This window comes from Sarcophilus harrisii, chromosome 2 (assembly GCF_902635505.1).
Source record: "Sarcophilus harrisii chromosome 2, mSarHar1.11, whole genome shotgun sequence".
NCBI lineage: Eukaryota > Metazoa > Chordata > Mammalia > Dasyuromorphia > Dasyuridae > Sarcophilus > Sarcophilus harrisii.
Genome location: NC_045427.1, coordinates 17061189 through 17189143, shown reverse-complemented (window position 1 = coordinate 17189143; position 127955 = coordinate 17061189). Strand labels below are relative to the sequence as shown.

Genomic DNA, 127955 nt, shown 5'->3' with positions numbered 1-127955 from the left:
TGGATAGAGCACCAGCCCTGAAGTCAGGAGGACCTGTGTTCAAATCTGGTCTCAGACACTTAACATTTCCTAGCTGTGTGACCCTGGGCAAATCACTTAATCCCAATTGCTTCAGCTAAAAAAAAGTAATGACAAAAACTAAATCTAGGATCATGAATTCAAAGTTGAAATAAATTCATCTATCACTAAATCAATAAGCATTTATTAAGTACTTAATGTGAGCCAGGGTTTATGCTAAGAACCGAGAAGGATAGAAAGAGAAAGGAAAAACAGTGTCCAAGTTTAAGGAGATCATACTTTTGGTGGAAGATAATATCTAGAAGATAAAACAGAGTGAAGCATGGTAAACTTAAGGGAAAGAGATGCACTGGAAAAGATCTTGCCAACTCCATTGCTAAGGTGATGAAAGAGAAACTGAGGGCAAGAAAAAGGAAGCAAGAGATGTCCAAAGTCACACTTGGGAAATGACAGCAATATCAGAATTTGAACCCAAGTCTTTTGGCTGGAAAATTAGTGCTTTTCACCATGGGAACAATTGACACACAGACTCATTATCTCATTCAGTCATTATGGATGGGGGAGAGAAGGGAAGGGCCTGCATAGCTTCAGAAATGAACCTTAGCTCTGAAGTCAGGGACCTTTTGTTCCAATGATGGAACAAATGGTAGAGCCTCTTTGTACTCTACTCATCCCTACCATATTTCATGTTCTGATTGCCATCGGTGTGGGTGGTCTCATCACTCACAAAAATTTCATCTCACATGATCCATAAAGAAATGTGTACTTAAAAAGTTAATATACATTTAAAACTAGAAAAAATAAAACAATTTTAAAAATCCATCCTTTTATAGACAAACTGATAATAAATAAATTAATTTGTGAAAGCAAGACTAGAATGAGTAGATGAATGAAAAAACCATTTACTAGTACTTATTGCCATTAAACCATGCAGGAACATGCATTCACTAAGCTTGTGATATTTACTTTACTCCCAAGCTCTAAGAATGTGTGCATGTGTATATATACACACACACATACATAGACATATATGATTATATATGTATATATACATATACATATGGTCATGTGCATATAACATGCATGCATATATATGCATGTATATATGCATATATACACATATACATACATCTATGGTTATATGTATATAACCATAAATACACATTATATATATGTGCATATGTGTGTATATGCACATATATACATACATATCAAACACATATATAAATAATACCATGACTGTGTCTGCTACCAAGAAACATTTCTTCTAATGGGGGGAAGTCAACATATAAAGGTAAGTGACAGCCAGGGAGGAGTGATTTGGACAGGGAAGGTGGAGGGGTTGGTGATTGGAGCCACAGAGCAATTGATTATTGTATTCTTTCTAAGAATGGTCCCATTTGTAATGGGCTGAAGCTTGAGTTGATGCACTGAGGTCCCAAGCACGTAGGCTAAATAGTAATTGGACTATACTCTATTAATATACATGCTTGGATAAAGAATGGCCCCCGCCCACTCTCTGTGCAAGTCCTGATGTGTTGTATAGGAAATGACGATTTTGGTGGGTGGAGGCAGAGAGACAGGAAGAGAGGCTGGGAGAGATTGGGCCTAGGTTCTATGCTTGTAGCTGCTGGTCGTGTGGCTGCTGGTCTAGCTAGCTTCTTGACTCAGCTGCACATATTGCTATCGCCGATTCCCTTCCACCTCCGATCTTTCTTCACTGAGAATAAAGACTGATGATTTTCCCCTAACCTGAATTCCTGACTCCGGCTGATTTTAAAATACGCAGTCTTCACACCCATTGATTCAATGGTTGTTCTCAGAGCCAGGGGTAGAAGTTGGGAAGGCGGTGCACATATGGTGGCAAGCACATGAACACGGCTGGAGAACAGCATCTCAGGATTCATGTTAGACTAAATGTAGAGAACTTCCATCGGTTACAGCGAAGGTGCCTACCTGCAATGGTCAAGGGCTTTTCCACATCTGGTAGTTCCCTATATTATATCGATAAAATTACAGGCCCATTTCTTATCTAAGATAAGTACAGAAATAAAGTTGCTAAAAAGCAATTTTACAAAGTCAATAAAAGATCTAGAGTAAGTAATAAAAGGCATTTGAGCAGAATATTTCATACTATGGAGAGTAACTTTGTTGACATTAGAGTAAGGGAATATATAGTATTGTGGAAAGAATACAGAATCCCCATACCTGTCTGAGGCTAAAGTTGGAGTCCACTTACTGTCTACAAAATATTGAGAGAATCATCTTTAACCCTCTATTACTTCTATATAATGAGGATAGGGGTAACATCTAATGGTTAGACCAGAGGTCCTCAAATTACAGCCCATGGGCCAGATGCGGCAACTGAGAACGTTTATCCCCCTCACCCAGGACTATGAAATTTCTTTATTTAAAGGCCCACAAAACAAAGTTTTTGTTTTTACTATAGTCTGGCCCTCCAACAGTCTGAGGGACAGTGAACTGGCCCCCCATTTCAAAAGTTTGAGGATCCCTGGGTTAGAGGGTCAGTCTTGGCTTCCTGAAGACCCGTGTTCAAGTAGATACATATAAACAATGTTTCCCCTAGTAAGGCAATTAATTAACCTCTTGATAGCTACATTTTCTGAGTTAGTTAATAACTGTATCAATGAATGGAATCAGAACACTGGAACTTCCCCACATTGATGAAATCACAAATCTGAGCAATAGCCAGATCTTAATATCTGTCTTTTCTACTTTACTGGACTATTGCTTAGATTTGGAAAGTGGTCTGGAGTCTGAACTGTGGGGATATCCAAGTTGGCAGCAAAAAGAGGAAAGGAGATCCCTGCCAGACACCCCTTTCACCAGCCACTGCCCCTGACAGGGTGCCAACAAGAACACAGTGCTTGTGATCTGCAAGCACTTGGACTTCTACCTCTGTGAGCCCTCAGGAATGTACAAGGATGTGAGGATCTCAGCTATTGTCAATGAACAAGATAAAAAAATGGCAGCAAGAGTGTCTTCTCCACCTATTTGTGGACTGTGGGGACCATCATTGTGTCTTGGACCACATGGGATGGGTTTCAGCCCATTTTTTGAATCTCCAGTCCTTTGAGGTGAAGTTCACTGGGGATGTGGGGGATCAGCTTTGTGGGATCTGATATCGGCAACTTCTATACCTCCCCCATAATGACCTGGAAGTCTTTAGCCCTAGACCCCATTGAGAGAAAAATGGGTCATCCATAGCAATGTCAGCCCAGATGATAATGGAGGTTGGCCAAGGAAGGGATGAGAAATATCCCAGCCTGGCTCATCACCACCAATTATGGACTTAAGTGCATGACCTTTGGCAGGGTCTTTCCCAGCCTGGAAGCCCTCTGGTAGCATCTCTGCCCCACAGTCCAGGAAGACTTCAGTTGCCACTCTACCTCTACTACATACACAATGTAGCATGTAAGCAGAAAGATGCCAGATGAAGGTTTGTTCCCACACAGGGGAAAGTGTCAGGTCAAGGTAGAGGATCGTCTGCCAGGATCTCTCAACCTTGCTCTTGTCTCACCTTCTTCTGGTGGAGAAGGATCTGAAAGCAAACATTTTCTCAACAATAGCCCCACGGACATATTAAATTTCTTTCACTTTTACAAATGAGGGAAGTGAGGCTCACGGGAGATCTATCTCACAGGCAGCCAAAGAGCCTTTTGCCAGTGTGTTCACATCCAGCTCTCTGCTGTCTGCAGGTCAGGACCACTGGACACACCACCTGGCTCCCCACAGCACAGAATGAAAGAATCCATCATGTAAGAGCTTCAGGTGTTTAGGGGACCATGGAGACCAACCTTGGCCAACACTAGAGAAAGGAAGAAGCCTGATGTCCGTGAGCAAAAATGACAGGGTTGGGTTTGCTGCCTCAGAAATCCCTCCTGGCCCCGAGTCCCTCCTCCTCAGACCCTCTGCTAGGATTTTGGAGACTTACACTCTTGCATCTCTTGTCCTTCTATACCTACAAACATGGCAGCAATATCTTTGTCTTAGGCAATTGTACCCCCTGCTGTCGGAAGGCTGGCAACGCATCTCACCCAATTCTACTTTGGCTGCGTTTATCCTCCTTGGATGGTGAAGGCTCGTGGGGGCAATCCATACTTTAGGAGAGATTTCCTACAGAGAGACATATCACCCTTTTAGAGGCAACTCTGGGGAGGGGCAGGAGAGTAAGCCCCAGACAAAAGACAGAACTGTCCCGGGTGCCAGCTGTCTGCCAAGCATCCTGATGCTCTTGTCCATTGGTCACTAGGTGGCTAAAATTTTAGCCAGGTGCCATAACTATAGGCAATGACCATCCAAGGGAACACAAGTTAGAGCTCTAGATCCGGAAGGAATCTACTTTAGAGGCCATCGAGTCCAACCCACTCATTTAACACATGAGGAAACTGACACTGAATAACTTCCCTAATGTCTTACAAGTAATAACAAAGAAGAGATTTGAACCCAATTCCTCTGACCCCAGAGCCCATGCCCTTCCCATTCTCTACCACTCCAGTGCCAGTGACAGCTCTTGTCCAGTCATCAAAACAGGCAATGCACCTGGTCAGCATTTCTAGAGGGATTCACCTCTCTGTGCATCCATCTTCTCATAAAAGCCATTATTTCAAATCGTGTCCGAGAGTCAGCTTAATCCAGTGGAAAGGGAAGGGGTTTGAGATTCAGAGAAGTGGGACCAAGTTCAGTCTCTTATTTGTTGACTAGAAGTATGAGCAAGTTTACTTCCCTGGCCATCATTTTCTTCATCTGTAAAATGGGGAGCTTGACAACACAGCCCCTGAAATAGCTTGTAACCTAGTATCTTGGGACTTTATTGATTTTATTGGCAGCTCAATGATGAAGTCCAGGCCTAAAGGAAAACTGAGTTCAAATTCAAGCTCTGAACTCAGTGTGATACCAGGCAAGTCACTTAACCTCTATCTTCCTCAATTTCCTAAATTGTAAATTACCTTCCAGGGATGGGTAAGGAATAAATGTGATAATAATTGCAAAGTGCTTAACAGAGTACCTCTCACATAGTAAGAGCTTTGTAAAGCTAAGGAATTATTTATTATTATTATTTATTAGGAAGTACATTGATCTTGAAAGGCAGTGAGATGTAAGGAAATATGCTGCCTCTGGCATTAGTTTGACTCATAGCCCTCTTAATCTCTATTTTATCATTTACAAAATAAACATCCCAACAGCTTTACTAATTAGCTTCCAGGACTATCATGAGATTCCCAAGTCAAAGTACTTGGAACCAAATTTCACAAACAATCCCCTCCCTAGGCTTCAGTTTCCTTATCTATAAGACAAGAGAACTGGAATAAATGGTCCCTGAAGTCTTTAGATCAAAGATCCTGTGGAAATAATGTATGGTCCAATTTTAAAGCCTTCTAAAAACATCAGCTATTATGATTTATTATAATTTCTAACATTTGTGCCCTGGTGGATCCAGGTAAGAATGGGTCCAGTTTAGGGAGGTTCCAAATCTCCATATAGTAGGTCACTCTAAAGTTTAATAATCCCATAGACTTGAAGTTGGAAATATTCTTTTTAAGCACACATTTGATCTGGTCGGCCCTCTACCACACATAGTTCTTTCTCAGTCACTATGTGAGGACTGTATTAGTATCATATCCATTTTGTAGATGAAGAAACTGAGTCTCAGAGAAGGAAAGTTAGTTCGGCATAGTAACGAGACCATCATGGCCATCTTATACTCAATTCAATTCAGTTTGTCAATATCCATCAAAAATGTCATACATAGTATTGCCAACAATTCAGGCAAAAAACTATGAGACCATTTTTGACTGCAATGAGTTTATTAACATAAGCTAAAAACCTTGCCTTAGGGCATTTGACTTAAAGTTATCTCATCTTTATTTTATTTGTAAAAAGGGATTAGTGTTATCAATAACTCTTACCTCAGTATTATTTTTGACAATAATAATTATTATTATTATCTTTTCCTACTTACCTGTCATGTTCTTTGCTGGATCTTCTTCCAAATCACTGTGGTTGCTCTCTAAGGCTCTTTCCCAGATCCCTTTCTCTTTCTGCACTGTTTCCTTTTGGTGATCTTATCAGTTCCCTTAGATTGTTATCTTCTCCAGGAGGAAAATTCCCAGATCTGTCTATTAAGTTCTAATTTTCTCCCAAGCTTTTATATTGTTATTCATTTGTTATTCATTGTATGACTCGTTACTCTGGAGTTTTTTTGGCAAAGATATTGAAGTGGTTTTCTGTTTCCTTCTCCACCTCATTTGACATCTAAGGGAACTGAGGCAAATAGGGTTAAGTGACTTGCCAAGCTCATACAGTCAGGAAATATTTAGGGACAGGTTTGAACTCAGGATAATGAATCTTCCTGGTCCCAGGCCTATGCTCTATCCACTGCACCATCTTTGTTGCCCTTTTATATCACTAACTGCTTATTGGACATTTCAAACTGGATGTCCCATAGAGCTCTCAAACTTAACATGGCCAAAAAGAAACAGATTATCTTCCTTCCAAACCCTCTCTTCTCCCTAACTTATCTATGGCTTTCTAGGTCACCATCATCTTTGTGATCACCCATGTTGGAACTCTTGGTGCCATCAACTCCACATTCTGAATTACAATTTCCTCCCTGATGCAACCTGATACCAATTCTTATCGATTCGTTATCTCCATTCATACATCTGGCACCATAAACTTATGCCTGGTGTTTCTGACAGAAATCTCTCCCAATTTTTTATCCTCCAAAGTGATTTTCCTTAAATGCTTAGTTAACCATTTTATCTCCTATTTAATAAATTTCATTGGTTCTCTTTTGCTTCTGAGATCCAATAAACAAATAGATAAAAACTTCTGTTCGACTTTAAACCCCCTTCTTACCTAGTCCTTTGCTACATGAACATTCTGCTTCTACTTTCCTCCCTTCCACACACTTAAGACTCCAGTTATACAGCTTGGCTCTCCATTTTTCTTATGTGATTCTCCATCTCCCATTCCCATGATGGTTCTCCTTCAAGCGTGGAACTATCTCCCCTCCTCGACTCTTCCTTCTGCTTTCCTGGCTTACTTCAAGGCCCAGTTGAGTCCCGTCTTCTTCATGTTTTTTTTCTTGTTCCACATCCCGGGATCTCTAATTGTATCTTGTCTTGAAGATTACCTTCCATTGTTCTTTATATTTTCTAGTAGGTAATTATTTATATATTGTCTCTGTCACTAGAATGTAAGCTTCTTATCAGCAGGGATCCCATTTTTCTTTTCTTTATATCTTCAGTCCTTAGTCTAGTGCTAGGCATATAGCAGATGATTAATAAATGCTTGTTGACCAACTTAAAACACAGTGAAATAGAAGTGAATGGGTAGTTAATGTAAAATTATTGTAGAATCTTCATAGCTAGAAAGATCTGAGTTCAAGTCCTGAGTTTGATACATATTATGTGACCCTAGACAAGCCATTTAACCTTTCAATACTTTAGGCCTAGAAGGGAATGCCTTGTGTTAGTAGGGGGAGTTTATGACATCAGTGAAATCACTATTCCATCCCTCTCCCCCATTTAAATGAATCTTGTTCTCATTTTTCCCCAATAATGTCAGATCAAACTCATTCATTAATCTTTTGAGTGTTAATGCTTAACCCAGTTAGTTGTTTGATTGTTTTTCAATCATGTTTGACTCTCCGTGATCCCAACTGGGATTTTTTTGGCAATGATCTGAGAGTGGTTTATCATTTCCTTTTCCTTTTCCAGCTCATTTTACAGATAAGAAAGCTGAGGCAAAAAGGATTAAGTGACTTTTGCAGGATCACTCAGGTAGTAAGTGTCTGAGACCCGATTCGAATTTAGGAAGAGAAGTCTTTTTGACTCTGTGTTCAGCACTCTGGCATTGAGTTATCTAGTTGCCCATTACACAGCTAGATCACAAAGAATTGCTTTTTGAATTGAATATCTCTTTTATTATTACTTCTAGTATCACCATCTGCATCACCATTACCATCAGTTATGTGCTGTGTCAGGAAGCTCGGTAGAGTAGATAAGGATGTTGGTCACTTCACTGCCAAAAAACCCTGGATTTAAACTCCATCTCTATATACTGTGGCTGTGTGTCAATGGGCAAATCAATTAATCTCTCTGGGCCTCGGACGGCCATCTAGGTTACAAACAGTTACCTATCTGGAAGGAGGTGAAGAGAATTTCCACACTGGAAGTTCATTGATGGAATAATAGGTCTAAAAATCCCCCAAAATACAAAACCAAAAAAAAAAAAAAAAAAAAAAAACTCCACAACAATTTACTACCATACCATAATAACAGTGAAAATAGAAAACAACAATTATAAAATGAAATTGAATACCATGTAATTGTAATTCGTAAACAACTCTAAAAAAGAGCTATGAAAAATTGGCTTTCGATTTTTGCAGATGGTAGGGTAGAGTATGGAACACTCATTATAATGTCAATCATTCTCAATATGTTGTTTACTTTTGCCAAATTGTTTTTTCCCTTTTTTTTTTTAAGTTTATTTACTGGGGCAGCTAGGTGGCTCAGTGGATAGAATACCAGCCCTAGAGTCGGGAGCACCTGAGTTCAAATCTGGCCTCAGACCCTCAACATTTCCCAGCTGTGTGACCCTGGACAACTCATTTAATCCCAAATGCCTCAGCAAAAAACAACAACAACAACAACAACAACAACAAACAACAACAACACACTTTATTTATTTGTGGGGCAATTGGAGTTAAGAGTCTTGTCCAAGGTCACATAGCTAAGAAAGGAGACTGAGGCTTCATTTGAATCTGTGCTCTATCCATTGTGCCAAATAACTGTCCTTTTTTATTCTTCATTATAAATAATGCCTCTAGTTATCTGGGAAGAGGAGGAGAAATGGGGAAGAATACAATAAAAAATGTGTTATTCTTAAGTCATTTTTCAGTTGTGTCCAATATCTGTGACCCCATTTGGTATTTTCTTGGCAAACATACTGGCGTGTTTTGCCTTTTCATTTTCCAGCTCATTTTGTAGATGAGGAAACTGAGGCGGAGTTAAGTGATTTGTCCAGGGTCACACAGCGAGGAACTATCTTAGGTCAGATTTGAACTCAGAAAAATGAATCTTCCTCGTTCCAATTCAGTGCTTTATCTGCTGCAACATCTTGCCATACACAGTGGAAATGTAAATAATTAAAAAAAAATAAAGATCAATAAAAATTTACCTAAATACAAATATTTCCTTAGATTGAATTACAAAGTTTGCCCTGTAAATTATTTTCCCCCCTCACATGAATAAGTCTAGAAATGTTACCCTGACCCAATGTTTACACAGTCATTTTGATTTTTTGTCCAAGTTGAACTAAATATTTATCTCTATTTATTTTGTATCATTAGATTTGGTCAGCTGTTACAGCCCTTTGAGATTCCAGCCTAATGAGTGGGTGGGGGTATAATTTAGGACAGCGCTTTTTGTTGGCCATTTTTATTTCTAGAGTGAAATTACCCACCAATCTCCCCATTTTTCACTAGGAATTGGAGCTTGAAGAAATTGCTGCAAGATGCTAAATATTAATTAGCCACGAGGTGGCGCTCGAAGCTGGAGCAATGGTCCCTTCAAACTAAGGATGAAATCTACATTGTTCATGATGATCTGGCCAAGGGCATCTCCATCATGTTTTTTTGGGGGGATAGATCTCACATTTGAATTTAGGATTTTCTTAGTTTATAATTATCTCCCTTTGGAAGCTGTGTCATTGTTCAGCCATATCTGACTCGGTCATATGAAACATTTCAGGTTTTCTTGACAAAGATGCAAGAGTCGTTCGCCATTTCCTTTTCCAGCTCTTTTTACAGATGACACAACTGAGACAAACAGGATGAGGTGACTTGCTGAGAATCACACAGCTAGGAAGTATTTGGGATCAGGTCTTCCTGACTTTAGGCCCAACACTTTTGTCTACAATGCCATTTTATGGTCTCTTTTTACTAGTGAGGAAACTGAAGCAGAGATTGATGAAGAAATTTGTACATAAAAAGTCCCACAGTTGGAAAGCTTCTGAGACTGGATTTGTTTTCAGAGTTTCTTGACTCCAGGTCCAGGACTCTCTATACACAGAGCAGGTTAACACTATAATGGCTTTTAGGGAGCTACTTATTAGTCAAACTTGCTCTCTCTCCAGAAAAGGAAAATGACTTTTTAAAGGTCACATGACTTTTAGAGCCCATTATAACCTATGTAACCACAAGCCTTTAAATCTTTTAAAAAATAAGATTTTATTATTAAAAATAAATGTAAGTTATTATTTTAAAAAACCTTATTATTATTATTTTAAAAACCTTTATAATAACATATGTCTTTCTTCTAAAAAATGCAGGACATTGGTCTCTCCCAATGAGGAGAGAGACTCATACTAATGGGCTTTGAGTTAGGCTTTCCATGTTGCTTGAAAGTTACATGCTCAACTTCTTTCTACAATGACGTGTGTGGCTTTGAAGCTTTAACCAATCTTGAATGCTGCCCATCTGGCTTCTTAATTAAACCTAGATTCTAGGACTCTTCATTGTGTGATTAAGAAAGTTCTATCCATTTTACTTGGAAATGGGCTTGTGTTTTGATTTCCTTTTCTATCACTTAATCTGTGTGATCATGCATTTTCAATAACCCCAACCTCCTCATCTTCAAAATGGGGGTAATCCCAGCTACCTTCCCCCTTCTCCCTACCTTTTACCTTTTAAGTATTGTAAGCTGTACAAGTTGCAAACTGTCTTGGAATATAGCATCATGAGCTATTATTTTCAGATCAGAAATTCTGAAATGAACAACAGACAAGTTTGAAAGGAAGATAACCCCAAGAAATAATAAGAATCAGACAATTGATTATATTACGTGTATATGTGTGAGTGAGTGTATGAAATATTCTGCTGTCTTGGTCGTTCTGTGCCCCTTTTTATTTATTCTATTTATATTCAGTTTTTCATTTAGGTGATTCTGAAGGGAGCAATTTGAAGAGTAAGAAGCAAGAATAAATATCCTTGAGGTATCACACGCACAATTACAACAACAATAGCAACCGATTGTCTGAGAGATGATTTAGTCTGTTTTCCCAAGTGTTTCCCATGGAATGGGAGATTGAATTGTACTCATAAGTAGATAATTAGCTTGTTCTATTGCAAATGGATTTCTTGTTCAAGGATAAGTTTCCATAACGGTGAAACTGATGGAGATAAACAAGTCCCTTTTCTCGTTGGGTTGAATCTAATTTAACTTCTTTTTTATTCTGCAGGCAACACACCCCACCTTTTTTCCCCCAAAAGAAGAAATCCAAGATGGAGGACTGAAAATAAGATTAAACTTTTCAAATGCCACAAGCTGGTGAGTCCCTTACCTCACCTGTACCAAGCATCCAGTGTGCAAAGGACTCTGCTATTACCTGGCAAAACTACAGACTTGAAATTGCTTTAAAGTAAATAGATTGGGACAGCTAGTTGGTGTAGTGGATAGAGAACCAGTCCTGAAGTCAGGAGGACCTGAGTTCAAATTTGATCTCAGACACTTAACACTTCCTAGTTGTGTGACCCTGGGCAAGTCACTTAACCCCAATTACCTTAGAAAACAAAAAGTAAATAGATTATATTGTATGTGTTGAAATTAAAAGGACATTTTAAACATCTTTAAGAATTAGGAGGGATCTTTTAAGACAAAGGATGTCAGAGATTGAAGAGTCTTTAAAATCTAAAGTGGTAGAGATAGGTGAAGCATTTGGAAATAGAATCTCAGAGATGGGAAAGCCTTTAGAGGAGAAAATGCTAGACTAGAGAAAAACCTTAGAGCATAGAATGTCAGCGCTGGAAAAGGCCTCAACATAGAGTCATATGTGGAAAAGGCCACAGAACAAACAATATCAAAACAATGGATTGAAAATCCTAGATGTCAGTCCTGTGAAAGGCCTTAGAACAAGGATTGAAAGGAACATTAGAATAGACAAAATAAAAACTGAGAGTCCTTAAAGCAGAGAATATTAGAACAGTGAACTTTATATTGGAGATGGGGGAGGGGGACTGAATAGCTTAGAAATATCATGAGAAAGATTTTGCCATCTCCAAGGCAAGATTGGGAGTTTTTCCAGGAAATCAGAGGGACAGATTTTCATCTTGGCGGGGAGGGCAAGGCTGCCTAAAAATGTTCCTACTGGACAATCCCTGGTCAGAAATGCAGAGGGGAGGGGATTCTTTCTCAAGAGTTGCAGGGGGTTCTTGTTGCAGACTCTGGGGTCCCTTTCAACTTTGAGAAGGAATTGAATTTGTAAAGAGAGAAAGTGACAGCTGAAAGGACTTAACCATATTAAGGCCTTAAAAAGCCAAAGAACTAGAGAACATTATGAAATGCAAAATGGACAACTTTGATTACATTAAATTAAAAAAGGTTTTGCATAAACAAAACTACTAGAAACAAGATTAAAAGGGAAGTACAAAGCTGGGAATTTTTTTTTACAGTGTTTCTGATAAAGATCTCATTTCTAAAATATATAAAGAACTGTGCCAAATTAATAAGACTACAAGTCATTATTCAATTGATAAATGGTCAAAGGATATGAGCAATTTTCAGATTATAAAATTAAAGGCATGTATAATTAGGTGAAAAAATGTTCTTAATCACTATTGGTTAAAGAAATGCAAATTAAAACTCTGAGGTACCAACTCATACCTCTCAGGTTGGCTAAGATGACAGGAAAAGATAATGATGAATGTTGGAGGGTATGTGGGAAAACTGGGACACTAATGCATTGTTGGTGGAGTTGTCCAACTATTCTGAGAGCAATTTGGAACTATACCTAAAGGGTAATAAAACTTTGCACATCCTTTGACCGAGCAGTGCCACTCCTGGATCTGTATCTCAAGGAAATCATAAAGGAGAGAAAATGACCCACATGCGTTTGTAGCTACTCTTTTTGTGGTGGCAAAGAATTGGAAAACGAGCAGATGCCCATCAATAGGAGAATGTCCGAGTAAGTTGTTGTACATGAAGGTAATGGAATATTATTGTCCTATAAAAATGATGAAGAAGCTGATTTTAGAAAGGCCTGGAAAGATTTACATAAACTGATACTGAGTGAAACAAGCAGAACCAGGAATACATTGTACACAATAACAGCAAGACTGCAAAATGATCAACTATGAAAGACTTGGTTCTTCTTAGTGGTTCAATGATCCAAATCAATCCCAATAGACTTTGGACAGAAAATGCTATCTGCATCCAGGAAAAAACAAACAAACAAACAAACAAAAAACTATGGCTATTGACTGTAAATCAACACATGCTATGTTCACTTCTCTTTTCTATTGTTTTTTTCTTTTCTGTGGTTTTTCCCTTTTGTTCTGATTTTTCTCTCCCAACATGATTCATAAAGAAATGTGCATTAAAAATAAAATAAAAAAAAGATTTTTTTTTAATCTAAAAGGCCAAGTTCAAAGTCACCTGTTCCATTTTCGTGGCTTCTCCATCTCTCCACCATCTGTTTTCAAACATGAGGAAGCATAGAATTTGGTTATCACCTAATTTTGTGGGAATCTAGGTTCTAAAAAATCTCTCCAATCTGTCTGAAATCATTGTGTCAACCATTTCACTGGAGAGGAGAGTTAAGTTCATTGGATTGGACTGTTCCTTTTTAAAAAATGAGCAATGTTCTTACATTAGTCAGAGGACCAGTCTCCTAATGGGGCTCTAAGGAGGATCCTGGGTGCTTTCCCACATCTTCCCCTTTTACCAATGTCATAGTCGAACCTGTTCCCACATGGAAATTCATGAGGACATGCCCTTCAGCATGTGATCCCCTTCATGTTAGGAGAGATGTCAGAAAATGAGTATTTTAACAACAAATATATGAAACAAAAGCTCCAAGTGGCTAATAATTACAGAAATGCAAATTAAAGCCACTCTGTGGCTTCCTCTCTCTCTTCCTCCTTTTCTCCTTCCTTACCTCTCTCCCCACCCCCCCACCCTCCATCCCTTTCCTTTCTTTCCTGATTGACAAAGTTTACTAGTATAGAAAATGACAAATGATGGAATGGCTGTGAAAAAAAAGTACATTGATATAGTTTTGGTGGAATTGTGAAATGATTCAACCACTCCTAAAAGCAATTTGAATCTCTCTCTTTCAAAACCTAGTGATATCATTTAAAGATATCTCTACTCCCATTACTTTGGGGGGAGGGGAAGTAAAAGGAAAAGAATATGCACATACATACACACACACATATACACACAAAACAAAAAACACCAATATTTTTCTTTTTAAAAGAAAAGAATAGCAAAATGAGTTGTCAAACTAAAAGTTTGAGTTTCAAGGCTTACCATAGAGAATGATGGATAAAGGTAGAATTTCAATTTCAATTACATAAAGAACTCTAAGATGAAAAAAATTTCCAATTTCTTCAGAAAATGAAAACCAGCATTTATTTAGTTAAGATCAGCACTTTTAGCTTAAGTGATTTGCCCAGGGTCCCATCACTGAATGTCAGAGGCAAAACTTGAACCCATATCTTTCTGACTCTAATGCTGGCTCTCTATTGATTATTTCACATTGTTTCTCTTTCCTAAAGGACAAGAGTAATTTCTACTCATCTTGAAATATCAGAAGTGGTCACCAGGTAGATAATGATGCTAAGACTTATAATAAGGTGGTAAATCAATCAGCATTTATTAAACACTTTTTTGCGTTTGAGGTTTTGCTGAGCACTGGAGTGGGATTCAAGGAAAGGCAACAATACTGTCTCTGCCCTCAAAGAACTCCCATTTTAATTAGTTGAATTCATTTTTGTTTTAATTTTTGTTTCACTAATTAATTTGATTATTCTAATCAATCCATTTCCCAAGTATATAAATAAAGAGCCAATCTTTGTTTAGACACTTACTTCTATGATTGCTGTAAAGTATACCTCCCTAATCATGTCAAAACAAATTGTAAAAAATGTTTCTTAAATAAATATTATGTTCCAAGAACTGTGTTAACTGGTAGGGATTCAGAAAGAATGTAATTTTGTTATTTCAAGGGTCACAGCTCTCCAAAAGACCCCTCCTACAAACAATAAACATTTTGTAAACTGTGAGATGATTTCAGCTGGTTGTGTTTGGAGTTAATTCTGGCTCTTGAGCACAAGAGGGCCCATCTGGAGTGCTCCCTTACTTAATTTGCAGCACTTATGAGTGATTATTCCATTACCATTTAAATTAAGGGCTTTTGATTTTATCGAAAAAGGAATGATCACAGTTGCTAGGTGTCCATGCTTACCTAGTTGTGGAAAGGTATGCAAGTCCAGGATGGTTTATTAGTCAAGAACAATTTGAGAATTGGTCTTGTTTAACTTTTTGTGTTTCTAAATGGAGTTTTGCTTTACTTTTTCCCCAGAGATTGTTTTATTTCTGTGTGCAGCACAAAACAATGGAGTACAGAAAGTGGAAAAACAAAGTTCCTGGACCAAACCAAACCAAATAAACAAACAAGCAAACAAACAAACAAACAAACAAACAAAAAACCCTGAGTTGCTTCAGTCCAGGAATGAGGAAACAACCTTAGATGAAGAACAAGAAGCAGCAAACCAAACCCACCTTTCCGAAGCACTGTGTTTAACAAATGCTGATTGGTTTACCACCTTATTATAAGTCTTAGCATCATTATCTACCTGGTGGCCACTTCTGATATTTCAAGATGAGTAGAAATTACTCTTGTCTTTTAGGAAAGAGAAACAGTATGAGATAATGAATAGAGAGCTGGCACTAGAGTCAGAAAGATATGGGTTCAAATCTTGCCTCTGACATTCAGTAGCTGGGTGACCTTGGGCAAATTACTTCACCTAAAAGTGCTTGACGTAATTCAGGGCTGCTAAAGAGCCACTGGGCAGGATTCAGGGAAGAGACTCTAGCAGCTCTGAATTCTTTTTCTGCTGGATTAGGGAAATTTAATCTCAAGGTGAAACTAGCAGGCCTGCCATGTTTGTAAGACTAATATTTCACTTAGCCTTGAAGGTTTATTTATACATATTTAGAGGAGACAAGAAGCATATCCCAGGAAAGGAGTGTTCCACCCTTTATTTTTGTGAAGCTAAGATATGTATGTAAACTGTAGCTATTTATTTAGAAAAACTACAGCTTTCTTGATTACTAAAATAAGTGAGTTTTATTATTTTTCCATACCTATACAAACCCAGAGATTTTGAGAGAAGCTTCGCCTTGGTCTTAAATGGTCTTCCCCAAGGATACTTCTTTAAATTATTAGGAGACTTTATTCTGGCCAGCTATTCAAAAGATACTGGTCTATTCTTGTTTGGGTCTATTGTTATGTGGGGTGTGATAAAAAGATTAAGACCACTGAGATTGAAGAAAGTCTCCTGTCATTTACTCCCTTCCTAAAGGAATATTGTGAGAGAGAATTTTACCTCTATAAAGTCTTTAAAAAAACAAGCGATAATCAAAGACTGAGACCTTGAAGTAACTCAAAGAACAGCTAACACATTATACAGCTGAATAAACTGAGGCCCTATGTTCCTGTTCTCTCCTTCTCCCCTCTGCTTTTCCAAAGTTAAGCATTAAAGAATTGGGTCAAAAGTTGAGATCTGAGGGAATCTGGGGAAAACCTCAGAGTCCTTTTAGCCTATTTCTGCTCTTTACAGAGGAGGAAACTGAGGAATGCAAAATTTAAGTCTTTCCAAAATTAACATGTCAAAGGTCAAATTTAAACTCAAATCTCCTAACTCCATCATTGATGTTCTTTCCACTGTACCACATGACCCATGAGATCTTGTGCAAGTCATTTAAAACTTATAGGCTTCAATTTCTGAATATGAGGTCTTTGGACCAGATAAACATTAAGAGTGTTTTCATACTTGTCATTCTTTGTTCCATTATATGGTACTTGGCATTCTGAGGCTTCTTAAAGCTCTAATGCTTGGCCTTTATAAATCCTATGATAAGAGATAAAAAGAGGAAATTATGAGATCATATTGACCTTTCTTCCTCCTCTTCAATGATTGAAATTTATTATAATATATTTTAAATTAAATTTGTTCACATATGCTATGACTTACATTCTGTCACTTCCATTGCCTCCACTTTCATGAATTATAACACCAAAAAAAGATAAACAGAAATCTCAGCATAAACGTATAGAATTGAGCAAAACAAATGGTTTTCTCTAGTTTATTGTTATCATTACATAAATTATCCTTCTAGTTCTGTTTACCTCACGTTGCAATCCTTTTGAATAGCCTTCCCTTTTTTCTCCTGAAATTGCCCATTTTGTCATTCCTTTTGCCATAATTTGGAATAATAATAACATTACATTCACATAATATCGTTTGTTTAGCCATTGCCCAATAGGAGGACACCTTTTAATTTCTCATTGTTGCCCACTATGAAAGAAACTTCTATACATATTAAATATAAATATAAATATATATATATATATATATATATTAGTTATTTTTTTCTCTTTCTTTGATCTCTTTAATGTATAGTCCTGGGAGGAGGTGTCCCAGGTCTAACACTGTGTACAATTAGTAACTTTGTAGAAATAGCTCCAAATTGCATTCTGGCTTGGCTGACCCAATTCACAGCTTTTCCAACCATGCACAAGGATACCTGCTTCCTACAGCCCCTCCAACATTTATCCTTGTCAGTCTGAGGGGTGGGAGATGGAACACCAGAGTTCCTTTACTTTGCAATTTTCTATTTATTAGTGATTTAGATTTTTATTTAAAGACATGATTGCTGATAGCTTGGATTTCTCCTTTGAAAACTATCTGTTCATTTTTTTTGACTACTTATTTATTGGAAAATGATCCCCACATTTTGTAGGAACTAAGGAAGGGCTTTTGACACATGGACATATTGGTCTTTTGAATCCCTTACCAGGAATTAAGGCCTAATGTGTATGTCTATTTTATAATTGATGAAATAGTATTGGATCAATCCACCATGGCAAAAGATGAAGGTGACGACAGACTTACCATCATCCCTGAGGATTTAGTAGGTCTGTGAGAAAGTGTTTCAAAGGACTCTTTGAGTTTGGGAAGACAAAATTAAGGCCAAGGGATTCTTTGTACAAACACAGCTTAAATTTCCACGTGTTCTACCTTTCTTTGTCTTTGCATACTTTGCAACTTGCAGGGGACTTGACTATAGAGGCCTGTGCATAAATATTTATTAATGGAGTTAGATGGTACAATGGATAGCATTGGACTGGAAGTCAAGAAGACCTGAGTTTGAATCCTACCTAAGACACTTAGTACATGGGTCAGTCTTGGACAAAGCCCTTGACCCCTCAGCCTTGGTTTCCTCATCTGTAAAACAAGGACAATAAGGCCTATCTCATAATATTTGATGGAGGCTCAGATGAGACATGCAAAAGGTTATTGGTTGTAGTGGCAGTAATCATTTCATGATCAGAATTTTAACTGTTTAGGAAAGTCTGTTTACTTGGGGACTGAGAGTCACCCTGCACAGCTGCATGAGATCATCATCAGGGAGCCTGCAGAATTAATTTTACATTCGAGGAAGGCAGAGACTGTCTGGTGGTGACAAAATTTGAGGGCCAGGGAGATCTTAGTCTTTCCTTTGTTTTTCTCCAATAAAAGAAAGGGATATTTCAGCTGGACCTCATAGGTTTGGTCAGGAGGAGTTGGATATATGGAGGAGGGAGGGGGAAGTTTTTTTTTAAAGTAGGGAGAGCAATTTAGTTTAGGGTGGGTGGTGAAGGGTTTTGGAAGCAACAAACTGGTTTCAGAACAAAGGACTGGAAGATGACCTCCAAGTACTGCTCATTCAACCCTGATGAAAAGGTGAAGACTGCAGCGTGGGAAGATTAAAGAAAAGAAGGCTGGGAGGGTTCTCTTACACAGGTGTGCCCAATGAAAGCATCAAGAGGCATTGGGGCGCTCCAAGTCCAGCCCCTATGGTTCAGTTGGCACAAAAGGATTCTGGCAGGATCATGTTACTGCTGATGTTTTTTTTTTTTAATTTTTCTTTTTAAAAATAATATGTTGAGACTATGCAAAACGGATAAGACTTTAGCTTGCTGGCTGGGGTAAATGCCATTCCTTGGCTATTAGCTTTGGCTACTGCTTGAAATCTCAGCTGTGATGTAGAAGGCCACTTAAAATGGGAAGAACACAGACAGAGGAGTCAGAAAACCTAGACTCAACCCACATTTGAGTTACATGTGTCCAGAGTCACACTCTGGACAAGTCACTTCATCTGAGGCACCATTCCAGTCTCTTCCTCTGAAAATGAAAGAGTGGGACTATATGGTCTTTGAGATAGTTTCCACCTGTATTATTTTGATCCTATAATATAATAATTATAATATTATAATATAATAGGATCCTATAGCCCCAATAAGACCATAGTGCTTACTATATGCCAGGTATTATGCTAAGTACTTTACAATTATTATCTTATTTGATGCTGCCAATGACCCTAAGAGGTCATTGGGATTATTATCTGCATTTTACAGATGAGGAAACTGAGGCAAACAGAAATTAAGTGACTTGCCTAGGGTCACATACAACTGGAAAGTATCTGAGTTCATGACTTCAGGCCTAGCACTCTAAGTCACTGAACCTCCCTTCATTTCAGTTTCCTCCTGAGCATAGTACATGGAACACAACAGGTGTTTGATAAATTCTCTTGGCAGAGCCAAGCTAGTGGAATAGAAAGTATTTCCCTCTAAACAACTTCAAAACTACTTCAAATTAAATTCTGTAGTGACGGAGACAACAAAAGATCAAAGTGGAACATTAATCCGGCCTAAGACAACATTGGAGGTTGGAAAGAGAGATCTGTAACATGGGGAAAGAGGCTACCTGTGTGGATGAAACACCAGTGGTGGGACTAGATGGAGGAAACAGAAGCAGCAACAGGGATCATGAGGAGCAGTATCTATTGTCATCCCAAGTAATCAAGCACGAGGAGATCAGTGACACTTCTCCTTAGATCCCACCTCCTTGGAAGCACCAAAAAGTTTCAAAAATCTCAGAATGAACTGCAAAAACCAATGTGAAAAAACCTGATGTTTAAAGCAGTACCTCCTTGATCATACTTATCAACCCCCCCCCCCCCCCCAACCAGGAATAGAACCCAACATTAACATAAAGTTCTAAATCAAAAAATAAGGTGGAAAATGAACAAAAAACAACAAAAAAAAGAAGCTGACTATTAAAAAAAAACTATTGTGGTGACAAGGAAGATCAGGACCCAAAGTTAGAAGAAAACAATAAAGTCGAAGTAAGGAAATTGTACTCAAGTCCAGTAAAATTTCCTGGAAGAAGTAAAAATGATTTTCAAACTCAAATAACAGTGGCCAAGGGAAAATTAGGAAAAAGTGAAAGTAAAGAGAGAAAATGATAAAAAGAAAATAAATAGCTTAGTAAAAGAGAAACAAAAAGTATTAAAGAAAATAACATCTTAAAAATCAGATTTGGATAAATAAGGAGGAAAGTACAAAAATTCACTGCTGAAAATAACTCTTTAAAAAGAATAATTGCCTTTTAAAAATAGATACATAAGCTTGCTGAAGAAAATAATTCCTTGGCTGAATAAGCTGTGATATATGAAAATAATGGAATATTATTGTTTTCTAAAAAAAAATATGAACAAGATTATTTTAGAAAGATCTAGTCAGATTTACATGAACTGATGCAAAGTGAAACAAACACAACCAGAAATACATTTTATACAGTATCAGCAAGATTGTAAGATGATCAACTATGAAAGGCTTGGTTCTTCTCAGTGATTGAAGGTAATCCCAATAAACTTTGGATTAAAAATGCCATTTGAATCTAGAAAAGGAATTATGGAGATTGAATGCAAATCAATACATGCTATGTTCACTTCTTTTTGTTTGTTTGCTTTTTTTCCTATGGTTTTATCTCTTTTGCTTTGATTTTTGTCTTTTAACATGATTCATAAAGTAATATGTTATTTAAAAAGTTAATATACATGTACAACCAGAAAAAAATTTAAATGTTAAAAAATTTTAAAAAGAAAATAATTTCTTAAAAATTAGAATCAGGCAAGTGGAAGCTAATGGCTCCATGAGACATCAAAAAAGTTAAAAGAATAAAAAAAACAGAAAAAATATGATATATTCCATAAGTAAAACAACTGCCTGGAAAAAATAGATTGTAAAAAGATAATTTAAAATTATTGCATTACCTGAAAGCCAAGATCAAAGAAATAGCCTCGACATCATATTTTGAAAAAATAGTCAAAGAATATTTCCCAAATAACCTCAAAGCAGAGGATAAAATAGAAATGGAAAGAATTCACTGATTGGCATCTCAGAGAGATCCCCAAAAACTTCAAGAAATATCACAGCCAAATTTCAAAGCTCTCAAGTCAAAGAGAAAATACTTTAAGCAGTTAAAGAGAAATCTATCCAACACCATGAAGCCACAGTTATGATCACACCAGATTTAGCAGCGACATTAAAGGAGCAGAGGGTTTGAAATATTTTATTCTGGGAGTCAAAAGAGCTGAGATTACTAAAAAAATAACTTACCAAGCAAAATGGAATATAGTCCTTCAAGGGAAAAATAAATATTTAATGAAATAGAGGACTTTTAAGCATTCCTGATAAAAAGACTCGAGTTGAATAGAAAATTTACCTTTCATATATAAGATTTAAGAGAAGCATAAAAAGCTGAGTATGAAAGAATAAACTGTTTACTTCTCTATGTGGGAAGATGATCCATGTATTTTCTAAGAATTTTATCATTATTTGGGACTGACAGAGAAGGAATGAGTGGATTAGATTCTAGTAATTTGGGGTAAAAAAGGAGAAAAAAGAAAAAAAATCCCTAGAAGGGGGAAGGGAGAGGAAGAATGGGAAACATATTTCATTAAAAAGGCACATAATGAAGCACTCTTATAGTGGAATGGAAAGTTTGTGGTTCAGTGTATGTGCTTGATGTAATGCTTGAACCTTATTTTCATCAAATTTGATTCAAAGATATACATACATATATAATACATATATATATATATATGTATGTATTTCACACATGTAAATGTGTACATGCATATACTTATCAAACATGTGTTATATGTTGTATGTTATAGAAATGCACATGAATACATGTGTGTGTCAAAAATAGATACTCAATTGAAAATATAGATTTATCTTACCCAACAGAGAAGTGGAAAGGGAAGAGGATGAGAGAAAAATAAAAGGGATGGCAGATAAAATAATGCAATATTCAGAAGCAAAACAGATTTTAGAAGAGGTAAAGGACATATGAAGACAAAGAAGAATAAAGAGAAGAAAAAAAGATGAAGGAAAATGTACAGTTAGTAATCAAAGCTATGGATGTGAATGGGAAGAACTCACCCATAAAATGAAAACAGATATCAGAATGGATTAGAAACCAATATCCAATAATATGTAGTTAACAAGAGCTATAAAACTGTACATAGTCTTTGAACCAGCAATATTACTAGTAGGTCTTTACCTAAAAGAGATAAAAGAAAAAGAGAAATATATATATACCAATTTCTGAAAAATATTTAATGCACCTCTTTTTTGGGGTGGCAAAGAATTGGAAATTGGGGAGATACCTATTAATTGGGGGATGTTGAACTAGTGGTATATGATTGTAATGGAATACTATTGTGCTATTAAAAAAAAGGACCAACAGGATAGTTTCAGAGAAACCTGGGAAGACTTATATGTACTCATGCAAAGTGAAGTGGGCACACATAGGAGAGCACTGGACACAGTAACAACAGCATAGTAATGATGATCAACAGTGAAAGGCTTAGCTATTCTGAGCAATAAAATGATCCAAGACAAACCTAAAGGACCCACAATGAAAATACTATCTAACTTCAGAGAGAGAACTGATGAATTCTGAAGCAAAATATCGCACACATTTTTTTTCCCCACTTTGTTTTTCTTGCTTTGTTTTGTTTCTTTGTTTCCACAACATAGCTGATAAGGAAATAATGTTTTGCATGAATGCATACATACACATATCAAAAAATATCAAATTGTTTGCATTCTCAAAAAGGGTAGAAGAGCAAGATACAGAAAGACTATTTAGAACTCAAAATTTTTTTAAAAAATGAGTGTTAAACATTTTTACATGTAATTGGGAAGTATTTAATAAAATAAAAATAATTTTTAAAAGTGTAGAAATAAATTAAAAACATACTATTTTATACCTAGGTATTTATAATTCCTGGAACCAATCTTGCTATATATACCATGTATACCTTTGTTAATATATAGCAAAAAGATATACATCTTGATAGTAATTAATGTTTAAAAGGTCATGTGATAATATGATATGATTTAATAGATTTTCCTTTATCATATAGGAAAACAGTTGACTGAGAAATAGAAATTATCCTGTTATTTCTGTAAAATAAATAAAGAGTATTGCACAGTGGATAGAGCTTTGACCATGAAGTCAGGAGTACTTGAATTCAAATGCAATTAAACATTGTGTGGCCTTAGGCGAGATACTTGACTTAATTTCCCTCCCCCCTCAAAAAAATGAATAAAAGAAAGGGAAAAAATAGGCAATGGAAATAAACAAATAAATGCTATTTAAAGGATTGATGAGGGGGTTTGGACTCGAATATGACTGGTACTTGTTCTTTTTCAGCTCTAGGTTATGAACTTTTAAAAATGTTGCACATCCTTAGAAATTTAAAGAAAAAAATAAATACAAATGTGCTCCTAGGAGAAAAATGGAAGTTAAATAAATATACAATATGTATAGTTAAAATTAGCATTTATACAAACTTGGTTGTGGGGAGACAGGACAGTATTTCCAGTCAAACAATAATTATTTATTAAGCACTTAATTTATATCAGGCATTACAGTAATTTCCCCAGGGAGGGATAGGCTGAAAGAATATATAAAAAAGCTTCTATTAAGTACATACTATGTACCAAGGAATGTTTTAAGCACTGGAGATACCAATAAAAAGATCTCTATTTTCAAAAAGCTCTTAGTCTAATCAAGGTCAACAACAACATATGCGAAAGGGTTCTGGTTCAGGGCAGAAGGAAGGTCTCCATGATGCAACTTCAAAAAGGAAAATAACAAGTATTTTTTAAGGCACCTACTGTTCCAGGTCCTATGCTAAGGGCTTTATAAATATTTCATTTAATCCTTATTTCAACTCTGGGAAATAAATGTTACTTTTATCCCTATTTCACAGATGAGGAAACTGAGGCAGATGAAGTTTGGATGACTTCCTGATAAAAAAGTTGGAGATTATATCTGAACTCAATATTTTCTGACTTCAGACCTAGAGTTTTATCCATTGCTCCACCAGTCAACTACTTTTAGCTCAAGACAGATGGCAAAACCCTAGGGACCCCTGGATGTTGTGGCAAGTCAGATGGTGATGTGAAGTCAACTGGGGAGAAATAGTTACTGGGTGGATCAGAGGGAGTAATGAAACAGCAGGGATTAAATCAGGACTGAGCAGGATACAAGGATAATGTGCTCAGCATATAATACATCCGGTAGCCAGGACCTACACTGATATAGCTCTTTCTAGTTTCAGAACATGTTACCTGCTATCACCTGATGCAGTGGCAGTGCCCCATAGTGCATGGAATTTAGACTGGAAGGCCAAAAGAACTGGATTCAAATTCTGTCTCTGATATTGTTTCCCCTCTTGTGAAATGAGGACTTTAAAGCTTATAATCAAGAGTTTCAGTTGGAAGATTGAAACTCAAATAAGGTAATACCTGTAAGAGACACTGCCAATTTCTAAAACCCTATAGAAATGCCAATTTTTAAGAGAGCACAACCTTACAGTTCTGCCAGGTATTCCTTGATGCTGCTGCACTGGCCTCCTGAGGCTGAGGTCCTCAGGGAAGTGCAGCTCAGTTCTGGAAGCAAGCCTACTGTGGAAGGAGCTGCCATCTGTCCACTGCAGAGGAAGGAACAGAGAACAAAAGGACCGTACATCTTCTTCTCTGGCTAATCTGTCTCGGAAATCAGCCTTTGGTCTGATGGTCCCTCTCTGCCCGGCCCCTTTGATATTGAAATCAGAGTCCCAGTTCAACTTTTTCTAAAAGCACATCTTATTCCCGAGAATGAGTCAGGTCATGCATTTTAGCAAAGTGATCACCTTCCACTAAGAACTGGTCAAGCAGATGGAAATTCACCTGGGAAGGAATTGGATTCCCAACCTGGCTGAAGCTAGTTTTTAGATATAAGAAAACTTGGCTCTTAAAAACGACAAAACTTAGGTGGATTATTATTATTATTTTAAAGATCAAACTAGCCACTCAAAATCTCAATGCTCTTTTCTTCTTCTAAAATGAATACTTTCCTAAATTAGATCACCTCATTTGTCCATCCTGGGTGGGAGGAAGCAACATATTTTAATTATGATTTTAAAATAAATGAATTTTCATATTCCTGTAAAAGTGGTTCATTAGTATGGTTTTCTTTTCTACTAGGCAAGTCATGGCCACTCCGTAATTTATTCATTGCAACAAATGATATTTATAAAGCACTTCAAACTTTGTGAGACTGTATGCATACATTATCTCATCTGATCCTGAAATAACCCATATGTCAGTCACCAAGCATTTGTTAATCACTTGTATGATTAACCACATAACTTGTATGACCCACTTGTATGGGTCAGACACTTTGCTAATTGCAGGAGTTCCAAATATATCCAGATACAAAGGCAATGACTGCCCTTAAAGAGATTATACTCTAATTTAAGGAGACAATACATTAAAGAAGAATCAGGTGGAAAGGAGAGTGAGACCATGGAGTGTGAAGAATGATCTGGTCTAGGTTCTTCCTCAAGAATGAGGTTCCAGCCATATTCAAAGGGATATAAAACCATGCTTACTCTGTGACGTAGCAATACCATTATTAGGTTCTTATCAAAATGAAATAAAAAAGAAAAAGGGCCCATACATACAAAAATATCTGTAGCAGATTTTTTTTTCTGATGTCAAAGAATTGGCAATTGAGGGGATGCCCATCAACTGGAGAGTAGTTGAACAAAACGTAGTATGTAATTATTATAGAATACCATTGTGCTATAAGAAATGATGAGCATAATAGTCTCAGAAAACCCTGCAAAAACTTACGTAAGCTGATTCAAAGTGAAATGGGCTGTGTACAATGTAATAATGAAATAGGAATATTATAAGATGTTCAGCTGTGAATGACTTAGCTATTCCAAGACAATTCAGAGGATTTATGATAAAAATGTTATCTATCTCCACAGAAAGTACTGATGGTGTCAGAATACAGATTGAAGCATACTTTTTTCTACTCTCTCATTTTTTCTTGAAGGTTTTTTATGGTCTATATTTTCTTTCACAATGTGACTGATATGAAATTATATTTTGCATGATTCCACATGGATAACCTTTATTGAATTTCTTGCCTTCTCGGTGAAAGGGGTTGGGAGGGAGAGAAGGAGAAAACTTAGAACTTGAAGTTTTAAAAACAAATAAAAATTGATTTTATATTTAATTAGGGATAGAGTACTAAGGAAAAAAAATAATGAGACTTTAGAAAGAACTCACCTCATCGATGGAAGAAAGAAAGCATAGATTCCAGTTATTATTGTCACTTCCAGTGTACAGAAAAAGAAACTGAAGCCTGGAGAGATGAAGGTCACCGCCAATATGAGTCTTGAATTCAGGCTTCTTCATCTCCAAGACTGGCTCTCTTGCCACAAAATCATATTGCATAGGATCTTGGATTATATGTCCGGTTGTTGGTTTGTCCGTCTGTCTCACATTCATGGGTTATCTACCCATGATTGGTTGACTGGTTGCTGGCTTTAATTCTCAAAGAGGACCAAGATAACATCTCCATGTGAGAGGCAAGTTACAGTGTGTTTAGCTATGATTGATGAGATCAACAGTAGCTCAGAATGCTCTACCACAGATCAGGCACAAGTTGTCCATGTCATGTCCTTGCCCATTGTGGGTGGATTCTGTAAATTTGCATATGTCATTTTTCTTTTGAGCTGCTTCAACTGTTGGATTATATATAGAGCACTGCCCATACTCTGATGATGCACACCATCCTTTTTTCCACGTTGCCCATGTTATGCGGTCAATTCCAAAGTTCTTAAGAGAGATCTTGAGAGTCAGAAGACTTATGAAGCCACAGACTTCAATTTATACAGTCAGTCCTTGATTGCCCTTGAGGATTCCATTCTATTATGTGTAGATGATATATAAAATGATATAGAAAAATGAGTGTGAATGAGGGGGTAGATATCCTTTAGGTATATGGAGGAGAAAAAAGTCCAAAGAGTAAAGAGAGAATTGAAGTGAACCATCGCCATCTCTTTATTGTGACTTTTTTTCTCCTTCACTTAGAATATGCCCAATCTTTATGACCAAGTCTCCTTAGTAACAATTTAGAAGTTCTTCCTTATATTTCAATCCTTCTTCTGCACATTCAGCTAAGATAATAGCAATGTACACAAAGAAGAGGGGAAGAGAAGCCATTAAGTAGTTAGTGCAGTGGATAGAGCACCAGCCCTGAAGTCAATCTGAGTTCAAATCTGGTCTTAGACATGTAACATTGATGGGAAGTCACTTAACCCTAATTGCCCCCCCCCAAAAAAAAAGAAGAGGGGGAGAGATTTGGTGTGGCCATAACTAATAGAATTTGGCAGCTAAACCAAGGTGAGCAATGAGGGAAATCAAATGAACAGACCTGGACGTCTAGTGGTCTCTTCAGCCAAAATTCTGTAAGTGGAATGAAGAATAGTGAAAGGGAGAGGTACCTTCTGACATCCTCAATTACTTCATCCTTAAAGCATCGAGGTGCGATATATTTTTATCATGTTTAACATATATTGAATTATTTGCTATCTAGGGGATGGGGTGGGAAGAAAGGAAGAAATTGGAATACAAGATTTTACAAGGATTAATGTTGAAAAATTATTCGTGATTATCTCTTGAAAATTAAAAAGCTTTAATAAAAAAATAAAGTATCAGGATTTGGAGCAAACTAGAGACTTAAAGGTCTCTCTGACTCTAAAGCTTTCAACCTAGCTAGATAGAATTGAATCACTGTAAGAAGAGGGGTAGTCTTATTCATTCTTAAATCTTCAAGAATGACTTCAATTTAACAAAACCAAAAGGAACCGCTAAGCATGGATTATGGACAAATCACTATGTTTAGTCTTGGAGATACAGTCAGCAATGAAAAAGCCTTTGTTACCAAAGAGTTTGTGTTTTGTTAGAGAAAACAGCATGAACACAAATCTATGTTTAAGGAAATTATATATAAATTATATATGAACACACACACACATACACACACACACACACACACACACACACACACATATATATATATATATATACAGACACATGTGTGTGATATATAACTTGTATGTGCCCACATGTATATCTGTATAAAAATGCATATAGATATACATACACATGGCAATTTTTAATGTGTACAGAGGAACCTAGTGTTCTGTGAGAAATGGTCCTAGAGCTGAGCTTTAAATGAAGTTAGGGATTCTAAAAAGAAAGGTCAAAGGGAAGAGTCTTTCTTCTCTTTCCTCTGATAGCTGCATCCCTCTTTCTTGGCTATCAAGAAATGGAAAGATTTCCTTTCTTTCAGGAGTTGATAATAGGCTGCACTACAGAGAAGACACAAATGGGACATGATCTCATCCCCAGGTCAGGTTTGCCTCTGAATTTGTAATTTGTGTCTTAGGGGGAGAAGCATGAAAAGTAAATATATACCCCAACTTGGACCTCTACATAGTTTAGTCAGTCTTCTACTTTAAAGATAATAGCAAGATGACCCTTGACTTTTTCTTCCTGATGCCAGAGGACATAACTAGGAAGAGTAGGGGAAAGTTAAAGGAGATTTCTATATAAACATATGCAGTATAATATATGCACCTGTACACATATAGCCATCTACATGTTTAATCTATAGATATACACATATCTATATGTACCAGACACAGACACAAACACATATATGTATATGCATTGTCTGCTGTGTATCCATGTCTCAGAGTTGTCCCAAAGTGACCCTTACTCCCTTACTGGAAGATTTCAAATCAAGGAACTATGACAACTTGTTAGGAAAGTTGCACAGGGAATTTTGGTGGAAGTGCAATTTGGAACAGATAGTCTTTGTGGTCCTGAAATTCTGTGATTTTCTGAAGGCTTCTCCTGTACAACTGGATTGTGATATAGAAAAGAGATGCTATTTCTTTGGACAAATTGGGTGATGAGGATTAGGAAGAAGTACCTATAATCTATCAATCAATTGACATTTATTTACTATTTATATTGTGCCAGGCACTGTGCTAGAATCTCAATTAAAAAGAACAAAAAAATCAGTTCCTGTCCTCAAGACACTTAAATTCTATTGCAGAAGATAACATTTATATAGAGAAGAGACAACAGGGGGTATAATACTCATGATGCTTAGTATAGAGTTCCTCCCTGGAATCATTACTAGGCTAAATGGTAGGCTTTCTTTCTAACCCTGGTTGGGCCTGTTCCTTTCCCAGCATGCCCCCATAATTTACCTCCGATCATAGCTGTGATTAGATCCAATCCAGCTAAGCCTATGTGACTATGTCCACAAAGTCAGCTTTATAGTCTTTATATGACTTTATCAGTCAACTAATTAACAAGCCATTATTAAGCACCAAGTCAGTGTTAGACACTGGAAATGTAAAACCAACAGTTTTTGTAATCAAGTTACTTATCACCTATTGGGAAAACAACATGTATATTTATTGGTGTTCAGATAAAATATATAGTCCATATGAGGTGATTTCAGGGGGAAGAGAAGAGAGGAAGGCATCATAAGTTGGATCATGGAGAGCTTCACGGAAGGGTAATTGAACTGAAGCTTAAAGGAAACTTAAAGAAATAAAAAGGTGGACAGAGAATATTCCAAACATCAGACACAGCTCAGACAAATGTGGGGAGATGAGAAATTGAATGCTATGTCTTAGATAAAATGGGAAGGTTAGGTTTTTGGGGGGAGAATGTACACTATTTCAAAGTCCGATTTTTCTTATGCAGCAAAATAACTGTATGGATATGAATACATATATTGTATTTAACTTACACTTTAACATATTTAACATGTATTGGGTAACCTGCCAGCTGGGGAAGGGTATGGAAGGAGGGGGAAAATTGGAACAAAAGGGTTGGCAATTGTCAATGCTGTACAATTAACCTGTGAAGGAAATAAAAAATTCAGGCAGACAAAAATGGAAGGATTGGGAATCCTACATAGTGGTTCACACTCATTTCCCTGAGTTCTTTCTCTGGGCATAGCTGGTTCAATTCATTACTGTTCTATTGGAACTGATTTGTTTCATCTCATTGTTGAAAAGGGCCGCGTCCATCAGAATTGATCATCATACAGTATTGTTGTTGAAGTATATAATGATCTCCTGATCCTGCTCATTTCATTCAACATCAGTTCATGTCAGTCTCTCCAGGCCTTTCTGAAATCCTCCTGTTGGTCGGTCATTTCTTAGAGAACAATAATATTCCATAATATTCATATACCACAATTTATTCAGCCATTTTTCCAATTGATGGGCATCCACTCAGTTTCCAGTTTCTGGCTACTACAAAGAGGGCTGCCACAAACATTCTTGCACATACAGGTCCCTTTCCCTTCTTTAAGATCTCTTTGTGATATAAGCCCAGTAGTAACACTGCTGGATCAAAGGGTATGCACAGTTTGATAACTTTTTGAGCATAGTTCTAAACTACTCTCCAAAATGGCTGGATGTGTTCACAATTCCACCAACAGTGTATCAGTGTCTCAGTTTTGCCACATCCTCTTCCACATTCTGCATTATTTTTCCCTGTCATTCTAGCCAATCTGACAGGTGTGTAGTGGTATCTCAGAGTTGTCTTAATTTGCATTTCTCTGACTCATAATGACTTGGAGCATCTTTTCATATGGCTAGAAATAGTTTAAATTTCTTCATCTGAGAATTGTCTCTTCATATCTTTTGATTTATTAATCAGAGAATGGCTTGATTTCTTATAAATTAGAGTCAGTTCTCTATATATTTTGGAAATGAGGACTTTATTGGAACCTTTGACTGTAAAAATATTTTCCCAGATTATTGCATCCCTTCTAATCTTGTCTGCATTTGTTTTGTTTGTACAAAAACGTTTCAATTTGATATAATCACAATTTTCTAGTTTGTGCTCAATAATAATCTCTAGTTCTTCTTTGGTCATAAATTTGGAAGGTTAGTTTGAATGGAGCACAGAAGGTTGGAGGGAGAGTAATAGACCCTTAGCCTGGAAAGCAAACATACATATGTGTGATATTCCCCTTTTCTATTTAGGGAAAATAAGCTAGTCTATGATGAAAAGAAAGTGCAGAGTAAGACTGTGAAAAGCTTTAAATGACAAATGAAATTGATGTATTATATTGAGTGTAGTACAGGTCTTGATCCTCCTTAAGCTCAGAGAAGAAACATAGACTTGCAATTCAGAAATACCATATGTCCTATTAAGTGAAAAATACATTGGCCTGGGGAGAGCCTTCATTCAATTGGGAGATAATGGCAGTCATCACGGCATAGGTTGATACGTCAAGAGACTCAAATTCTAGTCTGGCTCCTGACTCACTGTAAGCCTTTGGGTTTAATTTAGTCTTGGGATTCAGTTTCCTCCTTTGTAAAATGAAAGTTTTCAACTACAACTGTGTCTAAGGTCTTTTCCACCTCCAATATTCTGTATGTTTCATAAAACTTGACCTACCATCAAGTCACCATATTGTGATCTAACCCAGCAAGAAGTCATCAAATGCTACTTTGTGCAAGACATTATGAGACATTGTAATGTATGAGCTAGCTCTCTGGAGGCCTCAGGATAAGTCAGAGTCAGGATCAGTCAGAGTCCTTGGTCTTTAGGAGGAGAAGTGAAGGAGGCAGGCAAGCTGCCATGAGGCTTGCCAAAGATGAATCCTGGACTCTAGAGTCTGGAACCTGAAGTCTTCCCTGCTGAGCAAGCTACGACAGAGAGACTCCAATCCTCTCCCTCTGCCCTCCAATCCTTCCCTACAATTACCTCAGCACTACACATTCAGCAGGCACCAATCCTGAGGAGAGCCCTCACATCATCATATCATCTAAGGATGTGTTTATAGAACCATTATCTCACATTGAATAGGTAATTAGCCTCAAGTACTCTGCTGTTCTGGATTCAAGTACACCTTTTCAGAGTTCCAGCCCTCTACAAGACATGCAGAGGATAGACATAAAAACCCACCTTCAAATTCCACTTGCCTCAAGGACTTTCTGTTCTACTTGGCATTGGAGCATACAAGCTAGAAACCTATAAGCTTATACATCGTAATGAAAGGGGAGCGAGTGCTAACAATGAGAGGTAGCAAGGAAGGATTCCCAGAAGAGCAGGAGGAATGTGAGCTGAACCTTGAAGAAAGCCAGGGAATCAAAGAGGAAACAAGGGATGGAAGGCATGCATTCTAGGCATGGTATACAGTCTAAACAAAAGCACAGAGGCAGGAGCTCAAGTCCTGAGTTTGGAGAACAGAAAACAAGTCAGTCTGGGGGTCACAAGGTAAAAGAAACATTTTTGGATGATGATAATGATGATGATGATGATGATGATGGTGTCAATAATGACAATAATGATTAGAATGGTGGTAAAGAGAACAAATTATTAAGTGGCAATTGGACCAAAAAGACTCCAAAAAGACTCTCTTACATGGTGAGGACTGAATTGCTGATTCAATTGCTACAGGGTACTGTTGGAAGAGGAAATTTGTTCTATGCATACAAGTTCACAGCTTCTTTGCAATGTACACTTTTTTTAGAGTTTCTTAGAAGAGCAAGAAATTAAGTGATTTGTCCAGGATCACAAAGCTGGTCTGTGTCAGAGGCAGGAATTCAATGCATCTTCTGGAGCCCAGAGCCATTTTTACAGCACACTGATCTCCTTTACAGTGATAAACAGGTATAAAATAGAAAGACAGACACACAGACACACACAGAGGCAGAGACATGTACAGAGAAACACATAGAGACTAAGACGTGCAAAGAGAGACAAAACAGGCAGAAAGAGAGAGACAAAGAAAGACAGAGACATGCAAAGAGAAAGAGACAGATAGACAAAGGCATAGACACACACAGACATACAAAAAGAAAGAGACACACACAGAGACAGAGAAAGAGACAGGGAAATTCAGAGACAGAGACAGAGACATGCAAAGAGAAAGATAGAGACAGACAAAGAGAGATACAGAGAGAGAGAGAGAGAGAGAGAGAGAGAGAGAGTGAGTACAGGCAAGTGAGTCAGAATGCCCAGAGTTGCTGTCAGTAATCCCTTTAGTGGTCCAAGACTGCTTCCAGATTTCACTTAGATAACCCTACATTTTTTTCCTTTCATTTCTTCCCTCCCAGACCTCAGTTTATATACCAGAAAAGAGAAAGAAAATAGAAAAAAACAAAAAACAAAAAACATTGGGAACAAACTTGTGAAAGTAGTTTGCCCAGCTCAGAGTGCTTGCCTTCCATCTTCTGGACCAAATGAAAACTTGGTTTTCTTACTATCTGGAAAATGGCAATTCTACTAGCCAGGAGAGAAATTATAAGGCAAATTCTGTGAAAAGGAAAAATTACTCAACAATTGGGAGTTTGGGGCTTGGGAACACAAAGGCAATGGCTCTGACCAGCCACGTTAGGATAGCTCCTCGAAAGTTGTGTAATGATTTCAGGAACACTTCCGTGTGCCCAGACAAGAACATCCCATATCTTTCTGGTTTTTCTCCCACCAGCCACCCCCACTTTGGCTCACAGTACAAGGTAAGCCAAAGGACAGAGTACACAGAGCCCTTCTTCAGCTTCTCTCGGCCTCTCTCCCTGTGTCAGCGTCTCCAGCATGGTCTTGGGCTTTCTCCTGTGGATATTTCTGCTCATTTCTCAGAATAAAGGTAGGATTTCAGTTCATTATCAGTGGTTTCTGCCTATGTCTTTGCCTTTGATTGGATGTCTCCTATGGAGTCTCAAGACTTTGGGAATGAACTATTCAGGAAATCAAGTAATCAATAAACCAGCAAGTCTATATATATCAAGTGCCAGTTATATGTCAGGCATTATGCCGGGAGAACAAAACCAACAATGGGATGAGTCCTGCTGTCAAAGAACTCATGATCTGGAAAGGAATATAATGTGTCTACATATAAATAGCTACAATATTCATATAAAGTAAACCCAAGGTTGTTTTTGAGGGAGGAGAGCTCTAATCAGCTCCTCACCAGTATATCATGGCTGGCCTGGAAGTAGCAGTTTCAATAACCTTCTCAGCTGCTTCTGTTCATCGGTGATGGCAGAAATCTCCATTTAGCTGAATTGAACAAAACTTCAAGGTTAATGTAGGAATGAAGACAAAGAATAAAAAAAACCCTGAAATCATTCAAATGTTAAACATGACCTTGATTATGATTATGATTATAGAAGTTTAAAAAAAAAGTAAAACAAAATAATATCCTAGCAACAAGATGAAGAATGTGCAGAAGAGCTTTGGTGACCAAATGCTTGTTAATTTATTTTTTTTAACTTTTAAAACATTTTATTTATAACTTTTTTAAATAGTTGTTTCCTGATTTGTTATTGAATCCTTCCCATGAAGCAAAGAAAACCATTTAGGCAAAACCAAATAACAAACTCATGGTATTTGAGTGAATTTAATTTTTTCCATTATCTGAGGTTAAATAGAAAGTCCTTGAGGCAACAATCCAAGCTTCATGGGATTGTGATTCTTTCTAATGAGCTAGCTTACTTAAAACGCAGTCTGGTATAATGGACCAAACATGAGACTTGGGTTAAATGCTGCCTCAGATGCTTACTAGCTGTATTTAAGTCATTAAGCCTCTCCAAGCTTCAGTTTCTTTGTGTGTAAAAAGAGGACCATAATATCCTCCTAAAATGATCAAAGGATCATTGCTGTAATGTCTAGTCCAGCTCTTTGTGACTCCATTTGGGATGTTTTTGGCAAAGACACTGGAGCAGTTTTCCATTTCCTTCTCTAAATCATTTTGGAGATGAGGAAGTGAGGCAAGTAGAATGAAGGGGTTTGCTCCAGGATGCATAGTTAGTGGGTGTCTGAGGCCAGATCAGAACTCAGGTCTCCAGACTACAGCTCTACCCACTGTGCTAACAGCTACTTGATCACAGCACCACGGATCTGGGAGGCATAGGGACCTCAGAGCCCAAGGGAGTTTAAGTGACTTGGCCAAAGTGACACAGGTAATGAACATCTGAGGCAGGATTTGAATTCAGAACTTCTGAATTTGAAGCTACTGATCTTGCTCCTGTGTCATGTTACTTTCTTGGCTACTTCATAGTTGAAAGCGAGGCTGGTGACTTTGCACAGCTTTCCCTCACTTAAATCTAATTTATTTATAATTCATGACATATCTTTCCTGATGTCATGGTCCTCTTCAAGAAGGAAGATCAAGAAACAACCTGTGAGATATACTTACTGAGGACCAAACTGGATAGTTTCAGTTAGGTGATGCAACTGCTTCTTCCCTTCCTCCCTTCCTTCCTCTTTCCCTCCTTCCCTCCCTCTCTCCTTTCCTCCCTTCCTCCATTCCTTTCTTTCTTCCTCCCTCCTTCCCTCTTCCTTCCTTCTCTTCCTCTTTCCTTCCCTTCCTTCCTTCCTTCTTTCCTTCCTTCCTTCCTTCCTTCTTTCCTTCCTTCCTTCCTTTCCCTTCCTCCGTCCTTCCCCTCCTCCCTTCCTCCCTTTCTTTTTCAGTCATTATGAATATTAAAATGCTTATGGATGTGAGATACTATCACTTCCTGCCTTAATCTATATATTACCTCAAACATCATTACTCACAGCATTTTAAATGTTGAATACACTAGAGACTGAGATGACTCGGAGGAGAAAATAAATAAATAAATGAAAGTTGTTGGAGGCTACTTCAGGTAAGAAGGGAGTGTCTAACTTTTTCTTGGATGACTACCATGTTTGAATTAAAGCAATCAGGGAAATGAAATTTAGAGTGTGCTTCTGCCATGCCCATGAGAAGACTCCAACAATTTCTACAGCAGAGATGGTCACCCTGGTTTTGAAAGTAGACCTGGGAGCCATGTCTTCTTGCTATGGAAATGCAGATGTTGTTGGGGTCCAGTGCTTCCAGATGGTCATGGAATCACAGATTTTAAGCTGTAATGCAACTTAGAGGAAAAAAGCCCTAATCCTCCAATTTGACAGGTGAAGCCCATGGAACTTCCGTGATTTGTTCTAAGACATATATTTAATACATGTCAGAATCTGGAACCTCTGATCCCTGATCTCCCATTTCCCTTATTTCTTTCCCACTACTCTTGATGGGTGCACAAATCCAAATGACCTGCTTTGTCTCCCAGGAAACTTAAAAAAAAAGTTTTGTCTTTCACAACCAGGACACTACATAATAAAGGCATGCAGCATTTGTTCTATGGAAGTTCCAAAAATCCAGATTCATGGGTCTTTCTAATCCAAGGGTTACTTTAGATTAAAAAAAAAAACTTAGAAAATCTTTGAAATTTAGAGTTGGAGGACTCATATACACAGAGAGCTGTTTCTCTCACTCTTTTTTTTTTTTAAACTTTTTACTGCTGTTTCAAACTTCTCTTGCCTGGCATTCAAGACCCTAAGTAATACGGGACTGCATTAGATTTCTAGCGTGGTAGAAAGGCTGGATGGTACTTAATCTAACCCATTTGTTTTATAGATAAGGTAATTGTATAGAAGAATAACAAAGAGACTTGTCCAAGACTACCCAGAGCTGAGGACTGATCCCAGCTTCTGACAACAGATGCACTCTTTACTAGGGAACCTCGGCAGCTATTGCCTTCATGTAGTCTACACTCTAGTCAAAATGAACTATTCTCTGTCCTTTGAACCCAAACAGTTCTTCCTTGCCTCCATACATTTGCTTAGACTCTTCCTTTCTCCTCTTTACTAGCTGAAATCACCAGCTTTAAAGCCTGGCTCAACTTGTGCCAACTCCATGAAGCTTTCCAAGCCACTGAATGAGAACTCAAAGCTTCATCTTTGGGCTTCCTATAGCACTTTCCATACCTTTTTCATGATTTATGATTTTTGCATATATATGACAAAATAATCAAGCATTAAGGATTTCTCTTATGCTGTTCTGTGCTTGTACTGAATCCTGGGAATTTAATACAGAAAGGTGCCAGGTCTTATCGGAACTTTTTGTCTCTCTAGCTCTTATCTCTCTAGTTATCCCGCACCACACTTTGCCTGTAACAGGTGCTCAATAAATGTTTTTATGTTGATAACAGTTGCTCAGTAAATGTTTTTGTGTTGAATAGACCCAGTTCAGCCTCCCACACATTGCAGAAGTCCCTACTGGAGGCAGTGAGCTGACATACCACACAGTTCCTGAAGAGTTTGACTCTTCAGGTCAAGAAAAAAGAAAATACACTCCTTTTAATTTGGAAATTATCAAAGATCTGAAAAAGGCTTGCACTCACCCTGCTTGGGTGTGATTTCTAAATAGGATAGAGCTCTGATCACTGAATTTTCCATACTTCCATTGATTGGATCATGGCTAGAAAAACTGGAAACATGGCTAGTTGCTGTTCTTTAACAAACTGATGTCCTGAGCCTGGGACAAATGTAATTCTTGACATGTCAGAGTCTGGGACCCGAGAAATGGAAGTAATCCATGTGGAACATTCAAATTCCTCTTGTGATTTGTACCATGAAGATAATATTTTCAAAGGGCCAAAATGCATTCATAGCATAAGGACACATTCTAGTATAGTCTTGTCCACTGGCTATGTCACTTTCAACAAGTTGCTTTGTCTGTATGGATCCTAATTTTCTCATCTATAATATGAAAGAATTGGGCAAGATCGCTACTAATCTCTGTTGTAGAGCTTTTTGAATTTGTGATAAAAATAATATTGTGATTTAGGTTGACAACCAAATCTTCCCAATAAGCTTCTCTTCTCTTCTTCTACTAAATAATTTAATTTGATAAGTATTTGTGAGGGATACAAAGTTCAAGAGAAAGTGTTTCTGGGTAATTAATCATTTCATTAATGATGGGAGCAATAATCTATAAAATGAATCAGTGACACTCTCAAATGTCAAAGACCCCTCAGGGAACCCACTCCACATTTTATATGCCCTTGGAAGAGTAGGTGTTGTTGAGGATGGAAATCAACCCTGATTGATTAACAATTAGTAAGAAGAATGAATATTATAGTGAGAAACTGACCTATTCTAATGAGGAGCTGAGGGTTATGACTGCTCACTCAATCTTGTACAAAGGGACTTATTTCTAACCCAGTCTATTTCACTTTGAGCAATCTAGGCAGAAAGGGGGTTCGCTTCTGCTCAGACCTTGCTTAATGGAACACTCAAGAATGGAATTCACCTTAGATTAAATTCTTTGAAGGTTTTGTAGTTGAATGGTTCAACAACTGCCACCAAAGATGGATTTGAGCAACCAGGATTCCTTCAGACACTGAACAACATCCAGCACTCTGAAAAACCCTGGTCCTAATTCAAGAATTGGTCATTAATATAAGAGAGAAGTAATAATTTCTCTCACCTATATTAAATATCTGCTCCATGTCATATATTTTACCAATTATATTGGATACCAAGAGAAAACAAAAATAATCCATGTCCTCGAGGTCCTTCCATTCTACTGGTGGAGAAGTATGTATATTATAAGTTTAATATAAGAGTGTTTAAATTTTATAATAATACATATATGATATAAACATAATGATAATATATAATTTATAAATAAATATATTGTATACATTTTTATATATGATAAATATTATAATAAATAATAAATGTAAGATATACATTAACTAAATGCAAAGTAATTTCAAGAGGTATTTAGTACCAACAATTGTATGAGGGTGGGCCAGGAACCAGGAAAGTAAAAATGTCATTATTTGAAACACTGGCTTTGACTTTTCATTTCATGAAAAACAAATTTTCATTCAATTGTTTTCAACAATTTTCAGAAATTGTTATTTCTGTTTATGTTGTTGTAGTCAAAATCAATGTAGTTTTCTTGGCTCTGCTTTGCCTCCATTCATTTTCCATGGTTCACTGAATTCATTGCATTCACAATTTTCTTTTACAGCACAGTAATATTTCATAAGGGCAATAGGTGGCACAATGGACAGAGTTCTGGACTTGGAGTCAAGAAGATATGAGTTCAAATCCAGTCTTATATACTTATCCCCTGTGAATAATTGCAGTTTTGGAGAGCAATATGGAATTATTCAAGCAAATTAATCAATATACCCATACTCAAACTAGAGATTCCACCATTGTGCATATACTCCAAGAAGAAAATTTATAATATGAAGTTTAAAAGGATTTGAGAGACATTATTTCTAGATTATCTATTCATTGTATTAATAAGGCAGGAGAGTATTAATAAAAGGAGTGTCATTTGGACTTCTCTCTTAGAGTCAATCCTGGCAGCTACACATAGTTTATATACCCTTCAAAACGTGCCATTGATATTATTTTGTGCTTGGTGGATTTTTTTTTTTAACTGAGACAATTGGTATCAAGTGACTTACCCAGAGTCACACAGATAGGAAGTGTTAAATGCCTCAGGCCAGATTTGAACTCAGGTCCTCCTGACTTCAGGATTGATGCTGCTTGATGGATTTTAAAAAATGCAATTAATTATGATAATTACTTTTTTTTTTTTTAACATTGTAGCATTTTTGTTCCCCTGATAAAATACAACTTGGTAATAAATAAATGTACTCACAACATGTTAGAAATAAAAAGAGATAATTTATTCTAAACAGCTCAGAATTGATGTGGTAATAGGGGAGAGAAAGTTATGTTATTATATATGAGAACCAATATTCAAATCCAGATCTACTGATTTCAGATTTTACTCAATCTCTATGTTTATATTTGTTGGGGTCAGAGAGGTCAAAAACTTGCGCAGAATCACATAGTATTTCTTTGAGGATATGGTTTAATTCCATTCTTCCTGACTCCCAGACTAGCTCTTATTCCACTAAACATGCTTCCTTTTAGCCAATCTGAGAGCAGAGAGAATCTGTGGGAGCTGATGGGATCACCAAGTGAAATAGTGTAATGGCAAAAGAGAAAGATCTTGGGGAGGGGGTACCTAGGATTGGTGAGCATAATCTGAATAGATATCCAGCAAAGGAGAAAAAGGATAGGTGGGAGGAATATCAGGAGAGAGCAGTGTCATGAAAATCTAGATAGAAAAGTATCAAGAAAGGTGTAATTAATAATAATATCAAAGGAGGAAAATAATTGAGAAAAGGCCTGAATATATTATTTTCAGTTTTTACTATTTTCCTTAAAGTTTCCTGTATTCTCACAAATAAACCCAGGGATACAACAAACCCCTAATTCTATTTATCCTTTTTCTTCTGGGAGGATGGACATAGTGGATATTAAATATTTTCTTTCCTTCTTTTCTCTTCTAGCAACTGAGGACCTCAGGAAAAAGGCCTATGAAATGGTTTATCCTCAAAAGCTCCCAGTGCTTCATAAAAGAGATACTGAGAAAAATCAAAAGCATGGCCCACAGGTATGACTTCTCTTTAGTCAATCATGAACAATTATTGAGTATCTAATGTGTATCATGTGCTAAAGATACAAAAAAATACGACACATTTTATGAACACAATTACAAAACACCATGCACACATATAAAGTCAGGTCTAATAAATTGGAAAACTATCAAGTATTCATGAGTAGATCAATTAATCTACGTATTCAAGGCCATACCAATCAAACTCTCAAGAAATAATTTTAGAGATCTTAAAAAATAATAATGATAAGGTTCATCTGGAAGAATAAAAAGTAAAGAACTTCAAGGGAATTAAAGGAAAAAAAGCAAATGAAGGTAACCTAGCTGTATAATAAAAATATATTATAATACAGCAGTCATAAAAAGCATTTGGTACTGGCTAAGAAATAGAGTAGTGGATCAGTGGAATACATTGGATTAACGGGACAAAATAGTTAATGACTATACTAATCTAGTGTTTGACAAACTCAAACACCCAAGTTTATGAGGTAATAACTGACTAGTTGACAAAAACTGGTGGGAAAGTTGGTAATTAGTATGGCAGAAACTAGGCTGGAGTTTGGGAATTTATCAAATACTAGATTGTTATAGGCTTTGATTATTGTGTCATGTGTATCAAATCTCTTCCCCTGATCCACCACTCTATTTCTTAGCCAGTACTAAATGGTTTTGATGACTTCTGCTTTATAATATAGTTTTAGGTTTGGTACTGTAAGCTACGATCCTTTGCAATTTTTTCATTAGTTCTCCTGATATTCTTGAGCATTTGTTCTTCCAAATGAATTTTGTTATTATTTTTTTTTCTAGTTCTATAAAACAATGTTTTGGCAGTTTGATTGGTAACTGAAGAAGTTTGATTTGGCACTAAACAAATAGAACAATTTAGGCAGAATTGTCATTTTTATTATATTAGCTTGGACCAGTCATGAAAAATTGATATTTTCCAATTGTTTAGATCTGACTTTATTTGTGTGAGAAGTAATTGTGTCCATATAGTTTTTATGTCTGCCTCAGCAAGTAGACCCCCAAATATTTTATTTTGTCTACAGTAATTTTAAATGGTATTTCTCTTTCTATTTCTTGCAAGGCTTTGTCAGTAATATATAGAAATGTTGATAATTTGTGGGGCATTATTTTATGTCCTGCAGCTTTGCTAAAGCTATGAATTGTATTAAGTAGATTTTCCAAATTCTAAAGGATGATTTTCTAGGATTTTTGAAGTATATCATTATATAATCTGCAAAGAATGATAGTTTTATTTCCTCATTGCCTATTCTAATTGCTTTAATTTATTTTTCTTTTCTTATTGCTAAACCCAACATTTCTAGTACAATGTTGAATAATAGTGGTGATAATGGGCATGCTTGTTTCACTCCTGATCTTTTTTGGGAATGAATCCAGCTTCTCTTGATTACACATAATTCTTGCTATAGGTTTTAGATATATACTGCTTATTATTTTAAGGAAAGTTCCCTTTATCTCTATGCTCTCTAGTGTTTTTAGAATGGGTTCTGTATTTTGTCAAGAGCTTTTTCTTCATCTATTGAAATTACCAAAAGATTTCTGTTGGTTTTCTTATTGATATGGTCAATTATGGTAATAGTTTTCCTGATATTGAATCAGTCAATATTTATACCTGGTATAAATAACTTGGTATAAATTATTGGTATAAATAAAGTGGTTGGCATTTATACCAATAATATCAGTGTATTATTCTGTTGATAAATTGCTGTAATTTTTTCTAATATTTTATTTAAAATTCTTTCATCAATATTCATTTGGGAAGATTAGTCCATAATATTCTTTCTCTTTTTTGGCTCTTCCTGATTTAGATATCAGTGCCATATTTGTGACATAGAAGGTATCCTGTCAAATTCCTTCTTTATCTATTTTCCAAATAGTTTACAAAATATTGGATCAGTGGCTTTGGTTTCTTCAAGGATTATATCATCTTGTGACTTTTCATTAAACAAGCTCACTGACTTTCTTTAAGTCTTCAGGTCACTTCAATTTACAAGTTTTAAATCTTCCACCTAAGTCTTATTTGCTTTCATAATAATAATTGTAACACATTTATATCAGGACTGAAATAGGATTTCCCCTTGAAGGTTCCTTTACATTTCCTTGATGCATCAATTACTAAACCAAATTAAGAAATAATTAACTGATATAATTTCTTATCCTCATTTTATTCTTTCATATATGCAATTACACTCATATTGAAGAAGTTCAACACAATTTAGATGATGTAAAATAAGATATCAATAAAATTTATCTTTAAAATATTATTACAGACTTTTTAAAAGACCTTTTCCAAATCTGTTAGTATTCATTTTCTCATTTGGAAAGTATTTGTCTAGACTAGTAGATCATAAGTGTTTCTTTTTTATTTGTTTATTTTTAAGGTTTTTTTTTTCACTGACTATCATCTTGTTTTATCTTTAATTTTTGGAAGTAGCATAGGGATGAATCAATATTCTACTATTCTTTTTCAGTTTTTTAATGTTCTGGAGAAGTTTTGGCAGATAAATATATTTGTTTTCTATAATTCCATAATTTTGTGATTGATTATAATTAACTCATTTTTTCTGACTTTTCAATGGTTAAATGGGAAAATGCTTTAGAATAATTTATCTTTCTTCTTTTATATTTAAAATTCTTCCAATTATTGCACACATGGATAAAGGTATCTGAGTGAGCCCATCTTTCTTAAGCTTAATGGAAGCATCTTGAGGACAATTACACCAGCAGTTAAAATAATAGGGATGATATGTACTCCATCTGGTTCTTTCATGGATTTGAATTTTTTTCTGCTAAGTCTCTATATTTAGAAGCTTTTTTATTCCACAGGCTTTGTAGGGTGTGATCATTTGGTATAGCAACATGAGTTAAAAGCATTATATTAAATTTTAATGTTCAATATTATTCCTGAGTGATTGCAGGCAGCAGCTTTGTCTGTGTCTGGCCTCAGTATAGTTTATATATTGTATTTTCAAGGATATTTTGAAGTGTTTATGTATAAACATGGATTTGTCTTGGGTTCTGAAAGAAAACTTCACTTGACATTTAATTCTGGTCATCAGGTTGTGCCTTGGTAGGTATTTATAATTGGTAGAAGCTAAATTTGTGCCAAGAATTATGGCAGGTTGTTGTCCTTTGTGCTCGAAGAGGATTGAAATAGTATTACTGTGTTGGCCGGGTCAATGTACAGTATGTCTGACTTGGGCTGATCAGACTAATATGAACTTGCAAGGCTTTACCATAGGTCAAGCACAAATAATCAGTATGAACATTTGGGATAGAGACCTCTCTAAATTTACATATCTCCCATTTTTTTTGAGAGACTCTGCTTTGGTCATAGAGCATAGAGACTCCTTTAATACAGATGCAGGCATCTGAGTGGCCCTGTGCCAGTGTCTCCCATGTTTTACAGTGGAAGCAAAAGTTTATCAGAGAGATCTTGAGAATATTTTTGTTTCTCTTCTTCTGACTTGTGTGAATTCTCCCTAAAATAGTCTTTGGAACAATGTTAGCCAATCAGAATTATCCTTTCTACAGTAGAGTTTGAATACTTAGCAGCTCAGCTAAGAGAAAGCCCTCATTGTCTGGTACTTTGTCTTGTTGAGTGATGCTCAGAATCTTCCTAAGACAATACAAATAAATGGCAGTGATCGGTTTCCTAGCACTGCTCAAGTTTCAGAGGCTTACAACAACATAAGCTCTCATTTAGGTAATCAGTCTATTACCTCTTCTTCCCCACACTTTCCTTTATTGAGCTAGCCCTGGCAATGTGTGTATAAATCTCATCATCTATGTCTACATCCTTGGATAGTATTCTGCCAAGGTAAGTAAGCTTATCACCCAGCAATCAAAATGTCCCCATTTGCTATGATTGATGGTTCCACATATGGGATGATGTGGTACTGGCTGGTGGAGAACCTCTGGGTTTCTTGATGTTGATGTCAGAACAAATTCAGCATGAGCAGCAGAGAATTAATTCATACAGTATTGCATCTCAGCCTCAGAGGCATTGAATGCACAACCATCTGAAAACAATAAGTTGTAAACCAATTCTCCTCCTTTTGTCTAGGCTTGCAGTTTTTTTCAAATTAAATAATTTACCCACATTGTAGTAAATGACCTTAATGTTATTTTTTCATCCTCATTGATGGTGTCCAACAACATCACTAAAATATCATGCTAAAAATATAGGAGCAAGTGCACAATCTTGCTCTATTCTATTGGTGACTGGGAATGCATGAGAGCAATCATTCATTATTCAGAACCTAAGCAAGAATGGCATCATGGGCAATCCAGTTTTGCCATGATCTCTCATAAGCCTTCACAACCGACAGCATCAAAGGCCTTGGTCAGATCAGTGAACACTGTGTACAGATCTCTTTTCTGTTCTTGGCATTTCTGCTAGAATTGTTGGGCAACAAACATATATTAACCATCCTTCAGCCCTTCCCGAAACTACATCGGTTCTCATGTAGATGACCATCTTCAAAGTGACAGACCATTCTATTAGGACTTGGGAAAATTTTGCTGTCAATGACTGAAACAAACCACTCTGTGATTGTCACGGGACAATTTATTTCCTTTTCCTTCATATGGATGGACAATAGAAACAGCCTTGAGCTGCTGGAGAAATAATCTCCTCCTGTCATGAACTCACAAGATCTCAGTCAGTTTTTGTATAAGCCTTGTAAATCTCAGCTGAATAGAATCATCACCAGGCGCTTTGCTATATGAAAGGAGCTTAATACATTCAAAACCTTTTCTTCAGTAGGAAGTTCAGCTAGAGAGAAATTAACTTCAATCTGACATATGTAGATGATGACTTCAGAATTGGTTGATGATGATCTGTTAAGGATATTCTGGAAATATTTAGTCCACCTCTCCAGGATGATGTCCTTTTTAATAAATGTGACTCCATCAGCACTGAGTAGCTGAGATGCACCATAGGTCTTTAATCCATAAATAGCCTTTAGGGGATGATGAAAATGCTTTGGATTGCTCTATCAACATAAAACTCACTGAGGCAAGAACCCTGCATTTCTCTAAGCTTTACTTACACTTTACCTTTCATAGAGTTTAGCACTGCTTTCTAAGAGATAGATGACCTGTTCTCCTGGTAAACCGTGGAGTTTTCATTTAATATTTCTGAATTTCCTCATTTTGATCCAACCAATTCTGAAGTTTGTTAGTGTTCTGAATGAGATATAAATAGAAAATAAAGGTAGTCCCTGATTTCAAGAAGCTCCCACTTTAATTGTAAGACAATACATAAAGGAGGGTTCTGCAAGGAAAAAGTCTCAAATCCTAAGGGACTTTTGTAGAAGAGATGATAAGGACATGAAAACCTTGGCAGGTCAGCTGAACCTACTGAGGCTATGGAGGGCAAAGCAGCAAGCTAGATTTTAAGACTATAATCTTATGGAAGCATTCTAGTTGGTCACTCCCAGGTCAGCCAACTCATGTGAGTAAATATGTCCATTCCTCTAGAAAGAGGTCCTAAAGTGGTACAGCTCATCAGCATTGTAAACTGTGGGATTGAATTGTAGTTTCAGAATCATTTCTACTGGAAAAAGCGTTTGGGGGAGGGAATGGTGGTGTTGAATCAAAAGGGAGGAATGATAGAGGAACATTGACATACAAATTGGATGTAAGAGTCACCTGGACCTCCAGTTCTTTATGATGATGTCTGAGTGGCCTGGGAGTGAGGAGAAAGAAAATGCAACAACTTTAAGCTTTGTTTTATTTTCTTGTTTGTTTGTTTGGTTTGGTTTTCTCAATAGTATATTATTTCTCCAAATACTTCTAAAGATAGTTTTCAAAATTCATTTTTATGTTTTATGTTTTTATGTTTTCCAAGTTTCTCTCCCTTCCTCACTTCCCTCCCCTCTCCCCATGATAGCAAGTGATCTGATATAGGTTAAAGAAAACACGTATTATCCTTTTAAGCATATTTCCATATTTATTATGTTGTGAAAAAAATAATACCCAAAATAGGGGTACATGATATGTTAGAGTGCCCTGTTCTTAGCTTATCTTGAGCAAACAGAGCTCAAGGCTGGCAAGACTTTCTGGAACTGATGGTGAGTGAAGTGAGCAGAACCAGGAGAACATTAAACACAGTTTCAGTAAGATTATGGGATGATCAACTAGGAAAGACTTAGCTTTTCCCAGCAATAGCTGGGATCCAAGATAAATCCAATAGACTTATGGTAGAAAATGGTATCTACATCCAGAGAAAGAACTATGGAGTCTTAATGTGGATCTAAACATAGTATTTTCACTTTTTTGGTTGTTTTTTCTTTCTCATGACTCTCTCCCCCCACCTTTTGGGTATTTTTTTTTTGGTAAACCAATGGTTGAAGTGTCCTCATTGGACCAACAAAAGAAAGCAGCACATTGACAATACTTCATAACATTAGTAACTGTGTAGAAACAGTTTTCCCTATGTATGCCCTGGGCACACACATCCTCTGCATGGCTGTGCTTCACTCTTGGCCACATGTACATCAAATGTGCACCCCACTGTGAGCAGGATGGCAAGTTCAGTATAGATCAGCAGCGTGTGGTGCAAGTCTCCAGCTGAAATGGAATCATGGACAGAGTTTGGACAGACAGGCTTCTCCAAATAAGAAATAACAGTTCCCATGTCTTCTTACCTACTCAGACTACAAATGGGATAGTAGACTGAGTTGTGGGTGCCACAGTTTAAGAAAGATACTGACATAGAAGAAAGACTCTCTTGGACATCTAGGTGGCTGGGTGGATAGAACACCAGCCCTAAAATCAGGAGGACCTGGGTTCAAATCTGATCTCAGAAACACTTCCTAGGTTGTGATCCTGGGCAAGTCATTTAACTCCAATTGGCTTAACCAAAGAAAAAAGAAAAAAAAACAAGAAAAAGGAAAAGAAATTCTCTAGATAGATAATCTAGAATGGAGTACCCATCATGGTGAGATGCCTAAATTCCATGATACATCATATTATCTGAAGAAGATAAGTTGTTTTTTTTTCCCCTGGAGAAGATTTTAGGTTGACATGAAAGTTGTTTTGAAGGATATGAAAAAGGATTTCCCTTTCTCTGCTTGATTTCAGGACATAGACCAGAACATTGAGGAGACACTGTGAAGTGGAAGAATTGGTCCTGATGTTGGGGAGGATGACACAATAATTAGAGCTGTTCAAAGATAGAATGTGCTGTCTGGGGATGTGAAGGCTTCTATCTCCATTAATGTCTTTGAGTAGAGACTAGACCAGAGCTTCTTAAACTTTTCCCACTCATGACCCTATTTCACTCGAGAAATTTTTACATAACTCCATCTCCAATCTGAGCAAGGTGCTTCTGGCAGTTTTTATGCATGTGAAGTATAAAAAACATAAGTTTTGTGTTCAGAACTAAGGCTGGAGTGAAGTTGCACAGAATGCAACATGGACGAGTGCTGCCAAAAGCACCTTGGATTCATCACACATTTGATTTAGAATTAATTTTATTCTTGCCAAATTTTTCATGACCCTCAAATTTAATCACACAACCCCATATGAAATCATGACCTAGCAGATATGTAATAGTGGGGATTCCTCTGTGTGTGAGTTTGACTCAGCTGATAAAATCCTTTCCAAATTTCTAATTTTATCATTCTCTAAGAGCACCCAGCCACATCTTCTCTATGTGTGCTAGTTCCTTCATTGATATTCCCTAGACATATCCTTTGCTGTGACTTATATATTTTTATCAGAAAGAGTATCCCAGGTTTATGGTATATTAGGGAAAAGGGGGAATTTGTCTTTTTCTCGCTATGCCATTTTATTAAGCCTCTTAAACAATGCCTATTTTCTAGGAAAATAAATGTATTAAAAGGACTTTATTGATTTTTTCATAAAAACATTCTATCTTCAGACTCTGGGCACTTTTATGGCTGTCCCAAATTCTTCCAGTGATCTCCATCTCGGGACTTGCCTGGCTTGCTTCAGGTTCCAGCTAAAATCCCATCTTCTCCAGGGAAACTTTCCTAATCCACTCAATGCTGGTGCTTTCCCTCTGTTGAGTATTTCCATTTTATCCTATGTGTGGCTTTCTTATACATATTAGATTTTATGTTGTGTGCCCCTCATAAGGATGACTGAGCTCTTTGAAAGCTGTAACTCTTTTGTTTTTCTTTATATCTTTGGAACTTAGCACAATGCCTGTTATACTGCAGAGCATAATAAATGATAACTAATCAAAATTGGACTTAAGAGTGATGAATTAGACAGAATTCAGATGAAGGAATTGAAACTGAGAGAGGTTAAGTGACATGTTGAAGATCACAAAGTCTTTCTGACTCCATGTTACTATAGTTTTATTCACTATGCTCTGAAGCTGCCACAGACTTAGACCTTTTAAAAGTCCTTTGTACCCATTGATCATCTATTATAAATGCAGAAACTGAGGCCCAGATTAATTGATTTGTCCAAGATCACACACCACACAGGTAATAAAGAGCAAAGCCAGGATTTGAAATCTAGAACTTTTAACCCAAATCCCATACTTTCTCCTGTTTCACCAAACTCCCAGTAAAGTCATGTTTGGGCATTATGAATTCTGTGCTTGTGAAAGAAAATGGTTACTGCAGTCTATCTTTTATTTTAACAAGTTGTCTGGGGAAGAGGCAGAGAGGTGAGAGATCGCTCAAGCATTTGTCATGTAAGAGCCTCTGACATATAGATTGTACCTTGAGCTTGGGATAGCTGAGACTACCAACTGTTTCTTTCCTTACCATCAATGTCTCACATATGTTCCTTGGAATCCTCATATGTTCTATAACGTTTTCTTTCTCATTCAGATGAATTATTTTTGTTTTCTTTTTTATTATAGTTAAATTAGAAAACTTCACTGTTTTTTCTCTCTATAATACTTAACTCAATTTATTCATTTCCTAAACCGTGAGTTAGCATTTGGTATCAACCTGTGTTTAGTTGTGGAAGAGAAAGAAAGAAACAGAGAAAATTGAATTAATCTCAATAAACATTGATTAAGTGCTTATTATATGTAAGTTACAATGGTTCACATTGTCCCAATTATCTTGAACTAATTGGAATATATGTTTTTCTTCCAGGAAAAATATGATTCAGAAGTTCTCTATGAGATGATTCTTCATGGTACACAAATGGTACTTCACTTGAAAAAGACCGAGTGAGTTGCAGAGTATTTAAAATTATAAAGAAACTTACATGGAATTATCCAAATTTTGTTTAAACTGTCTCTGGTAAATAAAAAAAAAACCCAAATTTTCCTTTCTATTAAGGAAATTTTCTTTGCGATTGATTCATAGATTTGTAGACTCTCACAGTACCAAGAGACCTTAGAAATTATCTAGGCTGACCAATTTCTGGCCCATCTTATGCTTTTTAATCAGCCCTACTTGAAAATTGAGCAGTTGCAGGGGAGTTGGGTACCCAATAGATCCTATAGCAGCCAATTCTGTTTCTAGAGTACTCTAATTAATAGGAAGATTTTCCTGAAATCAAGTATAAATTCCCATCTTTTTAATTTCCATTTCTCTCCCACAATGCACAATTGCTTTTACTTCTTCCTTCTAAGGCCAATTAGTCAATCAAGGAGTTGTGATCACATTAAAAGATTAATAATTTTAAGATCTCTAACCCTATTATTGATCCAGGGCTGGAAGGGGCCTAAGAGGCCACTGAGTCCCAATGAACCCATGGAAGGTGCAGAGGACTTCAGTCTAGTCAAGGTCACACAGCTAAGCTAGGATTTAAAACTAGAATTCCTTGACTTCAAGTGCAGTACTCTATCACCCATGTCACAAGCTCCTTTAAAGTACCTATTGTGTGGCACTGAAAATACAAAGACAGAAATATTGTTTCTTGCCCTCAAGCAGCTTATATTAATTCAATTGGAAGACATGAGATATATATATATATATATATAATATGTACAAATAAATAGAATTTTTACAATGTCATGGAGAGGGAACACTAGCTTCTAAGTGAATCTGGAAGGATGTCACATAGGAAGAGACTCTAGAAATAAGCTCTGAAGGGATCTAAGGATTCTGAAGGGTTGAGAGAAAGATGTTCCAGCCATTGGGGAAAACCTGTACAAAGATAGAAGGAGGAGAGAATAAATGTCAGAAATTATGAATAGACCAGTTTGACTAAAATCTAAAAGGAATGGCTGGAGTTAACGTGTGATGTGCTTAGGAAGAGACCACTACCAGAATAGGAAGAGTTTGGGATGCCAAAAAAAAAGAAGTTTGGTTTTGATTGTAAAAGCAATAGGGAGCCATTGAAGCTTTTTGACCAGAGAAGTGACATCACTTCAGTGGCTATGTAGAGAATATCTCTGAAAGGGAAGAGGTTATGAGAAGGAGAGAATCAAGTGGCTTACATCACACATTCTAGAAGACACATAGATGAGAATAAGGCAACACCTTACAAAGAAAGTACACGAGATGTGGAGAACAAAGTTCTAGGTCAGGGTCAGAGTTAAAAGAGAAAAGGTGGCTACTCACTGGTAGAGCCTGGAGTATTTTGCAGGGGAGGTATTTGTGTTGGGCTATAAATAACAGGCAGGCATTTAATAGCAAAAGGAGAAGGGAGGATATTGTCAAAAGTAGGATTAAATAGTATCAAAAATAATATCCGAGATCTAGATCTGGATCATTGTATCTAAACTCATCATTTTAAAGGAGAAGAAATTGAGACTCAGGGAGTTAATTTGCAAGTATCAAAGACAGGGTTTGAAACCATTTTCCTGACCCCAAGTCTAAGAATGGAAACATGACAGTGGAATTTATATTTCCATGCCAAAACATAGCCTAGTTTGACTACAGTCTAGGGGAAGAAAGAGAGAGTGAATGTAAAAGTGAGCAGGAGAGCGAGAGTGAGAGATAGATAGATAGACAGAGTCAGAGACAGACAGACAGACAGAGTCAGAGACAGAGCCAGAGAGAAGGAGATAGAAAGAGCAAGAGAGTCAGAGAGAGAGAGTAAGAAAGAGAGAGATAAAGTCAGAAAGAGAAAAAGAGAGAGAGAAATTGGTGAGGGAAGGAAAGAGGGAAGAGAGAGAGAGGAAGGAGAGAAAGAAATGGAGGGAGGGAAAGAGGAAGAGTTGGGGGAGAAAAGAATAGAGTAGCACAAAAAGAAAGTGTGTCCACAAGGTGAACTCATCCTCTTAATAATGCTCTTGACAAATAGTGAACACTTGCATAGGGTCCACTTTTTTTTCAGACACTATGCTAAGTACTTTACAAATATCTTATCTGATCTTCACAACCCTGCAAGGTGTCATTATAGTTCCCATTGTACAGATGAGAAAACTGGTGCTGAGAGGAGGTAAGTGGCTTGGCCAAGGTTACACAGTACTAAGTCTCTGAGTTTGGATGAGCTCATTCCTTGTTACCTTCAGGCTCCCCGGATACTTATAAACTTTCCCTCCATAATCCTGCCCTCCCTCGGATTTCCCCCTCTTGTAACAGACATCAGCATCTCCCCATGCATATATACATCCTCGAAAACGTGTCATTTTTGTCTCTATCTCAGATCCCATTTGCAAGCTCTTACTATGTCCTGTCAGTGTTTCCCCCTCCACATCCCTTTCATTTTCCACCCTCCACTTTCCCATTCCCATGATCACTGATCCAACATGAGCTCTTGAAAGAGAGTCTGTTGATTGAATTACTCCAATTGTCTCCCAATAGCAGCAGGTTTCCTCCCTAATTCTGCTGAAATGGACCGTTCCCCAGATACTTACATCGCCCCTTCACATGTTACATATTGGACCTTTCCATTGGATCATATTCAGAAATTATTATCCCCATTTTAAAGGTTAGTTGAGGTTCCAGGATGATATTATTTACTATAACAACAAATGATCAGCTGCTCAGCCAATCAGTTATATTTTCATTTCTTCAGATGAGTCTTAAAACATTATGTGAGGTTCAGCATCCTCCCTGAGAAGAAAAAGAACTTCACAAAGTAAAGAGAACAGTTGGGGGAACTGTCCCATGAAAGCCTTTCTTATTGGTCTTAAAAGAAAAAGTAACTATTTTTTTATTCCTTTCCAGGGACCTTGTAGCCCCAAACTACAGCGAAACACATTATTCCCAAATTGGGGAGGAGATCACCACAAAACCTCAGCTCAAGGTAGGAGACACATTGTGGGGGCGGTGGGTATTATAATGGACATGATAAATTTGGATTGCATCATTGGATGTCCTTTAAGACATAATATGGGTGAAATTCAACAAAGGTAGACCGAGGCGATTTATTCTAAGCAATATGATAATTTATTAAGGAGGTACAAATCTATTAATAAAGCAGATTGATGACTGCCTCAGTTTTAAGACCAAGAATTGCAGTTGCAACTTCTTTTCATAAATATAGAACAAAAAAAGCAAAATAGGGTAGGTGAGGAAATAATGCAAGTTAGGGTTGATAGCATCATGGGGATGAGGGCATCATATCTGGTTACTTTAAAGGATGGGACTTACATTCACTTGTGGGACCAAGACCACCCATCTCATTCTTACCAGAATGTTTTATGGATTTGGGGAACTCAGTTGTATTCTGAGGTTATTCAAGGATAAAGGTCTCACTGCTGCTGGGAATGAAATAAGGTCACCTTTAATTAGAGAAAAATAAACAAAGATGGCACCAATTCAACTTGCATGCTCTCCAGGATAACATACACATGTCTTGGAATTTTAAGGACATGAAATTACAGGGGATAACGAGTGTCCTTGGAATAGGTGATTTGTAGGTACAGCTAAGATACCAATTCCATCAGAATTACAGTGTTTTATGAGAATATTGACCTTCTGAACTTAGTTCAGAGTTTTTTTTTAATTAAAAATCATCAGAAGAGAGAGTAAACCTTGGAATCTAACTATGAAAGAGGAAGACAGACTTTTTGAACTAATGAGCTTCATCACTGAGAGACAAACAAAAAGAGTTGGGATTTTAGGTAAAGTGAGTGAGATTTCAGAATTGAATCAATTTCAAAAATGGAACCACATGTAAAATACAGAATCAATATTTAGTTTTCTCATGTAAGAAAATTATTCTAATAAATTTTTCATTTTTGCATCAGAAAAGGAGAGACAATAATAACTGCATTGCTTATTTAATTTAATCATCAAAAATTTGTTAATTGCCTAACAGGGGCTACTGTGCTAAAGGCCTGGGATAAAAACAGGATTTTCTATTCTCTTGAGTAACAGATTCTTTGTAATATTCAAAGTTTTGAAAAATATGCATTTATTAATTCTAGAATGTTAGTCTAGCAAATAGTCTTCAACTGGTTCTTCTGTGAAATCATTAGTCCCTGAAGTCAGACTCTTTCCCCAGAAGAAATGCTTTATGTAGAATGTCCCCATCCTATACAACCAAACTCCACTGCTGGTCCTCATCTCTAAAAGAAGGGTTTTGAGTGGATGCTCTGGGGAGACAGCCCTGGCATAGGGAAAAGAACACTCACTGTGGAATCATAGGAGCCAAGTTCAATTCCTCTGCCTCTGATGCTGATTACCTTTGTGACCTTGAGCAAATTTGTTTAATTTTTCTTGTCCTCAATTTCCTTTTCTATACTTTGTTGTCCCTTCTCTAACCTTGAATCTATGGACATACTATTACTTGCATTAAAATCCCACCTCTGACTTTTATTTCCTGTATGATCTTGGCCAGTCATTTAATTTTACTGGAACTCATTTTGCTCATCTGTAAAACAGAGGGATTGGACAAGATGAATTTTAAAAGTCTCTTCCATAAGAAATCTATAATTCTATGAAATTGCCATTCCAAACAGGAAAGTAATTAAGAATCTAAGACACATTTATGTTATGTATAGGAAAACCAGGTATTCATTCCTACTTGTTTATTGAGCACATTTGAGTTGAAATGTGGCCAAGAAAAAACTTCATGTGGTTAGGACTTGAGATGAATCTTGCAAAAACAAAGGATTTAAAATTGTATGAAGAGCCTCAGGCTATGGGCAGAGTATTTAACTTGGTTTGTTTGCTTTTCTGGTTCTCATGTATTCATGGTTTTCCATGATACAGCCAACTGGATTCTGAGAATAAAAAATTTAAAAACAGCATAATTTCTTCCTGTCTTTTTCTGTCCATCCATAAGTCATTCTCCATGTCTGTCTCTCCCTGTTTCCTCTCTTGATTCCCTGATATCAGTCTTCCAGAGTTAGGATGGCTATATATCCTCCTTGAAGTTCTAGGGATAGGGTATCTCTTCTCTAATACTATGGAATCCATCCAGTTGCCATTCCTATGTATTCTTTCTGACTATTAACTTTCTCATTCTACTTAACTATTCAATATCATTTTTTGAGGCAATCAGAGTTAAGTAATTTGCTCAGCTAGTAAGTTTCTGAAGTTGGATTTGAACTCTGGTCCTTCTGATTACCTGATTGGGTTACAACTGAACCACCTAGCCGACCATCAATTAAGTTTTACAAACATATTTACTTCAAACATATAGCAAGCAATAAAATGCAAACATTTTCCCTAAATCACTGGAAGAAAAGTGTGTGTATGTGTGTGTGTGTGTGTGTATGTGTGTGTGTGTGTGTGTGTGTGTATGTGTGTGTGTGTTGGGGAGCTATTCTTCACAATAGCATTAAATGGCTTGACAGATTGAGCTTAGCCTTGCTTACAATTTTGATGTAGCATTGGTTCTGCCAAATTTGAATTCAAATGTGACATTGCTGCTGGATGAGCCTTTAAGCAGATTACAACAAGGATGTTTCCCCAAAATTGACTCTGGTGAAGTGGGGATTCTATAGGACAAATATCTCCTCTTTGAGTTTATGTGGTAAGTTACTGTTGCTGAATAAATCTGCTACAATATAAAAAATATGGAAGTAACAAACATGTTTTATTACCCTATGCAGAGGTTCAGAATTAAAAAAAAATCAACTGAACAAAAACCAGGCTTCTAACAGGTTTTTTTAAATGAACAAAAAACAAAGAGAAAAAAGTGAGTGAGAGAGAGAAAAAGAGAGATTTGAATATAAAAATCTAGCATAGAAATTCATAAATCTCATATATCCCCTAAAAAACCTAGTTAAATAGACTATAAGGAAATTAAGATAAGCTACAGATTAAACTACATTTAAAAGGTTCACTGTGGGCTGACTGAAAGAGAAATGTACAAGTTAAAAAAAATCAAAAGGCTCCAAGTCAGGATAATTCTTTCACCAAAAAAAGTGAGAATAAATCACCTTGGGAAGCTAAATTTCCCTTTGACTTTTTATCTGAAGAATGTCAACAAAAATAACAAAACGACAAACACACAAAGGAAAACTTCCCTTAATATTACCAATCCAGGAATCAGATTTTAGCTCAGTGGAGTTAATATTAACTAGCAACAGGCTTCAGTTAGCCAATATATTTCAGGAACTGAATAAAAGAAAATGAAAAAAAAAGCCCCCTTAAAGAACTGGAGTTCAATGTTGATTGGACTCTATATTCTTCACTTAGAAATCACATAGGTGCCTCACACTGGCTCACTCTCATGATTTCTAAAAGCTCAACAGATCAATAGCCATCTCTAATAACCTAAAATCTGGCAGAACAAACCCAGAGAGTCAGAGAGCAGCCATCCTCACTCCCAGGCCACACATCAGCCTCATATTAGGAAGGCCCAGCCCTCTTCCCTTATTTCATTGACTCTTTTGACTCACCAGAACCAGGTGGTGGAAAAAGTCAAACTGACAGGAATGAGACCTAAGTAGATTGGGGCCATGGAACTCCAGTTCTGGCCCAGAGCCAATCAAAGAGGTTTTGTTTCATTATATAATCAGCAAAATGGAACCAAAGATGGATTGCTTGTGTCTTCATCATTCACTTGGGGATCTCACCAGCTGAACCTCTCTCTATATGTTCTTAAAGATTGGGCTCCTGGCCAGGTCCCATAATTTATACACACAAACACACATACATACATCATTGTAGGTTTATTTACTTAAATCTCTTTGTATATATGAATAAATTGATATGTAGGTAGGCATATGCTTATATGTATATATATATGTACATATGCATATATATGTGTGTATACAAGTACATATGTATGAACATGAAGTTATAGATATTGAAATTGGTAGCTATTTAATTTACATATATGTATAAACACACACATATATACACCTAAATACACACACATATCAGCTAGATGATATATAGATCAGCATAGAACTCTGAATTTGAATCAGGAAAGCCTGAGTATAAATCCTGATTAAGAAATTTATTAGATGTCTGACTCTGGAATATCCACTTACATTTCTCAGATTCAGAGTTTGGTTTTTTTAATCCATGGAAAGAGAACAATAATATTAATCACCTCCTGGGGTAGTTGAGAGGATCAAATGAGGTAAAAAGCAAAGCTACTATATAAAGGATTATTATCATATTTCTCCATATATCTCTCTTTTTCTCTCCCTCCCTTATTTTTCCCCTCATCTCTGCCTCTGTCTCTCTCTTTGTATCTCTCTGTTTATCTGTTTTTCTGTCTGTCTCTCTGTCTCTGTGTATTTCTGTCTTTCTGTGTCTCTCCCTTTTTATCTCTGCCTGTCTTTCCCTTTTTTTCTATCTGTCTATAATTTCCTCTTTCCCCTTTCCCTCCCTCTCTCTCATTTCCTATAGGATCATTGTTATTACCAAGGGCACGTCCTTCATGAAAAGGACTCTGCTGTTAGCCTCAGTATCTGTGATGGTTTAAGGTAAGAACCAGAACTTCAATACTCCAACCACTGACTAAGCTTAACTGACAACAAATGGTGAGTCTTTGTGACTTCTAATGGACCCGAGTGTGTTCAAGATCTAATTAGAATAGGCCAGCTTGAATCGTGGGGGTGGGATAGTTTTGGACTCTTTTGTGATTCATGAGAAATATGGATATTTCAGGGAAAATGAATCAATAAACTGACATGGCATTCCTTGGCAGTACACCAGCACTGGAGAAATGATTCATGGGCCTCCTTTATTCCCCAATCTGTGAAATTTAAAGGTTGATTCTGGAGAGATAATGAGGATGGCCTGGCTTTGTCGAAGTTGGAAAACAAAATTCATGGGGAAAAACTGCAGCAAGAGGCCGTAGATAATCAGAGCTAGAGGGGATATGAATGTTTTATAAGGAAACCTAAATCCAGTAAAGGGGAGTGATTCATTTAAAAAACCATGATGAGAAGAAGATTGGCTTCTGGCTCCCAGTCCAGTGCTCCTTCCAGCATATATATTATTATCACCCCCTTATTAGAAGGCACACTGAATTCCACTATCAAAAGTCTTCTGGAGCCCAAACTCACTTACGAATTTAAGGTCTCATCATATAGTCCTTAGATACCAGTAGGTACTATTGTGATTTTGAGAGGAAAGAAGGAATGGCAAGAAAGGACTGGGATATGATGAAAAGATTCTGCCATCTACTCCCTGTTTGACCTTCAGCAACTTTGAACTTGAGCTTCTTCATTTGTAAAATGACAGAGTCAGATTACATGATCTGCCAGAGAAATTCTTTCTAGTTCTAAATGTCTGCTCCTAAGAGCCACAACAGGAAGTTAGGGCTGGGCATTTAGGATTTCCTTTTCTTCCTGCATCCTGGGTCCAGAGAAAAGACAGAATTAGGAATGGCAGCCAGACTTCTGCCTATGAGCCTTCAGAAAGAGCTTACCCAGCATCTCAGCTTACCTGGGAATTAGGGATTTTTGAGATAAACATATTTCTAGGAAGGGAAGTGAATGGAACAACAGTTCTCAGTCAGGAAGACCTGAATTCAAATCTGGTCTCATATACTTACTAGTCATATGACCCTAGGCAAGTCACTTTGAAAAAAAAAATGAATGTTTCCCATATCTTCCCCATTCTCCAACTGTATAAGGAATAAATAGTTCCTCTCCATGTTATTACGTATCACTGTTTTTGAGTTGAAGCACTTAAAGCTCCAGGAATGGAATATGGTCCTCTCTCCACAATCCCTGGGCAGATAGATGGTCTGCATTTTCATGCTCCACAGGGGATACATCAGGAAGCATGACCAAAGGTATCTCATCGAACCTCTAGAGCACAGTGATCAGGGAGAGCATGCCATCTTCAAATATGAGCACAAAATCCAAGACATAAGCAACGGGAGCTGTGTGGTGTATAACTTTTCCAAGAGAGAGGCCATCACCCAGGGCTCCAGGTCTAGCCTCAGTTTGGAAGTGAGTAAACTTTTAATGTTTTTACTTGTTTGTTTTGTTCATGTATAGCACACACTGTAGTGCCTGGCACATATTAAATACTAAATAACTGCTTATTTTTTTCAACTTTCATGGTGGAAAAAATACTTTGTTTTATAAATTAATCCGGAGAAATAGGGGGGAATAGAAAAGAGGCAGACAAATAGACAGAGACAGAGAGAAGAAGAGAGAGACAGAGATAGAGAAATAGAGACAAAGACACACAGAGAGAAAAACAGAAAGAGACAGAGACAGACAGAGAGGCAGACACAGAGACAGAGACAGAAAGACCAAGATATACACACAAAGAAAAACAAGAGATATAAAGAGAAAAGTGAAACAGGAAAAGAGAAATAAAAAGAGGTGGGGAGAGAGAAGGGAGATGAAAAAAAAGAGACAGATAAGGGATAAAAAGAGAGAGAAGAGAGTGAGAATTAGATAAAGAGAAAAAATGAAAAAGAATACAGATGAGTAAGACCAACAGATGAAAAAGTTAATAGAAAAAGTGGAAAATGGAAAACAAATGAGGAAAGAAAAAAAGAAAGATAGATGAGAGATTAAGAATATGAATAGACCTTTTCCAGATGATGAAATTAAAGCCATAGATAATCATATGAAAAAAATGCTCTAAAGCACTACTGATTAGAGGAATGCAAATTTAAAACAATTCAAGTACCACCTGACATCTCTCTTATTGGCTAAGATGACAGAATAAAGTAATGATAAGTGTTGGAAGGAATGGAGGAAACTGGGGCACTAATGCATCATTGGAGTTGTGAAATTCTGGTGAGCAATTTGAAACTATGCCCAAAAGGCTATCAAACTGGGCACCCTTTAACCCAGTTGTGCCATTACTGGGTCTGTATCCCAGGGTATACAGAGAAAAGTACCCACATGTGCAAAAATATTTATAGTAGCTCTGTGCTAGCAACTAATTAGAAAACGAGTAGATTCCCATCAATTGGGGAATGACTGAATAAGTTGTGGTATATGAAAATAATGGAGTATTATTGTTCTATAAAATGATCAATAACCTGATTTTGGAAAGGCCTGGAAAGATTTGCATGAACTGGCACCAAGTGAAAGAAGCAGAACCATGAATATATTGTACACAGTAATAGCAAGATGTACAATGATCAACTATGAAAGATTTGATTCTTCTCAATGCTTCAGTGATCCAAGGCAGTCCCAATACACTTCGAATAGAAAATGCCATCATACTGACAGGAAATGATAATGATGAATGTTTGACGGGAGGTGGGAAAACTGGGACACCAATGTATTAGCGGTAGAGTTGGAACTGATAAAACCAATCCGGAGAGTAATTTGGAACTATACCCAAAGGGCTAGAAAATATGTGCAAAAATAATTATAGCAGCTCTTTTGATGGTAGCAGAGAATTGGAAAATAAGTAGATGCCCATCAACTGAGGAATGGATAAAGAAATTATGGTATATGAAAATTATGGAATATTATTGATTTATAAGAAATGATCAGCAGATTGATTTCATAGAGGCCTGAAGAGACTTACATGAACTGATGCTAAGTGAAATCAGCAGGACCAAGAGAACATTGTACACAACAGGAAGATTATACGATGATTAGTTCTGATGGAAATGGCTTTTTTTTTTTAACAATGAGGTTATTTAAGCCAATTCCAATAGTCTCGTGAGGAAGAGAGCTATCTGCACTCAGAGAGAGGACTGTGGGAACTGAGAGTGGATCACAACATACTATTTTCATTTTTTGTTGTTGTTTGCTTGCATTTTTTCTTTCTTATTTTTTTCCCTTTTTGATCTGATTTTTCTTGTGTGTGCAGCAAGATAATTATGGAAATATGTGTAGAAGAATTGTACATGTTCAACATATACTGGATTACTTGCCATCTAGGGAAAGGAGTAGGGGAAGGAAGTGAAAATTTGGACACAAAGTTTTGCAGAGATGAATGTTAAAAATTATATATGCATATGTTTTGAAAATAAAAAGCTTTAATAAAAAAAAGAATGATAAGAAAAAAACCAAAAGAACATACCATCTGCATCCAGAAAAAGAACTATGGTGATTGAATGTAAATCACCACATGCTATGTTCATATCTTTTTTTTTCTCCCTTGTAATTTTTCCCTTTTATTCTGAATTTTCTTTCCCAAAATGATTCATAAAGAAATATGCATTTTAAAAAGTTAATGTTATGCATGAACAGAAAAATTAAAACAATTCAACAGTTTAAAAAAGATAGGTGAGAGAGAAAAACATAGAAAAACTTATAGATGAAAAAGGAAGTGAGAGAGAAGAGATCAAAGAAGAGGAGAGAGAGAAAAGAGAAGATATGACAATGAAGGGAAACAGAAGGGAGAGACGCTGAGAGTGTCAGAGAGGCAAAAAAAAGATAGAGAAATGAGTCAGAAAAGTGAGTCATATTTGTATTGTTGATATTACTCTCCATTTCTTCAGCTATGCCCCTTTCTGCTTCCTTTGCTTTATCTGTAAAATATTAATTAACTGATTTTTCCATGTTATGGAATTATTTAGATGAAAAGCATTGACAAAAAGGGACATATTAATGGTTTCCTTTTAATCTGTCATAAAGATGCAGCTGTACCTAAAAGAAAAGAAGTACATTGAACTCTTCATTGTTGCTGATCATGCCTTGGTAAGTTTTCAGAGGAATGGACTATTGGTCATCCAACAGTTCTGTAAATGTACTTGTAGCTCTTGGAGATTGAACAATCTTGGAGTAGGTCCTCTTGGAGTTTTGTTTGAAGAGCTCCAATGTGAAGTCCACCTGGAGAGTCTCTGTGATGGGTGTCTCTGTGATGGGTGTTTATTCTGTGTTTTCAGAGTTCTATAAGACTGTAGGATTAAGATCTGGAAGAATAACAAAAAACATCAACTTACATTTGTGGAGGATTATATATTTTACAAAGTGCTTTTACAATACCAAGAAGGACATTGGTGATCCAATTTCAGTCAGTAATGAGGCCAGAAACTGTTGAAAAGGGCTGAGGAGAATATGAGAGGTAAAAAACTGGAAGCAACAAATGTCAGTAGTTCTCCTCTGCCTCTTCTCCTTGGATTTTGCTATGAAAGGGAGAAGAGACCTATGATATTAACTTGAAAGAAATGGGCAAATTTTCTCCTTACAGGACATGATACATTGTCAGAAGAGTTAATCAGATATTTTTTCCTTTAATAAATAGGGAATGGGGTTTTGGAGTATTTCCAGAAATTATAGTGATATAAATACACGGCACCAAAAATTGTTTTCTTTAAATAGAGGAGTTAGTTTTAAAAAGGATTAAGGCCTCCTGAGAGGACTTGAGGTATAAATTTAGAGAGAAGAGACTGGTGATAGCTTCTGTTGCTAAATTTAGGTCTTTAGTTAATCAGTAGAGATGAAGGAATGGGATAGGAAGGTTGAGGAGAGAAGAAACAAGTACTCTGTGCTATGCACATTATGACTTCCTGAATTTTTAATGCCTTCTTCATCTATTAATTTTTTAAAGTCTAACAATAGATTACTATCACTATTTTACAGATGAGAAAACTGTGTCTTAGAGAGATTAAATGATTTTCCCATGGAGGCTTGGAAGTGTTGGCAGTGGGAATCAAATTAAGTTCTTTCTCATTCCAAGATCCATATTGCTATTCCAGGTTTGCTTCTTTTGAGAACTACCCATGCCTCTGACATTTGTCAATTAGGAAATAGATTTTAATTTATTATTTTTACAGCTACGTGGTGCCATCATGCAAAGCACACTGGATCCAGAGTTGGGAAGACCTGAGTTCAAGTTTGACCTCAAAATACTAGCTGTGTGTCCTTGGGCAAATCATGAACCTCTCAGTCTCAGTTTCCTCTCATGTAAAATAGGGATGATAATGGTGCCTATTCTGGGAGTTACTGTGAAGATCAAATGAGATTATATGCATAAAGAACTTTGCAAATCTTAAAGTACTATATAAATGCTAATTATCATCAATATGATCATTATCATTGATTTGCTTCGATTCCTTCAAAATTTTGGTTTTTAGATATTTATCAGGGAGCTTTATCACATTGATGTTTTTTTAATTTTTTAAACTCCTTTTTTTTTTTTTAAAGAATGTTCTTGATTCATTCTTTTTGTTGTGAAAAATCTTTTATATGCTAAAATAATCCATTCTATAGTTTCCATTTTATTTGATGAATTTTTTAGAATTTTCCAAGTCTCTACAATTGGGATAAATATTTTAGTGTCTTTTGATTTCATATGATGTTTCTATTTAGATCATTCAACGCATTAAGTATCTGTCTATTCATCCATCCATTTATCTATCTATCTATCTAACAGGTTAGATATGATCCCATGACCCTTTGTTTGTAGTAGAGTATATATGTGTATTTATATGCATGTATTACATTTTTTCTACATATTTCATCTTATCTTCTGAAGATCCATAGTAATCTAGGAGTATGATGTGATAACTTATTTCTCATTAATAATCTTGTGATCAAATTAATTAGCTAGATTGCCTCAGTTCAAATTCATTTAATAAAATGGAGAAATTTTCCCCAAATATAGTTATTCTTGTTTGTGTATAACTAGACATTACAATTTATTGGTGCGTGCACATTTATAAATGAACAACAGCATTAAAACCATGAAGACATATGTAGTTATGCATGATATTTTTGCTATAACCAGCATAACCACCAGGGTCCCCTCAAACTTTCCTTATGAAAGTAAAGGACTCCTTTTTATTTTTCTGGAACCGCTTACTTCATTCAATCATTACAAATACTGATTAAAGTCTTTTTGTGTATTTTATGTTCTTCCTAAAAATCAGTCTTCTCTTCAATAATCACAGGAAAGAATCTCCCAGCTTACTTCATGCTCTTTAAAGACTTCTCATACTTCTATCTTTTTAGGATTTCCTCATAAAATAACACTTGACAATTCACAAGTAAGAAATCCATCCATTTTCATTTTTCTTTTCTCTGATCTCTTTAAATGTCATCTTCATGGATAGCAATCAGAGCTTATACCTCTTAGCTTGTCCCTATACTATCTTTCCTCAACATTCCACCTGCCTTCTCTTTGATTTTTAAAGCTATGGTCGTAATAGCTACAGATTCTAGCTAAAGATTTTGAGATACATATTCAAAATAAACCCTTTCTAGATTACCATATTCCTCTCTCATTTCCTTCTCTGTCAAAATGCTGGGCATATGTTTGTATAATGCATGTGGCACTTTATACACATATATACACACATATATGTATATTGTATATGGCACTGATACATGTATAATTATATCCACATGTACACATATGTGTATATACACAAATACACACATATATGTATATATATATACATATATGTGTATATATGTACACATACATACATATATATACACATATAATAGGTCTGATCCCATTTTTTCACTTTGTTACTATCCAACTTTATGGACACTTAAAAGGTCAATAAACATTTAATAAGTGTTTTCTATGAACCAGACATTATATATGGTGGATATGCAAAGGCAAAAGACTATGCTCTTGAGGAACTCCCAACCTGTTCTTTCTCTTGTGATTTATGACATTGTATATAATATCCACAGATCTTTTTAATGCATTACAGGAGTATTTCATTTCTGTAAATGAAATACTCCCTACTTTCAAATACCTTAAATTTTAAGGGGTGGATGTGACATATTCAGAAATAAGTGCATGAGATATTAAATAAACACAAGTGATGGAGGGAGGGGACAGTTAGTTCTCAGTTATCTAATCTGTTTTCTTTAATCATTTTTTTTTGTTTTTATCCATTTTCAGATAGCCTTTCACAATTATTAAAAGACTTAACTTGTAGAATAATACTGACAATGAAAAATCACATTACAGAAATAGCAACAACTATTGTGAAAAATAATGATGATAGAAATGCACCACATCAATATGTATGGGATTCATGGGAGGCCTCATGGAGCAGGGGCATGAGCTGTGCTTGATACTACTTATGATAAGTTGAGAAAATCTCACTGCTGATGGAAGCTTCAGTTTCTTCATCTGTAAAATGGGGTCAGATTAGGTGGCCTCTAACATGTCTTCTAATCAGTCAATAAAAATTTATTGCATATCTACTAGGTATCGGGCACTGTGCTAAAGACTAGGGATACAAATAGAGACAAAAAAGAAAGTTCCTTGACTCAAAGAGCTCACAATTTAATCTTTCAGTTTTTTTCTCTGTGATATATTTTTTTTTTCTTAAAATTACACTGGTATTTTCATTATAATAGGGAAAAAATACTCCTTCAATGAAAGTGGATCTTTGATCAATGGGGAAGGGAACATGGAATACTTCCAGAAATAATTATGATATGAATGCAAAAGTCTTAGAGGGTTTCCTTAAGAATTAAAAGTTTAGCTGGTCATATGACTAATATATATCTGAAACTGGATTTGAACACTTCTTCCTGAACCTCAGGATGACTTTCCTCTGTAACACCACCTCTTGTAATCAGCATAAAGAAGGAATGACAGATCCCTAAAAGCACATTAATAGCAGCAAAAAAGGGGAAGTAGCTGGATGACACAGTGGATATAGCACTGGCCTTAAAGTCAGGAGGACCTGAATTCCAATCCTGCTTTAGATTCTAGTTAACCGTGTGATCTTGGGCCAATTCAGTTAACCTTGATTGGCTCCAAATCAAACAAAAAAATAAGAATAAAAAAGCAAAAAAGGAAAAACAAAAGGAGTTTGGTTTGAAAAATAAATTAGAAGAAAATAAATTAATATACCAAAAGCAAACATTAATAAAGGCAGAATTAGAAATAAATGAAGGAAAAGGAAGGACTTGTAATGTCAGATCTCAAAAAAACTGTTAATTAGGTCACTTAAAAAGTTCTAATTATAGGATCTTGTTTTCTTAGAGGTGGCATAGTGTACAGGGGGACTGGACCTGTAGTCATTAAACCTGAGTTCATTTCCAGCCTTAGATATTTATTAGTTGTGTGATCCTGGGGAACTCACTTAATCTCTACCTGCCTCAGTTTTCTCAATTGCTAAGTAGGGTCAATAATACTATCTACTTCACATAGTTGTTATGAAGATCAAATGGAATAATATTTGGAAAGTATTTAACCAGAGCTTGACAGCTAAAGGGTGCTTAATCAATACTTATTCCATTCCCCTTCAGTTCAGAATTCTTTTCATCCTATCCAGAAACATGCATGTTAGTAGTAGTCTATTCATGTAATAGATGAGGAAAAAGAGACCAGCAGGCTTTAGTAAGTAAGGCAAATCTCTTCAACATGACTTCCTCATCCTTTGGCTTTCTAAGCTCTTTTTCAGTACAAATCCTGTAGTTCTATGGTTCTCAAATCACAGAATGATATTAGCATAAAGGGTACTTGAGACAGTCAGCAGTCTTGACTTCTACTCCATGCTTTGTCATAAATCATACTTTATGATTATAATTTTTTTTTTAATTTAGACTTCTATTTGCTACTCTGAGAAATGAGGGAATGGATTATGTGATTCCCAAAGTCTTTTCTGGACAGCTAGGTGATACAAGAATAAAATGCCCACCTCTTGAACTCAAAGGACCTAAGTTCCAATCTAGCCTCAGATATATACTATGTAATCTTGGGCAATTCACTTCCTCAGTTTCCTCATCTGTAAATGAGGTGGGAAAGGAAGAGACAAACCACTGTAGTATCTTTGCAAAGAAAACTTCAAGTGGGATTGTGGAAAGTCAGACACAATTAAAATAATGCAACAATAAGTTCCTTTATAGCTAAACAGCAAATGTTATTCCTATTTTCAAAAAAAAGAAGAAAACAACGATGGAGCAGCAAAGCTGATTTCGACTTGTAGGAGAATCATAGACTACGTCATTAAAGGGATGATTGCTAAACACTAGAAAAGGACAAAATAATTACAAGAACCAACATGAGTCCATTCCAATCAGATCATGTTACACAACTATTATTTCCTGTTTTTTTTTTTTACAAGATTCTAAATTAGTAAATTAAGAAAATTTAGGGATATAGTTTACCTGGATTTTAGCAATTTTAATAAAGTATCTGATACCTTTTTTTTTTTTTTTGCTGAGGCAATAGGGGTTAAGTGACTTGCCCAGAGTCACACAGCTACGAAGTGTTATGTGTCTGAGACCAGATTTGAACTCAGGTCTCCTAACTTCAGGGCTGGTGCTCTATCCACTGCTCTACCTAGCTGTCCCCTGATACTATTTTCATTGAGAAAATGGGAAGATAGACACTGATAATAAAATTAAATAGATTCAGAATTGGTTGTATGATTATACTCAAACTGATGTTATTAATGGTTCAGTGACAATTTAGCAGTAGGGGTTATCTTCTAGGGATAAGGAAATGGTAGTTTCCCTATATTTTATGTTCATCCAACCTCCTCTGGAGCCTTTGTTCAAATGAGCATGACAGTCAAAAAAGAAGATCATTGCAAAGCTAGAGTGTAAATAGAGGTGAATAACATGATGGCAATGGGTGCTGAATTATTTTAATACATAGAAAGGAGTATGATTAACTTGGAGAACAGATGACTCAGAGAGGATTTCATAGTTATATTCAAGTATTAAAAGACTGTCACTTCAAGGATTTATTAGATTATGTTTTTCTCCAGAAGGCAGAAGAATGGATGGAAGTCACAAAGATGATTTAAGCTTGATGTCATGAAGACCTTTCTAACATTTCTTCTGTTGTTCCCCGTGGGACTTTCTTGGAGCACTTTGTCATTTTCTCTGCCAACTCATTTTATGGATGAGGAAACTGAGGCGAATAGAATTAAGTGACTTTCACAGGATCACATAATTAGTGTTTAAGGTCAGATCTGAACCTAGGAAGAAGAGTTTTCTGACTCTAGGCATTCCATGCCCTACATAGAGTACCATCTAAGTCCCCCAGGGATTTTTAAACTAATGTTTAATAATTTGTAAGGATTATATTATAGAATTTATAAATTATATATTTATATATAATTATAAATATATTATATATATGGTTTATAAATTATAATATATAATTTATAAGGATTTTTATTCAAATAGACATTGTACTATATCATGTTTGAACAACCTATGGCTCTTTCATTTCTTATTCTAAGGCCAGAATTTTTTCAGGAATTGATTAAAAGTCAGTATAAGAGGAGGAAAAACAACTTTTTCTTCCATTATTACTATTGGATTTTTTCTTGGCTATAGGCATGAATGGATTGTTACCCACATCAATGATGGAAACAGCCACATTGATAATATCCCAGAGCCATTAGTATGTTGGGTCATCTTGAAATGTATAAGCTCTTTTCTAGAGCTTTTCTTTTTGTGTCTAACAGAGGCTTCCCAAAATTGTATTTCCAGTACCGAAGACACAATCATCTGCAGAAATGGCTGAGGACCCGGATTTTCGGCATGGTTAATTTCGTCAACATGGTAAGTAAGATACATTTCAGTGTGACTGAAGCTCAAGTACCATGGAGAGGTCCTGGATTTGCTTGAACAACACTAATGTACAAGCACCTGCAAGACAAATTCTACTCATTAATTGTGTTCATTACTTCTTGATCTCATTATAAATAATTATCTCAGGTAACTCCCTAGGACCAGATGGGTTGAAAATGGCCTTAATAGAGCAATATTCTATGCCAGGCGTCCCCAGGTTCCAAAATCAAATTCTTCCTTTATTTCTACACATAAATGAAAGCAGGCTTATTTAGAACAATTTGCCAATAATATCTGTTGGCACAAGTATGATTATCTTAATTTTGCTGTTGTTCAGTAATTTCAGGTCTTTTGTGACCACCTTCGGGGTTTTCTTGGCAGACATTTTGGAGGGGTTTGTCATTTTCTTCTCTAGGTCATTTTACAGATGAGCAAACTGAGGGAAATGGGGTTAAGTGATTTGCTCAAGGTCATACAGTTAGTATCTTAGGTCAGAAATGAACTCAGGTCTTCCTGGATTCTAAGCCTGGCCCTCTATGTACCGTGCTCATCATCTGCATTTTACAGATGAGGAAACTATGCTCAATCATACTAATTATTAATCAAGATGTGTTTATTAAGTAGAAATGATATATTTGACTCACAATAGATCATTAAGCATATATTGAGCACCTACTATGTGCCTGGCATTGTGACAAAAAAATACGGAATGCTTGCCATCATAGGGAACATATAAATATATTATTAGTAAAAGGAGAATAAAGACTGTATTTGTGCTTTTGCTGATTTGGAAGGAACTCTCAGGCAAAAAAAAAAAAAGATCCTTTACCAATACTGTCATCACATTTTCTGCTACAGCCTTAGGGAGCTTCCTGGCTCACTAAGAGGTGCAGGAGTTACTGTCAAGATTTCATGGCAAAATGGTAAGAATGTGTTTCTCACAGGATTCACCCCCAAATCTCCCAGGTTTTCAGATTAGCTCACTATCATGACACCATGCTGTTTCTCACATGTAAATAGATACCAAAGAATGAAGATTTTTTAGAAAGAAAGCATTATGGGAGAAAAGATTTAGAGCAAATGATGGCTGAGAATGTGATCCAGTCTCTTTCTTTTATGATTAGAATTAATAGGGTAGAGATTACATAAAGAATTTGTCCCAGTCAAAAATTAAGTCTTCCTGATTACAAATCCATGTTCATGAAAATGATAAATTATCTTGACTTCCAATACTTTCATTGAATAGTTCTCTACCTTTCTGTGGGGCTGGGAAGCAAATAGGGGGTACTATAGTGCACAAAATGCTAGACTGATAGTCAGGAAGACTCATCTTTCTGAGTTCAAATCTGGCCTCAGACATTTTCTAGTTGTGTGACCCTGAGGAAGTCATTAACCCTGTTTGCTTCAGTTTCTTCTTCCGTAAAATGAGTTGGTGAATGAAATGGCAAACCACTGCAAGATCTTTACCAAGAAAATCCCAAATAGAGTCCAATGGAGGTTTCAGGCCTCAACTACTGCTCTGTCTTTACTGTTTTATCTTCCCATTCTTTATCGTTTAATGAATCAGTCCAAATCTACAGTACTCTCTATTCTTGAATTTCATGCCTTTTGCCCTATTGCCACTCATCTCTTGCCAAAATGAAACCCTAATTTATTCCATCATCTGCCTCCTCCCTTCCTACTCAGGTTCTGCTGAATAGAACTGAAGAAATTTCTCATGGAATTACGCATATTGGGCCCACTACAGCTGCCCTCCTATGGCTTCAGTAAATACTTCTGTGCTGATGATTCATAAATTGATTTTCCCAGCCCTAATATTCCTCCTGTTCTCTAGTCTCATGTCTCCAACTGTTTATTGGATATTTTGAACTGCATGCCCTGTAGGTAGCTGAAACTGAACAAGTACAAGAATAATACACTTCTCTTTTCTGCAAAGCTATCTCTTCTTCCTAACTTCCCTAGTACTACTGGGGGTACCATCTTCTTCCCAATCACAAAGGCTTGCAGCTCTTGGGGTCATACTCAACTCTGCACTCATCTTCACCTCAACTCATCACCATATTCAACCCAAAGTCAAAACCTGGAGATTTTATCTTTACAACATCTCTTAAATATAACTTCTTTTCTTCTGTGACATTATCATCACCCAGGCACAAGTCCTTATAACCTCATGCCCATACTTTTGCAGTGGCCTACTGGTTGGGCTTCCTACCATGAGTCTTTTCTCATTCCAGTATATCCTGCACTCAGCTTTCAAAATGATCTTCCTAAAGCTTTGGTCTGACACTCTTAATCATCTACTCAACAAACTCCAATGCCTCTCTATCTTTTGCTCTGGGTCTCTGTCTCTGTCTCTGTGTCTCTGTCTTTGTATGTCTGTCTCTTTGTGTGTCTGTCTGTGTCTCTGTCTCTGTCTCTCTCTGTCTCTCTCTGTCTCTCTGTCTCTCTCTCTCTCTCCTTACCAAGGGGCAAAGTTTACTGTAATTGTAATCCTATTGCAAGTGGACTCAATTCTAAGAGAATTCAGCAGAAAGACAGAAGCAAGGAGATACATTTATGCAGCTTTCAATCATTGGCATGCTAATTATATGGCTCAGGAGTAGTCTCCAGAATTTGATTATCACTGAAAAGATTTTCACTACTGTCTCAGGAGTTTGGTCTGTGGGCCTATCCTGAAGCCAGAAGCTATCTGACAGTTTCTCTTTCTCTCTCACCCACAAACTATCTCTTCTGCTCCCCTCTCTTTGCCTCTCCTCTTTTCCCTTCTCCTCTCTTCTCCTCTTCTCTCTTTTCCTCTCCTCTCCTTTTCTCTCCTTTCCTCTCTTCTCATAGAAAATTTTCTGTGTAGCATTCAAATATCTTTATAAGCTGTTCAGTCTTCTTAAACCCTACACTGCCTTCTCCCCAGTCAAACACACTCACACTTTCTCTGTTGGCTCTTTCCTACTCCCTAAAAAGATATTCTATTGATTTTGGAGAATTCTTCCTCTTTATTTCTACTAGCTGGCTCACTTCAAGTTCCAGATAAAATACTGCTGCCTATAGGAAGTCTTCCCCAGTCTCCTTTAATCCTAGTACCTTTCCTCTACCAATTATTTCCAATTTACCCAATTATCATAGTTTATTTGTACATATTTCTTTGCATGTTGATTCTTTCATTAAACTACGAACTCCTCTTTTGATATTGTTAATCGTGATCAACTCTTTTTAGCACCATATGGAATATTCTTGGAAAAAAGATAGTGGAGTGTTTATCATTTCCTTCTCAGCTAGTGTTGCAGAGGTAGAAAACAGAGTTAAATGACTTGCTCAGGGTCACTTAACAAATAAATGTCTAAGGGCAAATTTGATTTCAGTAGGATGAGTCTTTTTGACTCCAAGTCAAGCACTCTATGTACTATGACATCGCCTACTTGCCTCTATGAACTCTTCTTGAACAGGGATTATTTTTGCCTATCTTTGTACATCTATAGCACAGCAAACACAAAAACACACTCTCTTTCAATGTGTTTCTTTCTTGCTGTCTCTCTTTATGTATGCACTTATGTATGTATGTATGTATTTGTAGGTTTGTATATATACTTACACATATAGGTGTGCAAATATATATATATATATATATATATATATATATATATATATATATAGAGAGAGAGAGAGAGAGAGAGAGAGAGAGAGAGAGAGAGAGGAAAGAGAAATAATAGACTATCTTTCCAGCTCTTTGAGATGGCACCCTCTACTTGCCTACTATAAATGTTTCCTTAGTACTTAGCACAGTGTCTAAAATCTAAGAAATAGTTAATAAATGCTTTTTCATGTAATATCATACTATGTGCAAGTTACTGTGTTAAGTTCTAGCAATATTCATTTTTATAATGTAGGATACCTAACCCCAAGAAGCTTACATTCTAATGGGAAAAGACCATACATAAAGGTGAATGAAAAGGAAAGAGGGGTCAGCTTTCACAGAAGTATGGCATAGAGATGGCCCAGAAAGAGTTTGCAAGTCCTGAAAAAAGGACTGGAAAATAGTAAAATTGATAATTTGGGTCTGCTTTTCTTCAAAAACCATTTTTTATTCCAACATAATATAATATATTTTAGGTCAAGGAATATTTCATTTTTGTCTTTATGTTCTTAATATATAACATAATGACTGAAGAAAATTAACAAATGTCAAAGGAAGGGAGGAAAGAAAGAAGGAAGGAAGGAAGGAAATAAGGAAGAAGGAAGGAAGGAAGGAAATAAGGAAGGAAGGAAAGAAGGAAGGAAGAAAAGGAGCGAGGGAGGGAGGGAAGAAGGAAGGAAGAAGTTTGACATAAAATTGTTGTTATTGTTGTTTTTCCTTTGGACAGCTTTATAAAACCTTAAATATTCAAGTGATCTTGGTTGGTCTTGAGATGTGGACAAATGGAGATAAAATAGAAGTCAATTCAAATCTGGGCACTACCCTTCTTTACTTTGGTGGCTGGCAGGAAACAACCTTGAAAAAAAGAAAGAATTTTGATCATGCTCAACTACTCAGGTGTGTGATCTTCATCTTCTTCCCTGGCATTGGACAGGACATCTACGGGCTGGGAGTCTTTCCTCTCTGCTCTGCAGACAAATACTTCTGGGAGGAAATCCATTTGGATTTGTGGGGGTGGGGAAAGTGTCATAGATTAGCCCACTACATTGAGTCACAGTGAATTTCCCAATGTTCTTTTTTGTTATTTTTTTATTAAAGTAATTTTTTTCTTCCTAACTCTGATGAATAATAGATAAAATGACACTGACATTGGAATTTATTTTTGTTTGACCAAGTAAAATAAGAAGGAAAAATGCCTCTGAGTTTCCCTTATTTCTCAAGACCTCATCTCTTTATCTATGGCCTGTGCTCATTATATAATCATCAGGGCCCTATGAACAAGCCCTAGTTGGACTTGCCTCTACTTGGATAACACCTGGAAATCAAAAATGACTGAATTTGGGATGGAATCTTAGAGAATATCTAATAAAGACTCGATACAAATGAAGAAATTCATTTTAAGAGAGTTTAAAGGATTTATCCAAGGTCACACAGATAGAAAACATCAAAATGGGGGAACTGAAGCCAGATCTATGGCTTCCAAAATTATTATTGTGACCCCTTTTTAAAAAGAAAGAGGCAGAGGTAAGGAAGAAATATTTTCCAGGCATGAGGCTGTGCAAAGACATAGAGGTGGGAGATGGGATGCTCTTCATTGGAAATGGCAAGTCAGCTAGATGGGGTCCTGATCACCCCAACTTCACAGGATTATTGTGAGGATCAGATCACATAGTAATTTGCCAGACAGCATACCATGAAATATCTATTATTAATATTTTCATACCAACAACAATCCTGGTTCAAGAATTCCTTGTATCATCGTGAAGAATATATTTCTCTCTCTTACTTACAGTGGAAATTGGCTCTCACAGACTGCTCAAGGAACAGCCTATCCCTGGGGGATGTGTGTGCCCTATCATTCTTCCAGTATCGTGAAGGTGGGGACTGTTTAAAATGATCGAGGATGGTTTAAACCAAAGGTTCTGCTTTGTAGAGAGTTACCTCAGGAAGAGACATGGCATATATTTGGTCATTTCTTGGATCTAATGTGCAGAGGCAGATTTGGGATTTAAGTCAGAAAAGGAAGGTGGTATCCATTACAGAATAGAGAGTAGTTTTGATTTCAGAAAAGATCTAGATTTGAATCATGTCTCAGATAATTTTGTTGTTCAGTCATTTTCAGGTATGTCAGATTCTTCATGACCCTATCTGAGATTTTCTTGATAAAGATACCGGAGTGATTTTCCGTTTCCTTCTCCAATTTATTTTACAGATGAGGAAACTGAGTCAAACAGGTTAAGTGACTTGCCCAGGATCACATAGCTAGTAAGTGTCTGAGGATGGATTTGAACTAAGGGAAAGGAGTCCTTCTGACTCCAGGCCTGGTGCTCTGTGCTGTGGAAGCACCTAGCTGCGCCCAGACCCTTATTATTTCTTTAACATTAGGCAAATTGTAGAATGTAGCTGAATTTGAGTTTCTTTTCTCTAAAATGAGGGGCTTAGACTAAATGATTATTAAAAATCCTTCCAATTTTAAATGTTATTATTCAAATATGCTTTTAAAAATAAAATCCTATTAGAATTAACACATAGTACTATAGAACGCCCCTAGGAGATTAGTGAGTTTTCCATTATTAGAAGCTATGGAGTAAAGACAAGAGGATTACTCATCAGATATGTGGTGTATTAAGTAGCCTTTGTGGTTTTTTTTCCTGCTCAAAGTTTGTGAATGCCCTTCAAAATAACCAAGCTCTGGCCTTTTCTTTCTTGGAAAATATAAGATGAAAGTTTCATTGGTTACTTTAGTAAAGGTGGTGAAATAAAAGCAGTTAGAATAAGTTCAAAATTAAAAAAATAATAATAAATGATCCATGAAGGCAAAATATCAAGACTATAAAATGTCACATACCCATAAATGGTAATTATTTATTAATACTTTATATGGGACTTGATCACTGATGCAGCAAAGAGAGAAGGCGTCCTTCTTTCTGATGAGAAAATACAGTGTAAACAACTTCATACATCATGCTCAGACATCCATCCAAACACTTGCCAGAAAGCTGCAGGCATGCAGAATTTCTAAGTTCCTATTTTATTCCTAGGAGATCTTGCTTGCTCTTATTTCTTTCAAGCCAAAGGACCCTTTCTTACTTGAACCTCCTATTTTGGCAAGGACACAGTAGAAAATCTGTACTTCCAAACTTCCCTATGCAGAGAAAATAAAGATGGGAAAAATTGTTTAGATTATTTTTTCTGTAAGCCAGGCCCCAAATTGGCCCATTTTACTATCTTGATTCTCTTGACATTGGCTTTATAAGCGCAGCCATTGCAAAGAGTCCATGGCTTTATTTATTTTTTTCACCATGACATTTCAGTAACAAAATTTTTGCGTCATAAACACAGGACAATATAGTCTGGATTGTTTTCACTATGGTATTTAACATCATCATCTAATGATGTGGGATCTATAAACTAGATTGCAGCATTCCCAAGGCAGTAGAATCAAAGGACCAACTTTCAGGCCATCAGATGTCCTACCTGGGATTCATCCCTATATTAAAACAGATATCACTTGAATTCTATTCTTGGGCATGTCACCTGGCCTGTGTATTATTTAGACAGTTCCCTAAGATTTATCTTACAAGTCATCAATGGGTTGTTTTTTTCTAATGAAGAGAATGCTTCTATCAGGAGATCCCTGACCTTATAATAATAGTATGTCCTTCCCAAGGTTGTTGTGAGGATCAAGTCATATAACTGTAAAGTATCTTAGTACTTTACAATTTACTTTACAGTACCTTCACATAGGAGGTATTATATGTTTTGGTTATTATTATTCTTGAAATTGTAGACATTTCACACATCCACTTGAATCTAGAAAAGAGTCCCCTGAGTTGAAAGTATAAAGAAAGCACTAATACTGGTCACACACTTCTTTTGCACTTTGGTTTGGCAATTGAGGCTTCTATACTCCTTCCTGGATTTTCCAGTCATATTTCCCAACCTTCTCTGCCCCTACTTCCTCCTTTCCAACTCAAAGATAGTTAATCTGCTGCTGGGATAAGATCACGCTTTATCTTTGTAAACACAACAATGCCTTGTACATGATAGGAGCTTAGAATATTCCAAAATCAATTATAAGGATAAAAAGAGAGCAGTGAGCTATTTGATGCAACAGAGTTTTATGAATACAAAAGAATACCATTATACCAAATGGACAAAGTCTAGTATCAGAGAATGTAAGAGCTGGAAAGCCCCCAGAAGATAGAATGTCAGAATTTGGAGGGACCTTAGAATAGAAAGTGTGAGAACTGAGAGATACCTTGGAACATAGCATGGACTTTAGAAGTGATTTTAGATTATAGAACAAAAGAAATCTAAGATATGCTTTAGAAATCTAGTTCAATCCCTCATTTTACAGAGAAGAAAGTTAGATTAAATCATTTCTTGATGTCATGAAGGTAGTTGAATCAATTCACAGACTGTTAGAACTGAAAGGGATTTTAGAACAGATAACACAAAATATGGAGGAATCTTATAATATAGAATGTCAGAGTTGGGAGATATCTTAAAGCAAAAAAAAAAAAAAACAAATTATGAGTAGGAAGGACTTGAGAACAGAGAATGTTGAGTTGTAAATATCCTAGGAAAGAGAATATGAGAACTTAGAACAGAAAATGCCAGAGTGGGGAAGTTTTTAAAGCAAAAAAAAAATTACAAACAGAAGAGACATTAGAATCTGCAATATCAGAGGTGGGAGGAACCTTAGAACAGAGAATATAAAAATTGGAAGGGCTGTAAAAACAAAGAATAGCAGAACATTGAATGTCAAGGACAGAAGTGACTTCAATATATGAAAATTTGCTGAGAGTCTTAAGAATTAGTCAGTCAAATTATCAAAATTATCCTGTTCTCATTTTTAAAAGGAGGTCAGTTGCCCAACGTCACTGGTCAGGAAGTATCATATGCAGCATAGTGTCCCATGCCTCATGCCTTCTACATCAGTTATATTTCTGCTGTACCTCATTGTATGCTAGATGTCACTAATGCATATTTATGGCACCAGGATCACTTACACGACACCAACATGGTGGCTGACAAAATGGCCCACGAGCTGGCTCATAGCCTTGGAATGCAGCATGACACCTATCCTTGTGCCTGCACCTATGGGCGATGTGTGATGGATGGAGGAGGAAGGTGAGACTCTTGCTTTTTTGGGGGGAGAGGAACATACATGACATTTCTCCAAGTAGCTTCAGGTCTCAATTTTGTTTAGTGCCTCTATGTTATTGTCCTGAGGAAGTAAATGTTATTTTTTTTGTATTTCTACACCTTAATTTGTCTTCTACTCATAAACAAATAGCTTGGGATAAGGTCCTACTCAAGAAATATGACAATATGTAATTGAAATTTCCATATAATTACTCATTAGGGTGATCATTCAAAAATTCAGGATCAGTGTCCATAGACACAAGTCCCAATTAGTTTGAACTTGGAGCTGCCCTGGAACAGTCTCCTGTATTCTTAGCCTGATCCCAGTGATCCAAGAGGACCAACTGATTCCTTGTAACTAGTGACCTGTAAACTAATAAGAACATGCAAAAGATCTCCCAATTTCTGGAAGTAGCTTCTTCTTGAACTCAGGGGAGATATTTTAGAATGGATGTTACCTTGAAAAGGATTCCCAGGAACTGCTCTGGAATTTTGGAGGAGACTCCCATAGGTTAATCATGACCAGAACTTCCTTAACAGCCAAAGCCTGGACCCCTTAAGCAAAGGATACTAAGGATTTGGAAAATTGTCATTCTGGCATTGGATTCACATTGGAATTATACATATGAATCTCAGTGCTAATCCACTTAAATTTGTTAAACATCTGAGAAGTTCCCAGTGTATATTTCTTCCCAATGAGGTCACAATAGATGGAAATTTTATGGCTCTGCACCTCAAGAAACTACTTTACTAGATAAACTAACTAATGCTCACAAATCAATGAACTAATCAATCAAAAAGAACCTATTCAGCACCTATGAAATACAAGGCACAGAGCGTAGAAAGATAAAAATGAATTAGTCTCTTCTCTCAAGGTGTTTACATTCTATAAGGAACATAATGTATATGTCAGAATAGTCACCAAATAGACACTGGGTGGTTTGAAGAAGGGAGGATACTATTACCTGGGGGGCAGTTCTTAGGTAGAAGGTAACATTCAAGCTGGGTCTTGAAGAGGATAAGAGACTCTAAAGAGCTGAAGATGAGAAGTCATGGAAGACAACCTCTGAAAAATCATAGAGATGAAAGAAGGAAGGTTGTGTATGATGAGAAGTACGAAGAGCAGATCAATTCAAATAAAGTATGTAGGGAGTAATGTGGAACTGGGCTGGGAAGGTAGGTTAGGTTTTTGAAGGGAAATGATTGTAAATTTGCAATGTGCCAGATGACTATGTGCCAGTTGAACACATGCTAGTCATTAAGCTAATTGCTAGAGAAAGAAAGAAAAACAAGCAAAATTGTTCCTACTGAGAGAGAGATTATATTCTAATGGCAAAGATAGTGCACGAGTACATGAGTGTGTGGTTGGTTATGGTTTGTATTCCATCCCAGAGGTAAAAAGAGAGAAATATGGCAGAATGTTACTGAGAGAAAATTTGTAAGATAAGGATAGGAATTGGGCTCTTGAGAACTCCCAAATAAAGAAACTTCTACATACAGGTCAACTTTGCAGTTGATCATTTTAGAGTTACCCATAGTTCAGAGGGTAAGTGACTTGTTCAGGGTTCACACAGCAAATGTGCATTAGTGGTCAGACTTGACCATAAGTCTTCCTTTCTCTAAAGCTCTATACACTATACCACACTGCCTCTTCCTGGAGTGCAGACATGAAGTGTTTTAGAAACTCAAGAAAAGAAGATTAGTATGGGTGTGAATGATCAGAGTAAGTTTTATAGAAGGGGTGAGACCTATGATCTATCCTGAACAATAGTAATGTTGAGGTATCAGATATGCACCATGGTGTTGCCTCTGAAAAAAATTAGGCTCAAACAGTATGCAACCCAAGTCAAGGTATTTTGATGAGGTTTACACACTCAGTGGGTGAGCCAAGTTTTCCTAAGGAGTCAGTAGCCCAGCAAAGCAAGACAAGGATTTTTTTTTTTAATTAAAGCTTTTTATTTTCAAAACATATTCATGGATAATTTTTAAACATTGGTCCTTGCAAAACCTTGTATTCCAAATTTCCCCCTCCTTTTCCTCTTCTCCTAGATGGCAGGTAATTCAATGCATGTTAAATATGTTAAAATATATGTTAAATCCAATATATGTATATATATTTATACAATCCTCTTGCTGCATGAGAAAAAAATGGATCAAGAAAGGGAAAAAAAACTGAGAAAGAAAACAAAATGCAAGCAAACAACAACAGAGAGAGGGAAAATGCTCTGTTGTGATTCACACTCAGTCCCCACAGTCTTTCTCTGGGTGTAGATGGCTCTCTCCATCACAAGATTATTGGAACTGATCTGAACCATCTCATTGTTGGAAAGAGCCACAAGACAAGGATTTTTAGAGAGGAAATGGTGCTGACTGCATCACAAAATATGTAAAAATTCAGCTTTTAGGAGCAATGTGTTAACATGGGGAGGTCCTAAAGTCTTGGTGGAAATATGCATGTGGTTACCTAGAACTCATATGGAACAACTCACTTAGGGGGTAGTGATGTATAGCAATGGTATTATTACTAGCATAGGTTCACCCAAAGACAACAAACAAGGAGACCTGTATAGGTGCCATGTCAGAGAAATATTTATTGAGGTTTGCAGTCCAATGTCCTGTTCTGCATCCTGTTGATGCTACTTTCTTATTGGCCGATTTCTGTATTATGTTTTGGGGGTAACAGTCGTGTTGTCACCTGATGATGTGGTTACAGAATCTGCCTTCACATTCATTTTTCTAGTAATACCCATGATTATTTCTGCAGGGTTCTAGGTCAAGGGCAGATTTGGGCTGGGGGCAACCATCAGAATCCATCACTAAGAATAGGATCAACAGAGAAGAGGAAGAGATCAGACATTTGAAAATCATTGTCTTAGGTTTGGGGGCCCACATTTTGGGATGAGAAGCTGCAGGCTATTCAGATAATGCTGAGGGACTTCAAAATCCTATGCTATAGGAGAGGAGCAGCTGAAGGAGTGAGACTATTTAACCTAGAAAAAAGAGGGCTGAGGGGCATTAATGGAAATGTGACAGGAACTTGAGTGTAAAATATTTAAAGTGCAACAAGTCTCCATGGAACAAATTGTCTCATTGAATTAGCCAGTCTGAACATGTGTTTGCTTGTAAATACATACAAAAGGTTAAAACAATTAATTGTGTGTGTGTGTGTGTGTGTGTGTGTGTGTGTGTGTGTGTGTGTGTGTGTGTGAGAGAGAGAGAGAGAGAGAGGGAGAGAGAGAGAGAGAGAGAAATTGCTCCTCCTTTTCCCATTACCATATCTTTGACTGACCATGACCCATACCTAGAACACACTCCCTGCTTTGCCTCTGCTTCATGGAAACATGTTCTTTAATATAGAGTTCAGGCACCAATTTCTGGCTAAAGTTTTTCCCAATCCCCGCCTAGATTTAATTATTTTGTATGTATTTTGTTAAGGTATAGATAAATAACTATCTGCATAAATATACATATCATATACATATACATGTACATATTCATTCATAGACACATACATATGCATACACCTGCATACATGCTTATATTACAAACACATACATATGTACAAATATGCATGTGTGAAGATATATGTAAATTTATTCTCGCTGCCTTGCTCAGTAAAATGTGTGCTTCTTGTGAATAGGAATTGCTCTGTTGTTTGTGCTTGTAACCCATTATCTAGCACAGTGCCTATCGTACAGTAAGTGCATAATAAATGCATGTTGATTGAATTATTGATTAATTTCTAATATAGTTTGTAGAAGATCTATTTTTGATTTTAAAAAAAGAAACCTTTTTTTTTTTTTTAGAAGTATCTAAATGCAGTTCCAAATTGGGAACTTGAAGAGTTTGACTAGGAATAACAAAAAGGCTTTTCATATGTATTAGAGATGACTGTGTCCTTCTGGAGCACACCATTAACCCTACCCTTGTACCTTACCGTCTTCAATTACTAATCGTTCTCTTTTTTTGCTTTCTCATCCCCAGCATCCCCTCCCAAGGATTCAGCAAATGCAACCGCAACCAATATCGTCAATATCTCCTGGATTATAAGCCCATGTGCATCCTTAACGTCCCGCTTTCCAAAGACATTATTACATTCCCGAAGTGTGGGAACCAGATATTAGAAGTGGGAGAAGAGTGTGATTGTGGCAGCTTGGAGGTACTTAGAAGGAGTGGGTGTTTATTGGTGATCAGATACGCCAGGAAGGCAGAAATTCATGAATCCTGACAAGTTAGCAAACAAAGGATGGCAATTAAATTTGAATTCAGTCTTAAAATTCACCAGGGCTCATATCAGTCCCTGTGTTATCATCAATGAATCATAACTTATACAAATGGAGCTCGATGGAGACCTGGAGCTTTCTGGTTTCCAGTTTCTAATACCTCCCCATCAGAACCTTAGAGGTTATCCAGTCTAATGTCTGGCCTAACACCAGAACCCCTGCTCCAAATGACAGGCAGACAATACCTGTATATCACACACTGTGCTAATCCCTAAGATTCAACAATATCTGCCTTCAAGGATCTTAACTTTCTAATGGGGGAAGGCTTTTAGAGTGTATTAGAGATGACTATATTATAAAGGGGAACTAATGTGGTCCCTGCTAGAGCCATGAAGGCCAAGTCCATTGAGTCAGAAGCACAGCATAGTGGGCATAAGCCCATACGCCAAATGGAAATCTTGAATGGAACAGCCCAGTGAGAAAAGGGAGCTGATGTGACACAGACACATGCCAAGGTGAGGAGGCAGCTGAGTCATGACAGAGAAATCCCCCAAAGCAGACACACAGCAGGGGAGGGGAATGAAAATGGCAAGTGCTTCTCCCACCTCGGCTTGAAGACTTTCTGTGACAGGGACTTAATTGTTTCCCAAAACAGCAATTTTCATTTATGAACAACTTTAGTAGTTAAAATGTTCCTCGTTTTGTTGAGCTAAAAATCTGCCTCCGTGCTCCTTCTGTAATTACTCTAAATTTACACTTTGAAGTCAAGTAGAATCATTCTACTTTCCATTTCATTTAAATATAGGTCTCCCAAAAGTCAGGGTAGAGCTTAACAAGGCACTAAGATTTTGGGGACACCTTGGATTTAAGGTCAATATCGTGTCTCCTCTGATCCTTCTCTAGGCAACACATTCCCAGTTCCCAGGACCTCACATATCCTTGTTTTGAAGCCTTTCCCCATCTGGCTGTCCTGAGGAGGAAGTATGTATTGACATGACAGGGTGTTGGACCTGGAGTCAAAAAAATCCTTGTATTTGTACTTCCTCAAGCCAACAAGTATCTATAAAGTCACCTATACAATGAAGGATCGGGACTTGATAACTGAAAATTCTAACCCTTGGATTCCATGATCTAAAATTATTCTCTTCATAATTATTATAATGACTTTATAAAGGAAGCCTGTCCCTTTCCTTAACCTTCTCAAAGGGAGCATGCATATGTGAAAAAGAGCCTATAAACTCCTATAGAAAACCCTTCAGGATAAGTTCCCTTGTATAACTGTAGTCACTTTATCTTCCCAAATCTCAGTTTCCTCTCCTGTAAAATGAACAATAGCCCTTAGAGTCTTTTATAGTTATGATTTTATAGAGTAGGGTAGGACAACTGGGACTTTGCCCTATGGATGAAATTTGAGGGTGACCCAATAATATTTTCAGCTTTTTGACAGAAAGTTGAATAGCACCTATGTAATTCATTAATTAAAATACGAAGCTCCAAGATAGCTTGCCATTGCTCCCTATAAGCAAGCTACTTTCTTAGCTTTCTGACAATCATCCTTCCCCATACATAGTGGTCCCACTAGTCATGTTAAAAAGTTCTTCCTGGGGTTAACTTACCCTAAGTACTCTTTGAATTAGGGATCCACTTGCTCACACTAGATCACAGGCAGCTAGGGAGTACCATACTGCATAGAGCTCTGAGTCTGAAGTCAGGGAGATGAGTTTAAATCTAGCCTCAGATACTTAGTAGCCATGGGATTCTGGACAAGTTACTCGACCTTTGTCTGCCTAAGTTTCCTCAGTTATAAAATAAAGAAAATAATAGTATCCAGAGTTGCCAGAAGGATCAAACGATACATGTACAAAATGCTTAGCACAGTTCCTGGCAGGTAGTTGACATGATATAATTGTTCATTCCCTATCCATTTGTGCTTTAAAAGAATTATTTCATAGATGTGTTGAAAATATATTGGAGCGGTAAGAAGTCGTGAGCTGTACCAAACAAGGACCAATTTATGATGTGCCTTCTGTCCTTTTCCTGTTTCTTTCCTCATCAAGGATTGTACCAATGTTTGCTGTGAGGCGAATAAGTGCATCCTGAAGCCGGGAAGTGCCTGTGGAGGGGGAGAATGCTGTGAGGCGTGTAAGGTAGGATGTCCTCTTCCACCTTAACATTGTCTTGTCTTTAGCCAATTTCAGACAGACACAGGAAGTCAAAGAGCATCCCCTTTTCCTGATTGCTTCATTGGATGTGGGATATCAGTAGATATATCCAGGTTTCACAGACAAACAACAATCAGGTCAGCAGTTTAGTCTGAGAAAGGACCTCAGTGTCTTATGTCTTATCCCACCAGGTGATCTTCAAAATCTTAAGACAATTCAAATGGAAGCATTTTGGTTTCCTGGCATGGTGCTGGTAGATTGTGCAAATTTCCTATGAATACAACAATTAGGTCAATGCGACAGCTCTGGTAGTTTGTCTAATATTTGTATTCTCCCATACTTTCCTCTGGAACTTCCCAAACACTGAGCTATTTATGGTAATGCAGATATCAATCTCATGAACAATATGGACATCCCTGGAAAATATACTGCCACAAGAAGTGAAGTTATCTACCTCATTCAAAGCTTCACCATTTATGTAAGTGAGGGACACATATGAATGGTGTGGTGCTGGCTGATGGAGGATCTGTGTTTTCATGGTGTTAATCCTTAGGCCAAAATTAGCACGAGCAGCAGAAAATCGATCTGTGCTTTGTTGCATCTCAGCTTCAGAAACTGCATTGAGTGCACAATCATCTGCAAACAAAAAATCAAGCACCAGCACTCCCTGTACTTTAGTTTTGGTTTCTTATCTTTTCAAATTGAAGAATTTACCATCAGTGCAGTAGCTGACTTTGATCCCATGTTTGTTCTCATCGAAGACATTTGATACCATGCCTGAAAACATAGGAATAAGCACCCAGCCTTATTTCACTCCATTAGTGACTGGGAAAGCTTGTTGTCCATTGTCCAGAGCCCAGACAAGAATGCCAACATGAAATTGACATTCTATACTGATGAACTTCTCTGGGCAACCAAATTTGGACATAATTTCCCATAAGCCCTCACAACTGATAGAATCAAAACTCTTGGTCAGATCTATAAATGTTACGTACAGATCTCTGCTGTGCTCTTGGCATTTCACCTGAAGTTGCCAGGCAGTAAACACCATATCACCTTTCCCTTGGCCCCTTCAGAAGGTAACTGGCTCTAGATAACCTCCTTCCAGGTGTGGGACCAGACTATTAAGGAGAATCTCGCCAACAATGACTTAGAGAGAGAGCCCCCTGTGATGGTCACAGGACAATCTATTTCCTTTACCTTTATAGAGGTGGACCATGAAGGCATCCTTGAACTCCTGGGGTATGACTTGCTCTTGCCACATAATCTGGAAAATTTCAGTCAGCTTTTATATGAGAAATGGACCCCTTGCCCACCTTGTAAATCTCCAATGGAATAGAATCGATACCAGGTGCTTTGCCACAAGAAAGTAGCCTAATAGCCTTCAAAACTTCTTATTTAGTTGGAGTTACAGCAAGGGAGTGATTGATTTTAACCTGAGGTGAATGGTCAATGGCTGACTTCATTGTTATATATCGTGAAAACTGGGCAGAGCCATGCCAGGAAACTGAATTGCTTCCATTTGAATAGTCTTAGGAAGATTCTGAAAATCACATGGCAGGATAAGATATCAGACACTAAAGTTCTTTCTTTTGTTTTTCTCTTTATTTGCTGAGGCAATTGGGGTTAAGTGGCTTGCCCAAGGTCACACAACTAGGCAGTGTGAAGTGTCTTAGACCACATTTGAACTCAGGTCCTTCTCATTTCAGGGCTGGTGCTCTATCCACTGCACCACCTAGCGGCCTCACTAAGGTTCTTTCTTAAACTAAACTGCCCAGTATTCAAACTATATTGCAGTGTACAAAACTCCATTGGCCTGGACACATTATTTGAATGCCAAATATACACTTGCCAAAAAGACTATTTTATGGAGAACAGGGCAGGTGGTCACAAGGTGGTCAGAAAAAGTGGTACAAGGACATTCTCAAGATCTCTCTTAAGGACCTTAGAATTGATTGTATGATATGGGAAACACTGGCACAGGACTGCCCAGCCTAGCGTGCCCTCATCAGATAAGATGCCATGCTCTTTGAAAAGAGTAGAACATTTTTTATTATAATAACTTTTTATTGCCAGAACCCATGCCAGGGTAATTTTTTACAACATTATCCCTTGCACTCACTTCTGTTCCAATTTTTCCCCTCTCTCCCTCCACCCCCTCCCCTACATGGCAAGTAGTCAGTCCTATATATGTCAAATATGTTGCAGTATATCCTAGATACAATATATGTGTGCAGAACCGAACTGTTCTCTTGTTGCTCGGGGAGAGTTGGATTCAGAAAGTAAAAATAACCCAGGAAGAAAAACATAAATGCAAACAGTTTACATTCATTTCCCAGTGTTCTTTCTTTGGGTGTAGCTGCTTCTATCCATCATTGATCAATTGAAACTGAGTTAGGTCTCTTTGTTAAAGAAATCCACTTCCATCAGAATACATCTTCATACAGTATCATTGTTGAAGTATATAATGATCTCCTGGTTCTGCTCATTTCACTCAGCATCAGTCCATGTAAGTCTGTCCAAGCCTCTCTGTATTCATCCTGCTGGTCATTTCTTACAGAACAATAATATTCCATAACATTCATATACCACAAGTTACCCAACAATTCTCCAATTGATGGGCATCCATTCATCTTCCAGTTTCTAGCCACTACAAACAGGGCTGCCACAAACATTTTGGCACATACAGGTCCCTTGCCCTTCTTTAGTATCTCTTTGGGATATAAGCCCAATAGAAACACTGCTGGATCAAAGGGTATGCACAGTTTGATAACTTTTTGAGCATAGTTCCAAATTGCTCTCCAGAATGGCTGGATCCAATCACAACTCCATCAACAATGAGTCAGTGTCCCAGTTTTCCTGCATCCCCTCCAACATTCATCTTATTTTTTCCTGTCATCTTAGCCAATCTGACAGGTGTGTAGTGGTATCTCAGAGTTGTCTTAATTTGCATTTCTCTGATCAATAGTGATTTGAAACACTCTTTCATATGAGTGGTAATAGTTTCTATTCCTTGATCTGAAAATTGTCTGTTCATATCCTTTGACCATTTATCAATTGGAGAATGGCTTGATTTCTTATAAATTAGAGTCAATTCTCTATATGTTTTGGAAATGAGGCCTTTATCAGAACCTTTGACTGTGAAGATGTTTTCCCAATTTGTTGCTTCCCTTCTAATCTTGTTTGCATTAGTTTTGTTTGTACAAAGACTTTTTAATTTGATGTAATCAAAATTTTATATTTTGTGATCAATAATGGTCTCTAGTTCATCTTTGGTCACAAATTTCTTCCTTCTCCACAAGTCTGAGAGATAAACTATCTTATTTTCTCTAATTTATTTATAATCTTGTTCTTTATGCCTAAATCATGGACCCATTTTGATCTTATCTTGGTATACAGTGTTAAGTGTGGATCCATGCCTAATTTCTGCCATACTAATTTCCAGTTATCCCAGCAGTTTTTGTCAAATAATGAATTCTTATCCCAAAAGTTAGGATCTTTGGGTTTGTCAAACACTAGATTGCTGCTATAGTTGACTATCCTGTCTTGTGAACCTAACCTGTTCCACTGATCAACTAATCTATTTCTTAGCCAATACCAAATGGTTTTGGTGACTGCTGCTTTATAATATAGTTTTAGATCAAGTAAGCTAGGCCACCTTCATTTGATTTTTTTTCATTAATTTCCTTGAGATTCTCGATCTTTTATTATTCCATATGAATTTTGTTGTTATTTTTTCTAGATCATTAAAATATTTGAAAAGAGTGGAACTTGAAACAGATTAAAAGAAACATGAGATGTACAAAGTTAGAGAGTCCACTCCAAATGTTCATGGGGAGTATTTGTGTCTGATCTATGTCAGAACATTCTGAGTTTGTATTGATCTGATCAGCCACAGTCAGACACACTCACTTGACTAATATAGTGATGTCATTTTGGTCCTCTTCAAGAATGAAGGTCACCTACAAACTAAAAAAAAAGCTTTTTTGATTTCTTAGATAGATATTAGTTATATTTTCTAACATACTTAGAGTCCTTTCCTCTCCTCTTTCCTCCTTGTTGTCTTTATTCATCTTACTGCCAATCAGAAAGCCAAGTGATAGAAAGAGAGGGGGGAGAGGTAAGGAGGAAGCACTAATAAAATCAACAAATGTATCAAAAGAATAGAATATTAGGATGAATAGTCCAGATTTATATACCACTGAGTATGCAAAGGAACATCTGAGAGTGCAGTGGAGAAAGCCCTGAGCTTAAAAATCTTCCTTTGACATCTAGTAACTCTATTGTAACCCTCTCAGTCTATGAAATGGGGATAATCATTTTACTTACATGAGTACTTATGAGGATCAAAGCAGTTAACAGAACGTAAAGTGTTTTGCAAACTCTTCAAATGCTAACTGTTGTTACTATTGCGAGACTAGTTACTAGTCAAGACTAGATAAGACAGAATAGACTTGCAGGGGTTAACACAGCTAGGAAGTGTCTGAGGCCAGATTTGAATTCACAAAGATGAGTTTTCCTGATTCCCAGCCCATTGCCCACTGCAATATCTAGCTGCTGATTAAATATAAATAGGCAAGTACAAATTACAGGCAGTAGATGGGAGGCTTTCCCTTGAAGGGAAAGACATCAACAACAAAATGGACTGGGGAAGATCTACTGCAATTAATTCCCACTAACTTGTGGTCCTTCAGTAAAGACTGGGTGGTCACTGGTGGCTATTCTAGTAGTATTTCTTTTCCAGGGATAATTTGTAGGAGAGATTTCTCCCAGTTCTGAGGTGTGATTCTCCAAAATGTTCTTAATTTCTATCACATCTACTGAAACAAAACCATCTCATTTCTCCCCATGTACTGTCTTGCCTCACTGAATAAAGGTCATATTTTATGTCTTGATCTCCTTTTCTTTCTGTAGATCAAGAAAGCTGGGATTCTGTGCAGAACAGCCAAAGATGAGTGTGATCTGCCCGAGTTGTGTGATGGCTTCTCCCCTAAGTGTCCTGTGGATCGATTTCGAGTGAATGGATTCCCTTGCCAGAACTCCGAAGGCTATTGTTTCATGGGGAAGTGCCCCACACGAGACAGTCAGTGTTCTGAGATGTTTAAGGATGGTAAGAGGCAACTAAGTATAATGCGTAAAGAAAGGAATCACTCTTATCTGCCTTGGTCCTTCCATGGGCAAGGGAGATCCTGGCTTTGGAGATTCTCATCATTTGTGACCATTCTTATTAACATTATCATGCAAAGAAAGGAGGCAACTGGGATTAGTGGATAGAAGGACAAGGCTGAGAGTACTGAAGTCCTACTTATACTTCTTGGCAACTTTGAGCATGTTCACCATGAGTTTATCCACTGAAGTTTTTCAGTAGAATTCCTTATATGAACAGGGAATGTCAGAAATGAGAGGGAGAGACTTACAAGAGGGAAAGTCAATTCTGTTAGAGAATCTAAATCATAGAATGTCAAGAATGGGAGGGACCTTAGGCCACAGATTGTCTGAGATGATGAGAAAGAACTTTAAACACCGGGTTCTAGCAAGACAGAGCTAAAGAGACTTAGAATACACTTGACCAACTCAGATATATTTTCAGTCCTTCCAACTCATTTTGCAACTCAAGAAACTAAGGACCAGAAATGTGCAAACATTTGTTCCAGATCATCCAGCTGGTAAAGAGCAAATTGGAAAGAGGCAGGGTTTTGAATGGAGGCCTTTTAATTCTAAATCCCAAGTTCTATTCATTTTTTTTCATTATTTTGTTCATTATTTTCATTATTTTGTTCTATAAAGAGAATATCACGTTCATAGATTTTGAGTTAAAAATAACCTTAGAAGTCTCTATTTAAATTTTGTCATTTTATATATGATATAACTGAGGCCCAAATCAGGGAAATAACTTGCTTAAGTTCACATAGCAAGGGGAGGATTAAGAGATAGCCAGTGTTTGAGTCCTTGCTCTACTTACACATCCTTAGTAATGTCTTGCCCAGAAGTAATAAGTATATTTACTCTATTTAGTAATTATCATTTTGTCCATTCAGCCAGTTTCTATTTCCATTTCATACAAACCACTTCAACACTTGTAGATTGATGGTGGCCAACTTAAATGACATTGAAACTGCTAATGGAACTCCATCCCTAGAATGGAAAGTTCATGAAGGCCAGAATCACAGTGTCTTGAGCTTGTATTTCCCACAGTGTTTTCTACACAGTGTTCTTAGAAGACGGTTTTTAAATGACATACTGAATCCCATTTTATAGTTTGTTCTTTTCATGTCTTTCTTTGTCTCTACTTGACTTTTTTATTGGTTTTTCATCCATTTTCCTAGAGGCTAAAGGCAGCCATGATATCTGCTATGAAAGAAATAAAGGAGGACATAAATTCGGTTACTGCAAAAAGGTGGACAAGAGATTTATTCCCTGCGATGACAAGTAAGTGTCCTGTGGATAGAAATCCGAGCCTGCCAATGACATATTCCAAAGTCATGTCCCAAATAGAATGAAGTAACAGCTATTGGCTCATCTTACACTTGACAGTTAAGGGAAGGGGAAGCCCTTGCTCTTGCTAGTCAACTCAGAAGCATAGGCTTCATTCATTAATTCATGTACACGAGATGAAGAGGTAAGGCTAAGAGGATACTTAAAGAGGAAAGGAAGACAGAACAACTTACATGAACTGATGATAAGTGAAGTGAGTAGAACCAGGAGAATACTGTACACAATAATAGCAATATTATGCTATGATCAATTCTGATGGACGTGGCTCTTTTCAACAGTGAGGTGATTCAGGCCAGTTCCAATGGTCTTGTTTTTTTTTTTTTTTGTTTTTTTTTTTTTAATTTAATAGTCTTTTATTTACAGGATATATACATGGGTAACTTTACAGCATCCAATGGTCTTGTGATAAAGAGAGTCATCTGTACCTAGAGAAAGTTCTGTGGGGACTGAGTGTGAATCATGACTTTTTATATTGTTGTTTGCTTGCATTTTGTTTTTTTCTCATTTCCCCCCCTTTTTTGTTCTGTTTTTTTTTATGCAGCATGATAATTGTGGAAATATGTATAGAAGAATTCCACATATTTAACATAAATTGGATCACTTTCCTTCTAGAGGAGAGGGTAGGAGAAAGAAAGGGAAAAAATTTGGAACACAAGGTTTTACAAGGTTGAATGCTAAAAATTATGCATATGTTTTTGAAAATAAAAAAAAACTTTAAAAATAAACTTGTTCTTTTTAAAATAAAAAAAGAAAGAGCCAAAAGATTGGTAGAGGAAATGAGGAAAGGGCAAGAAAGAAGAAAAGAAAAAAGGTCATATTGGTTCTAGGTTTAGAAGAGCTTTAAAAAAAATAATAGCCTCCCATCCTCAAAATACATGCAAAATGCCCCCATTTACCTCTGCAAAACCCCGTGCTCCAAATTCTCCCTTCTTCTTATCCCACTTTTCTCCCCCAGACAGCAAGCAATCCAATATACACCAAATATTTGCAATCCTTCTAAACACATTTCTACACTTATTATGCTGCATAAGAAAAATAAGATCAAAAAGGGAAAAAAGGAGAAAGAAAAAAAAAGGCAAGCAAACAACAAAAAGGTGAAAATACTATGTTGTGATCCATATTCAGTCCCCATAGTTCTCCTTCTGCATATAGATGGCTTTCTTCCTCACAAGACTATTGGAATTGGCCTGAACACCTCATTGTTGAAAAGAGTCACATCCATCAGAATTGATAATGGCATAATCTTGTTGTTGCTGTGTACAATGTTCTCCTGGTTCTACACACTTCACCCAGAATTAGATGAGCTTTAAAGTTCATATAATCGATCCTTTTCATGTTAAAATCAGAAAGATAAGGTCCATCCAGGTGAAGTGACATATGCAAAAGACAACATTAGCAAATGGCAAAAACTAGAATTAAAATCTTGGTCTTCTGGCATCAAATTCAATGCTCTTTTCACTGAACAATATAGTATCTAAAATATATATTCTCTTAACTTCTCTGGGTCTCAGCTTCTTCAACTTTAAAATGTTGCATTCGACAAAAAGCAATTCCTTCCAGAGAACCAGAGAGTTGGGGGTGGGGGGAAGAAAAGAAAACAGAGTAGAAAGAAAAAAAGAAGTAAAGGGTACAGAAAAATAGGATTTATGGGACCTAATTCTAGATCTGTGAGATCTTGCTAAGAGACTTTTGACACATCTCCCAACTTCTAGATATCGACATGGTTTCATCTTGAAATTTGTTCTATAATTTCTTTGAGGAAACTTGAAAGTAAATAAATATGGTCCTGTGCCCCAAGAGCCACTATAGACTTTTTTCTACAAAGAATCGATTCCTTGCTTACTCATCTCTTGGCATTCTTTCATGAGACCTTTTCAACCTGAGCTGATAATGCTGGAAGTGAAACTTTTGTTTGAGGAATTGAGAAAGGATATCTGTGAAGGGCTAGTGATCAACTAGCCTTTAACAGTCAATCTTTCGTCCTGCCTGGGCTTTGCCTTCTCTATCTGAGTCAAAAGTACCACCATTTGTTCACTCACTCAGGTATGTTGCCTCATGGTTATCCTCAACTTTTTACTCTAGTAAATCTCTCATCCAATTTGTTGCCTGTCTTATCAATTATATTTCTTTGACTTCTCTCTGATCCATTTCCCCCCACCCCATACTCATACTTCAACCCTCATCACTTCTCCCCATTCTTTTCCCCCCAGTTCTTTTGTTTTCTCTAGTGATATCTTTGATGTCACATCTCCCTGATACCTCTCCTGAATTACTGTAATGACTTAATTGTTCTCGCAGTCTTTCCCTCCACAATCTGTTCAAATGAATGTCAAGTTGATATTCCCAAAGCATGAGTATGACCATCTCAGCCCCATTCTATAAATTTCAGTGTCTTGACATTGATTTAGGACTAAAACAAATTTTCTTTGTGACTTTTTAATGCCCTTAAAGACTTGCCTCCAGTCTATGTTTTCAGCAGACCCATACATTGAATTCTAGTTAAGCTGTCTTATGACCTTTCATCATTCACTATTTCCCATTTTCCATCTCCTTGTCTATACTGGGTGGTCTATCATACCTGGAATATTCTTTTCCCTACTCCCTTCAAGGCTGTGCTGAAGCATGAATTTTCTTTCTAGAGAACTTTCTTGAATTCTCCATCTGCTAGACCTGCCTCCTTAAATCACTGGGTTTATATTTTTTATAGATCCTAAAAACTTGATGTATAAGCTTTCTTGTTTTTTTTTTAAGTAAAAAATGAAAATGTCACCAAAGAAATCAGATTTTGCTCTTGATAAATATATATTATAAAAGCAAGAGGATGGGCTAATTGTATAGAGATAAACATTTCTTTTACTTACTTTTTGTTTTGAAACAAATACATTTACATGTGAAACCAAACATGATATTGGGAGAATGCAAGAAAAGAAGATTTTCTCTGTCCTCCTTCTTCCCAAATGCAAACTTCTCTAGGGCAGGAACAATTGACTCTTGTTTTTGCATCTCTAGGGTCCGTTAAAGTTTTTTTTTTTTGATTATCCGATGATATGAGAATATTCTTGTGTCTTTTCAGAGATCTGAAATGTGGGAAGATATACTGCACTGGAGGCCAGTACTTTCCATCTTATGGGGAGGACAAAACTTACCACCTTAAGGTTCCAGAGCAGAATATTACAGTGGAATGCAAAGCATTTTTCCCATTTCAGTACACAGAAGATCTAGGCATGGTTGCTTCAGGAACAAAATGTGGGGATGGCAAGGTGAGTTTAAAAGTTGTTTATTAGTTTTCTTTCTTCCTCCTTCCCATTTTTCATTTATCTCTCCTTCCCTCTCTTTTTCCTTTTTTCTCTCCCTCCCTCCTTTCCCTTCCTTTTCCTTGTTTCTTTCTTTCCTTGTCTTCCCACCTCCTCTCTGCTTTATTTTTTTCCCTTTGTTCAAAATTTTAATGTGACTTGACCATTTCCTTAAGGAAAAAACAAACAAACAAACATATAATTGGCTCCAAAGGGACTTGTGTGTTAAGAAGTAGGATACACTAGAATTTGTCCTGAGCTGTCCAGGGTACCAAATAAACTTCCATTAACTAAATGGAATCAGCTGCAACTGATAATGAAATGCCCTTGTTATGAGTGTGCTTATTCAGCACTTTAAAAAGTAGACACTGCTTTTGAGTCAGTCTCTCAAGATTATTTCATCTATTCTCATGCTCTGAAATTTCACTGAGGTGGATGTTCCCTCCAATGATGCAGATTGCAGCCTATGCATGCCTGCTGATACCATGACCCATTATGTCTTTACTGAACTCATTCCAGAACATCCACCACAGCCCCTTCCTCTAAATTTCTTGACAGTGTATGGAGCATTTGAACACCCATTAGTCAGTCCTTGCTCCTACCACATCTCCATCTTTTTTTCCATGAATTCTTTTCTCTAATGAGATCTTTGACAATATAATTCTTGTGTCTTGCAATTCAAAAACAGCACATAATTCTCGGATTCTTTTCAGGTTACACTCAGCTCTGATTCTTTTCAGGTCCATCCTTGTATGTTAGTCTTAAAATCAATTTTCTCTGAAAAGGAAAGTATGAGAGTCTTGTCATCGTTATAGGTCAAAGGAATACAGTCTTCACTTAGAGTCAGGAAGATTTGTTTTTGGAATTTCCTTCTATATTTTTATTTTATGTATCAGTTTTTCCCCCACAGAACTCCTCTTGACTCTGGGCATTTTTACTGGCTTTCCCCCTGCAGCTATAATTCTCTCTCTCCTCATCTCTATAGCCTATCTTCCTGGTATCTCAAGGAAATACTACAATGCCATCTTCAACAGGAAACCTTTTCCAATCCAGTAGCCACCTTCAATTGGTTATTTCATAGTGATTTTATTTATACCTTATTAATACATAGTTGTTTGTGTGAATAAACCTTCTTCTTCTTCTTTTGGCTGAGGCAATGGAAGTTAAGTGACTTGCCCAAGGTCCCACAGCTAGGAAGTGTTAAGTGTCCAAGATCAGATTTGAACTTAGGTCCTCTTGACTTCAGGGCTGGTGCTCTATCCACGGAAGCACCTAATTGTGCCTCTTAAGAGTAGGGACTAGTTCTGGCTTTTCTTTTAATCCCTAGGATTGAGTACAGGGGCTGGCACATGTTTCTTTTCATCATTTCATTTTGTGTCTTTCTCTTCATGATGTTATTTGTGGTATTCTTGGCAAGGGTAGTGGACTGGTTTTACATGTTCCTCTTGAGCTCAATTCACAAATGGGGAAACTGAAGCAAACAGGATTAAGTACTTGTCCAGAATCACATTCCTGACTACAGGACTGGTGCTCTATCCACTGTACCACCTAGCTGCCTCAGTTGGCACATAGTAGATGTTTAATAAATGCACATTCACTTTACTTTGAACAGGTGACCATCCATTTAAGGTTCAGTTCTTTCTCACATAAAATGAAGATAATATTAATGGATGAATTTTATCCTGTAGTGGACAAAGGAAGCTTTCCATTGAAGATGAACAAACCACAGAGATGTTACACGTGTAGAGTCATAAAGAGAATTAGTCTTGGAATCAAGAAGATCTGAATTCAATCCCTGTCTTGGACCAGCTGGCAGTGTCATCATGTGTGTCATTTAATCTCTATTTATCCCAGGCTACTTGCTAAGTTCTATACAGGTAGCAAGAGTTACCTTGCTAGAAGGTCCCTATACAAATGAACTTAGTGGATTATAAACATTCTCTTCCAGAACACACATGCCCATACACATACAACACAAGCACGATCAGAAATCTGACACACATGCATTAATGTACACACAGAAATGCACTTCTATATCCTATATCACATGTGAGTAAAGTGAGACATATATGTGTGTCTATGGGTATATATATATATATATATATATATATATATATATATATATACACACACATATGTATATATGCAATCATACACATTTTGTTTTGTAAAATAAAGTATAATAGCCATTGAGACATATATACACACAAATTCATATATCAAATGTGAAGTAACATACCTATTATTATTACCTATTATTAGGTAACAACTTACCTCTTAAATTGTAAGAGAAAATTGATTCTAAGGCTAAACATACTCAGGATATAAGATGGGAGAATAGATTCATAGCATGTAGATGGATAAATAGACATGACAAATATAGATATGTATATTTGCATATACACATATGGAAATATGTTATGCATAAATGTATATATTGCCAAGATCTTAAAGTAAACAGTTATTTTTAATTATGTTTTCTCTAAAGCTCTCCTAATGTATGCATTTCCTGCCATACTGTCTGCTTGTCAGTCTGAAAGATAAATTGGAGGAAAGGAAGCCCAAGGGAATTAAGAAAGCTGGGTTCTAGTCCCAGTTCTCTTGGGTGTTAATTAGTGCTGGCGGAGACCTGAAATTATGAGCAATTAGCTATATGGGTAGCCTTTTTCTCTGGCTAATTAAAGGACAAACCACCATTGTTCCTTGAATGATTTAATACCGCTATGTTCTTTTAGGGGAGGTGGGTGGGAGGGGGATATCCACTGGGTAACTACAGGACAAGGCAGAAATCAATTAACCTTTCTGGGGCTAGGACTAATTAAGATCTTTTCCAGTTCTAACATTCTCTTATTTCATAATTCTCCTGATTGACTGGAAAAGGCAAACAAAAAAATACCAATACTACAAACAGGAAAAGTGGATATTTCTGGTCCTGTTCAAATTGAAAATCAAAAAAAATCAACAATCTGATTGTGTGACTGATGAGCACACAGGATCAAATGGGAGTGTGAACTAGGTGGCTTAAGAAAAAAAATCAATTTACTTCTTTAGCTTGTCTTTGGTATTTGTTTAAATCTTTGTGCAGTACATCAAATGGTATCTTTCAGGGGTACCTAAAAGTATTAGAAGTTTGGTGTCATCTTCCATCTGGCCCAGTCTCAGAATATTAATTCTGCTCTTCAATCTCATCTTGGAGGCATCCTATCTGATCTAGGCTCTGCCACAATGAAACCAAAGGGAGCAGGAACAGCCTGGCACCATTGATAGATGGAACTGCTTTCAGACCTGAGAGTCTGAAACTTTAAAGCCACAGCTGTCAAGCAGAGAGTCATGATTATTGGCTCTGAAACCCCACACCTCAGCAATGCACCCATCTGCTAAGGGCTTGAGTATTGTTATTTTTTAACAGTTTATTAAATGGCTGGACCTCCAGTACTGGACTTTTAACGTGGATGGCACTTAGGCAGAGACCCTTTTTCCAGATAATCTAGGAAATCATTTGTCTCACATTATCTCATCTGTGATTCTATAACTTATGTAACTCATAACCCATCCGAGCTAGCCTGATCTATGCTATCTGGAATCCACTTTCTCCTATTATTTCATACATATGTTACACTCAATGTCCTGGTATGGTAGTAGGGGGAGAACTCATTATTCTCTTAGTATCACCAAGATACAAGTAATTAATTAGCACCAGGGATGTTCAAGATACAATGTAAGTGCTCCCAGAGACACAAAGAAATATAAAACATAGTCTATGGCTCCTGGAAGCAGATGGTCTAGGAACGAATGCAAATCTTATCTTCAAAGAGACAGGTGGGAAAATCCAGTTGGGAAGACAATACACAAGTAAATGAAGACTGCTTTTCAGTGTCATTTCAATAATTCAATATTCAGAGAGGGGAAAATGTGGGGAATTGAGTTGAATTATCTCTCCCCATTCCCATAGTTAATTTTATTATTCAGGTTCAACTTTTCAAGAAACATAGAAAAATAATTCACCCCAAATCCATTGAATGGTTTGTAAATGGCAGAGCCATTATTGTTCCCTTATAAAAGTGACAAGAAAACACATGCATTCCTTGATCCATTTTATTATTACCTCATGGCTCCCAAGTTTTATCTGACCAAAGTACAATAAAGTTTAATATATACTGTAACTAGTCTCCAGTGATTAGTTCTAGGCAATTACTAGAAACTGTCATATAGATCTTAAAAGCTTTTAGTTTCCTACTCTGCACTCTGCTAAGGTAGACAAAGGGAATTAAATATTCCAGTGTAAAATGTCCCAAATCCCAGACCTGTTTGGAGAGTTCAAACATGAATAGGTCAGATAACCTAAACATGGGCATTGTAGAATGGCTTGAGAGTCAGAGACTCAATTAATGGCTATTCACAGTAATAGTTGCTGTGTTTACTTCACAATCATATAGAATCTGAGACTTTAATGATTTTTTTAGTTCAATTCATACATGGGAAGGATGACCATTACAAATGAGTCCAAGCCTCTGTTTGAAAATCTCAAAGGAGGGAGAATCTGCAACCTCCAAAAGTAGCTCATTTCATTTTTGTACAGCTCTAGTTGTTAGGAATTTTTTTTCTTGATCTCAACCCAAAGCTCCTCATTATTTTTCCTTTTCTGGATAAAGGGATATGATATAACCAGTCAACATAATTAGCATCCTTTTCCTGCTCAAAGTACTTGTGATGTGCTTATCTTTGTGTATATGGTATCCACTAGAAGAAGGTGAGCCACTTGAAGCCAATGGCCAATTTGTGCTTTTCTTTCTATCTCCACTATCTAATACGGTGCTTGGCACATAGTAGGTAAGTAATAAATGTTTGTTAAATGGCTTGAATTGAACAATTCCATATCAAATGAGTGAGAGTGGCAAGATAATCCCTCTTGACCTTTGTCTATCACTTCCAGGTGTGCAAAAATGGCGAATGTGTGAATATTGAGACAGTCTATGACTCCACCAATTGCTCTTCCCACTGCCCAGGAAATGCTGTAAGGGTTCAAGTTTTTTTTTTTTAACAGTTTTAAATGATAAAAATTGTCTAATTTTTTAAGATATCATCCTATGTAGGTATGTCATTTTAAAGATGTCATCAAATTGATCTGGAGTATGATCAAATAGCAGATGGTCAGAATTGATGTCTTTTGATTATGACATTTGAATCATTATAAGACTCTTTGATCCTTCAGGTATGTACACACACACACACACACACACATATATATATACATATATATATATGTATATCCATAATCAAAAGACATCAATTCTGACCATATGCTATTTGAGATATATATATATATATATATATATATATATGTCACTTAACCTTTATATATATGTCACTTAACCTTTCTTTGCTAAGGTTTCTTTACTTGTAAAATAATGGAGTTGCTTCTAAAATACCTCCCACTTGTATAAATCTATAATCCTATGACAAAAGGCTTGGATTTGGAATTCATCCTATCCAAGAAAATGGTCCAATTCAAGTGTAAAGACCAGTAAATATCAACACTAGGCAAAAGTCTAGAAAAATATAAATTTTGGTATTGATTATAATGAATATTTAGATACCTATAATTATTTCCAATCAGAATATCTGTTTATTAATATATCAATCTCTATTTATCTCTATCATGTATCTCATCCTTTTAGGACTACTTAGTAAACCAACTACTGTCATTTTGGACAAATGTTTATTCTTGATGTACTTCTTTGCCTAATGTCAACATTACCAAAGGTAGCTAGAATTTTGTCTCTGACCATAAATTATCAGACTGAAGCACAAAAGATAAAAAAAAAAACAATTCCTCAAATGCCTTACGTTTAGGTCTAAAGAAAATATGACAATGCTTCCTAAACATTTGAACCATTATAAGACTCTCTCCTCCTCCAGGTATGTGACCATGAACTCCAGTGTCAATGTGAAGAAGGGCTGACACATCCTAACTGTGATGATACCACATTTACTACCAGTGAGTAGCATGGTTCATGACATATCCTGAATATCCAAAGGCTCATCTATTTGCACTTTGGTCCTTATTCTCCTGATGTGATTGATTGCTATGCATACCTGAAATTACTCACTTATAATTGTGGAGAACAGGGATGAAAGTGGGAAGAGAGGCAAGTTTTATTAAACAGAAGCAGTCAGATTACTCAATAGATAGAACTCTGAGCTTAGAATTGGGATGATCTGAATTCAAATTCTGCTCAGACAGTTGTTAGAGAATGATGCTGAACAAATTGATTAGCACTTGCTTTGGTTTCCTTATCTGTAAAATGGGAATAATGATAATATAACTCCCAGAGCTTTTCTGAGTATAAAATAAAATAATATTTGTAAAGCATTTTGTAAATCTTAAAGTGCTATTTATGTTAGTAATATTGCCCATTATGCAATTATAATTTGTGATATACTTTAGGATAATATAGCCATAATATGTTTATGCATTTAATAAACAGTTATAATTAACAATATAATTATAATCATACGAATCCCTAATGATACCTTTTAAAACAAAATGTTGGTATAATATAATGACTATGGATTTGAAAGAGATGATATGGATTCAAATCTCAGCTCTAGTATTTATTATCTATGAAACCCTGGCAAACCCCAAGACTTAGTTCTCATATGAGTAAAATAAGGTCCCTTTGAGCCCCAGCTCTTTAATCCTTTGATAACTAGTTTTCTGTAATTCTACATGTGCATGTAAATATTTGCTTAATTGTGCTATTTTTCTAAACCTAAGATATCTCCTATTCCCCTTCTCCTACCAAGATTTTTTTTAAAGAAAGTTTTAGAATAAGTGTCCCTTGTTGGAATAATTCTTCTAACTTAATCTGGCTTCAGTCCTCCAAGAATTCACAATAAAATGGGTTTTATAGCTACTCGGTTAATTGCTGCCAAACAAAACTTTGCTTGAATTGTGTTTTTGCTGAATATAATGGAACTGTGGGCATAGTCCCAGCTACTAATGGAAAGAAGTCTTGTGCAGCCTTTAGCTTCATTAGTAATAAGGCAAAGCTATTTCAAAAATGAAAGCCCTTGAGACAAGAAGTGGCAGGGACACCATAAGTTAGAGCTAAGTCAGACAGGGCCAAGGACTTACTTTCTTAACATTTAGCTCTACTAGGTTCTTTGCAGAGTACTACTGCCCATGCCTTCCATGTTTCAGATGTCTCCATTGTGGCTGGAGTGCTGACCATGGTCCTGGCCACAGTTGTGATCTCTGTGTTGTTTGTCCATCGCCAAAAGGCCAGTAAGCAGAAGCAAGTTCATAGGTAAAGCACTTTCTTTTAGATGGGGTAGAGGTAAATATCTGGGTCCACAGTCAAACAAGTCAAACATGGGAAAGATGGCTTAATTTAAGGGATTTTAAAGAACAAATCTGACACTTTCCTTCACCAGCCCTTCCTCCAACACACCTGCAGTGGACAATCAAGGACACTCAAATGAAGAGCAACAACAGACCAGAACTGAGCCAGTTGTTTGCACCCAAAATGTAAGGAACTAGAATTTACTGGAGCCAGTTATTATTTTTGAGTATGTCACTTGCCTAGCACTGCCCTAGGTGCAGTCTTATAGAAAATAGTATAATTTACATTCCTTTCCACATGATGCTTAACAAGGTTTAGTGTTTTTTTTTATTTTGAGTTATATTTGAACTTGTAATTTCCTTAGTATAGACAGCTCCCAATGAGAAAAGTCTATATTCTAAAGCATATTAACCTGAACCACAACACATTTACTAATTAACAAGCATTTATTAAATGCCTGCTATGAAAAGGCAATTTATACTTTTACTAACTTTCCAGAAGACACTGAAAGTTTTTGACTTCTCAATAATAATTGTAGGGTGAGGAGAAGGAAGAGGAGAAAGAGGAGGAAGAGAAAGAAGAGGAGAAAGAGGAGGAGGAGGAATAATAGTAGTAGTAATGGTGATGATGGTGGTTGTGGTGGTAGCAATGGTGGTAGCATTAGTGGAGGTGGTTGTACCATTAGTGATGATGGTAGTAGCAGTGGTAGGAACAGTAGTGATAGGAATAGTAGTAGTGGTAATAGTTAGAATTTGCAAATATCATTAAATAAAACCATAAGATACTAAAGCTTAAAGCTGAATTAAAACTTTTGGGATATTTTGTATGATTATTAAAAATATCATTTTTATTATTATACTTGGAGTTAGGTTTACTCAGATACTTAGTAAGTATGGGTTGTGGAAAAAAATCTGTGGGTTTCATTTCCTCATATTTAAAAGAGAAAAATGGTGGCTCCTAGCTCACTCACTTGTTCTTAATGCTGAATGAGATAATTCATTAAAAACCTTTGCAAATGTTATATAAATGTTAGCTATTTATTATTATTATTATTGAAATAAGCTATACATATATGACATGAGGTGGTATTATCCTGGTCATTTGTTTAATAAACATTTCCCATATGCTTACTATGTGGCACACATTAACTGCTATGTATTCTGGGAATATTAAAAAAGATAAAAGACAGTCCCTTCTCTTAAAGAGCTTATGGTCTAATGATGGAAGCAACAAGCAAGAAAGTATGTAGAAACAAGCTAAAAACATGATAAATCAGCGATTATCAACAGAGAGAAGAAAGAACGAGACCAGCTTCCTGTCAAAATGGAATTTTAATTGGGACTAGAAAGGAAGCTGAGAAGTAGAAACGAGGAAGAAAAGCATGAATTCTTGAAAGCAATGTGGAAACATTATGAGGTGTCCTACTAGTGTGAGCTAGACATGCATTAAATATGAATCCACAATCAGATTGTGCCTGCCCTTTATCTAGTTAAACTCAGGGAGTCTCATCAGCAGATTGGCCACAGAAAGATGTAGTTTGGAGAACAGCAGCTCTTAAAAACATTTTCCTAAGGCACAGAGGATTTGTATTCTGAAGGCAATGTCAAGCAAAATAATGTAGGTCTGACTTGTTAAAGTATCTGTCCTGTAATGGGGCTGATTAGTACCATTAGGGGACATCATGTATATCATAAACATTATGTATATCATAAGCTTACCTGATCTGTGTTTGAGCTGAGAATGTCATCAGATTTCCATATAAGCAATTGTTAACCTTAGAGAACATAATGGAAAATAATGCTGCCTGAGTTTATTTTATTACCTATATATTATTTAAGAAGAGGTCTGGGGTTGAAGTCAGGGAATTTATTTTCTTGGTTTGAAAAGTTTTCACATTGCCTAGAATATCTACATGTAATCTGAGGTTATCCACCACCATGTTTTTTTTTTTCTATCAGCAAAATGCTTCAGACACCTTTGAGGATATCCCTGCTGGTTATTCCAGTCCTCAGTACATTACCATGGTAAGCAGTTTTCCTCTTCTCTTTGAAGAATGAATTTCTTTCATCCCTCCATGTCCCAAATGCCTCTGCTATGTCCTCACACCATCTTAGCAGGAGATTTTCTTAAACACAGATCAATATTAAAGGGTAGAGGCCAGGTGTTCTGACCTAAAGAGCAAAGGGTTAGGGATACAAGCTCAATAGATTTCAAGACTTTAGGGAGAATATGTACAATCAGAGGTTTCTCACTGTTTATATTGGAGATGCAGCAAAGGTAGGACTGATTGGTTCAACCAACTGGAACGATTCATTCATTTTCCCCTGAATTAAATTTCCTGAAAATGGGATAGTTCGAGAAAACAAATCCAGACTAGAGAATTAGTTTTTTTTTAATGGATCAGTGGAGATTCATCATAAGAATATCTGAGCCCTCAATTCTGAGTTTTTAGAGTTAAATCTTTGGGGGGGAGAGATACACAGAGAGAGACAGAGACAGAGAGACAGAGGCAGAAAGGGAAACAGAGAGACAGAAACAGGGAGGGAGACAGGAAAGGAGAAAAAGGGGGAAAGAAAAAGAGGGAGGGAGAAAAGGAGGGAAATACAGAGAGAGAGAGAGAGAGAGAGAGAGAGAGAGAGAGAGAGAGAGAGGGGTCAGGGAAATCTAATAAGATTTAACTGGTTTGCTTTAGAAATCGACTGGTAAGGAATCCAGAGTAGTTCCAGTATCCAACCAAAATGTCAGAATGGTAAGTATCTTGTGCATAGAAGGTGGTAGTGCCAAAGTTTCCTAAACCACATTATCCACATTTTGTGCTCATCACACATTGATATTTTGTTGATTGATATTTTCTAGCCATGGCTACAGAGACTGGCTGGAATTAATTAAATGAAAACAAAGGCCCCTGATGCAGTCTGTCAGGGACTCATTAATACTAGAAAGCCCAAGGGTTGAAACCATAACTCAATAGTGTCAGAATCTGTTGCTAATTATAGAACAAAGATAGAATGCTTTGTTAATCATAGCTTACTTTTTTCTTTATTGATGACTGCTTGAAGTATCCTTATGTCTTATGTTAAAGAGTCCTGCAACTTGCAATATCATAATCAGGACTTTATGAAACATTATTATCGTAAATCATAAAATTGGATTAATTAGATAATAGTCTCTAGAACCAAAAGGGATTTGGGACCCCAAATATTCCAAACCATAAATTTTACAAAGAAAGAAACTGAGACCCATAGAGGAGAAATGTCCTGGCCAAGGTCATGTAAATGAGGCAGCCTAGGTTCAAGCCCAAATTCTTCAACAGGAATATTTTCCATTACACTGCACTGTCTCTCATTGTGAGATTCAAAAAATATTCTGGATTCAAGGACTCATCTCTTAGAAGTTATGAAGGCCTTTATTCAATTTGAGGTTCCTGAAATAGCTACTCCTGAATTCAGCATATCTTCTGGAGGTCAGAATAGACAGACAATTTGCAAGTCCAAGTTTGGCCAGTACAGACCATGAGTCTACCTCCATGATTGACACTAATGTTCAGTAGGATAAAAGCTTAAAGATAATCTTCCATGTTCTTAAGGGGCCTGTTTCCCTCTAAGCCTTCTTTGCAGCCATAACGTTTACTTGGTCTCTGTCTTCTCTCCAGCCACCCGCAAAGCCAAGGATTCCTCCACCACCAATCCCTACCATGGCACCACCTTTCTCTCCCCAGGTGGGTAGATGATTATGTTTATCCAATCCAGCCCAGTCCAGTTCAGTCCAATTTTGTTCATTCCAGTTCAGGCCAATCCAATCCGGTTCAATCCAATCCAGTCCAGGCTAGTCCAATCGAAACCGATTTAATTTGGTTCAGTCTACTTCATAAATTGAATTGGACTGAACTGAATTGAATCTACTCAAGTTTAAAAAGGAAAACCTTCAACCAAGTATTGCTACTATTTCAAGAACATTACAGATTTACTTCTATAGAACAAAATGATTTTAGAACTCAGTGGAACTTTAGATATCATCTTCCACTCACTTTCTTTTTACAAATGAGGAAGTTAAGGATCAGTGAGTCTACTGAGGCAGGATTATAACTCAAAGCTCTCTGACTTTCAATTTTGTGTTTTTTTGTCTGTGTTTTTTTAATACTGCAGCAGAGTCCTGATGTGTTCAGCACGCCATCTGGGTGGAAGTGGAGTAAAGAGGTATCCCAGTTTCATGAGCAAAACCATTGAGTAACAAGAAGATAGTTACTTCTGTATCATCTTGGGAATTTCTAGTTCTGTAATGATAAGAAGGTTGGGAGAGCATGAATGCTCACTTAGATAATTCATCTTAATCAATCATTTTGACCAGCTATGGAAATATTGTATTCTTAGACCACTGGTAGGAAGCAACCCATTCTAACAATTTCTTTCTGTCTAGGGGCTGAAATCAGAAGTCCAAAACAGTTCTACCAGGCTAAGTTGAGAATTCTGGATGGATGTGAGAGCTTCAGGATCTACAAAAGCTATATGCTATTGAATTTCTAACCATTCTCCAAATGTCATGAAACAGATGAGACAAGTTGTTTTTTTTTTTTTTTTTTAACAATATCACATTGTCTGAGATTCACTGTTTCAATGTACATTCTCGTAACTTCCTTTTATGAGACTGGACAACGGCTGAGTCTCTGTGATCAAGTTAATGCTAATACATCAAGATAATAAATTAGAATTTTCAGAGGAAGGATAGGACACTCTCTACCTAATAAGGGAGTCAAGAAACTTCTTTTCATCTGAATACTGTGCCTTGAGTACAACTAGGCCCACACTAGTTTAAAAGGTGACAGACAAGTTGGGCAAGGTACCCATGGTCAGTGCTAGATCAGTATTGCCATGTATCAATCTCTCTTCATTCTTTAGAAAACAAATATGCTACTGTTCTGATTTGCCTTGTTTTATTCAATGGGAGCATTAGGCAGTAGTCATACTTTTCAGCAAAGTTGTCATAAATGATTAATGGGAACCACTACTGAACAACTAGTTAGAAATGCCATGTTTCAGAATTTCAGAACTGGAAGTATCATAGAATTCCTACTTCCTTAAGCACCTCATTCAATTTTTTAGACATCTTTAACTGTGAAGAAGTTGTTTGTTTCTTAGCTTTCTAATATGAGACTAAAATATGCTTTTCTTCACATTAAACTCATTGCTTTCCACTTCCCCCTCTACAGCATGAAAAATAATTAGAATTCTCTTTTCATAAGATAGCCTTCCAAATGGTAACTGATCAATCATCCAACATGTATTAAGTTCCTACTATATGCCAGCCACTATATTAAGCTTTGGGGATACCAAAAGAGGCAAAAAAGTTCCTACCCTCAAGAAGCTTGCAATATATTAATTCAATATATTTTTTAATATTACAGATAGCTATAAGGTAATGATAGCATAAGAGACTAGTGGTGAGACCCCTGTCCCTTTTATCTTTATGAGAATGATGGAAAGCCAGATGCTACAAAATTCTGCAGTCCGTTGGGCTCTGTGCTAGCTAGAGAAGTAATTAATGGATCATTATCAGTTTGGAGGGAGATCATTAAAGCATTGTTCCTGTGCTGTGTACCATTTTTTAAAATCAATAACAACTGGTAGTGACAAATTAATATCAATATCAATTTATATAAGTAGAGACATGATGTGTGTTTTTTGATGTAATAAGTGTGCACATATCATATAGTTGGGATAGATAGCGAACACATTGGGTGATGGCATCAGGACCTAAAGGAAATCTGAAAGAAATCTTTAGAGGGATGGACTCATACAAATAAATGAAAGGGATGAATGTAAAGTTTTACGGAGGTTCAAAAACTTAATGTCAAAAATATGAGATGAGGGATTAAGGGTAGACAGAAGTTTACATATATATATATAAATTTGAAGTTCAGAATTACTTAACCACTCCAAAATATGTACAATCTTAAGCCTTATTAATAGATGTTTGAAATAAGGAAAGCACTAATTTCATTGTATTTTGACCTTACCACACCACACTTGAAATGCTCTTTTGAGTCACAAGTGATATATTTTAGAAAGGAAAAGGAAAACTTGGAGAGCATCCAGAAAAAGAAAAGAGAAAGTCTTGAATTCATGCCAAATGAGGATAATTTAAAGAACCCTGAAAGTTTGGACTGGAAAAGAGAAGACTTAGGGGATATTATTGCCAATTTTGAAGAATAATAGCATTGATATAGTGCTTTTAAGATTGGTAAAACATTTTAGCTATGTAAACTCAATTGATCCCCACAACATTCTAGTTAGATACTATTAATATCTTCATTTCATAGATGAGGAAATTGAAGCACAGAAAGGCTAAGATCCCAGGGTGACACAGCTAGTAAAGTCTGAGGTCGGATTTGGACTCAGATTTTGTCTGTTCTATCTGCTAAGGGACTTTTATGTGGAGGGAAAAAGATGATTTTTTTTCTTTGTTACAAACAACAGAGTGCAAAGCTGCAGGTAGAAGATGGAGGACAGCAGATGGCAGTTTGATGTATGAATGATCTTTCTAACAAGTAAAAATATTCAAAATTAGAATTGACTACCTTGAAGGGTAGTGAATTCCCTGTGACTAGAGGCATTTAAGCAAAAGCAAGATGGCCAATGTTTGGGAACATTTTAGAGAAGATTTTTGGACTTTATGGCATTCATGGTCTTTTATGAGTACAAGAGATAATTTCTGGATCATTTTATTAGCAATTCTAAAATAGATCAATAGCACTCTTGAATTAGAAAGACCTTCATGGCAGCAAACTCAAGGCTTTTATGGTCTTAGAAAATGGGTGTTCCAGTGAATGGCAATCAACTTGGATTGGTTAATAAGTAATGAGAGAATGAATATTACAATGAGCCACTGGAACTATTTTAATGAACTTTTATTATGTCATTTACTTCTAAGTTACCCCAGTCTTGGGCAATCTAAACAAAGAATCTATATCTCCCATCAAAGCCTGAGTCAAAGACAGTGGGTCATGAATTTCACCTTAGATTACAAGTCTGTACTAGTTGGGTGGAGAAGCAAGACCCAGAAGGTGGATAACCATTAATCCTGTCTTCTATCCACCCTGTCTTGGAGAGATTGAAAAGGAATAGGACAAGAGAAGAAAGCTGAGGTCTTCCCAGTTTTAATAATTGGCTATCGATATAAAAGAGAAATAATCATTTATCTCATGTCTCACATGTTGTAACTCAATCATTTCCCACTTCTATGGTTTCTTTTCCTTATAATAGTTGGTTATTCCTTCAACCAATCTTTCTGGAGCATTTATTTCTAGCCTTTTTCCATCTGCTCTGCATTTCTATGAGCGTCCTTCTTTAGCCAACATTACATTTTCTCCCATAATTTGTACTGAAAGCTGGAGATGAAAAAAAAAACTGACTTCAACCAGAATTTGTAAGGACCTTCTGATTCATGCTCTGACACAAATGACCTTTGTAATTTATTGACAAAGACTTCTCAAATTCTTAAACATTTGGATGGTAAGCATTCACAATGACAATGTTCTGAGATTACCAATCCCTTCAAACCTATCACATACATAGTATAAACTTGCCTGGAACTTATTTGACCTATATATTTTTTAAATGATATATATTTTAAACAGACACCTAGTTGGTGTCTAATTATGTCGCCCCCTGCCAGAAAACCATTACATGATGAAAAAGAGAGAGGGACAAAAGGAAGTAGGTTCATAGACTAACAATGCATTATTCCTAGTAGATAGAATGTGTTGTTCTACACACATATTTTCCAACTTCTCCAATCATGGAACGTGGGTATATTTTCTTCTCTCTACTTTGGGAAAGTCTGATTTTAATTAGACAGTATTCAGCTTAATTTTTTTTGTTATTTCCATTTTCATTGTTTATAATATTTTGGTGATTTAGTTCTTACTGCATCAAATTATACATTTTCCATGCTTCTCTGTATTCTTTATATTTATTTCATTGGTTTTTTTTTATGATCCACCTATTTTCCATTATATTTATGTGTCACATTTGTTTAGTCATTCCCCAAACAATGGTCATGAACTTTGTTTCTAGCTATTTGCTATTAGAAAAAACACTGCTTTTAATATTTTTGTGAATGATATCTTTGCCCTCCCTGGAGCTTTATACCCCCAGTGGGATATCTAAGACATTTTAATTTAGGTTTTTTGGTCATAATTTTTAATTTCTTAATGGAATAAATGGGATATTTTAAACAATGCTACCAATGATGTATAGTTTTCTTATCCTTTCATAATCCCTCCAACAGCAATCCTTTCCATCTTTTGCCATTGTTGTCAATTTGCAATGTGAGATGAAATTTCAGCATTATTTGGATTTGCATTTCTATGACCAATGGTCATTTGCAGCAATCTTTCTTATATAATTGTTAATAATTTATGATTTTTCTTCCAAAAAGTATTTGGTTATATCCCTCAACAACTACCAATTTCCCTAATTCCTTGCATAAGTTTTATATATTTATAGATACACACACACACACACACACACACACACAGAGAGAGAGAGAGAGAGAGAGAGAGAGAGACAAATAGGTAGTACATTAGATAGATAATTGGGCCTAGAGTCAGAAGATTCATTTTCCTGAATTCAAGTCTGATCTCAAACACTTACTAGCTTTGTGCCCCTGGACAAGGCACTTAAAACTATTTGCCTCAGTTTCTTCACAAGTAATATGAGCTGGAGAAGGAAATGGCAAGCCACTCCAGCACTCACAAAGAGGGGAACATAACTAAAAATAAAATCAACAATCAAAAATCAATATATACATATATATGTATGTCTGTGTATAAGTACATATATGTGGAGGCATGTATATATATACATTTTTTAATATCTCACTATTCTTCTATCGTCTTTTTTTTTGAATCTGTATAAAGAATATCATTCCTCTTTGTAAACATGCAAATTTTATGATTATGTTTAAACATGTATTAAAAGGAAGGATGAATGCAACATAGGGCAAATAGAGTCAATCCAATTAGCTAGAACTTGAAAATGAATAAAGGTAGACTTTGCTTCTGTGATTTTTTCCAGTTTTCATCAAATTATTTTTCTTTTCTTTTTGGAAGCAATTGGCATTAAGTGAATTCCTCGGGGTCACACAGCTAGTATCTGTGTATGTATCTGAGATGAAACTTGAACTCTAGTCCTCTTGACTCCAGGATGGTACCTTAACCACTGTGCCACTTAGCTGCTCCTCAACTTAGTTCTAAATCCTTTAGGTGAATCTGATTTGCTAGTTCAATGAACACTTAGAGCTAGTTGAATGGGAGAGTGGGTTCATAGTAGGTGTTCAATCAATATTTGATTGATTGATAGATATGATTATTTAGTAATCATATCATTATACTGTATCCAAAGGACAAAGTTCTAATTATGCGGGGAATGGAAATTCATACAAAGGAGGCAGAAGGCCTTCTTCTGAGGGAAAATCATAGGCCCATGTCTTAGTAAGCATGGTCTCCTATAGAACCCAAGACAAGCATCCCATTAGCCAAAGGAAGGTCTCACCAACTTGATCACATTCTGTCAGATTTTACTAACTAGTCCCTTTCCATGAAGAAGATACAACTCCAAGTCAAGGATTATCACCCAAAGATGATAAAATCAGTGATCTAGTGTTGGAATAGACTTTGAGGCCATTCATTCTAACTCCCTTATTTTTACAGAAGAGAAGCCTGGGGATCAGGAAGAGCAAATGATTTATCCAAGGACATAGAAGCAGTAAACATCAAAGGTAGAATTACACTCAAGGTTCTCTGACTTCAGGGCCTAGACTAATTCCAATCTAATCACCTGTCCTTTTAAAGAAGCAAGAAGGAGGAGGGATGAGCACTTATATAGCACCTCTTATGTGTCAGGCACTATGCTAAGTGCTTTTTCCCACAAATATTAACTTATTTGGTCTTTGCCACAACCCTGGGAGGCAGATGCTATTATTCTTCTCTTTTTACAGTTGGGGAAACTGAGGCAATCATGGGTTAAGTCACACAGCTGGACAGTGTCTGAGGTCAATAAGGTCTAACACTAGGCCAAGTGCTCTAGCCATTGTACTACAAGTTTCTCAAAATTAGATTTTCTTTGATTTCCATCCTTAGAACATTGTAGACATTAGGAACTCCATTGGAGATGCCTTAGCATGAATGAAATCAATCAAATAATGTTTTAGGAAGATTTAACTGTCAGCAGGGGCCAGGATGTAAAATAAACTGGAAACAGGAAAGCAATCATAATAATCTGGAGTAGTGACAGTGTATGAAGGAAGAATTAGGAGAAAAAACCCTACCACTTGGGATCCTAATTTTGATAATTAATCTTGACTCAATTTCAACAAATGCAATTCAACTTGATTCATTTATGAAAGGCCTACTGTGTTCCAGGAACTGTGCTAGACCCTAGAGATTTCAAGACCCAATAGTAGAAGCTCTTAGTGGATTTCCCCTTGTCTACAGAATAAAATTCAAGAGTCAAGGCACAGGGGAAACCTCTGTGAGGTCACAGAGTAAAGGTTACTATACAAGGTCATGGAGGAGGCTTTACTTAAGTCTTCCTGACTTTGAGGCTCAATGATAATGGCATCAATCAAGTGCCTCAAGATGGAGGCCCTTTAGAGACCAATTTGTTCAATGTCTTCATTTTATACAGAAGGAAATAGAGGCCAAAAGGTAGTATGGGAAAACAGGCTTCCAGCCCAAATTTCATATCTAGGCTCTTTTGTGTTCCTCCAAATTATCATTCTGCACAAACCTTTGGGTCAAGTGTCTCATTATCAAAATTCATGATGAGCAGATGATGAGGGAGAAGGTCCCTAAGCCTTCCAGGTTGACCCTATACTCAAATTCACCCAAGCCCACCCCCTATATAGAGCTGGAAAACAGAGAAAAGATAAAAGACCCCATAATTCAGAACCAAAGTGCTTGTGTACTTTCCTTTTTGCCCTGCCTGAAATTTCTCTTGTCTTTCTTCCAGGTAGAAGTGCTAAGAATCCCTAGACCTGGAAAAACATTTCTCTGCTCCGTTAGGTATATCTGCCAAGGCCCAAGGCCCTAAAAAGCTCCCTTTTAGCTTAGAAGTATTTTATACTTCCATCCTGGTTTTCCTTCTCCCATTCTGAGTCCTCCCTGCATAGAGAACTTCACTTCTCTTTCTCCAGTCTGGATTTGTCTCAAGACAAGAACTAAACTTGGAAGCAAAATAGGGTCGGATTGCCAGACAGATGAATAGGAGGGAAACTTGCTACAATATGGCACCTGAACCTCACATTGGTATTAGGAGACTTACTTAAAATGCCAGGCTTCCCTCCCTAACCTTGACCCATCTGGAAGCCACGTTCTGAGATCCTGGATTTCAGCCCTTCCTGTTCCCAAGTGAAACTCCTCTCCCAGCTGGAGTGGATGTGTCCTCTGATCCCACCCTGACTTTCCTGTCATTAGCTGGTCCCCATCCACTCACACTACCCAAGCTCCATCTTCACACTAAGTTTTTTTCCCTACTCTTCTTTACAGAAGGAAATCAGTCAGAAACCTTTTTTTTATTTTCTGTGTCCTGGGGTAAATTCATCAATTTATGGACTTTAGTCCAGCAATAGAGTGAAAATATATTATTTCTTATGTTTCAAATATGGTGTTAGGTTTTGGGGAAACAACAATAAAAATGAAATTTGTTGTCCTTGAGGATCTTAAATAGAGCAATAACACATAAACGTATAATCTCCATCTTGGTGTAAAACCCCAGTTGCCACAATGTAGTTATGGCTTTGATACTTTTCACCAGTTGCACTTCCTCCGATAACACATTCTATTTCTTGTCTTTTCAAAATGTGAAGATGCAATGATAAAAACGAAATCTGTTGTCCTTGAGTATCTTAAATTGTATTAGGGAAAAAACAGCAATAACACATAAACATATAATCCCCACCTTGGCACAAAATGCCAATTGCTACAACTTAGTTATGGCTTTGATACTCTTTACTAGTTGCACTTCCTCTTATAAAACATTCTATTTCTTGGCTTTTCATTGGTTATCTCCTATACCTTTCCCATCTCTGCCTCTGTTTTCCTAGCTTCCTTCAAGACTCAGTTCAAATTGCTGGGAGCCTTTAATGCTGGCTTTCAGATGCTAATGCTTGTTCCTCTAAGCACAGCTTCATTCTCCTGTACATCTCTTATTTTCATTGTTCAGACTTTGTGACAAAGATTTGAATCTTTGTGACCCCATACAAAGTTTTCTTGGGAAAGATACTGGAATAGTTTGCCATTTCCTTCTCTAGCTTATTTTACAAATGAGGAAACTGAGGCAAAGATAAATGATTTGCTAGAGTCACACAGCTAGTAAGTGTCTGAAATGAGATTTGATATCAGGAAGATGAGCCTTTCTGGCTTCAAGCCCATTCACTATGGTGCCATCTAGTTACCTTATAAATCTAGTATTTACAGTTATTTAAATGCTGTCTGCCCCCTTCAAATGTGTGATCCAAAGAAGAGAGTAAGATATTATTCTTTTCTTTCTTTCCCCAGAACTTTACCAAGCACCTAAAATATAATTAATGCTTAATAAATATTATTTACTACTATTATTAATGTTATTTTATTATTATTTTTTTTATTTTCATGCAGCTTTTCTGCTCTGGAATCATGGTCATTCAAAACTTAAAACATTATTGAGACCACTGAGCCCAATTACATCTTATTACAAAATGCAGTCCATTACCAAAGACCCTACTATAAACTCACAATTTAGTTAAAACTGAACTCCAGGTCTCCTGGCCCCCAGTCTTAGCCATGTTATATTATTCTATAAAAAGAAATGCTGTAGTCTAGAGATGACTATACTGATTTAGAGCCAGAAGAGGGAGGTTCACATCTTGACTCTACCACATCCTTATCTGTATAATCTAACTTTTATCTCTCAGTCTCCATTTTTTTTTAAAACCAATAATATGAAGTGCTTTGTCAAACCATTGGATTATAATCTAGATTATGTAATAGATGTCAATAGAGGGAGGTCTGTGAACTTGGAGGGGGAAAATGCTTTCTTATTTCCACTTCCTTTTGGATTGCTTGGTAATTCTGTGTTTTGTTATTTCATTATTTTACCAGCTTTCTTCTGAGAAGGCAATCAGAGGCTTTGCCAGATTGCCAGATTATTCATAATATGAAAAAAGTTATGAAATTCAGTATAGATTCTGAGTTCTTTCTTATGCTCATATTCCTGTAGTCTGAGGTACATACTAGCTGGATGACCTTGGATAAGCTGCTAAACAGTGCTGGGCCTCAGTTTCCCCAGGAACAGGAACAAGACAAGCCTTGATAAGCAAATCCAAATCTCTTAATTTTCCCTAGCGGATGTAAGGGCTTTCTTGTGAAATAAGGGCTTGGAATTTATGGCTTCTCAGTTCCCTTCCATCTTGGAATCTCTCTTCATAAATTGAAAAAGAGGCATCTAGGTGGGTGATAGGCCTAGAATCAGCAAAACAAGTTCAAAAACAGCTTCAGATACATATTATTTGTGTGATCCTGGGCAAGTCACTAAACCCAGTTTGATTCCCCTTCTTTATCTGTAAAATGAACTGGAGAAGGAAATGGCAAGTCACTCCAGTATTTCTGTCTAGCAAATCTCAAATGGGGATATAAAGAGTTGAATACTAAAGAGTTGAATACTACTTCAGTCAACAATAACAAAATAATAATAAACAAAACAATAATTACAAAATAATGGGAAAAGAGTCTTTACTGAAAAAATAAAACAAAACAAAGCTATCTATCCAACCTGAGCATGTGAGGAGGAGAAATGACTTCATTTTAAAGGCCAAAGGATGGATGAGATTTCAAGGAAAATATTGTTAGAACAGGGAGTGGATGCTGTATTCAGAGGCCCTGCATCTAACGTCTCATTGTAGTAAGTCTCATGACCACTAGATGGCAGGCCAGCTAACCAAATCTCCTGTGAACTCCCCACTGAACTGTCACAAAAGCCGGAGCCAGCTTTTGTATTCTCTATAGGGGTTTCTTGACCCTGGCTTCCAGTGAGTTTCATTAGATGACAATTCATCATCCCCAGACCCTCAAGACTCCCAGCAAGCTTTGGCTGCGGTTGCCATGACTACACTAACTCTCTCTTCCCTATCCACGCACAGGGTCAGCAGAGCCAGCAGCTAATGTCTTCCTACCCAGACAGCATCTCCCCTCCTTTCCTCACCCCAGACATCTCCTGCCCGTACTCCCCAGACAAACAGGCACCAGCTCCCTGATCGATAGCATCAGGGCAGAGCACAGCAAGGCTGACATCCTTCCACTTGTGCTATAGCCAGACTATATTGGGAGGTGGAGAGAGGGGGAGAGAACATCACACAATTTCATCTGTTTTTAGTTCTTGAAGCTGACAGGGTCACAGGAGGGATGTTAAAGATCATCAGATCCATGTAAGTTTTCATTATCCAATAGAGGAAACTTAGACCCACTTGCCCTAAGTTACTTGTTCATGGTCACCCAGCTAGTGATAAGTGACAAAAACCCAGATCTACACAAATATTAATATTCTTTCCCACCTCAGGTGTCCTTTTTCTCATTTCCCTCAATACCGAAAGGCTCCCAAATATTTTTGGCTGCCCCATATTTTATTTGATTTTGCCAGACCGACTAATCAATGGATGCTTTCCCCTGCAAAAGTGACCATCAAAAATCTTTTGTCTCAAGAGCAGGTCTCATGGATTATAGATGTGATGAGAGGACGGAGGCCCTTGTCACACCAATGACTTAGAGGTTCACTGTCAATAGCAATCAATCACTCCTCACCCAGTGGTGAGGGGCCATTGATTAGGCTCATAGGCTTTTATTAGAAGCTTCCTGGTGCCTGACGGACCAAGAGTCCCTCAGCTTACTCCTAGCTCTTAGGAAGTCCAAGAGCAGTTGTCTACAGAAGAAATGGAAGCTGTCACTATCGAGAGATAAGTAACAACTCTACTCAGGAAAATGGTTTAAATGACAGGGGCCTGTAATGGATATTGATTGATATAAAAGAGGGCTGGAGATGAGATTGGACTTTAAGCTCTCAGAAGTCTTTGAGGTGAGGGAGGAGTACTAAAAGCCTGGGTAGGAAAGGGTAACCCCCAACTGAACAGGAACAAGACAAGTCTTGAAAAGTGAATCCAAATCTGTTAATTTTTCTCTAGCATCTCTAAGGGCTTTCTTGTAAAAAATATCACTTCTGCAGATGGGAAATGCCATACAAATGGGATCCCCAAAGATGAGGGATATACAATGAGACAATCTGCTTCTTACTTCCCACTACTAAGTGACATGGGATCATAAAGCTTAGAAGAAGAAGGAAGAAGAGGGAGGAGGAGGAGAAAAAGGAGGAAGAGAAGGAAGAGGAGGAGTAGGAAGAGGAGAAGGAGAAGGAGGAAGAAGAAGAAGAGGAGGAGAAGAAAGAAGAGGAGGAGGAGGAGGAGGAGGAAGAAGAGAAGGAAGAGGAAGAAGAGGAGGAGAAGGAGGAGGAAGAGAGGAGGAGTAGGAAGAGAAGGAGAAAGAGGAGGAAGAGGAGGAATAGAGGAGGAGGAGGAGGAAACAGACTCAGAATAGGCAAGGATATAGCCAAGGACACACAAAACTAGGAGGGATCAGAGCTTTATCAAAACCCAGATCCTCCCCTTTCACAGCCAGGGGACTGAGATAATAGCCAGATTCTCCAGCAATGATCTCAATCCCCAGACTCACCAATGATGTTTGGAGGAGTTACAGTAACATCGGTTGCTTATTGCCTGAGTGATCTTAAGGAAGACACTTGACCTTCATGGGCTTCAATTGCTCCTTCTGTAAAATGAGGAGGGGTTGGACTGGATGACAGCTAAGATTTCTTCCATCTTTCAATTTATGACACAATGATACCATAGAAATATAAGTTATAGTGTACAGAGACCAATTTATTGAAAGCACCTAGATCATGATGTGGCATCCTCCACTGCCTCCTGTGTCCTTGGAATCTTAGATTTGAAGAGACTTGAGCAGTTTCCTAGTCTAAACCTTCCATTTTACAGATGAGACAAATAAAGTCAATGTTTGTCAACTGAATTACCCAGTGTCCCAGAATTAGTAAACATTAGCAAGTGGGTTTGAACCCCAATCATTTGAATAGGGCACTTTTCTTTTTCCACTGGGGCACACTGCCTCTCTTTAGGAGCAAACGAGATCATTGGAATCACACAGCTTTCAGTTTGGGGTTTTTGAGATCTCCAAGACTCACTATAGTCATAGATTAGATTGTCTCTCCATGGCTGAATGTCTCACTCCATCTCAGTTTAGACAATTCTTTCCCACCTCTCTCTGAATTCTTCAGAGCCACCATTTCTTTTCCCCAATAATATTCCAGTAATTTACAGGCCTTTGCTCTCTAGCTTTAATCCCCTCGGAATAATGTGCCTAATAATATTCCCCCCACTTTTAGGAACTGAAATGATGAGAGCAAAAATGAGGAAGAAATTGAAAAATCTAAAGCACAAATTTACACTCACAGTAGACCAGAGAGAGAAATCTTACGACTACCTGGCAGAAAACAAGATTTCCTGACAGTTTTAGTGTTTAAAATCCTTCACAGCCTATACCTAAAGGACTCCTTAGTTTCTCATTACTAACATCAGCTCCCTGATATAAAAGTTCCAATTAAGGAGAGAGGCAGCCTCAGTTACTTACTTGAGTGGCAGGCTGGGATACACGAAACTTGGGTTTTTGTCTCAATTACAAAGCATTAAATGACATTGGGGAAGGCCATTTCCTTCCCCTAGCCTTCCGCTTGCAAGGTGCCAAAGATTAATCTGATCAAATTTGCTGAAATCCTACGGTCGCCTAGGAGAATGACATTTTAAAAGTACGTGATATTATGACTGGCAATGGGATTGTCAGAGCCGAGGAGCAAAGAGAGGAGGGGGAGATAAATAATCTTCTAAGTACCGCAATGAGCAAATTGGCTGACTGGAGCAAGACCACACCAACGCCGTTTAGATGAAGAATAAATCAATCCCCGGAGCTTTGGTTAATGCTGGTTGGTGATTTAGCACCCGCCTGAGCTAAAAGCATCAAGGGCCGGACATTGCGTGATTCAACAATTCGCCTGTGGGAATGAATTATGGGTTGGCTGCATAAGTTAGTGTGGGCATACCGTGTGCTCCTCTTGGCCCCGTCAGCCGAGAAAGAAGCAAGAGACTTGTAAAATACAGGGAGAAGACGAGTCAAAAAGGGGTCCGAATCCTCATTACCCACAACTGAAAACTGCAGACATCTACGTTGCTTCTTGAAATACTGGCAGCTCCTTCAAGATATGCAAAATGGAGGTCACACAGTCTAGTGGTTAGAGCCATGAACTCGGAAAAAGGATTTGAATTTCATCTCAGACATTAATTAGATTGTGACTTTGAGTAAATTATTTAACCTTATTAGACTAGTCTCCGATTCAGTAAATAAGTAGAGTGGACTAACAAACCTTATAATCTTCCAACTTTAAATTTATGACCGTAGGAAAGCTAGCAATGGAGTTCTTTGGGATTTTGTCAAATCACATGAGACCAGAGAAAAAGATCAGTGAGTTCTTTTTGTCATGGACTCCTTGATAGTCTGGTGAAATCTATGGATCTCTTCTTGGAATAATGTTTTTAAGATATAAAATAAAATATTTGGATTATAAAAACAATTATTTTAAAATAATTATATGTAACTTTCCATATAATTAAAAATATATGTTTATGTATTTACATATTAAATCATAAAGAAAATTATATATTGTTATATATGCTTGTAATTTAATTTAATTAATTAAGCATTAATTATATATAATATAAACTGTACTATAATAAAGTAATAAAATAATATTTAATTTATTTTAATTATATCACAATTATATATAATAATATATAATTTATTCTACATACTATACAAATATATGTTAATTAATAAATATAATAAAAATTGAGTTATGCATATATAGATATATGTATGTGTATATATACATACATATATATATTGTTTTAGAGAATGTAAGAAATTCCAAGGGCTCTTTTCACCTTTTGATTTGTAGCCCCAGCACTTAAAACAGAGCCTGGCACAGAACATATCTGTAAAATTTGTTAGTGAATTGGAAACCTGCTAGATGATACCCTTATGGTCTAAGCATCTGTCCTAATCTGGGCACTTGATCATCATGGCTGGGAGCAGGGACACCTGGCTTCTCACCTTGGCTCTGCCAGTACCCAAACTCTGCTGTCTGAGAAGTCATTCTCTGAGTACCAAGTTGTTTCCTGGTTTTTTGCAAAATGTTCTCTAAGGTACTCTCCACAGCTAATATTCTATGGAGCTAATTATGGAGGTCCCTTAACTCTCTCAGAAGGTAATTGTTAACCTAAATGAATCTCTAATTGGTAAATTTCCAGCACTATAGCAAATTAAGGGGAAGAAAGCAAGATCTAGGCAGCGGAGATGGGGATGGGTGATTTTGGGTTGAGGAGGAGGGAATTCTCACTGAGAGACCTGCCTGGGAGTCTCTTCCAAGCTCTTCTTATTACTACTTTTCTTCCTGTCTTTTTCTTTGGAAGCCTCAGATTCTCTAAAAATCTTAAGACCTTCAAGAAGGGAACTCTATTGGTTGATCAAGGAGAGGGAATGAAACAGGGGCAGAATATAATCCTCCTCAAAGTTCTCCCCATTTGAAAATAGGGAAGGCAGTTCAATGAGCCCCCATTGGGGAAAAGATTATCTGTGTTGGCTTCGTAGTGCCTAGCTTAGAAAAGTGGCTCAATATAGTGAACTAAATTTGGAGTCAGGATGATCTTGAGTTCTAATTCTGCCTCACATCTTACCAGCAGTGCAACCCAGAACAAGTATTGTAATTTTTCTGTACCTCAGTTTCTTTATCTATAAAATGGATCACAATAGCACATGCCTTCCGGGATTATTATGAATATAAAATTAGGAGATATGTCTAATGGTATATGAGAAGCTTAAAGCAATATGAAAATCTCCCTTTTCCTCCTCTTTTTTCTTCCTTCTCCTCTTTATTCTTCTCTTTTCCTTCTCTTCCTCCTTTACCTTCTCTTTCTCCTCCTTTGCCTCTTCCTCCTCCTCCTCCTCTTCCTCCTCCTCCTCCTCATCTGTCCCTCCTTTTTTCTTCATTATTATTATCCTAGCTCTGTCACTCATTTTCTGTGTGACTTTGTGCAAATCACTTTATTTCTGCATCTTTCCTTTTTCCATCTGTCAAATGAAAGAGTCAAGGGAAAGTATTAGATGAGCTGACCCCCAAAAGTCTTTCTAGCTCTTCAATTTGAATAACATTTTGCCTTAGTTTCCTTTATGTGCACAATAATCCCCTTCCTGGCTTTATTATTATTGCTCATTTATAACACTTTTCCACCTCCAGGCCTTTGTAACAGCTGCCCTTACTCTAATCTCTTGGAATCCCTAGTTTCCTTCAAAATTGAGCTCAATCAGTACCATCTACATTTGCGTTTTCTGACCTTTCCTCACCCCAGCTATTCGAACCTACACTGCTTTTAAATTATATAGTTGTATATTTTGTTGTAGCCCCTGACTAAAATGTAAATTTCTTGAGGGTCAAAATGGTTTTCTTTTATCATCTTTTCTTCATTTTTCTCTCTTTACTTCTTTTCCTTTCTTTTTTTTTAATCTTCCATTTTTGGCATTTTTTAAACTTCTTTTTTTTTTATTCTCTTCCCCTTCCATTCTTCCTTCCTTCTTCCCATATTTCCTCCTTGCTTTCGTTCCTTTATTACTCTCTTCTTCCCTTTTCTCTTCCTCCTACCTGCTTTCCTCACTACCTTTTTCCTTCTTCCCTTCCTTCCTCCCTCCCCTTTCCTCTCTTCCCTCCTTCTTTCTCTCCTTCCTCTCTTCCTTCTTTCTTTCCTTCCTTTCCCCTTCCCTCTTTTGTTCTCTCCTTCTTTTCTTTGTCCCTTTCTTTTTTCCTTCCTCATTCCTTCCCTCCTTTCTTTGCATGATTTATTTTTCTCCTTTTCTTTTTTTTGCTTTCCGAGTGTCTAGCCCATAGTAAGCAACTTAATAAATGCATATCGATTGGACAATTGATTGAACAGCAAATCTCAAAAAGACAGAGAGTTTCCTCTAACCTTTGGTGGTCCTCACTATTTTTTCCCACTGTCCTGTAGTACTTTGAAGTTTGCAAAGTTTTTTTTTTTTTCATACAGTACCATGCTGCATTTTTTGCCTTCCTGATCAAAATGTGAGCTGCTCAATCTTGGTGATCATGCCCTTGACCTATCCAGTGCTATGATTGAGAACTTGAAAAACTCATCTAAATCACTTCCTTTCTTAGACTTTCAAGTTCTTCATCAGTGAATTAGAGATCAATATATGGTAACAAGGTTATGTCAAGAAAAATATTTTTTGAAACAACATATTGTAGAAATATGAATTATGGTATTTATCCTTCAACATCAATCTGAGCACACACTTGCTCTGACCGTTAACTAATAATGACCTACAAATACTATAAAAAAGGATCATGTCAAAATATCTATAATTTTTGAAGGGGAGATTAAAATGGTCTAGACAGCTCACATGGAAAAGGGATTACCAGAGATTGGCTTTGTGGTAAGCAGGTATTCTCTCAACACTGGGAGAATGTTGGTTAGAACTTTTGTAATGAAACGTGGAAAGACATTGATAAAAATTTCACAGAATGGGAAAGAATGGGTTGCAATCTGCATCTTTGGAATAAATATCTCTACTGATTGAATATTGGAATATTTCCAAATTACTGAGCAAAACACTTATCACATAAAGGGCATCCAATAAATACTTGTTAAAGGAAAGACTGATTGGTAAGGCTCTTGGAAACTAGCCTGGAAAATTGATCAATTTTGAAATTCAAAGTTGGAGGGGGAAATTCAAATCACATCAATGGTATTAATTAATTCAATGTCAGACTTCAGCATTAGTGAAATGCTTTAACAACTCTGCCTGTGTCAATCAATTCCACTTTGAACTATAATCTTGCATATGTATGTAAGGTTATTAAATTCTAGGGAGTTAGGGTTGTGAAACACAAGCCTGAAATTCAAAAAGAATCCCCACCTCTCTTCAGTCAGTTTCATTTCCTTTGTCAAAGGTTAGACTAGTCAAGGATCAAGAATCATCACGAATATAATCATTATGACAGAAAGAGATAAGAGTAGGTGATCTCTAAGGCCTTTCTACCTCTGGTAGTCTATTTTTTAAGTGTCTCCATAGTTCTGACATGTATTGGAAAGTCCCTCTCATCCATGACATTTCATATTTTATTCTAATACTCTATGTTCCAATATCCCTTCCAACTCTGATATTCTATTTTTCAAGGTCTAAGACCTTTTGCTGCTCTGCATTCTGTATTCTAAGGTCCCTTCTAGTTTTAATGTTCTCTTCTGTTCTGACATTCTACTTTCTGAGGCCTTTCAGCTGTGTCATTCAATTCATGTTTGACCTGGCAATTATCATTTCAAGCGAAATCATTGCCTTTGAGCTTTATATCTATATATCAGTTTACTGATGATACACTGATCATTGTCAAGGTATGAACACTATAAAGCACATGCCGGCAGGAAAAGTCAAATTGCTTGATTTCAAGTTTTAGATAATTCACACACCCATAGAGCTCAAGGAGACCTTAGAGACTATTTCATCCAATCTCATTTTATTATTTAATTATTTCAGTGGTACCTGACTCTTTGTGACTCTATTTGGGATTTTCTTCACAAAGGAATCAGAGTAGTTTGCTATTTTAAAAACTCATTTTATATATAAGGAAACTGAGACAAACAGGGTTAAATGATTTGTTCAGGGTCACACAGCTATAAGCGTCTAAGGCTAGATTCAGGTCCTCTTGACTCCAGGCACAGCCACTCTACCCACTATGCCATCTAGCTGTCTAATCTTATTTTACAGCTGATGAAATTACAAGAGCTGTGAACATAAAATGTGTTTTCATAATAAAGAGAGTGATCAGGTTTGCCTGGAAGTATATGGATAGGAGGGGTGTGTGTGTGTGTGTGTGTGTGTGTGTGTGTGTGTGTGTGTGTATTGAGAGGTGGAGATTGAAGGGAAGGGTACTATTCCATTATGGAGAGACTTTGATGCTGTACTTTGTTCAGGAGGCAACGGGAAACAACTTTGATCCAAACAGTGTCTGGGTCAAATCTACGTTTTTGGTAACCAATGAATGAGATCATTCTTAAGATCTCTTACCTTTCTCAGAAGCCAGGATTGATTGACAAGGGTCTTTTCCAACAGCTGAGGATACAACAAAAAGTTACAAATGTATTCAAATGGAACCTTGCCAGGCAGTTTGTAAGTCTTATAAAAACAATCAATTGAACTATAGTTTACCATTAACCTAGACAAAGCTTGGGTTCTCTTCCAACACTTGGAATCCACTGGTCTGTGAAGTGAATTATTACAAGAACTCACAGCAAGATAGCAGCAGAGACCTGAAAAGAAGTAAGTTCTCCTCCCACGTTCTCCCCAGCTAGTGTTCTGCCCTTCATGTCTCACTAACTTCCCCCAATCAGTGTTCTGTCCTCCATGTCATACTAACTTCCCCAAAAATTTCCCAAGTTGTCAATTCTATAGGGAAAAAGACATGAGAATTACAAGGAAAAAGTATACTTGTATCACAAAGCAAAGATATTAATGAACTTGGGCTGAGTTCCAAGCTGTAGCTGCCAAAAGTCCAATTACTTCTAACTGGAAAAATCAATTGTTATTCTTCATGTCAAATCATCGATTTGGTCTCTCCCCACTCCTTCCACTTCTTTTTCCTGCCCCATATTTTTATTATTTCCCTCCATATCCTCAGTATCCCAGTAAAGTGACTTAATAGTGTTGACTGTCCCACCTCTGTCTCTCTGCAGAGTCCCTCACCCCACCCTACCATCACCATTTCTTCACTGTGATTACCCTCATGTTCTTTTGTTGTAATCCTCTTATCCTTTAAGGATCATGTAGGTGGATTCCCTGATTCCACTAAATGTTCTTGTTGTCTCCTCCTTTGGCTATCCTGATTTCTATAAATCTATACCCATTTTGTGGATCCAGTGGATTGTAAGCTCTCTGAAGACAGAGACCGATTTTTTAAAAATTCATTTGCTACTTACTTTTATGTTTTATAATCAGACAAGGAATGGAAATTTGTCATGTGTTTATTATGTGTCAGACACTGAGCTATGTATTGGGGAAATGACAAAAATGAAAGTCTTTGTCTTCAAATAATTTCCATTCCATATCACTGTGTTCACTCTACATCTAGGATTCTCTTTTTTTCTTACTACCAACTCTTAAAACTCCTGATTTATTAAAGACTAAGTTCAAATGCCACTCACTAAGAAAGGCTTTTATTTGTGTCCCCCACCCCCATGTCAGCTGCTAGAGCCTGCCTTCTATGGCTACCTTTACATTCCTCTCCACACATCTTCCATGCAACTATCCAGGCTGTTCCTCTCATTAGAATGGAAGCTCAGTTAGGACCAGTACTATTTTTTTATTTCTTTTTGTATTCCCTGCATTTACCATAATGTCTGATTCTTAGTTGGCTGCTGAAAAATGCTTACTGATTAAATAATTGATTGGTCCTAATAAGGAAGACACATACATCCATATAAATACAAATATATAGAAATATAAATACAAAACACACACACAGGGTTAGTGGGGAGGCAGGACACCAGCAGCTGGGAGAATCAGGAAGGGCTTCATGTAGAAAGCAGAGGTTGAATCCAGTGAATGGTATACAGTAAGCATTAAATAAATGCACATTTTATTAAATTGAAAGAATCACCAAAAGATTTGAAAAAGAACAAAATTGTCTTCTGGGATTTTTCACAGTGTTCCATTCCTTTTGAAATTACTTAGAAGGACTGACATGTTTAAAGAAAAAAAAATCTATCTTTGTTCTAGTCCCAATGGATTATTCTCATCCATTCATCTGAACACCACTGACTATTCTGAATAGGAGAAACTCCCTAAGGAAACAAGGCTGATGAAGAGAAATACAATTTTCCACCAAAAGATTCTTAAGGGTAAAAGTCAGTTTAAACTCCCACCATTGACCGTGTCCAGAGGGATTATCATGGTCCAGCAAAAACTACCCTGAGATTGATAGTTAATTTATCCTCCATCCCTGAACTTAAAAGATCTTTCCATGATCCAAGGAGATAGTAATGCTAGAGCTAAAAGAAATAAATCTCAGAAGTATTCAATTAGCCTGTAAGTATTCTCCTGGCCCCATTATTGCAACCTCATTATTATAGTTACATGCTCCCATTTAATTCCTTTCCCCTTCTGGGTTTTTCTTGATATCATTTTCATATGATTTCATCTGGGTGAAAATGTTTAGAGAAATACTATATATTCCTGAAAGCCTCTTGGTACTCACCATGGACTACTGAATTTCTTTTTATATGCAATATTTTAAGAAGCATATAGACACTAAGAGGTTGCATAGAAAAAGAACTGATCTCAAACACCACATCTTGAGTTCAAGTCTTGCCTTTGACATGTATTGACTATGTGACTATGGACAAGTATTTTAACCTGTCAGTGCTGCTTAGGGAACTCTCTATGACTAAAAACTGAAAGTGATAACTTGTATTGAAGGAAAGAGTTTCCTCCTCTGGGATTTCCTTCCACCATTTGAATCACAATCCAGTCTCTATTCCTATCCATGTTGACAAGTTGAGCCTTAGCATGAGGCAAAGGATACAGGGTGAATCTCCAAGTCATAACAACCTCTGATACCGACTGAAACATCATCATCATCATCATCATCATTATCATCATCATCATCATCATCATCATCATCATCACCACCACCAACCTTGCCACAACCACCACCACCAACAACAACATAATTAGCATTTATGGTACTTTAAGTTTCCTAAAGCACTTTATCAACATTATCACATTTTATCCTTACAGCAACACTGTCATTTTACAAATGTGGAAAATTAGACAGGCAGCAATTAAATAGCTCACTCTCAATCACACAGATAACTGTTTGAGACTGGATTTGCATTCAGGACTTCTTGACCTTAGGTCCAGTGCTGTCTCCATTCCTAGTTGCTGGCTGTATGACTCTGGGCAGATGACCTAAGCTCTCATAATCCTAGGCTATTCTAGAAGATTGTAACTTATAGAACAGCTCTTAATGAATGAAAAAAAGAAAGACCAAGCATTTTCTGGGTTAGAAGAGGACATTTTCTACCCCAATGAAACCACAGGTTTAAATCAAAATAAAAACAATGCTACCAATAATTAGCAAACTATGTCATATACAGAGAAAAGCCCACAGTATGACAGGTACAACTTAATAATGACCATTAATTAGGGACATTCCATGTCCAATATCTCTGGTAGATACTGAGAACTTAAATGTTGCAAACTGGTACATTTTAGATCATATCTGCAATAATTGGAGGAGTCCTAAGGTATACAAGAGAAGAAACCAAGTCAGTGAGCTATTGGAAGAAGAGCTGCACTGAGATACAAAGATGATGCTACATGAGGAAAAAAAAGAATGAAGTGGGTTGTTTTATAAGCAGGTGACCTCATTTACTGTTATTATACTTTCAGTTTATTCTTTTGCCTTGGAGAGGAAAAAGTTATTGGTCATTTCTTTCTGGAGAATGCTAAGGGGAAAGATATCACTTGCCATTTTGCCATATAATTACCACACTTGAGAGCTATAGGGGCATCTTGATGCTCAACTCTTGAATTGAGAGAGGACAAGAAGCTGAAACAGGGGACAATATGCCTGGAGATTAGGAACCTGGGGAGTTCTCAAAGAGATGATTCTTAATGAAGAGACAAATAAAGGAATCTTAGAAGAACCTGTTCGTTGTATGCTGTCGACACAACACCCATTGAACAGATCTTGCACTATTTTCTGCTACAGTTTCTTTACTCCTGTTTATCCTGTGTCTGGGCTTTCCTTCTGAATGCTTATATCTCTTAGATTCCTCGGCTTCATTCAAGGCTCATTTCCAGTATTATCAACTGTAGAAGATCTTTCATAAGTGGTTCTAAGGTCAACCACCATTAACTCTGCATGTGCCTTGTGTTTATATAATTATTTACATGCTTTCTATGCCTTCTCAAAAGTAAGCTCCCTGAGGCTAGGGATCATTTTTGTTCTTTTTTTGTATTTCCAAAGGTGATCTTTGAGCCTGTCACACAAGAAGAACTTGAGGAAACTTGTTTATTGATTAATTAATTGAAAAGATTGGAGAGGACTCCTTTAAATGTCACTGACTTGGTTCCTCCTCTAGTAATACCTTGATTTGCTTCCAGCTACCACAGATATGATATATGATGCATTCATTTGATCACCTTCCTGACTTCTCATCTTGCTATCCTATCTCTTAGTTTTATCCTGATATCCATTCCAGGAACAAGAGCTGACCCTTGGACACTAGCATGGATCCCTTTATCTCCTTTTTCCATAACCCGTGGGTGAGGAAGGAGTAACGATGGGGTAGAATCTTCATATAGAAGTGCTAAATCATTTTCTCTTGTGTCTTTACTCTGTTAAATAAACCAAGTAGTCACAGGAATATAATTTTCTGTAATATAGACATAAAGGATCAAGACTAATTTAGATAAATTCCCAAATAGAGTATCATTTTCTAGAGCTAATTTGTGATTTTAATAATCCAGAGCAATATTTTTATAGCCATTGTTAGGCTACAATTTAGAATTTAGGAACTAAGGGTTTTATTCTTGCCTAGACTTTTGAAACCACAATATGTATTGGGGTGGGAAGATCAATCATGAGTACAAGAGAAATTCTTTTGTGAAAGTGTATCATACATGGGTGAAGAGATACATAATCCCTTGTTCTCAGAAAGCTCATGAACCTAAAAGATTACAAATAAGATGAAGAAAAATTATTGAGGCATCTAGATGGTACAGAGGTCATAGCACTGGGTCCAGAGTCAAGAAGATGTGAGTTTAAATCTGGCCGTAGAAACTTACTCATTGTGTGATCCTAGACAAGTCACTTAAGCCTATCTATCTAAGTTTCCACCTCTGCAAAATGAGCTGGAGAAGGGAATGTTAACCCACTCCAGCATCTTTGCCAAGAAAATTCCAAATGGGGACACAAATAATTGAATACTACTAAAGAATGACAAAAATTGAATTACATTATGATTGATTTGGGGAAGCAAACATTTTTAGCCTGGAGTATAGAAGAGATTCCAGGTAAAGGGTAAAGAGAGACA

The 127955-nt window shown here is 36.8% G+C and overlaps 1 protein-coding gene across 1 annotated transcript; it reads left to right on the top strand.

The window, feature by feature from the left end:
* The first annotated feature begins 33716 nt into the window (after positions 1-33716).
* On the top strand, positions 33717-100614 carry ADAM7 (ADAM metallopeptidase domain 7). Its single transcript, XM_031949194.1, has 21 exons — positions 33717-33860; positions 37386-37476; positions 40533-40636; positions 49753-49829; positions 52726-52804; positions 57316-57392; positions 58685-58852; positions 61202-61233; positions 61492-61541; positions 68268-68339; positions 72704-72873; positions 73769-73853; positions 76982-77112; positions 81112-81286; positions 83408-83497; positions 88427-88622; positions 89839-89941; positions 93081-93267; positions 98234-98314; positions 99220-99298; positions 100505-100614. Exons 1-21 carry the CDS (start codon positions 33717-33719, stop codon positions 100612-100614), a joined length of 2301 nt encoding a protein of 766 aa, XP_031805054.1.
* Positions 100615-127955: the final 27341 nt, after the last annotated feature.

Excerpts from the sequence above, each read along its gene's own strand:
- ADAM7 (XM_031949194.1), top strand. The coding sequence starts at position 33,717 with ATGGCTCTGACCAGCCACGTTAGGATAGCTCCTCGAAAGTTGTGTAAT. Across the intron at positions 61,542-68,267 it reads TTGTTGCTGATCATGCCTTG|TACCGAAGACACAATCATCT; the intron begins GTAAGTTTTCAG and ends TTGTATTTCCAG. Across the intron at positions 89,942-93,080 it reads TTTATTCCCTGCGATGACAA|AGATCTGAAATGTGGGAAGA; the intron begins GTAAGTGTCCTG and ends GTGTCTTTTCAG.